At 36.7% G+C, this 114,089-nt stretch overlaps 8 protein-coding genes and 1 long non-coding RNA gene across 17 annotated transcripts; 5 read left to right on the top strand and 4 right to left on the bottom strand.

The window, feature by feature from the left end:
- Nucleotides 1-1,717: 1,717 nt before the first annotated feature.
- LOC126722227 (uncharacterized) lies at nucleotides 1,718-13,795 on the bottom strand. Of its 4 annotated transcripts, none has more exons than XM_050425383.1 (27): nucleotides 13,521-13,795; nucleotides 13,137-13,291; nucleotides 12,846-13,007; nucleotides 11,390-11,549; nucleotides 11,047-11,163; nucleotides 10,829-10,962; nucleotides 10,589-10,739; nucleotides 9,585-9,652; nucleotides 9,053-9,151; nucleotides 8,801-8,916; nucleotides 6,814-6,988; nucleotides 6,615-6,725; nucleotides 6,413-6,491; nucleotides 6,126-6,269; nucleotides 5,904-6,017; nucleotides 5,534-5,655; nucleotides 5,367-5,449; nucleotides 5,161-5,285; nucleotides 4,946-5,066; nucleotides 4,726-4,863; nucleotides 4,286-4,382; nucleotides 4,049-4,174; nucleotides 2,912-3,004; nucleotides 2,707-2,812; nucleotides 2,484-2,644; nucleotides 2,312-2,398; nucleotides 1,718-2,197 (listed from the first exon to the last, which is right to left on the bottom strand). In XM_050425383.1, exons 2-27 carry the CDS (start codon nucleotides 13,278-13,280, stop codon nucleotides 2,081-2,083), a joined length of 3,150 nt encoding a protein of 1,049 aa, XP_050281340.1. In that variant the 5' UTR covers nucleotides 13,281-13,291; nucleotides 13,521-13,795; the 3' UTR covers nucleotides 1,718-2,080. The 4 variants fall into 4 exon arrangements, with proteins under 4 accessions (XP_050281340.1, XP_050281339.1, XP_050281341.1 ...); XM_050425382.1 differs by having other exon boundaries at nucleotides 13,137-13,336; nucleotides 13,521-13,794; XM_050425384.1 differs by having other exon boundaries at nucleotides 2,484-2,626; nucleotides 13,137-13,336; nucleotides 13,521-13,793.
- Nucleotides 13,796-16,256: 2,461 nt separating this feature from the next.
- Nucleotides 16,257-48,701, top strand: LOC126722225 (nudix hydrolase 26, chloroplastic-like). Of its 5 annotated transcripts, none has more exons than XM_050425378.1 (6): nucleotides 16,257-16,566; nucleotides 16,664-16,714; nucleotides 43,963-44,055; nucleotides 47,771-47,865; nucleotides 48,190-48,304; nucleotides 48,414-48,701. In XM_050425378.1, exons 1-6 carry the CDS (start codon nucleotides 16,336-16,338, stop codon nucleotides 48,477-48,479), a joined length of 651 nt encoding a protein of 216 aa, XP_050281335.1. In that variant the 5' UTR covers nucleotides 16,257-16,335; the 3' UTR covers nucleotides 48,480-48,701. The 5 variants fall into 5 exon arrangements, with proteins under 5 accessions (XP_050281335.1, XP_050281334.1, XP_050281333.1 ...); XM_050425377.1 differs by lacking the exon at nucleotides 43,963-44,055 and adding an exon at nucleotides 18,808-18,900; XM_050425376.1 differs by lacking the exons at nucleotides 43,963-44,055; nucleotides 47,771-47,865; nucleotides 48,190-48,304 and adding exons at nucleotides 18,808-18,900; nucleotides 20,597-20,691; nucleotides 21,035-21,149 and having other exon boundaries at nucleotides 16,265-16,566.
- Nucleotides 48,702-55,947: 7,246 nt separating this feature from the next.
- LOC126721976 (uncharacterized) lies at nucleotides 55,948-57,972 on the top strand. Its single transcript, XM_050425116.1, has 2 exons — nucleotides 55,948-56,472; nucleotides 57,172-57,972. The coding sequence occupies exons 1-2, from the start codon at nucleotides 55,948-55,950 to the stop codon at nucleotides 57,970-57,972; spliced, it is 1,326 nt and encodes a 441-aa protein (XP_050281073.1).
- A 1,458-nt stretch (nucleotides 57,973-59,430) lies between these two features.
- On the top strand, nucleotides 59,431-61,348 carry LOC126721975 (uncharacterized). Its single transcript, XM_050425115.1, has 4 exons — nucleotides 59,431-59,816; nucleotides 59,910-60,540; nucleotides 60,736-61,128; nucleotides 61,337-61,348. Exons 1-4 carry the CDS (start codon nucleotides 59,431-59,433, stop codon nucleotides 61,346-61,348), a joined length of 1,422 nt encoding a protein of 473 aa, XP_050281072.1.
- An 11,679-nt stretch (nucleotides 61,349-73,027) lies between these two features.
- LOC126722226 (nudix hydrolase 26, chloroplastic-like) lies at nucleotides 73,028-80,621 on the top strand. Its single transcript, XM_050425381.1, has 6 exons — nucleotides 73,028-73,386; nucleotides 73,490-73,540; nucleotides 75,582-75,674; nucleotides 78,802-78,869; nucleotides 80,031-80,145; nucleotides 80,257-80,621. Exons 1-6 carry the CDS (start codon nucleotides 73,321-73,323, stop codon nucleotides 80,320-80,322), a joined length of 459 nt encoding a protein of 152 aa, XP_050281338.1. The 5' UTR covers nucleotides 73,028-73,320; the 3' UTR covers nucleotides 80,323-80,621.
- A 970-nt stretch (nucleotides 80,622-81,591) lies between these two features.
- Nucleotides 81,592-84,019, bottom strand: LOC126722223 (uncharacterized). The gene has a single exon (XM_050425374.1). It carries the CDS (start codon nucleotides 83,595-83,597, stop codon nucleotides 82,086-82,088), a length of 1,512 nt encoding a protein of 503 aa, XP_050281331.1. The 5' UTR covers nucleotides 83,598-84,019; the 3' UTR covers nucleotides 81,592-82,085.
- A 2,044-nt stretch (nucleotides 84,020-86,063) lies between these two features.
- On the bottom strand, nucleotides 86,064-96,391 carry LOC126722220 (uricase-2 isozyme 1). The gene is made up of 8 exons (XM_050425372.1): nucleotides 96,084-96,391; nucleotides 95,316-95,408; nucleotides 94,168-94,243; nucleotides 92,517-92,626; nucleotides 87,984-88,075; nucleotides 87,669-87,842; nucleotides 87,232-87,325; nucleotides 86,064-86,435 (listed from the first exon to the last, which is right to left on the bottom strand). Exons 1-8 carry the CDS (start codon nucleotides 96,285-96,287, stop codon nucleotides 86,352-86,354), a joined length of 927 nt encoding a protein of 308 aa, XP_050281329.1. The 5' UTR covers nucleotides 96,288-96,391; the 3' UTR covers nucleotides 86,064-86,351.
- On the bottom strand, nucleotides 88,583-91,737 carry LOC126722221 (uncharacterized). The gene is made up of 2 exons (XR_007653983.1): nucleotides 90,260-91,737; nucleotides 88,583-89,406 (listed from the first exon to the last, which is right to left on the bottom strand). It is a non-coding gene; the product is annotated as an uncharacterized LOC126722221 (long non-coding RNA).
- A 5,402-nt stretch (nucleotides 96,392-101,793) lies between the features above and the next one.
- LOC126722218 (uncharacterized) lies at nucleotides 101,794-105,035 on the top strand. Of its 2 annotated transcripts, none has more exons than XM_050425370.1 (4): nucleotides 101,794-102,121; nucleotides 103,055-103,311; nucleotides 103,560-103,909; nucleotides 104,635-105,035. In XM_050425370.1, exons 1-4 carry the CDS (start codon nucleotides 101,943-101,945, stop codon nucleotides 104,905-104,907), a joined length of 1,059 nt encoding a protein of 352 aa, XP_050281327.1. In that variant the 5' UTR covers nucleotides 101,794-101,942; the 3' UTR covers nucleotides 104,908-105,035. The 2 variants fall into 2 exon arrangements, with proteins under 2 accessions (XP_050281327.1, XP_050281326.1); XM_050425369.1 differs by having other exon boundaries at nucleotides 101,801-102,121; nucleotides 103,464-103,909; nucleotides 104,635-105,031.
- Nucleotides 105,036-114,089: the final 9,054 nt, after the last annotated feature.

The raw sequence follows: 114,089 nt of genomic DNA, 5'->3' as shown, positions 1-114,089 counted from the left end.
CAAAATCCTTGCTTCAAAAACTAGTTAGACTAGTAAAAGGTAGAGCAAAACATATTTAAAAATATGATGCCAAAGCCAAAGGCTTATTCCTCAAAGAAATATAAAAAATTTCAAGGCATCTTTACCTAAAAAGTTTGAGAAATCTTGTTCAAAGTATAAAAAAATATGCTAAATAAAAATCTTCAATCAATGTAAATCCTTTTCATGAGGAGTCATATATGTTCAATTATATGCATACTATGGGTCTCTTAACTTCATGTCATTGGTGTATGACTTGATTAAATTGATTATTGAAGTCTCATACTAAACTATAGACTAATTCATACTTGATATTCACACACAACACACAAGTTTGATGTTCAATGAATATCTATTCCACTTGTATGATTGTAAGTGTTTGAATTTGATGTGTGTGCGCTTAAGCTTATTGTGATTAAATCAAAAGGATTTTTGGTCTTTATATTTGTTTTTGGAAGTGATTTTCATTACTCATGTTTTGAAGTTTTTATAGTAGTTTTTGTGTTTGAAAATTTGTTATTTGGGTGTTTTCACGAATAATGTTACAAGTGTCTCATGACTCACCCAAGTTGTGTGCTATTGAAAAATTTTTCCTAAAAACTTCAAGTTTTGGACAGTAGCCTTTGTGAGTCAGCCACAATTGTGTTGCGAGTAAACCCTAACCCACGAGATTTTCAATGTAAAATCTCCAGGTTTGCTGTTTTCGCGAGTAATGTCGCAACTCTATCGTGAGTCGCCTGACTCACGAAATGCATAAAAACTCAATTTTTAAAGGACATTGTAGTTTCAATTTTTGAAAATTTTGTCTTTTTCTCTCTTACTACTCCAACTTCCCAAATCCTTGTTCTTCATCAAAACTCAACCAAAATAATTTGCACTTCACATCTTGGACTACTCTAATCTTTAACACTTTATCTCTTTTAAATCCTTAGATTTTGTTCTAGATTTCTTAAAATCCAAGTTACTCAAGTTGCCACAAACCCACCGAGTTTGACTAAGTTTGATTAGGTCATATGCAAAATTATCCATTTAAATACCTGGACTGATCTAAGTGCCGAGTCACTAGGTTTTTAGTCCAATTGACTGAGTCGATATGGGTTTAATAACCATGCTCACAAGTCATAACCCATTGTCTTCTCTTCACTTCTAAATGCTTTTTTTCCCCACTACTTCATAGAATAAATTTGAGCTATTCTCAATTCAATTCTTTAGGGTTTTTTATTTTTAGCATTTTTTACTTTTCAAAATTATATCATTTTAAAAGACTTAACAATTTAGACAAAGAGCCTATATTGAAAACCAGTCAAAGTTAAAAAGGAATGAATTGATAACATATAAATAAATAAATAAAAGGTGTAAATTATAATTTAACCTTTATTTAAAAAAAAAATGCTATGTTCATAACATTTTTATAACACTTTCAAAACAAATTTTTAGTGACAAGTTTTTTATTGTTATTGATGAGCAAAAAAAGTAATTTCAGTAATGAGTTTAAATCAGAACTAGTAACAACTTAATTATGACTTAAGATTTGTTGTGAAAGTATGGTAAAAATGTTGTGAATATAGCATTTATCTTCTTTTTAAAGCTTCAGTATTTTGATTGAATCCGTATATTGGTGCACGTATTTGATCACAGCCCCATAGTAATGCATTCATCTCCATATATTATTGCTAAGAAGATATCAAATAGAGCTTAATACTACAAATCAAAGTATTTCTTTTATAAAGCAAAAATACACAAATATTGCCGAACGGTTTCCTTTTTTCAACTCCTGCGTGTTGCAGTCACCAGTACATGTAGCATGGAAGGTAACCTTGTACAGTTGTACCCCCTTCCCTCACTTTCCCCTCTATTTCTTATTTCTCTAACCAACCAAAAACTAGAAACAAGAAACAAAAATCACAGCACAATGCTCCTCAAAACTATTTTGTCAATTGGAAAATGGGGAATACCATTCAACTATAAATAAATAAATATTTATATATTAAAAATAAATAATAATAAAAAACTTACAACACGCTATTTGTGATTTCTTTACTATTACTCATTGAGTACATAGTTAATTCATAAGCCTTGGAGACTTCAGGGAATAAACACTCCTCACAAACCCTTTACCGAATTGACCTACGGATTTTAATACATCAACTGGATCTTCTCCTTCCTCTCGACCCCGTTTCTAGAATAATATATAAATTCAGGGCAGAAGATTCAAGTTAATAAGATCAGTACATTATACACATTGCATCTCATCAAGTTTCTCATCAGAACTTAGGAAGATATTGAACTATACCTTGGAAGAAAATCTGTCCCACGTTATGCCAATAGCATCTCCTCCCAGAGAATCATACCACACCTTGAACATGTTGGAAAACTCTCTCTGCATGTGTCAAAAGAAAATGTAATGTAAATAATAAGGAGAGTAATGATTTCAAGATTAACATCAAACCAGTGAAAATGCTTGCCTCTAAATCTCCAACAAAGAACCTCAGTGGATCAAAGTTCACCAATAGCTTATTTTTCAGTTCCTCTAAGCTACCCTTAAAGTCTCCAGGCGACATGAAGGGTTGAAAAACCTTGCTAGCATTCCCCCGAGCCACATGCTTCCCTGCCCAGGATGTGCATGCTATGGAACTTAATTTACTAAAAAGTTCAGCAATGCTAGTGAAAAAGGCTGCAGAAGTTTACCATGGTTTAGTTCAGAAGGAAAGAGAAGACGTTGGGGGTATGGTAATTTGTCCCTGTGGAGAAGAATGACAGCATCATAGTTGTTCAAAGGAGTTCGGAGAAGGCACTGCAAGAAAAAATTGATGCTGTAACAACTCATGTACATAGAAATCAAAAAATTAAAAAACCATAACCCTCTAAAACCTGACAAATGTTTCAGACTCACCTCCCATTTATAGGAATCAATCTGGTCCTGCAAGATGAGTTTGTTCAACAAGTTTGCACTGCTTCTAGCATAAGCCACCAACCTTTTAAGTTCCTTTTGAGTAAAACAGTTTCCATGTGTCAATATAGAATAGGACACAATCCACATACTAAATCTAACACCATTTGCACATATAAAAACAAGAACAGGATGCAGGCTAGAAAGCACCGACACGGCTACAAGGGTGCCGCACCCACGTCTGACGCGGCCCAACACAGGTGCGGTGGGCAATGCCGCTGCCTGCACGTTGGAATTTTTTTTTTCGATTCCAGATACATGCCGATTCGCACCGACTTGCACTGAATCAGGTCGTATTAGCTGGCCAAAACTGACCGATTCAGGCAGAAACCGGCTTTGAATCAGGCCGAAATTCAAGTAAAAATAAATAAAAAAGAGTGCAAAACACACCGTTTGAACTTGAACATCTTTAAACAAAAAAACCCCTAAAATCTCTCATTCTCTTCTCACTGCCTCCCTACCTCTCTCTGCTCTCTGCCTCCCTCCCTGTATTCTAATTTCCAAACATCATGGAATGTTTTAGTTTCAAACTTGTGGGTTATATTTAATTTATGAACATCATGTTTTAATTATTATCTACTATTGCTCTTAAATTTGGTATATGTTTATATAATGTGAAAAAATATGCTTAGCAATATATAGAAAATATAAATAAAAATATTTTTAATAAATTTTTAATTGCCGCACCCGCACCCGCACCCTACTTTTTCAAAAATTGCAGAGTCCCGCACCCACACCCAAATCCAGAAACACACCCGTGCTTCATAGGATGCAGGAAAATAGATGTTGAGAGTGTCTCCACTGAGCAAAATCTAGATGATACCAAAGAATTTCCTTTTGGCTAAGTCAATGTTTGCAGGAAAGCTAGCAAGATACTCTCACAATACAACTCACAAGAAATGTTTTAATGGAAAAGGAATATACATTAAAAAGGTAACAATATTGTCAAATAAGTGCAAGCAAATTGAATTTAAAGGAACTACCAACCGATGCCATAAATTAGCAAGCACGAACATATGAGAGGATTCTTCAGCTTTTAAACAATTAGGCAACCAAGTTGAATTTAAAGGAAATACCAACCGATACGTTTGGAGAGAATCTGGTCCAAGCCTCAGATGCCTTGTCATAAGCTGTAGCCAGGAACATTGCTGCACTTACATTTTGTTTGTTTTCTTCATAACCTTTTCTAGTCAACATAAAGTTATTCTGAAAAAATGATAATGGACATCCAGTGAAAAATAAGATCACAAATTTAAGTAAGAATGAATCAAAACTATTGTATACTATTCAATACAATTCACTCAATACAGAACTTACGCTTATCTCTTTCTTGTCTTTTGGGCTCAAATCTTCGTTTATGTCAACAACTAAAGCAGAAAAGGTCCAGTCATATTCTGATAGTAATCGGAGGAACCTATTAATGAAATTGGAATGCATATGACAGAACACCATCAGGCCCAAGGAGACTAACTAGTTTGCAGATATAATAGTATGAGCATCCCATATATTAAATAAGCCCACTTATGGAGCCATCATAGTTTATATTAACCAAAATTGAATTCAGAAGAATTAGTTTAGCTGTTTCTAATTCAATAGAGTTACATGTTATAAAGTCCCAGAAGAAAGGTTTCTTGAAAATCTATTTCTTCATAATGTTTTAAGTTAATATCTATGATTTAAGATGCAAAATCAAGCATGTAATTTACACGGTTACTAATTAGTTAAAATTCCTTATACGCAGGAACAGATAACCCAACCTTAAAAATCCAGTGATGCGAGAGCAAGGAGCATTAAATGGTAAAGGTTTTAAAAAGAGATGAGCGACCAATAGCTCGACTGCCTCTTCTACCAAGCAAGATGAAAATAGATGCGAGGCAATCCATCGTTTTGCAATCCTTCACAAATAACAAAAGGAAGTTATTCAGAGTTGGGGGTTGAACCAGAAAGATAATTTAGCATGCAATAATAAAAGCTCACCTAACTACAGGTCCATACAGCGGATAACGACCCTGTAATCCATTAATCATGCTAGAATGCTGACTGCGAACAAAAAGTTCTTTGTCTATAGAGCTGACCCACTTAAATTGGTCACTTCCATCTGCAAATTAATTGGTTTAATCAAGTCAACATCATAAAAGTCTGACAAGCAGACCCATATATATGTAGTCATATGTTAGACTAAGAGTTCTTACCTTCCCTTTTCAACAAACTCAGGCCCCTCTCATGCCAAATTTTAAGACGAAATACATATCCAGACATGAAAACATCAACATCATCCTCAGTAGCAGTACATGTCATCCCCCAAGAATTCTGGAGACTGCCATAGTAGTATCATTAGATAAACCTTTCAAAAAGAATATAGCCATTGTTGTGGATATAGAACCCCAGCATGACCTACCTCTCTCCAATTTTAAGAAGGAAAGCAGTTTTAGTTTTCTCAATCGCTATATCATCCATTGGCCAGTTCCCAGAGCCTTCCAACTGGATCAGAGAAAATTATAACTTTCAGAAATTAAATAACAAGAATAAATAAAGAAATCAAGACAGATAAACAAGATATCATGCCTGAATCATAACTTCCAGAGGCTGAATGCAGGATGGCATGAGCTTTTGTAGCCTTGGAACATCACCCTTGTCAATAGCCAGTGGATGAGGTTCGGGAGGGAAGACAGAAGTGAACCTGAAAGCTGTAATTTATGATAAGTGCGCAGGACAATAATTCTTGGTTGAGGAGGGTTAATTGGCTATAAAAGATAAGCCAAATCAAGAATTTTCCTTAATTACAAAATAAACTCTGTATAAGAACAATCCAAACCCAAATTCTCGATAGAGTTTTATGAGCTAAGCTACCATTATAACTTCTATAAGCAACAAAAAAATCTTTTAAACAAAGATAACAAAACATGAACAGAGATTTCCAGCTATGAAAAGATACCTGGATCCAAGGGCTGCACACTAGATACCTTCAATGGGATGTCTTGGATAAGACGCAGGCGCTTTGATAAAACTTCAAGTGCCTCAAGCAAGCTTCCAGAAAATGATATAGGATCTAATAAAATTATCACTTTCTTATTACAAAGCATTGAGCAATTCCAAGAGAAAAGAACAATAAAAAGAATTGGCAAAATTTAAAAGTACTCAGTAGCCAATTCATTACCACGAACACCATGGAGTAGAGAGAAATCAAGTTGATCCACAATATGCACAATATTCTCCTTCGATAAAGAAAGATGCCGCAAAAGTACATATTCAGCAATTCTTTTCAAAATGAGATGTCTATTCCAGTGCTCACATTCCCATACTACGAAAAATGGAGGAAAAAAACCATCAGGTTTATCACCTTGACACTTGATCTTAGCCAAATGGGTAAAAAGCATGCAAAACCTCCAGAATCAACTAAACTTGATTACCAGCAGCCAAAAGAAGCATGAAGGAATACCTCACCTGTGCTTTCTGCAATTGTACCGTCTTTAAATCTCCTAAGCTCAGCCTTCTCCCCCCAAAACTTTCGGAATTTGAGAGCCTAGTGCAAATCATGAGTAATATCAACAAACATCAGAACTGCCATGAAATCCCGCACCCCCCCCCCCCCCCCCACACACAAAAAAAAAAAAAAAAAAAAATCTAAAAGAGAAAACCCACATACCTCCTCCTTATTTTCAGCATTTGGGCCAATATCAACAACCCTGAAAGCATTCTCCATAGAGCTCACTGAAACTCCAACAAGCAATGGCTCTCTATCTAATATTGAAAAGCCCTGGAGTGATAAGCTGATTAGAAGATGTCAATCCAAAACAAAAGCAAACTATGGAATGGGAAGTTGAAGTTAAAATTTGATTCCATACATTCTCTATACTGCATTCTGACAATGTGTTTCTCCAGGTAACACGAATCAACTTTGCTCTATTATTCAACCCCTGATTCAGAAGACTTTGCACCTTCTGCTCATATAGTCTCCAACATTCATCATCCAAGCAAAATCCCGATGCATGAACCTCACTTTTCCCCTTTAAGTCCAATCTGAATAAGCAAAAGTGTAAAAGAAAAGGGCAATGGAGATATAATGTAGCTTAAAAAATTCCAAGCAATAAATCACAACAAAATCCAATGAATGCAATGGCTATTAACAAGAATAGATTGTGCAAAACATAAAAGTTGTAGACCTGTAGACCAGAGACTTTCTAGAACTACCAGTCCAAAATCACATGCATGGAAAATGTGCCCAGATTGAGAAGTCATAATCATACTATGCTAATTTTTTATTGGGGGAGGGGGGAAGTAATCTACTACAATATAAATGCCACAACATTATCCATATTCACTACCAACCTGCCTAAATTTTCAAAAACTGAAGGCATTGATAAAAAATTTTATTGAAGAAAGAAACAAGTGGAAGATCAAAGAAACATTTTCTTGACTTAACTAAATTTTGAGGAGAAACAAACCATAATTTGAAAATTTGAAAATCTACACTAGAGTTGACTCCATAGCCCTGTGAGGGGAAAAAACAAAAAACCCAACTAAACCAACAAATGTGAACAATTTAAGCTGAGATCGGCAGCACCCTATCTGACCATCACCTTAACAAAACACAGATATTCACTAAAGTTCAAATGTTGGGCAATCATTTCTCATGTTGAGGGCCATCTGATCTTCTAGCTTCTGTTGGGGTTATTTTGTTACTCCAATATAAAGACAATGACTGTAGAGCAGGTTTAATAAGCTCAAGTTAGATTCCCAAAGAAAGTCATATAATCTTTGTTAACTCCTTAATTGACATGCCTTTTTTAACTACTATTAATGGTATTTTAGGTCTTCTTCTACCTTTTTTTTTCCATTGACTTGATCCAATCTCTTACTAGTGCATTAATCGCTCACCTTTCCATATGACCAAACAATCTCAAGTGACTCTCCTCATCTTTTCATTAATTGGAGTCATACCTATTTTTAAGCAAATTTCCTCATTTTGAAGCTTATCTTTTCTTATATTTTCAGTTATCCATCGTAACATTCTCATTCCAGCTACACTCATTTTATAACAGCCCATCAATTAGTACCAAACAATCTTCTACCTTTTTTTCCATTGACTTGAATTCAGGCTCTCACTGGTGCATTAATTGCTTGCCTATACATATAACCAAACAATCTCAAGTGACTCTCCTCTTCTTTTCATTAATAGGAGTCATACCTGTTTTTCAGCAAATTTCCTCATTTTGAAGACTATCTTTTCTTGTATTTTCAGTTATCCATCATAACATTCTCATTCCAGCTCACTCATTTTATAACAGCGCATCAATTAGTACCAAAGAGTATAGCTAATCTTATAACATTCTTATAAAACTTCCCCTTTTAACTTAATAGGAATTTTGGGATCATGCAATACTCCTGATGTGATTTTCTTGGTCAATAAAAACCACATGTAGATCTTTAGAGGCTTCTCTATATCTTTCATTAGATGTCTAAGTAAAAAAAATAGCTTCCATGGTAGCTAGCCCTGGCACGAAACCAAATGATTCTCTAATATTGTTGTTTTGTGTCTTAACCTATGTTCAATCACCACATAATAAATGCCATGCAATTATATTTTTCTAAAGTAGGAAAGCTTAAAGCATGCTTGCAAAACCAAAATTATGCACCTTTCTTGGTTGATAACTTGATATTAAGAAATATAAAACCTCTTTCAATTTTCAAGAATAACATTTAAGAAACTATTCAATCGCAAGCAGGAACATTAAGAAAGTATAATTCATCACTTCACCATTCCATCTTTAAACAAGTCTTCTGTTAAGCAATAAATGACAAACGTTACAAATATTAGTTAAACAATTTTACCTTATGCAATAGTCATACTTAGCAGCAAAGTCAACCTTGGTCATAAAAATTTCCTCAAATCCACCATCTCTGCATTTCTCTATGCAATTAAGTGTCAAAGCAGCCTCGTCTTGGAGCTGAAATGTTAAAAAATGTGTGCATATAAACATATTTTTCATCAAAAAAGTTTAATGTGGGTTAAATAAAACTTAAACAAGTTATTCAAAGTTTTGATTTAATACATATGGACCACAATGTCCTGGCAAATAGTACCTGAATGAAACCAATCCTTGATATACGAAATGACATATTGAAGGGTGCTGATGGATCACAAATAACAATTGGAAAAGCTTCTTTATATGAAACCCTTTCCTGCAACACCAAAGTGCATAATTACAAATATATAAACAATAAAGAAGTTGAGCAATATTGCATTTTCCATGACACTAATAATGAAGAAAAAAACACAATGAAAAATACACAAAAAGAAAGAAGAAAATCTTTAATTGTTTCAAGTGATCAGACACATCAAAAGACTCCATCATGGACCCATTTCTCTCATGTTTCAATGCAGAAATATGCCAGAATATAATTTGGCTCATAGTGGCACTCATGATAATTCATAATTCACCCTTGCTTGTAGTTGCTTCTTTGTTTTTGTGTTTTTTAAAATCTTCAACAATCAATTTTTGAAAACATACAAAAACAGAAACAAGAGATGATTTATACTAGCAATACAAGAGCACAAAACAAGAACAATAAGAAAAGTAGAAATTATATCACATAGGATCAGCAAGCAGCAGACCTCCTGTGGAATACCCTTCTGGCCTTCCCGTCTGAAGTAGAGTCCATTGTTCCATATTTTTGCTGTGGCTGCAAATCAATTAGTAAACATTATTGTTATGAACATGCACTAAATGAAAACAAATTACATCCCAAAGAGCCAATAATTAGTCAAGAATACGAACCACAAGAACTTCCACAGATGCACAAAGTCGACTCAATCTTAATGATTCCAAATTATACTACTTAATATTTAAACACGTACTTCCAAACCATTTATTCTGCATTGTTCTCCCATACTGACCATGTACAACACCTAAGATGAAAGAAATTGGTTTTCCTTATTTCATTAAAAAGATAGCAGCCTAAGTACAACACTAATAAACACTTTAAAGGCTAGTTAATCTTCTGCAATAACTCTAGTTACTGGTCATTTGATTTATTTTATTCTTTTCCCCCTTTTTCTGTCCTGTAAAAGGAATTAATGGGTCTAAGTATTCAAACTGTGAAGCCTACATCAAATTATATCTAGCTGGAAACTGAAACTGAGAAGAAAAGTATTGAGACAATTCGTAAAGAATACCACAAAAGATAACACAAAATCAAAACAAGTTGCAAAATAATCCAATACAGCAACAAGCACCCAATTCATTCTTTTTCCCTGATAGACAAAACAAACAAGCCGCTTTCTCTTTCAAGTACAATTCAACATTTTGCACACCTAAAATCACTTGCTTGAACAACCAGACTGATATTACCATCATATTAACCACTAATAAGCCCCACTTGTCTTAACACAAATTACAGTTTAGTCAATTGAACTACATACCAATAAGTTACTTCATCTCATATATAAATTCTACAATTAAAATATACTAATTATTTCATAGCTTCAAGTTCAATTTGTGAATGAATTTCACCATACATATGATGACAACCATGAAGAATAAATATTACAGAGTCAAAAAAAAAAAAAAAAAAAAAAACCTTTTGAACAATAAGAGCATAAAGAAAAACAAATTATACCAATGAAGTTCAATGTAACACGAAATATCTGCATTGCCCTCATAGAATTGGCAATCTTGTTTTGACTTGCAAGGTATGACAATATGACAGATATTAGAAACCCATTCAGGCAATCATGAACATAAATCGAGCTTCTCTGCCGAGCCCAAACCTACATCAGCAGGAAAAACTCATATTTCCATGTCCCAATACAAAGCTACTACGTTAATTGTTAAAATGACTGATACTCTAGAATTATACCTTCAGTAAAATTGAAGCCTCTCCTAACTCCTTCCATCCAAGAAAAGTCTTCTTAATAAGTTCTGAAGTATCTTCTAAAAACATGTCTTCCAAAATACTACTATTGTACTTCGGTGTAGGCTGTGGAATACCCCCTTTAATAAAATCACAAAACTAGTTAACAGTTTAGGTGAAAACACCACAACAATAACATGATAAAACTGAAGAAAACTCATTACCATGAGTCAAAGCACGTATATTGCTCCGTTTCAGGTTCAACTTTTTTATGGTAAACAGGGACTTTGTTGTAGGGATTATCCTTACAAAAAACCCAGGAAGTCCAACCAGCTCCATAGCTGCAACACAAATAATATTTGCTTACTTGGAAAAAAAAAAAAAAAAAAAGAGGGGAAAAATATTGTACTCATGGTGTGTATACAAAGCCCAAAATAAACCCACAATATTTGTTCAGTCCAAATTTGCAAGATTAGGTGTGGCAGTAAAATAATAATCCAATAACTCCGTTTAAGTAAATGCAAGAGGAAAATAACAGTTAAAAGTTATAACATCAGAAAAACAAACCTGGATAGACAAGCAATACAGGTTTTCGGGCCTCGTTTTGTAGGGTAGACCATTCAACCTTAACTGAGGAAAATTTCAAGTACTTCTTGATTATGGAAAGGTATAGGCACCTTTTCGCATGGTACCGATAATTCAAATAATCTTTCTCATGAAAGCACTCCTGCCAGAAAAGAAACATTATAAGTAGTAATATGCTTATATTGATACATATAATTAACAACGTATATCATGTATACCCAAGAGTATTGGAAAAGCAGATTCTGTAACTACCATCTGCTAATATAGTACCCAATAAGTTCTATAGCTTACCATTCCTGAGCTTTAACTCTTTAATGGTCAATAGAAAATATTAAAAGCAAGATGATCCCTTCCCACCCCAACAAATGCTTCATCACTCAAATATAATCAATTACTTGATGCTCTATGAAAAGTTCCATGTCTTCTCAGGGTAATTACCACTAGATATAAGTCAAGGTGAGTAACCAGACATCTTTCTTTACATACAAATTTGAACTTTGATGAGTAGCCATTACAACTATATATTACACATATTCCACCCCATCATGAAATAAAAGCACTAATTCTCTCATGTTGGTCACAATCGGTGACCTAAAACCAACTTATTACAGTTGTATACACATCTAAATTAATAAAATCAGTGTCCTAATAACACAAAGCTCATCCATTTGCAGCATGGGATAGCTTGTTAGCTTACATCAACAGTACGCACATGCAACTACCTATGCTATAATTATAACACAAATCCAGTTCATTTGATCATGTGTAAAATAAGTTGAAAAACAAAATCAATATACACTGTTATTGGCCTAGTTTTTATTTCATTTTATTATTTAAGATTTTATTTTTGTTGTTAGGAGTTGGGTAATTAGATAACGATGTTAGTCTAGAATAAATCTTATCTATTTGTAGTATAGAAAGATTAGGTTTCTTTTGAACTTAAATGTTAGCTTTATCTTGTAAAGCTATTTAGCTTGATTAATAAAGGAAGCTGAGTAAGCTGAAAAATATTATTATTGAGTGAGTTCACTTTGGAGTACTAGACTCCCTTGAAGTAGTCCATTTATCAATTAGGAGATCTTGGATCCCTCAAAGCAACCAACAAACCAATTGGGTTTGTATCATATGCTGGTACATTTTATCAATAAATTTTTTTATGGTACGTTTACACAGGCACTCAATGAGTTTTGAACCTATGATCTCACCATCCATCCATTCTTAATTTCGTATTAGAAAAGGAAGTAGCATTTGGGCTATAGCTCATCAGCACGTGACATGGAGCATATATGCTATGCACAATGCAAGATTGCTACAACATAATAATGCACTAAACACAAGTAGAAAACAAGTAACACAAATGATAAATTATTTATACATCAATCACAAAATTAATCAGTTTTCATCAAAAACACATAAAGGAGATTGGCTATACAAGTACCTTTGGTAACCGAATAAAAAGATCAACATTTATATCAGGCTTCACTATGCATTGTATTGCGTAACTCCCACCGATTTCAATAGAAGTTGGCTTCTTGAATTTGAACTCAACTTTGTCCGCACCAATGTCTCTCACAAAACCAGGCGCTTCACCCGCTGTTACCTGTCCATCAAGTTCAATTAGTAACTTACAAAGCCTTTTTTTATCGAAAATTTATTCTGTTTCTTTCTGGCAGCCAAACAGAGAATTAGGGCCCTAGGGTTTTGGAAGAGAGTAGCGAGAGAACATTACCTTCAAGTCATCTGGGATTTTATCGATGGCGTCTTTGATGGCTGAAACGGTGTCGTTAACGTGCTTGGATAAGGTAGGCGAGTAGTCGAGGGTGACCTCCTTCAAGAGCTCCCTCACTTTCAAGTCCATGGAGTCTGACTCCATTGTTGTTCACTCTGGTTGGCGACAAGGACGGACCAAGGATTTAAAGTTAAGGGGGCCTGGAGATAAGCGAAAAAATAAAAAAATAAAAAATCTCTGAGACAGAGAGGTCCCAAGCCCCAAACACAATCACACATATTCAAATTCAATTCACAATCATACTCAAGAAAAAAAAGCGACAACACAATCACAGATTCACAACACAAACATTATATCAACGTTATGTTAGGTTTTGAAGTTTACCTCCGGAGACAGCGGCGGGTTGGGCAAATCAAGCTGCCGGAGGCGCTAAGGGCAGTGGCGGCGACGTGGGTCTGTGGCGGCTGAGGCTAGGCGGCGTCGTGCGTGGCTGACCGCTTACTCCATGTCAGTGCTCTCTCTCAGTCTCTCCACTCCAGTCACTCTCTCTCGGTCTCTGTCTCTGTCTCTCGACTTTCTCTCTCTTTTTGGGTTAAGGGTTTAGTGTGTAGGGTTTTAGTCGGGGTAGGGGTGTAACCAAACTTGAGAGTCTCAACGAAACTGACCGAAATAATTGAAAATCGTTGGTTTAGTGTAGGGTTTTACTCCGTTTTCGGTTTTTGGGCCTTGGGTTTGGGCCTTTGGTTTTTTTTTAAAAATTTTGTTAGGGCTTTTTTAAAATGCAGTATTCAAGCCCATTCGTTTTCGGCCATTTTTGGGCCTTTTTAGAAACCTGTTTTAGCCCTCTTTGGGCCTTTATTAGGAACCTGTTTGGGGCCTGTTAGGAGCCTTTTTATATTTTGGACATTTTTGGGCCTTTTTTAGGAACCCGTTTTGGCCCTTTTTGGGCCTTTTAACACATCCATAAAGCATTTTACAATTTACACAGGGCCGAAGTGACCATGAACAAATAGCTGGAAACAAAAAAATTATTCATAACCTGCTTTTGCTCAACAAAAAAAAATCTCATATAACCTACTTTAGAGCTTTTATTATTCTCATTAAAATACTTACATAACCTACTTTTGATCCCAAAAAAAAAAAAAAAAAAAATCAGAACCTATCACAGATTCATAAACCACAACCTATCACAAATTCATATAACCTACTTTAGAGCTTCTATTATTCTCATTAAAATGCACATATCACATATTCATAAACCCAAAAATAACTTGTCAATAGAATATAACCTGTCAACGGGGTTTGAGTTTTAATGGAAAAATCTTCTAAAAAAAAATATAAAGAGCCCAAAAGTCATTTCCAACGCTAGTACTACAGCTTCAGGTATGGGCTTTCAGGCCCATGATACACATTCCATAATGTTGGGGTTTACATAAATTTGGACTTTTTTTTTTTTTTTTTCATTTTTGTTGGAATAGGAAGGGGGCCCAACTATGCACCCAGTAACTTGGAACAGTGGGCCCAACTGTCAGCCCTTCTTCGAACGGTATGAGGCCCAAAATTGGAAAAGCCCATGAAGAGAGCGTAAAGCACTAAAACTTAGGTTTAGTCAGGCCCCCAACCCAAATTCAATCCAAACACTAAAACTCGTGTATTATCATTATGCATAGGTTTCCCAATTAAATTAAATTTAGTCATTTGATTCCATTCACCAATGAGATTTTATTTAATAACTTAAAAAAAAAAATACACTATTTCTCATGCATTGGTCTATACAATACAACATTGTTGAATTCAATTGAAAAGCTAACGTACAACATCTAAAGTATGGGGTGTGCAGTCGACCCACTGATCCTTCAAAACTAATCAAATTTGTCATGTTGGGTCAGTTTTTAGGAATTGATGGGTAGGGTTGGGTTGCCAAAAAAAATTATTATAGATTGGGTCGGGTACAAGTCAGTAGATTCACAAATTTGTCTAACCCTCCAACATATTCAACTCTCTAGTTGATAACAAAATAATCTAAACTAGTTGACTCTAAAGCACATAAAAAAAAATTTAAAAAAAAAAATATTTTTTTGTAAATAAAAATTTTATATTGACTCGCCATATTTAGACTATGATCTATTGGAATGAATTCAAAATATTTTCTCTATCTCTCTCTCTTCTTTTTTTTTTTTTTTTTTTCCTTTTTTTTTTCTTATGTGTGTGCTAGTTTAAAAATATTAGTTACAAAATATACTACACCCGTGGTAGCCCGAGGATATGGATTGTTTCTTTTGTTTTTTATTTTTAATGATAATTCAGTAATTATAATAAAGAGGAAAGATTTAAACTCCAGATATTATAGACACATTTGGAGTTGCTAATTTTTGAGCTACAAGGCTCTTGGGCAATGGGTTGGTTTCTTGATTGTTGTGATTGATAGTGTTAATAGTAGATCCAATCATAACTTGTCAACCAAAAATATGGTAGAAAATTAGCAAAAAAAAAAAATTGTTTAACTTTTTTATTTTTATTTTTTAACTATAGCATCTACTATACTTTTTTTAAGGATAAAATTTAACTATAAAATTAGTTGTAGCCTAAGGTTATAATTTTTCTTAATATCTTTATTAACATATACTCTAAAGCATTTGCTAATCAGATTCTAAAAATAAATTTTTTTTTTCCCACTATATACTAGTATATTTATATCTATATGATATAAGTCAGTTTTTAGGTATTAAAAAAATAACAAAGTTTAACTACAACGTTGGTTGTGATTTAAGGTTATAATTTTACTTAATATTATTAACATTACTACATATTTCAAAAATCTAATCGTTGAACTGTATGTTCTTTATGCTATTAATACACACGTCAAATTTTATGTTAATCGGATATTATTTACTCTATGATTTATAAGATTATATTTTATGCATAATTTTAAACTGTAAAAACTTGCAATTTAAACAATTTATTGATAACATAGCTATTGATTTTATAAAACAAACTATGGAAAAAATTATTACTCTTTTATATTCAAATAATTTTTTTTATAAAATGTTTCTAAAATTCTAAAAGTATAATAAAAATTTCTTTTAAAGTTAACTTTTCCTTGTCTCTTTTGGGGGGTAAAAATAGGAACTGCACAGTGTTGACTGGACAGCAATGGGATGAGTTAGAAAGCGAGGGGGCGCGCGGCTCCTGAAATGAAATGGCAATTTTATTATGCTGCCGATTCTCTATCTTTACTTCCCCTAAATTCAAGTCGCTGCCACTGCCGCTCTCCCTTCATAACCATTACCAAAACCCTTCAACACCTAAATCTAATGCACTCTCCTATTCCTATTCCTACACATCATCATCATCATCATCATCCATGGATTCTCCTCCCCAAGGTTACAGGAGAAACGTTGGTATTTGTCTCATCAATCCTTCCAAAAAGGTCTACCATATCTCTCTCTCTCTGTTCTGTACATGGGTTTTTATATGTATGTGTTGAATTGACTTGCAAGTTTTTCTTTTTTTCTGGGTTGTGGTAGATTTTTTCAGCTTCAAGGTTGGATATACCCAGTGCTTGGCAAATGCCCCAGGTAATTTTTTTGTTTTTTGTTTTTTGGTTTTATATTGAGGTCTTGTAATTTGATTGTTTTTTAAACTAAATTACTTTGTTTGCTTGCTGTGATTATTTATGATAATAAAAATAAAATGAGAAATTGTATACAGGTACCCACTTCTATTTCATGGACTTATGATCTTTCCAAGTTTTTTTTTTTTTTCATGGATGAAATGGGTTTTCGGGAAAGAAAGTAATTTCGTAAGACTTTGGTGATGAATGACGTTTCTTCAATCAGCATGTTTTATTTTATTCTGATTGGAGTTGTTTTTATTTCAAATCTTTTTGTGTGAGGAGTTGGTGACTTGAGTTGAGTGATACAATGATAATGACGTACAACGAAGGAAGAAGGAATGCTAAATACGATGTGCATGTCGATATCATGTTAACAAAAGGAATCCCAATTTTAGGTTCCAACCCCAATTTTTTGAACTATAAAGTAAAATTTATGGTAGTCTATGTTTGAAGTGTAGACTATGATGGTTGTTGTATGTAGAAAGTTTTTTTTTTTTTTTAATCTCAGCATGTAACTTGTTATGGAAAAAAAGTCTGATCTGGGCATGCAACTGTGGCATTTTTTAATTTGAATGCAAATACTGCATATGGGGCTGGCATTTGGACTCCTATGTTCTAATTTATGGAGTGAATGTAAAGCTTGTGAATGATGATTGAGGGCAGTCATATGGCAGCTTTGTACGTGTGCTTAATAATTTCTTTGTCCTGCACCATGTGGGTACCTCCTATCATATTATCTGAATTATTGAAATAGGAAATCTGGGAATTGAAATGAAGGGTGTTCTGATGATACAAGATTCAAAGTCATAAAAGGGGAATGCAGAAGTTAGAAAGAGTTTACCATATTCAATAGATAATGTTGAGATTTGCTACTACTTTCAGATCCAGATAACCAATTTGTATTTTTTTTAAAACAAGTGCTAAATATGAAGTATATTCCAGTACCAAAATGCAATTTAATAAGAGTATAAGACATCTTAATGTCAGGAGCTAGCTAGCATATAGTTATCACCATAGTCTTTCCAAAACGTTAATAGCATCCACATAGTCTTAACTGTATACTGATTGGGATCATAGAGAAAGTTGATGAGTTCATCATTTTTTAAGGTGTAATTACTGATTCATTCAATTTTGTGGAATTGCATTTATTTAAGGGCCATACCTGCCTTTGTAATTTTTTGATAAGTGTCAAAAAATTCAAATTTTCATCCACATGCATGGGCCTTCACCTCAGTGTTGCTTCTGCTCTGCTCTTAGGTCTCCATTCAGAACTGTTCAATCAATAAAAGTAATATATAATTTTATGCTTGAGAAAGAACTTTTAGACGTGATTATTGGGAGGATTTTTTTTTTTTTGGCTGAAGATTATTAGGAGGATTTGTGTTAGTATTTAGCAACCTAATTTCTACTTTTGAAGTTTCTAATGCTTTTCATATGCAATTTAGTTTGTTATTTTACATTTTGTAACTGCAAATTTCCAAAACTGTTTGTCATATTATGTATTTGTTTAATTTTTTTTCTTTCATAATTCATTATAAACTTGTTTAGTGATTTTTAAATGTTAGCTGTTCTTTTGGTTTCTTGAACTCAGTACTAGGTTGGTATTAAAATTTTAGAAATGCACAATTATTGGAAATTTGGGGCCATTACGTGTACTGTGATAATCTCTCGAGACTATATCTCCAATATTCATTGCTTGATTTAAGCAACCACTTCAAGGCGTTTGCCACTGGGTCTATTAACAACTGGTGATACATAAGTTTTTTCTGGATTGAAGTGCACCTGTCTGTAGTTATTTATAGTAATTTTGGATATATGAAACCAAAACTAAAATTTCTCATTCCATCTTCCATTGAATATGTGATGGGAGAAAAGCATCATAGTTTTAACTATTAAGATTTTAATGATTTGTGATTGTGGTTGTGGTTGTTGAACTAGAACTTATAGTAATTAAAATGTATAGTAGTTTTTACTAAACTTGTATTTCCTTCTATTCATGATATAATTCTTTTATATGAGATTATTATAGGTATGTTGTACATTTTAATTTAATAGGGTGGTGTTGATGAGGGTGAAGATCCTAGAAGTGCAGCCATCAGGGAATTAAGAGAAGAGACAGGAGTTAGTTCAGCAGAAGTTATTGCAGAGGTATGAAATTTGGACCTTTCTTCCTTAAATTTCCATTTTTTGGGATGCTTATAGACTTTGCTTGGGGAAAATGTCAGACTGCAGTAGAAATTGCTTAATAAAGCTGTTGATGCTTTCCTTTGGAGATCTGAATTGAATGTCTTTTATGCTTAGGTTTTAAGAAACTGATCACCTTTGATGGAGGATAATTAAAATAGAAAGACATAACTATTCCTCAACCAATCTTCATTGTCTGGAAAAGTATCTGATTTGTTAACCTCCTTTAATTTTTCTTTTTTAATAACTCGTCTGTATGGTATTATGACTGCTTTGGCATGACTGAACTCCTTAGATTCAGAACCTTCAATACCTCACACACCCCCCCACCCCCCCAACACACATACACCACAAAAGGGGAAAACTGAAAAATCTTCTCCTCTTGTATACTCAATCAAGCATGTGAAAGGACATGGTTGTCTTTGGCTGAAACACACACAACTTAATTGCTTGTTTATTAAAACTAAAAAAGGAATGTGAGATATATTTCTGTTTAGCATCTTCACTACTTGATACTATATCTTGACAAGGTGTACTCAATCGTCTATCCTGTAGGTGTTTGTGCACCCTAGATAGAGTTGAATGGTGAATGAGAACTCATGTAGCCATTTCCAATTAGTAGGGCTTAAGGATTAGTTGTGTATTTCGGCATCACCCATCATGTTACTCTGTAAGTAAACCTTAATCCAACCTTTGTTTCCAGCCTTTTACACTTCAAACCCTTACCCTAGGTCTTCCTAAACACTACAACAAATGCTGTCCAGAAACTCCTAAATCATATTTGGTATCACCACCTCTGTCCCACATCAATCTTACTAAGCTGTGTATAATAATGACTGGTTTGGTGACTTAGGTCAAGAATTTTGAAAAATTACTAAAATGTCAAGTTTTTGTTTGTATTTGGAGCTGGAATACACCTAAAAGCACATAGAAAGAAAAAAAGGAAAGTAATTATAGGACCATAGGAGAGACAAGTTGAACATCAACTACGGTTCTTGGCCATCACACATCAATCAAGTAGCTGTTTTCCCCCCCCTTTTTTTTTTTTCATTCATTTCTTTAAGAGTATGTAAATCCATAACTAATACAGATGATGGCCAACCAAACTTGGTGCCCATGTTTTGTCAAAGTCAACATACTTGCTGCTGAACTCAAAACTGATAAATCTTACCCTACCTTGACGCATGAGTTACACAAAACTAAAGTCAGAAGCTAAAAGATTGCAGATATATCCTTATGCTTAACTTCGTAGAAGGGTCAAGATTTATTACAATAGTTCGTATTTATCAGAGAAGTGCCAAGAGCTTCCAGACTTGAAATTGGAATTGATTTGATGATCTACCATTCTGCAATATCCACTCTGCTCTGTGTGTTTTTATGAGGGGCAGAAGTGCCATGCATCTAGGATTATTGAGGTTCTTATTTTTGTGAGGTTTCCCTTTTAAGTAAAAAACAAATCTGTCAGTATTTTTAATACTGATGTTATAACTGGCTAATTCCTTGGGCTACATTATAATTGGCTAATTACTTCCTGTCTACAAGTCTGTCAGTATTTTTAATACTAATGCTCCATGGTTGTCTATCAACTCATGCATGATATTTAATCTTACAATTCCATTGTTAGCAATAAGTTAAAGCTTGAGTTGTGTTTCACATGCAGGTACCTTATTGGTTGACATATGACTTCCCACCTGAAGTCAGGGAAAAGCTTAAACATCAGTGGGGATCAGACTGGAAGGGTCAAGCGCAGAAGTGGTAAGCATATGATACAGCCATACATTGTTAGATGCGGTATATATGGTGAAGGGGCTGCAACTGAGTCTAGATTAGGTCAGATTCAGTTTAGATAATTAATCAAACTGAGGATTAGTTTATTAAACCTAGGAAAATTCAAATGTCAACTTGTAACCATAGGAGACATTCAACCTAACATAACCTAATTGAAGGTACAAAATTTCAGATTTTTTTGGTTGGGGGCGCATAGAATATAGTAATTTGGATATGCAAGTAATTATAGAATTAAATTTATTTCCATAGATGTACATGCCTGTGAGTGTAAATTTGTATTTAACTTCGTCAAACTTGGAAACCCTTTCAGGTTTCTTCTTAAATTCACTGGGAAGGATGAAGAAATCAATCTGTTGGGTGATGGGACCGAGAAAGCTGAATTTGGCGAGTGGTCATGGATGTCTCCGGAACAAATAGTTGAGCTTGTGGGTAGACTGTACCTTATTACTTTTTTTTTTTACTGGTTTAAAAACTGCTAGATTTGGTATTTTGGTCTTGTTGGTTTACTTACATGGTCTTTTTTACATTCTATGCAGGCAGTGGATTTTAAGAAGCCTGTTTACAAGGAAGTTATGACAGTTTTTGCTCCACATCTTCAGTAAACTTAAGTTATAGTATTCACTATTTGGTTGCTTCGAAATGGGCAGTCCTTCAATTAACCGAATGGGATGATTCAAAATTGGAAAATAATTCAATGAGCCATGGTTGACTGAGTTATACATACCGGATATCAGTTGCAGGTCCAAGTCTTTGTAATGACAACATGTTTGCTTTATCAATCAAAAAATTTAACCTGATAAATTCACTAGGCCTGTTTGTGGCAATATCATCCTGTTTGTGGGGGATATCTCTTCATTCTCGACAGAGTTAATTGTTTATTTAATTATTTTACCCCAAGCCAATAAATGCTCAAGAACCTGCCAAATCACTGGCCAATACTTGGGCAAATCAACGTTCCCTCTCTCCTCAATTGATGCATTTTGTTATGTCTTTGGCTCAATGGTTTATCTTTAATGAACTCATGCTAAATTTGCAGGAGGATGTGATTATTTGGTATGGAATCTGGATTCGATTGTTGTAAGAGGAGTGGCAGTACTGTAACCCTGACACTACAAGCCTTTAAAGAAGTTGAGGGCTGACAGCCCACGCCAATGCCTTCACTTTTAATGGTTTCTTTGGTTGGTGTTATAAGGTTGGTTTTAATACTATTTATCACAATCCATAACGAGTTGGCCATATTTAGACAAGGGTAGTGTTTGTTATATACAACTTTGTGTATAAAAAATCTGGAGTTCAATCCCCACCTCTACTAAAAACTGATTAGTGTTTTGGTCTGATGATATAAAGCTATCATCAGGAGTGGACGCAATAAGTTGAAACTCTCTTAAAAAAAAAATGTATTTACCTTTTAGACGATACTTTCATAGCTATCCAAACAATACCTTAATAACCATCCAAAATTGCTTATATAATTCAAATCGGCTCATTACAACAAATGTGGGTCCCAGTACACGCAATGTCTTTTTAATCTAAATCTGCACAATCCTTGTCCTCTTTCTGGAGTGCAGAGAATCAGACATAAAGAAGACAATAAATATGTGCCCACAAATGGCTTTAATTTTGGCACATGGATTTGAAGCACCAAGGATCAAAATCTGTACCATGAGAAATTCCTATGTACGGAAACTGCATTCAATGACGAAACGGCTTAGAAAATGCTATGCCACTAAAAAAACATGCACAATCTACTTCGGAATGGCTTGGTATCTGCCTCAACTTAACTGTAATGGGTCCAAGTGAGCATTGCAAGTATTAAGTCTTGGTGATTAGTTACAAGATTGCAAGAAGTGCACAAGGTTAGTTGCAAGATTGCAATATGTGGAACTAAGTTAATTACAATTGTAAGAAGTATTCAAGAAGTTGAGTCAAGTTGGTTGCAAGTTATTAGTTGATTATTTTAGCCAATTAGACTTGCATGTAGCTTATATAAATACTTGTAATCCCTAGCAATTCATTACTAGAGGAATAAGTCATAACATTTCTCACTCTCTCTCAAATTCTCTCTTTTTCAATTTTCCCCTTCCTCTTCCTCCCAAGTCAAATTCCATCCATTCACTTTTATTTCCCCAAGAAACCAGATTGAATCATTACATTAACCAACTCCTTCAGTAATCTACACAAGTCATCTTGATTACAAGCTCAGTTGCTAGACTGAACAAGTTCAACAAAAAAAGCAATAAAGAACAAACAATCTCTAACTTAAAGAACCATGACTCTTTTAACTCGTCTTCAGAAGTATGTCTTGCATGTGATTGGTAACAATATTTGCTACAATCTCAGGAGAGAACCTTCTTATGATGTCCTCTCTTGCTTGCTTACCTTTGGCCTCAGCTTCCTCAACATTATTCATCACATGCCTCATTATGAATGGCCCTTCCATAACCTCACGCATTTTATCCATTGGCAATGGATAGTTGTTCTCCGTCTCTGTTTATCATCTACATTGTTTTTAATAAATTTTCATTAATGTGAAGGATTGTGAGAAAATTGGATTTTGTAAGTTGTGACCTTTTTTGACCCAAAATAAAAGTGGAACCCACACATCCTTTGAGGGTAGAGTTGGGTCGTGTTTTTCTCCCCGAGAAAAAGAACAACATCTACACTTAATTAAAACTATAAGGAGTGAATGAGAAATTAACTCATAACTGATAAAATTGTCTACCTGAACATTTGGTAAAAGTGGTGAAATTACTTAAATCTCAAGTAGAAAATGGAAGAGACATTCTATTGGTTTATATATAAGTATATTGGTTATTAGGTTGGGCCCTAAGAGACACCTCATTTTTATGTAAGGGGAGTCTATTCGCTTCACACCTATTTTGAAGTAGTGCATATATATGTTTATAAATGGGAATTCGGTTGTTCATTCTAGAAAACTTTTTTATTCTCATTTTCTTGCAATAGTCCTCCAGAGAGGAAACACACTTTTGTACATAGATTGCTATGATTCTTCTGTGTATAGTAGATTATTGGATTCTAGCATCTTGAACCCCAAGTCTCCTCCTTAAACCCCAAGCTCCATATCCCTATCTAGTGGATGCTTTCTTGATTGTTTTGATTGGTTCACAATAGTAGTGTTAATGGTCCGATCATAAAAAATTATGAAGAAGTAGTGAAAAATAATCTTTGACCTTTTTTTTTACTATTATCATTATTATTTTAATAATTAGATAGTTACAATAGGACAATGAGAATTTGAATTATGGAAGTTATAGCTAGTTGAATTACAAAACTTTTGGATTTAACTATAGCCTTTCTAAATATATTTCTTTTAACGAAAGTTCCTAACTTATGATGTTTACTTTTGATGATTGCTCTTCCAAAACACCAATCTTATTTTTCATACCAGAAAAAATTAGTTAATGACCCATAATCAAACCAATACTAGTATATCGTGGGAAAAGGATATTTTCTTTTTTCATTATCATCATCCATGGATTCTCTCCCCAAGGTTATAGGAGAAAACGCTGGTATTTATCTCATCAATCCTTCTAAAAGGTATACCATATCCTATATCTGTATCTCTGTGTTCTCTGCATTGTGCATTTATATCATTATATGTATTTTTTTTTTTTTTGAGCTGCAGAATTTTGCAGCTTCAAGGCTAAATAAACCCAATGCTTGGCAAATGTCGCATGTGAATTCTTTTATATTTTTGTTTCCTTTGATAATTTTTTTTGAGTACTATAATTCGATTGCTTTGGAATTTGGAAATTAAATTGCTGTGTTTGCGTGCTGTGTTAATTTAAGTCATTATGTATATAATTTTGTGTATACTGCTATTATGTATATAATTTTGCAAATCACTAATGGATACCATACATACAATATTAATTTATAATCATGGTCTGTGTAATTCTACTTGTGGGGGACAGTTATTCAGGAAGTATTGTTAAAAGCGGTATTAACTAGGCCTATGGCCCTATCCGAGGATGTTGGACCATCCGAGGAGGCCCAAATAAGGCTGAGTAGAATAAAGCTAAGAGAGGAGTAGAGGTAATGTGAGATGGGTCCAATAAGTGTCCGAGGACAACAGTATCCTCAGCAACATGAATCCGAGATGAATCTGAGTACCTTATTATCACGAACTTACTTCGGGACTACGTCACAGCTGAGAGTGGGACATTGGATCAAGGATAAGGAAAAAAAGGCAGACAAATATCTTCAAAGGCTGCGACTTCCGCATTAATTGTCTCTCAACCAACTCTCTGGCCGCATGAATGTGGAAGTGATGCCTGAACAGTGATCGAGCAGCCTTACAGCTACTGGTTGATGGTTTTAGGAAGTGTTGGATGGGACAGGAAGGAATCCCCCTAATCTAGCATACACGTGTGTGATAAGGATGACACGAAGATTGCAGTATATAACCTGGAAGAATGCACTGAAAGAGGGATTGGAACCCTGATACAATAGACTTCTTGAAGAAAACCATAGAACAAAAATAAACTAGTTGGTCCCGAGGACAAAATTAGATAATCTTGTCTGCGTCATATCATCTTGAATCGTTAAGTTTAATCGTTTTTTTTCTGGGATAAACTAGTTCTTCAACCCACGCTCTACAAATTTATTGTTTGGGTCGTTAACGTTTGAGCCCAACTCGGTTTTGGGATCAATACAATTTCAGTCCCTACAATTGGCGCCGTCTGTGGGAAGAGCTTGATCTAGGCCAAAGGAAATTCGATTACAACGTTCATGATGGAAGAAACAGGTCCACACCAGATAACAGTAGGACCGTACCAGATAGATATTGGGCCACGCCAAGTGGAGTCAAGGGGCTCCCAGCATGGCGATCCACACCATAGTCTCGAAAGGAGAGAGGGCCGTGAGGAAAATGTACGCACGACTCATACCAGCAAAGGCCAGTCTCGGGGGAAGAGTCATGTCTCCCATGCAAAGAATGACAGAGACATGCAACGTGAGATCGACGAATTGAAAAAGGAGTTGCATCACTCGCGACGAAGACGTTCCCCACCCAGCTTCAAGCCATCCTTCGAAGAGACATATGGTGCTAGTTATAGACAAAGATCCAGAACTCCGCCCAGTGAGACTTTTTCCTATGAAGAGGAGTATCACTATCGACGTAGGTACAAAAGTCCATCTCGCCGAAGCTCGGGGAATGACGTTATGAACAAAGCATTAAGCCAAGTTGCCAAATCACCCTTCATGAGGAATATAGAGGATGCAAACCTTCCTCGTCGATTTCATCAGCCTACATTCACCCTATACAATGGCCGGACGGACCCGGTAGAACACGTTAGCCATTTCAGCCAAAAGATGGCTATCTACTCTAGAGATGAAGCTTTGATGTGTAAAGTTTTTCCATCAAGTTTGGGCCCGGTGGTGATGAGATGGTTCAACGGCTTAAAGGCTGATTCTATTGATTCTTTCAAGAAACTGACCCGGGCTTTTGGCGTTCGCTTTATTACCTGTAGCAGGGTTCCTCGGCCTTTGGGGTCCTTGTTGTCTATGTCCATACGAGAGGGTGAGACTCTTAAGACATATTCGGATAGATACTGGGAAATGTTTAATGAGATAGAGGGAGAGTATGACGACGTGGCTATAAGTACATTCAAGGCCGACCTTCCAGCCGAGCATGATTTGAGGAAATCTTTAACTGGTAAACCAGTCACTAGCGTGCAACAATTAATGGATCGGATTGATAAGTATAGAAGAGTAGAACAAGACCAACTGCAGGGAAAAGGAAAGGCTAAGGTAATCCCTCAGGAGAGGAGGGATTTCAGGTCGGACCGGTACAATAACAACCAACCTCGGAAAGACTATACAGGGTAGTCAGGCTTTGCCAACGCCCAGGTGGTTAATGTCGTAGTCCGGGAACCGGTACAATAGGTGCTGGAGAAGATTAAGAATGAACCATTTTTTAAGTGGCCCAACAAGATGGCAGGAGAGCCTACCAGACGCAACCTGAATCTTTATTGCCACTATCATCAAGATCATGGGCATACGGCTGATGATTGCAGGAATTTATGGGACCATTTGGAGCAACTAGTCTGAGAAGGGAGGTTAAAGCAACTTTTGCATCACTTTAGCGGTTAGATAGGCCAAGTAGGCTCGGAGATGCGGGGAGATGCTTCTCCAAGATTCCCCCTTGGCACAATAAACGTTATTTTTGCTGCTCCGGGGAGAACTGGCTTTTATCCTTCCAGGGTACTGTCGATATCTCGATCTCCAGCCGAGGAGTGTAGCTCAACGTCAAAAAGAGCTAGGATGAACATCCCGCTGGTTTTGGGTTTTTCAGATGAAGACAAAGTAGGAACCATACAGCCACATGATGATGCTCTGGTGGTCACGCTGAGAATCGGTGGGTACGATGTGAGAAGGGTAATGGTTGACTAGGGTAGTGCTGCGGATATAATGTACCCTGACTTATACAAGGGGCTAGGTTTGAGGCCTGAGCATTTGACAACTTACAGTTCACCCCTGGTAAGTTTTGAAGGAAGAATGGTAATCCTAAAAGGTCAGATAAGGCTACCTGTGCAGGTCGGTACGGACATGGTGAAGGTGGACTTCATCGTCATGGATGTTTTCTCTCCATACACGGCTATTATGGACCGACTCTGGCTCCATACCCTGGGGGCGGTCTCTTCCACCCTACACCAGAAGGTAAAGTACCCATCCGGAGGCCAAGTTTTGGAGATAGTAGGAAGTCAGGTTGCAGCTCGGCAATGCCTGGTGGTGGCTATTTAACACCGGCCAGAAGCGGAGACCTCGGCAACTGCCGATAATGGTTTATAGCAATTAACAGCCCCAACATTACCCTTAAACGCACTTGTTGATGAGGCAAAATGTGAAGATCTGGAGAGGGTAATTATTGCTGATGATCCTGAGAAATTCTTCCAGGTTGGGGCTAAACTGCCTTCGCGAGAAAAGGAGCAGCTGGTAAAATTCCTCAGAGAGAATATCGACCTGTTCGCCTGGAGTCCATACGAAGCCCCGGGTATAGATCCGAACTTCATTTGTCATCAACTCAATGTGAATCCTTCCATTGTTCCGAAGAGACAGCCACCTCAGCGACCGTCAAAGGAGCACGCTGAAGCTGTTAGGAGTGAAGTGGCCAAGCTCAAGCAAGCCGGGGCTATCAAGGAAGTTTTTTATCCTCAATGGTTAGCCAACACAGTAGTGGTGAAGAAGAAAACTGGGAAGTGGCAAGTGTGCGTGGACTTCACGGACCTTAATAAGGCTTGCCCCAAGGATCCTTTCCCTATGCTGAAGATAGACCAGCTGGTGGATGCAACAGTTGGTCATTCTCGGATGAGTTTTTTGGATGCCTTTCAAGGATATCACCAAATACCGCTAGCATTGGACGACCAAGAGAAGACAACTTTTATCACCCCCATCGGAAATTATCATTATAAAGTAATGCCCTTTGGATTGAAAAATGTGGGGTCTACTTACCAACGGATGATGACTAAAATGTTCGAATCACAACTGGGCAGAAACATTGAAGTCTATATCGATGATATGGTGGTGAAGAGTAAAGTGGTGTCCGAGCATGTCGAAGATCTTGCTAGTATTTTTGGAATCCTGAGAGAGCATAAGTTACGTCTGAATGCCTCAAAGTGTTCCTTTGGTGTGAGTTCTGGAAAGTTCTTAGGGTACATGGTGACTCATAGGGGAATTGAGGTGAATCCAGACCAGATTAAGGCCATTAACGATTTACAAGTACCTCGGAATCCGAAAGAGGTGCAGAAACTGATAGGAATGACTGCTGCTTTGAACCGATTTATCTCCCGGTCAGCTGATAGATGTAGACTCTTCTTCCGGTTACTGCATAAATGGAAGGGATTTGAGTGGACCGAGGAATGCACCGTAGCATTTCAACAGTTGAAAGAGTAACTGTCACGGCCGCCTATCATGTCCAACCCTGAGGTAGACGAGGTCCTGTTTGCTTACCTGGCAGTTGCCCCTCATGCAGTTAGTTTTTTCTTAATACGAGAAGATAGTGGTGTTCAAAGGCCATTTATTACGTGAGTAAGTCACTCCATGAAGCTGAGGTGCAATACTTATCCCTATAAAAGGCCATATTGGCAGTAGTCCATGCGACTCGCAAACTCTCACATTACTTTCAAGCGCATATCGTAGTAGTCCTAACTCAGCTGCCACTCAAGTCTATACTTAGAAGCGCAGATTATACGGGGAGGATTGCTAAGTGGGGCATGATCCTAGGAGCTTTTGACATCAAATACATGCCCCGCACCTCTGTGAAAGGCCAGGTCCTTGTCGATTTGGTAGCCGAGTTCGCCGAGCTCCCAGAAGAAACTGAGATAAAGCAACATGACATGGATGAAAAGTCGGTTGGCCTGATTTCCACGCAGGATGTCTCCTCTTGGAAAATGTATGTAGATGGTGTAGCAAATCAACGGGGAGCGGGAGTGGGGCTAGTGCTGGTATCCCCCGAAAAGATCATCATTGAAAAGTCCTTAAGGCTGGGATTTTCAGCTACTAACAACGAAGCCGAGTATGAAGCTTTGTTGATGGGAATGAGTATGGTCCAGAAAATGGGTGGAAAAGTAGTGGAAGTATTCTCGGATTCAAGATTAATAGTCGGCCAGGTGAAAGGGGAACTGGAAGCCCGAGATGCCAGAATGCAGGAGTATCTGGGTCAAGTCAGGCGTGTGCAAGCGGAATTTGAGTCTTTTGACTTATCACATATACCTCGAGGTGAAAATACCCACGTCGATTCCCTGGCAACCCTTGCCACCTCCTCAGCACGGAATTTGTCCCGGGTCATAATCATTGAGGATTTGTGCATCCCCACCCCAGCAGGGAAGGACGCGCTTCAGGTTCATCAAGTCAACCTAACGCCGAGCTGGATGGACCCCATACTAAAATTCCTCGAAAGTGACACCTTGCCTAAAAGGAAAATAGAAGCCGAGAAAATACGGAGGAAAGCTCCTCGGTTTTGGTTATTCGAGGACGAAAAATTGTACAAACGTTCTTTTTCTGGGCCTTATCTGCTTTGTGTATACCCCGAGATGTCAGAGCCACTTTTAGAGGAGTTGCATGAAGGAATTTGTGGAAGTCACACGGGGGGAAGATCCCTATCACACAGGGCCATCACTCAAGGATATTGGTGGTCGAATATGCAAAAGAAAGCGCATGAGTACGTTAGAAAATGTGACCAGTGTCAGAGGTTCGTTCCAAACATCCACCAGCTTGGAGGAATTCTTAACCCTCTGTCCAGCCCTTGGCCTTTCGCTCAATGGTGGTTAGATATTGTAGGCCCTTTTCCTAAAGTATTAGGAAACAAAAAGTATCTGTTGGTCATGGATTATTTCACTAAGTGGGTCGAAGCTGAACCTTTGGCTAACATTAGAGATGTAGATGTTAAGAAGTTTGTCTGGAGGAATATCGTGATGCGGTTCGGAACTCCACACACCCTTATCTCGGATAATGGCCTTCAATTTGATAGCAAGACCTTCAAACAATACTGTTCAGACTTAGGGATAAAGAATAGATATTCCACTCCGGCCTATTCTCAAGGGAATGGGCAGGTTGAAGCTGTTAACAAAGTAATAGTCAATGGACTTAAGAAGAGGCTGGATGATGCAAAAGGAAAATCGGTGGAGGAATTGCCATATGTTCTTTGGACCTATCGAACAATGCCACGATGATCAACAAGAGAGACTCCTTTTTCCATGACCTATAGAGCCGAGGCCATTATCCCTCTGGAAACTGGATTCCCAATGTTAAGGACTAGTACATTTACCTCGGACGGTAACGATGGGCTGTTGGGGAAAAGTTTAGACTTGATCGAAGAGCGAAGGGAGAATGCAATGGTCCAATTGGCTTACTACCAGCATAAACTCAAGCAAGGCTATGATACTACTGTAAAGCTGAGGCCGTTAACTGTAGGAGATCTGGTGTTGAGGAAAGTTCTGGGAACCGCCAAGAATCCAGCTTGGGGAAAATTGGGGCCTAATTGGGAAGGGCCTTATCAGATTACATCAGTAGCCGGAATAGAAGCCTATTATCTGGAAGATCTAGATGAAAAAACTGTACTCCATCCTTGGAATGTAAACAATCTCAAGAGGTATTATTATTAATAAAAGTGATTTAGTTTGGGTTTCTTTTAATTTATGCTGATCATGCATCTTGTGTTTCTACATCTTGTGAAGTATTAAACAGAAACTAAGTTATGTCTAGTCCTCGGACCACAAACTTAGTGGAAATTAATACCCTATGACATCTTGTGAAGTATTAAACAGAAACTAGGTTATGTCCGGTACTCAGACCACAAACTTAGTGGAAATTAATACCCTATGACATCTTGTGAAGTATTAAACATAAATTAAGTTATGTCAGGTCTTCGAACCACAAACTTAGTGGAAATTAATACCCTATGACATCTTGTGAAGTATTAAATAGAAACTAGGTTATGTCAGGTCCTCGAACCACAAACTTAGTGGAAATTAATACCCTATGACATCTTGTGAAGTATTAAACAGAAACTAAGTTATGTCAGGTTCTCGGACCACAAACTTAGTGGAAATTAATACCATATGACATCTTGTGAAGTATTAAATAGAAACTAGGTTATGTCAGGTCCTCGAATCACAAACATAGTGGAAATTAATACCCTATGACATCTTGTGAAGTATTAAAGAGAAACTAAGTTATGTCGGGTCCTCGGACCACAAACTTAGTGGAAATTAATACCCTATGACATCTTGTGAAGTATTAAACAGAAACTAAGTTATGTCAGGTCCTCAGACCACAAACTTAGTGGAAATTAATACCCTATGACATCTTGTGAAGTATTAAACAGAAAGTAAGTTATGTCGGGTCCTCGGACCACAAACTTAGTGGAAATTAATACCCTATGACATCTTGTGAAGTATTAAACAGAAACTAAGTTATATCAGGTCCTCAGACTACAAACTTAGTGGAAATTAATACCCTATGACATCTTGTGAAGTATTAAACAGAAATTAGGTTATGTTAGGTCCTCAGACCACAAACTTAGTGGAAATTAATACCCTATGACATCTTGTGAAGTATTAAACAGAAAGTAAGTTATGTCGGGTCCTCGGACCACAAACTTAGTGGAAATTAATACCCTATGACATCTTGTGAAGTATTAAACAGAAACTAAGTTATGTCGGGTCCTCGGACCACAAACTTAGTGGAAATTTATACCCTATGACATTTTGTGAAGTATTAAACAAAAACTAATTTATGTCGGGTCCTCAGACCATAAACTTAGTGGAAATTAATACCCTATGACATCTTGTGAAGTATTAAACAGAAACTAAGTTATGTCAGGTCCTCGAACCACAAATTTAGTGGAAATTAATACCCTATGACATCTATTGAAGCATTAAATGGGTTCAATGGAAACTAATATAGCCTCTTGTTGTTGAAATGTTGGTGCCGCATTAACTTGGGCACTTCAAAATAATAAACCCTCAGGTTCCGTCCTCGGATCGCAGGGTCTTAATTATCTATTGAAGATAATAAGTCCTAATAGGACTTTTGAACACTTCTTTAAGTTTCAGCTTACTAGAATGGATATATATGCCTATACGAAATGTATCTGTGAGATGTCATGGTCTTAATGGTTATCATCTATTTTGGCTGCCAACTGTTAATATGTGTAAGTTGTATTTTTTCTCTTGTATAAGCAAAGAACAATCAAGGTGAAACCACCCAAACCAAAATGACAAAATGGGCAATGCAAAAATGAGATAAACATCAACTCAAATAAATTCCAAAAAGTAAAAATGCATACTTCATTAAGGTGCGTCTATAAAATAAAAAAAAAAAAAAAAAAAACATGAAATGGAAACGAAATCCCTTACAAAAAGTTCTAATTAAATCACAAAATAAAGCCTATTTTTTCAGCTTAATCTGAAGCTTGGAAGTCTGGTTGGCCGGTTTGTCTGCCTTAGAGATAGTTACTCCCTCTTTGTCCTTAGCAGCCCCCTCAGCTGGCATGACTGTAGAAGCCAGATCTTGCTGAAAGCCTTGAGAGACTACCCCTACCTCAGGGGCGGCTGCAGCTTTATCCAATGATGCTTCTTGGGGGGCACTGGTCTCTTTGGCTGGTTCTTGTTGGCCAGGAGGAGAAGGGTTCTGAGGCGGAGTTCCTTGATTGGGATCAGTAGTTGTTTAAGTCACCTCGGCTTGAGTGGATGGAGGATCCGAGGCGCGGATCGCAGTAGGATAGAACACATTCTCTGCCTTCCTCAACTCAGATGAAGCCTCAACCCCAGCTCGGTTAAGGGCTTCATTCCAAGTTTAGGCGCAGTAAATGCGGCACACCATTGGCACCTCTGCCCTGAGATTTTCCTTTGTCTCGGCCACCCCAAGGTCGTAACCTTTCTGTTCGGCATCATTCGTTGCCTGCTTGGCCTCAGCCTTTGCCTTCTCAGTCTCCTCCCTAGATTTTTCAGCTTGGTCTTTTAACTTTTGAGCCTCCTCTAATTGCTTTTTAAGGGCGGCCATTTGATCCTTGGCAGCCTTCAATTCTTCGTTTGCCTCGCGCAGGCGCTTCCTCTGATCCTCGGCTTGCCTTTGTGCGCCTTCCAAGGCCGAGTCAGCGCTTTTGCGAGCTTACTCCTCAGCAATTAATTTTTTCCTCGCGTCTGCTAGATTGTGCTCGGATATGGTTAACGTTTGTACGGCAGACGCCCGCTTCTTCCTTTCATCCTTTAACTATTACTGACAGTTATTGAACATTTCATCCAGTTTAAAAGTGTTTTGGATAACCCAAAAGGAAGAAGTCAACACAATAGTCAGTAGAAAGCACACATTCGTGAATAATGATCGCAAAAAGAAAAAGAAGAGAGTTAGCACTATACCATTCCCAAGTATCTCTTATTGTTAAGGATGAGTTCATTCTTCCTTACATTCCTTAGTTTGGCCATATCCTTTGGAAGTAATAAGGCCTCCTTTACAGCCGAGGCTATGTGGCACCCAATGCCACCGGTGAAGTCCCTAATTGATGCATCATCTCTTAGGGGCTCCCCGCCGTACATGGGTGCCGGCAGCCAAGCTTGTGGCTTAGGAGGTTGAGTGTCCAACCTCTCCTGGCCTCGCTGTGAAGTATGGCTAGTCTTCTGCTGCTTTGCAGCACGTTGGTCCTTTTCCTCACGGGTCGGACGAGATTTTTCGGTATCTACCACGTCCTTCCCTTTCTACTCCCTTCGCCTTTTCAAATCGGCAGCTTCAGCTCGAACCGGCTGGGGAGGTTGGTGAGAAGGTTGGTAAGGAGCGGGAGGAGGAGACTTGGTAGGAGGAGGAGGAATCTAAGACTGCGTGGATCTCCCCGGTGCACTCTTCCCACGCTGATTCTCTATTAGCTCCATTAGACTTTTCTGGGGCTTCCTTTGTACACCTATTTTGTCAAGATCTTCCTCGGAGTTTATAGTTTGATTAAAAATCTCGAAGTCGTCCGAGGAGTTTGACACTTCTACAACTTCCTATGGATTTTCTTTTTCTTCATCCTTTTTTTCTTTTTCCTCTTTCTCTTCTACTTCCTCTTCCCAAAGGGCAAGTTGGGATGAAGAGGCTCCTGCTGAGACCATGGCAACAAAAAGAGGTTGAGTGCGGGGGGTATCTCTAGAAAGTGGTACACCTTCTGGAACGACAAACCCCTTGTAGGCAACGCTAATATGTTGGAGCCGAGGATCACGAGCTTTAATTACGTATTGGGGAGCTTGAAAGGCGAATGAGAGAGGTGTGTATCTGAGGATTAAGTGGGTTGCTCGGAGTTGATTGTCAGCTTCGTTCACGTATATTTTAGCTCGCAACACCCTATCCAAACTCGCTTTGTTGACTAGGCGGAGGTTGGGCTTAGTATAACGCCTATCTGTAAAGTCATTGAATTAAAGGAAAGTTTCATGAGAAACAAAGGTATTGAAACATGGAACAAACAAAGAAAAGATGTAAACTAAAACTCATGAGTCCATGGCTATACTACCACCTGGTACTCCCTCCTCCGTTGGGCAAGACAAGCTATCGTGCCATTCCCCGGAAAAAATAAGGAAGTCCTCCTTTAAATTTTTGTTTGAAGTGGGAAGGCACTAGATTAGCCTTACTGCAAGATACCTCGATTTGAGGTAGTATCCTTGCCCCGTCAAATTATGTAGATTATACACCCAGTTTACATCATGATGGGTCAGGTTCAAGTTCATTCCCTCATTTAAGGCTTTTATACTTCCTAGGACCCTAAACATGTTTGGGGCACACTGTGTGGGAGACAACCTAAAAAATCTAAGATAGCTTCTAGTAATAGGGCCCATGGGAATGGTCATCCCACCTTCTATGAAGGCGATCATGGGAATGACTACCTCCTCTGTTCTCCTATTGCCAACCCATTCCCCTTAGGCAGCATATCTCATACCCACAGTTGGTGGAATCCTATATTTGGCCCGAAAACTTCTCATACCCACCTCGGATTTAACCAGATCTTCGAATTTACCCATTCTCCTAAAGGGTTTTGAAGAAAAATCAATAAGTTTAAGATAGAAGTTAAAAAGAGGTTTCAAGAAGACTTACAGGTTTGAAAGAGAGTCCTCGGACAAGAGTCTAGTATTTGTAGACGCATAGGGAAACGAAGGAAAGTAACAGGTTCAATGTATAAGCTCTAGGATTGTGTGATTGATGAATGTAGGAGAGAGAGTTGATTTGAAAAACTATTTATATTGGCTCAGAAGTTACAAGCGGGAAAGTTCTCGCTCGTAAAACAAGAAAAGCCTCCCATTGTTTGATTTACATCTTGCTGTTGAACATGGGAGACAGGGACGTCGCCAAAATTTAATGCTGGGCACGCCTTGGACGCCAAAGCGTCAGGAACGTATCCAAAGTATATCAAAAGACATGAAGGAGGTCGGAAATATGGAGTGAAGCCGAAAACGAGACATAATAAGGACATCAAAATCATCCTTTTCTTCCGAGGAATCAAAAAGCAAGATTTTGAGGGGCTATTGTGGGGGCCAGCTACTCAGGAAGTATTGTTAAAAGCGGTATTAACTGGGCCTATGGCCCTATCCGAGGATGTTGGACCATTCGAGGAGGCCCAAATAAGGCTATGAGTAGAATAAAGCTAAGAGAGGAGTAGAGGCAATGTGAGATGGGTCTAATAAGTGTCCGAGGACAACAGTATCCTCGGCAACATGTATCCAAGATGAATCTGAGTACCTTATCATCACGAACTTACTTCGGGACTACGTCACAGCTGAGAGTGGGACATTGGATCAGGGATAAGGATAAAAAGGCAGACAAATATCTTCAAAGGCTGTGACTTTCGAATTAATTGTCTCTCAACCAACTCTCTGGCCGCATTAATGTGGAAGTGATGCCTAAACAGTGATCAAGCAGCCTTACAGCTACTGGTTGATGGTTCCAGAAAGTGTTGGATGGGACAGGAAGGAATCCCCCTAATCTAGCATACACGTGTGTGGTAAGGATGACAAGAAGACTGTAGTATATAACCTGGAAGAATGCACTGAAAGGGGGATTGGAACCCTTATACAATAGACTTCTTGAAGAAAACCATAGAACAAAAATAAACTAGTTGGTCCCGAGGACAAAATTAGATAATCTTGTCTGCGTCATATCATCTTGAATCGTTAAGTTTAATCGTTTTTCTTCTGAGATAAATCTAGTTCTTCAACCCACGCTCTATAAATTTATTGTCTGGGTCGTTAACGTTTGAGCCCAACCCGGTTTTGGGATCAATACAATTTCAGTCCCTACACTACTAAATACAATACAATACAAAATATAAGAATAAATTAGTCCAATAATATCTCCTAAATTAAATGGGTACAGGTGCATAAAATCGTTCAACTCAATCACAGTTTATTATGTTCAAGATCTTTGCATACAAAATATCTAAATAGAAACAGTATAAAAAATATACTCATTAGTTCAAAGAAAAAATGACAGCAAAAATCTAAACAATTTAATTTGTATGGAAAGCTAACAAAAGCAAAATTCAATTTTGATTTTAATTAATTTTCACTAAACTTTGATTATATATATATACACTAGTTGAATGTCCGTGCATTGCACGGTTTTGGTCAAGAACTTATTAAATACAATATATAATAATGCATTTGATAAATAATAAATTAATGAAATATTTTTTCTTAATAGAAAAAAAAGTTATTGTATAACAATATAACTTTAGGATTCTCTTCAACCGCATCAATTTTCCAATAAAACTAAACAATATTTGATTCCATAATGAAAAACAACACTATTTCAAGAGTACTAAGAACTAGCTTTCAATTCCTATTAAAAAAAAAAAAAGTATGAGAATCACTAACTTTTGTTGTTTATTGTTGGACTGAGATTGTGATATGGTGATAGATCGAACCTATTAATAACACAAATTTCCTTGCCATTCCATTTTAATGTTACAAATTGTGTCTAGATTGTACCTGCCTTTTGTGATGGCATAACTTAGATTCATTGGATACAATAAATGATTTTTGCCCATGCATAGTAGATGGAACATAACCTAATTGATATAAGATTTTAAGATGGAGAAACCGTACAATTTTTTTGGAAGAGATACTGATTGAGTTTACAAAATTTAATCTTTTAAATTGTAAACATGTGGCAGAAGTTTAATTTAGCTATTTTAGACACTGTAAATTATTCTTGATGATGAGATGTAGATTATTACAAATTAGTTTTCTTTGTTACAAAAGATAGTGTAGACGCATGTTTTCGGTAATTTAGTTTTAATTGCTATTCAAACACATTAGATTTCTCTTAAATATAATTGTAGGGTCACATTTTTCAGGCTAAGCCTAAAAGCTAAGCCCAAAATGAATGGGACCTTGGACTTGTGAGCCCAATACAATAAATTTGAAGAGAATGGGCCAAAGAGCTAGGTTTTAGCGTATGAACAGCGGTCATCATGGTGCTCTTTACGATCAGGTCGAGACGGACTGGATTCATTAGAGGGGATTGGTCCTCGGCACGGTATGGGGAGCCTTTTTTTGATGCCTCTGGTGTGTTGGGGGGTCTCCGCCCCGCCCTCTCTGTCTCTCTTTACTCCCTTTTTATAGTAGTTTTCTTCTTCCTGAATGGGGTCCTTAGGGTAGGTACTTGTTCCATCAGCCCCTCCCTTTAGTTGCTGTGAGTGGTTGTAAAGACAGAGAAGCATGGCCGTGTCAGGCATAAAGCACTGAATACAATAATGACAGCCTTTCCTTTTAAACAGTTTCATTGTCCTTTTTTGTTTTAGTACTTTTCCCGCTTCGTGGGATGATAGGAAGTGTCACTACCGGTGGCAGGTTACCTCCTCCATCCTCAGCTACATTGTGTCGAGGAGGGGCTTTTCCTCCCCGCAACCGAGGAGGGTATTTTTCCCTTGGGTTAGGCCTTCGGCCCAATATAGACATCGACATGGGCCTACTGGTCTTTTAACCCCCCCCCCCCCCCCCCACAATAATTATTTATACTTTTCTTCAGTTATTTTATAACTTCTTTGGAAAAAGTTATATGTTGATAACAACTTCTTCTTCTTTGTGGAGTTTTTGTTTTATTTTAATTACAATGATTTTTTTAGATAAATACAACATATTATTTGTTCTTATCAACTTTTCTTCTATTGTTTTATCATTTCTTAGGATAAAGTTGTGTTGTTCTTTGTGATTTTTTTTTTAAATTTTTTTTAAAACTTTCTACGTTTGATATTTAGGTTTTAATTAAAAAAAAAAAAATCATATCCTATTTCCTTACAACCATCAATCATTTTTTTTTTTTTTTTTTGCCTTTCATTCTATTCATAAGACCTCTCTTTTTTTATTAATTCTATTTTTTTTAGTATGGCAATATAACACGTTGATTAACAATACTATTTTCAATAAGATTTAAATTTTATATCAAATGGGACTCTAACAATATATATCCTTTATAAAAAAAGAAATCTATCTTATATCCTTATTGCCTCAACCATCAATCACCTTTTTTTTTTTTTTTGCCTTTGATTCTATTCATATCTTTTTATTATTATTATTATTAACTCTATTTTTTTTAGTATGGCAATATAACACATTGTTTAACAATTATATTTTTAATAGGATTTAAATTTTACATCAAATGGGACTCTAACAATATGCATGCTTTCATTCTAAAAAAAAAAAAATATATATATATATATGCTTTTTTTTTTATTCCATTTTTTCATGGGATAACAACAAATACGTTAATTAGAAATCCTAATTATAATGGATAACAACAAACACTTCAATTGGAAATTCTAATTATAAATTTATAATAGGATATAGTGATATACATAATATTTAATTTTTTATTTTAAAAAAAATCTTTAATTTTTCTTCAATTTGGTTTATACTTTTTATTATATAGTATATGACATGATATGATATTATCCAGTTAGTAATGGACTGTACATAGTCATAATATATTACATACATAAATAACTTATAAATTTGAATTATTTTTAGTTACACACAAATATCTTATAAATGTACAGTCAATCAAACTAGTTTTTCCTTTGGCTGTGTGGGCAAAGCCCAGTCGGTGTGGAAATCAGATATTAGTTTCGCTCCTTAATTACTGCCAGAAACGATATAGGGCTTTTGTGGATTTTTTTGAGGTGGTGCTGCTTAAAGGTTCAGCCTTTCACGTGGCTCTATTCTCCACCATTACCTGGAGTTTATAGTAGCGGAGCAATAGAATGAGAGAAAACCAGTCAACTTGGCCACTTCATGAGGTTGGTAATGGAGCAAAGGCCTTAGTGGTGGAGTTCTTTGATGCCCACAAACAAGATCAAAGACCGGCTACTAGACTCGCCTCAGTCCGCTGATCTCCACCTCCAGAAAATCTTTATAAGTCAAATTTTGATGCAGCTTTCTTTGAGATTTTGGGATGGGAAGGTTTAGGGGTGGTGTTCCAGCCAGGATTCCACAAATATTATTGCAGCTTTGAGCCAGAAGATTGCAATGCCTTAAAACGGTGATGGCAGAAGCTTTGGCAGCAAACCGAGCGGTGGTGTTAGCTAAGGAGTTCAGTATTTTCAAGGTGGTGGTCGAGGGTGATTGTCTTCGGGTTATCCAGGCCTTGAATGCTCCAGGAAGATGTCACACGATGTATGGTCATGTTATTGAAGAGATTCGATGTCTTGGGTCTACCTTACAGCATTGTTATTTTCAGGACGTGAGAAAAGAAGGAAATAAGTTAGCAGGTGCCCTTCTTAGAAGAGCAGTTTCATTTACAAATGGTAGAAGAACTATTTAGTGATTTGGGTAATATATTTCGATTTAATTTAGATCAGTAAAATTACTTACCTTTTTCTCAACAAAATAAAAAACTATCTTTCTCTAATTTTATATATAGAGCTAAATATATGATTAGGTTTTTTTTTTTTTGTTTATTTATATTGAATTCTTCGTTTTTTACACTGAATTAGCTCACTAAGTACAAAAATTTAAAAACTTATATTTGATAGGACACATAACGCAAAATTAAACTCTACTTTTTTTTAAAAAAAAAAAGAATAAATCTACTTGAAATTCAATTTTTACCATAAATTAACTCACTTGGTACAAAATTTTTATAATTTAGAGTATATTTGGTATCCTGTAATAGCTCTTTTATTAGAATAGTTATTCATGTGTAATTACAATTCAATTCCTCTTTAAAATAAATGTCATAGTTATTTCTTAGTGCATATAATAAGTTTTAAGAGTAGTAATAGTTTTTCCATTACAATGTATTTTATTTCCAGTAATAAATATTACTATTCCAAATGTATTTATTACTATTTCTAATGTAATCTAAATTCAGTGTACCAAAGATACCATTGAATTAGATAAGATACATAGTACAAAATTAAACTCTAGTTAAAATCCAATTTGAGATCTACTTGAATTTTATTTTAAGGTAGACTAAACTCTTTCGTGTTTGTGTTATTTTATTTTAAAAAGAAATTTTAGAATTTGTATAATTTTATAATTACCGAACAAATATCATTTTATTGACTAAAACTCCTTTTTGACTAAAACTCTTTTTTGACATGGATAAAAAAAAAAAAAAAAGTAATGCATTTAAAAAAAAAAAAATATTGAAAAAATTCAAGTCGACACGGCCTGACCCAATTCTAACCCGCTTAAAGTTACTCTCTGTTTTGATCCCATTGACTCGACCTGACCGTTTTGCCATGTCAACGGTCAAAGGACAGCAACGGGATGAGTGATGGAGAGTTTATTATGCAACGATTCTCCCTCTTTATTAGCTCTCCTAAATTCAAGTCCCTGTCACTGCAACTCTCGTTTCATAACCAAAACCCTTCAAAAACTGAAAATCTAATACACTTTCCTATTCCTATTCCTATACATCATCTTCCATGGATTATACTCCCCAAGGTTACAGGAGAAACGTTGGTATTTGTCTCATCAATCCTTACAAAAAGGTATGTTATATCTATCTCTTTCTTCTGTACATGGGTTTTTATATGTATATGTGTATGTGTTGAATTGACTTGCATGTTTTTCTTATTCTTCTTTTGGTTGTGGCAGATTTTTGCAGCTTCAAGGTTGGATATAAACAGTGCTTGGCAAATGCCGCAGGTAGTTCTTTTTTTGGTTTTACATTGAGGTGTTGTAATTTGATTGCTTTTGAAACTAAGTTTCTGTGTTTGCTTGCTGCGAAAATACGCGATATTTTATAAATAAAATGAGAAATAGACAGACCCCATTTGTATTTGATGGACCTATGTTCTTTCCAAGGGTGTTTATGTTTTTTCATCGATGAAATGGGTTTCTGGGAAAGAAAGTAACTTCGTAAGACTTTGTTGATGAATTGTGTCTCATCAATCAGCATGTTTTATTTTATTGTTATTGGAATTGTTTTAGTTTGATTTGTTTTTGATTGAAACAGATGGAACCACTGTTTCAAATCTTTCTTGTGTGAGGAGTTGGTGACTTGAGTTGAGTGATACAATAATGACCCACAACAAACACAAAAGGGATGCTAAATACAATGTGTGTGTCGATATTGTGTCAACAAAAAGGAATTCCAAGTTTAGGTTCTGACCACAATTTGGAACTAAAATGCAAACTTTATTGTAGTATGTGCTTGAAGCGGAGGCTATGATGGCTGTTGTATGTAGAAATTTAATGTTTAATCTCAGCGTGTAACTTGTTAAGGAAAAGTCTGATCTGTGCTTGTAACTGCAACATTTTGAATTTGAATGCAAATACTGCATATGGGGCCAGCATATGGTTTTTTATATGCCAATATATGGAGAAAATGTAGAACTTGTGAATGACATTGAGGGTTATTTGCAGCTTTGTAAACATGCTTAATTGTTTCTTTGTCCTGCACTATGCGGGTGCCTCCTATCCTAGAAAGCATAGACACTTCATTTGGGGTGCCGTACCCGTATCGGATACGCGACACGCTTGGGACACTTTTGTAACTGTTTTCCTTTTTTGAAAAATTGTAGGACACAGCTAGGACACTTATCTTTTATTTCTTTTTAGTGTTAATCTTGAACACTTATCTAGTTATCTTTTATATACTCTTTTAGATTTGGTTCGTATCCTAATTTCTAATCATCATACATTAATCATGAATTCCCTTTATTATCCTTTATTGCTCTTAAATTAATATATGTTTAACATTATATGAAAAAATAAATGCCAAACAATATTTAAAAATAAAAATAAAAATATATTTAATAATTAATTAATATACGTATCCCTGCTATACCATCCCAATTTTTCAAAAATTGCCTTGTCACCATGTTGTACCCGTATCCGTATCCGTATCCATGTCCGTGCTTCATAGCTCCTATTATATTATCTGAATTAATAAAATAGGCAATCTGGGAAGTTACCTATCAAAAAAAAAAAAAAAAACTAGGAAGTTGAAATGAAGGTGTTCTGATGATTGCAGATCAGTCATAAAGGGGACCAAAGAAGTTAGAAAGAATTTACCATATTTAGCTATGTACAGGAATCCTGTGTCTTACATAAAGGGATATGTAAGGGCTGCGGTATTTTATAGAAAATGTTGAGATTTGCTACTAATTTCAGATCCAAAAAACCACTGTGTATGTTTTATAAAGTATTGCCAAACTTGATGTACTTTTTAGTACCAAAAAGCAATTTAATAAGACATCAACTTGTCATCAACAAGTCTAGCATATAGTAATTATTACCGTAGTCTGTCCAAAAAGTTAATGGCATCCACAATGCTTTATCCCTATTGTGATTGGTATCATAGAATAAGTTGATGAGTTCATCTTTTTTCTCAAGGTATAATTACTGGTTCATTCAATTTTGTGGAATTACGTTTATGTGAGGGCCATGCCTGCTTTTTGTAGTTTCTTGATAAGTGACAAAAAAGTCTGAATTTCATCCACATGCATGGATGGGTCCTCACCTCAGTGTTGCTTCTTCCTTCCTCTTAGGCTCCATTCAAAACTGTTCAAAGGATAAAAATAATATAGAATTTTATGTGTGAGAAAGAAATTTTAGAGGTGATTTGGTGATTATTAGGATTCTACTCTTGATGTTTCTGATGCATTTCATATGCAATTTAGTTTGTATTTTACATTTTGTAACTGTAAATTTCCAAAACCTTTTATATGCATTTGTTCAATCATTTTGTTTTCTCAGTACCAAAAAATAAAAAATAAAAAAAAATCATTTTGTTAGAATTCATTATAAACTTGTTTAGTGGTTTTGCAATGGTAGCTGTTCTTTTAGTTTCTTGAAGTCGGTGCTAGGTTGGTATTAGAATTTTAGAACTGCACAACTATTGAAGTTTCAGGCTGTTACATATAGTTTTATAATCTCTTGAGACTAAATCTCCAATTATCATTGCATGATGAAAGCAATCACTTCAAGGCATCAGCCACTGGGTCTATTAACAATTGGGGATATATATTTGAATCAAATTAGGCCTGTCTGCAGTTATTTATAGTTAAATTTTGGAGACTTGAAACCAAAATTAAGACTTCTGTTTCTGTCTTCCATAGAATATGTGATGGGAGAAAGAGCATCATAGTTTTTACTATGAAGATGTCAATGTTTTGTGGTTGTGATTATTGAACTAAAACTAATCAAAGTTGAGGTAGTCTTTACTAAACCTGTGTTTCCCTTTTGCACAATATGATTTTTTTTATGTGAGATTATAATTGGTGTTTTGTAAATTTTAATTTAATAGGGTGGTGTCGATGAGGGTGAAGATCCTAGAAGTGCAGCCATCAGGGAATTAAGAGAAGATACAGGAGTTAGTTCAGTGGAAATTGTTGCAGAAGTAAGAATAACATTCTTAAATTACAAAATTTTGGGGTGCTTGTATAACACTCTCTCTCTCTCTCTCTCTCTCTCTCTTTCTATATATATATATAACTGCATTTTGCCTGTGAAAAGTGCGAGATTGCAGCAGAAATTGCATAATAAAGTTGTTGATACTTTGCTTTGGAGATCTGAATTGATTCTCTTATGCCTAGGTTTGGAAAAGGTGACCAGCTTTGATGGAAGAGAAGTTAATAAAAAGGCATAACAATTCATTAACCAATATTAATTGAGTGCTTTTCCTATTGAGGCATGTTAGCCTTATTGTTCTTTCTATCACTTTCTCTTCTTTTCTTCTCTTTGTTGTGGTACTGTTTATACAGCCTTGAACACTATAAGTTTCTCTCTTGTCCTTCCTTCTCACCCCAAGTCAAGCCCTTACTCTTGCCTATCAAAACCATAAAGCCCCACGTACGTTCTCTATCAAATTGCCATAAAAAAAGCTCACCAAACCTTAGCCAATTTTGAGCCCTAATATCTTTCTCATACAATTCTAAACCCTAGATCCACACATCCTCCTAACCTTTGCCTACCATAAGCATGCAAACAAAGTTCCCCAATTTGTCCTAGGTCACTTGTACAGATGACCACCAACCAAACTTGGTGTCCATGTTTTGTCAAAGTCAACATACTTGCACCTGAACACAAAACTGATAAATCTGATCCAATCTTGAATCATGGCTCACACAAAACTAAAGTCAGAAGCCGACTAAGCAGCTGGTGGTAAAAAAGTAAAGGACTACAATACCCTCGGCTAGAAATTACAGATATATCCGTATGGCTAAATAACTAGAGGTTCTACCTTATTTTTAGTACCAAGATTTATTTTACAATAGTTGGTATTTACCTGAAAAGTCCCATGAGCTTCCAGCCTTGAAGTTGGGATTGATATGATGATCTACCATTCTGTAGTTTCCACTTATATTCTGTCTTTTCTTAATTCTGCAAGAGAGAGAGAGATTCAGCTAACTAAGCCCTTGTTTAAAGTAGCTAACTCTTTGATATATAAGCCCTTGGACTCCTCTTAGAACAATATTTTGCCATTAAATGATTAAAACTTTAGATCCCCTTGGGAGCTTGTTCAGGTAGAAATTACCAAACAAGCTTAGCGGCTAGAAATTGTGGAATTTATTGGGAGTAGATTTTGTCTCCTGCCTTATTGATGCACTGATAAATAGCATTGGTAACCCCCTCTAAATTTGTTTGACAAATTTAATTATTGAGAAATGGCAATGCCTTCAAGAGCTGATATTTTTTAGGTATCATGCTCAAGTCAAGCAAGATTCTCAATCTTTTTCTTTTTCTTTTTTGATAAATAAGAAAGATTTGTATATAAAAAAAACCACTTTATGCAAAGGAGCATAAACTAGTCAAATAGTACAAAGGAAGAAAGAAAAAGAGAAAAGTCTAAAACTTAATTACAAAGAAAAGAGAATTTTTCTTTTGTCTCTTAGAATAGGTTTTTGATTCCTTTATTTATTTATTTTTTTTCTATGCCGTTCTTTGTTCACTATTGCGAACTTTGTGTATCTTTTCTTCTTTTCTATTAATAATATTACTTTCTTACCTATCAAAAAAGAAAAAAAGAGAGTCAATAAGTAGAGGGAGGGATTCACTAGATGTGAGAGAACCTAAGCCCGTGACCAGTCAAACAAAGAGCCATTGAAAGAAGCAAGCAACTTGTTATGTGAACTATCCACATCCTCAAACTTTCACTGATTACGCTCCCTCCATATACACCATATCAACTATAACGAAACTAAATTCTAAATGTCTGAAGAACCCCGACTAATTCCACCAACCAAAAAGAAGATCAGTATCATCCTTGGTAAGACCCACATAACTCCAAAAGATCGAAAAACAGAACACCACAGCCGATGAGCCTTCTCACAATGAAGTACTAAATGAGCCACAGTCTCTTCACAACAACGGCACATAGCACACCAATCAACAAAATCGAAATCCCTACTTCTCAAATTATCACTTGTGAGTATCTTATCCAAACTATAGCCCAAACAAAAAAAGAAACTCGCTGAGGGGCCTTAACTTTCCAAATATCTTTCGAAGAAAGACAATGGAGAGGGGACCTCGCAACTCATTATAAAGTGAACGGATATCAAAATCTCCATTCTTCTTCAACTCCCATTTCATGCAATCTTCATTTTTAGTTGAAGGGGTATTGGATTCCAAATATAAAAGGGATCCACCACTAAATCCAACTCCCAATCATTCAAATTCTGAGTAAAACGTACATCCCAACTCCTCCTCTCCCTATTAATGGCAATCTCATACAAAACTAGGAAAGACTATTGAAGTGGTAGATCCCTACACCAACAATTTTGCTAGAATTTTACTCTATTCCCTACCCCAATCTCAAATCGAGTATTTTGGCTGAAAGGTAACTTTGCCTATGTCCTACCTTGGCATGCCTTTAGGGCTTCTCATAAGTCCCTTCTATTTGACAAACATGATTCTCAATCAAGTTACCTTTCACTCACTTTTTAACTCATTTTTGTCGATTTTTTATTTTATTATTATTATTATTATTTATTTTTTATTTGAGATAGAATTCTATTCTAGCCTAATTTATATATATGTGTGTGAAGCTCTCTTCTGGATACTTGAACCCTAACTTTTGCCCCCACACCTCACAAACACTTGTGGAGAGACTATCAAGCCAAGGGTGCACGGTGGTGCCTATTTTTCTTTCTATGTATCCATCCATAGGCACAAACAAACTCGAAAACTTGCATGCACACCCACACATCAAGATAACAAATCCTAGGTCATATTATTTGGCCCCTTTTATTCTATGTATTTTTATCTTTTAGGACTGCAACTTAAATATCTCTATCATTCTTATATTTAATTTCTGCCCCCACCCAGGGTGCCTCAGCAGTAAGGGAGAGTACCTAGACTAACTGTAAACCCAAGAGTCTCGAGTTTGATTCCTAGCCAAGGCATTTTATGATTTACCTGATGCTTGCTCAATGGGGGTGTGTAGGCATCCGGAGTTTTATCCCTCAAGGGTGGTCCCTCTAGCCCCATACCTTGAGGGGGTTCCTTTTCATAAAAATAAAATAAAAATCTTCTTTAATACTCTTTCTGTAATCACCTTGCATCATTGCATATTACTTTTGGACTTAATCAACCACCCTACTCAACTGGTTGACCTACTCTCTTAGTACTACATCTATGTATATTCAATTTTCCCTTGGCTACCCAGCCTTCAATTTTCCCAAATATGATTACATTTTGTTCTGAGACAAGGATAGTGAATTTTTATACCAAAGTTTAATGCATGGTTTTCTAGTGTGTGTCAATGTCTAATATCCAATCTGCTCTGTGTGTGTGTGTGTGTGTGTGTGTGTGTGTGAGGAGCAGAAATGCCGTGGCATTTAGTTTTAATGGGGTTCTAATTTTTGTTTTGTGCCCTTTAATTCTAACATTCTTTTGAAAAAATAGAAAATAAAACTTCAGCTACATTATAACTGGCTAATTTCTTCCTGTCTACAAGTCTATAAGTATTTTTAATACTAATACTCCGCAGCTGTCTATCAACTCATACATGATATTTCAATCTTACAATAGATCTGGAGTTCTACCCTATAGCCAATTTTGCTTCGTTTTGTTGTTAGCAATAAGTTAAAGCCTGAGTTGGGTTTCACATGCAGGTACCTTATTGGTTGACATTTGACTTCCCACCTGAAGTCAGGGAAAAGCTTAAACATCTGTGGGAATCAGACTGGAAGGGTCAAGTACAGAAGTGGTGAGCATGGAGCCATGCATTGTTAGATGTAGTAGATACAGTGAAGAGATGCAACTGAGTCTAGATTAGGTCAGATACAGTGAGTTAAGGGAATTAACCAAAATGAGGATTAGTTTATCAAACCCATGACATGTCAAACGCCAACTTAAACCTTGGATGCATCCATTGTAATTTAGGGCACAAATTTTCAGATTTTTTTTTGGGTCGTGAGCATGTAGAATATAATTTAGATACATAAGTAATTTCAGAATTAAATTTATCCCCATAGATGTACATGCCTGCGTGTAAATTCAGTTAACTTTATCAAGCTTGCAAAATTTTCAGGTTTCTTGTTAAATTCACTGGGGCAGATGAAGAAATCAATCTGTTGGGTGATGGGACAGAGAAAGCTGAATTTGGAAAGTGGTCATGGATGTCTCCAGAACAAATAGTTGAGCTTGTGGGTAGACCTTACCATCTTAGTAGTATTTTTACTGGTTCAGAAACTGCTGGAATTTGTATTTTGGTCTTGTTGGTTTACTTACATGGTCTTTTTCCATTCTATGCAGGCAGTGGATTTTAAGAAGCCTATTTACAAGGAAGTTATGACAGCTTTTTCTCCATATCTTCAGTAAACTTAAGTTATAGTATTCACTTTTTGGTTTCTTCCAAATGAGCAGTTCTACAATTAACCGAATTCGATAATTTAAAACAGGAAAATAATTCAATGAGCCATGGTTGACTGAATTATATATACGCCGGATATCAGCTTGCAGGTCCAACTCCTTTAATGACATCATTTTGCTATGTCAATTGAATATATTCTAATAAATTCACTGAGCCCTGTGTTGTGGCCACATCATGCTGTTTGTGGGAATATCTCTTCATTTTTGAAAGGTTATTACATAGTTTTTCTTAGGGCAAGACTTAAGTACAATACCTTAGTTGTTGTTCCTTAGGTTTTCAAATTATATTTTTACATGTGGATAGTTTACACATAACTACGTAAGCATAAACGGTGTTAACATCATTTTTAACACTGTTTATGCTTGTGTGTAAACTATCCACGTGTAGAAATATAATTGGAGAATTTAAAGAACCACACTTAAAGTATTGTGCCTAAGTTTTTTTTTTTTTTTTTTTCATTTTTCTTAAATTTAACTGATTACGTATTCTGAAATCCAGCAGATTAGGGCCTTAAGCTATTCAAATAAGTGTTAATTTTTAAGTTCAGCTTTCAATTTAAAATATCAGGAAGCCCATCCAAATGATTTTATCTATGGGATTTGTCTATATTTATATGGTCAAATACAAAAGAAGTATTTTAATTATAAAATCTTATCTGAGTTGATTGTTTATTTAATTATTTTACGCCAAGCCAATAAATACTCCAGAACCTGGGAAATCACTGGCCAATCCTAGGGCAATTCAACCTTCCATCTTTTCTCAATTGATGCATTTTTTTTATGTCTTTGGCTCAATGATTTCTCTTTTATAAACTCAATGTTAAAGTTGCAGGAGGATGTGATTCCCTGCTATTGAATAGAGATCTTGTTATATGTTTCTAAAAAAAAAAAAAAAAAAAAAGAAGAGATCCTCTTGCTATACGAGGAGAGGTACTGTTACTAGAACCGTACTGTCACTAGAACCCTAACGCCTTCACTATCCATGGTGTCCAGTTTTTTTTTTTCCTGGAATCATCCTTCATACTTCATAGCTATCCAAAATCACTGATATAGTCCAAATCAACTCATTATAGCAGATGTAGGACATAGAACATGCAATGTCTTCATTATCTAAATCCACAATCCTTGACCTCCTTCAGGTGTACATAGGCAATTTTAGCCAATAAGACCTGCAAGTAGCTTATATAAATACTTGTAATCCATATTATTTCATCATTAAAGGCATAAGTCATTGCATTTCTCACTTTTCTCTCTCAAATTCTATCTTTCTCAATTTTCCCTTTCTTTCTTCTTGGAGGGTGACTACATCCAAGTGAAATTCCATCCATTCATTTCTATTTCCCTGAGAAACCAGATGGAATCATTACATTAACCAACTCCTTCAACAATCTACACGAGCCATCTTGATTACAAGTTCAATTGCTACAAAGAACAATTTCAACAAAGAAAGCAATAAAGAGCATGCAATCTCCAACTTGAAGGATCGTGACTCTTTTAACTCATCATCTGAAGTATGTCTTTTATGTGATTGATACCAATATCTGCTACAATCTCAGGAGAGTACCTTCTTATCATGTCCTCCCTTGTTTGCTTACCTTTGGCCTTAGCTTCCTCAACAATTCATCACATGCCTCATTTATCCACTGAAGGTTCAGCCCAAAGATGCCCTGTGAATGGCCCTTCCAGAACCCCGCTTGTTCTGTCCGTTGGCAATATATATCTGTTCTTATTCGTGTCTGTATTATCATCTATATTGTTTTCAATCAATTTCTGTTAACATGAAGGGTTGAGAAAATTGGGTTTTGCAAATGTTTGGGTGGCCATCTTTGACCCAAAAATACAAGTGGAACTCACACATCCTTTGAGAGTAGTTAGAGTTGGGTTGTGTTCTTTTTCCATGAGGAGAATAATGTCTGTAGTTTACCTATTTAAAACTGTAAAGAGTGAATGAAAAATTTACTCATAAAACTGCCCACTTGAACATTGGTAGACTTGGTGAAATTAATTGAATCTCAAGTAGGAAGTGAAAGAGACATTTTATGGGTTTATATATAAGTGCATTGTCTATTGGGTTGGCACCCAAAGTGGCACCCACCCCACTTTTGTGGAAGGGGGCAGGCCAACCAAAGTGGGCTTCCCAAATCAATCCCCCCACTCCTCTCTCCCTATCGGTCAATGGTTTCTTGATTAATCTTCGATTGGTTCACAACAGCTTTCTTAACAGTAGGTCCAACCATAACTTGTCATTAAAAAAATTGTGAAAAGTAGTGATAATGTTCTAAACATATTATTTCTCAAAAATTATCTTTGATCTCTTTTATTATTTATAGAGAAGTGCTGCATTAACATTTTTACTACAAATCTTAGATGGTAAGTTGTTATTGGTTTTAATTTGAATTTATCATTAAAATTATTTTTTTGTTCACTATTAACATCTAATAACAACGTACCACTTTGGATTGTTATAAAAATGTTGTGGCATTTTTCAATATTATTATTAACTAGTCGCAAATTTGTTGAAGATAATTTGCTTTCCTAATTTGTTGAAGATAATGTATAATTTGCTTTCCTAAATTTGTTGAAGATAATTTACTCTCCCAAAATATTAAACAATTTCTAAACTTTTTATGTTAAGTGGTCCATATTATTCTAAATTATGTTATGGTACGTCATGTTTCATAATTTTTTTTCTTTACAACTAAACTTTTTAAGTTTCAAATATATTATTCAAAATTTTCATTCTCTTAAAGGAAATTGTGGGGCCTGATAATTTGTGGCCCAAGCCCACTCCTCGTTTGGGTCCAAGGCCTAAGCCGAGGAGAGCTGTCTCCGAGGACGCCTAATGAAAGCCCAAGAAGGGCACGAGGACATGGTCGAGGACGATCTTATGCTCAGCACCTCCCAAAACACATGGATAAAAGAAGCAAACTCGGTACAGGGGCAGGGTAAGGGAAAAAGCCGCCAACACAGTAATACAGAATCCTGCATCTGACAAGCCTATACTCAAACTCATGCCCTTGTGCTTTTCCAGCAACCCCCAACCACTCTAGGTATGGGTTGACTGGACAGACCTGCACCCCAAAAAGTAAAACTAACACGTGGACACAAAAAGGGGAATGAAACACTAGTATAAAAGGAGAAGAAAACAAAGCTAAAGGGGGGGCCGGTGAAGCCTAAGTCTTACAACCCTTGCTAATGAAGGGTTTAGCTAGTCAAGCCAAGCCCGTCCATACATAAATTCCCGTAGGAACTACAACTAAACCGCTCACCTGTGCCCAAGGTCATGCCTTTCAGGCCCACTCTCTACAAATCATATTGTTGGGGCCTTTTACATGCGAGCCCAACGTCATCTATGGGTCGTTAAAAATCGAGTCCCTACAATTGGCGCCGTCTGTGGGAAGGGCTTGTGTCTTGGCATAGGCGATAGTTCGAAACAGTTCCCTTGTCATTTCTACCAGCCAGTTATGGTGTTCTAGTGTAAAGTTACGTTAGGGGCTACGATCCTTGACTAGGGGCTACGCTTTATAGCGTCAGCCGCGCAGATGGTTATAGGGGCTCGGCCGAGGAGCTAACTCCCCTAAAGCCAAGGTCCCATAGAAGAAAAACCACAAGTTTTGGATAGAACCAAGGCCTTGTATGGTCTTCGGACTCAAACCTCTGGGGAAACCAACTACTTAGAAGAAAAACCACAAGTTTTGGAGAGAACCAAGGCCTTGTATGGTCCTTGGACTCAAGCCTCTGGGGAAACCAACTACTTAGAAGAAAAACCACAAGTTTTGGACAAAACCAAGGCCTTGTATGGTCCTCGGACTCAAGCCTCTGGGGAAACCAACTACTTAGAAGAAAAACCACAAATTTTGGACAGAACCAAGATCTTGTATGGTCCTCGGACTCAAGCCTCTGGGAAACCAACTACTTAGAAGAAAAACCACAAGTTTTGGACAGAACCAAGGTCTTGTATGGTCCTCGGACTCAAGCCTCTGGGGAAACCAACTACTTAAGAGGAAAAGTGCAGGGTTTGGACACAGCCGGGACGTTATATGGCCCTAAGAGTCTACCCCAGATGAGAGTTACCCATTGATAGTTGGGTTAATTCCTAGACCGACTGAAATCCGCAGCCTACCTTCGGATCCTCGATACCAAGGGAATGGGTGCAATTGTTATAGGGTCAGGTGTTATCAAAACACGGCCAAAGCCCCTCACTGCTCGGCAACCCCCTCGGAGGGAATATTTAGTATTTATCGTTCTCGGACGGTCGCTGCGCATGCATTACGGGGCATTAAGCCGTTATCTCAATTGGTAAGGTTCTGTTTCAAGGTTTCTTGCTTTAAGCATCACTAAAGGAAGATACATACATAGCGCACCCGTTCACAAAGTAATTGCTGCCGAAAGGAAAAGTATTTACAAAGAAATAAATTCATCTTTTATTAAGACAAAGAAATAGTACAGCGTACAATGAAAAGCTGGAATAAGCTTATACTAAAACTAATTACATAAGCGAAAAGAAAGATACAAGAGAATAAAGAGAAAGCCGAGGAAGAAGTGCAGAGGAGAGGTTGGCTGCTGTTCTAAGACGTTGTTCAAGGAAACCATTCCTCAACACTTTTACATGCCTATAACTCAGGCAGCCAAAGAGCCCAACTTGGGGCCTGCACCGTTGAAGAAAAGGTGTAGAGAACCTGATTTCAGGCTAGCACCGTTGAAGAAAAGGTGCCGGGAGCCGGAAGTTGAGGAGCCTCCGTATAACCGCGCCCGCGATAGAGCAGACGGCGCTGATGGCGGAAAACCTTACTTCTGACGCGTCAAGAATCTGACGCGACCAGTACCTGCTTCGGATTTTGGCTAAAAGAGGTAGAGATACCATCCCCACCTTACCAAGATGGAAGATCATCTTGAGTCTGTGTCTACCCTGTCCAGACTACCTCACCTTGAGTTTCGGAGGGACCCGGTGCCTCTGTGGCGGGTGTAGTTCCTTCACCCCTACACGTGCCTTAGGCATATTGCACTAAGGGTGGGAAGCACTAGATATGGAGACTCTAATTATGGCTGAAGGATTATGGTTGTGAAGAAAACCGAAGGGTTTGTATGTAAGAGGAGTAACCTCCTATCCTGCTTATTTAAAGGGAAATGAGGAGATATTTGATTTACGCAGAGTTCCAAGGAACGCTACGGACAAGGAGGACTTGGCTCAGTCTCCAACGCCATCTGCAACCATAAAATTAAAAGATCCTCGTGAAGGCGCGTCTCGAGCACTGTAACATCAAAGAACGCCGCGTGACTAAAAGTTAAAGGGGCGCCTCTTATAATTTGGTGCATCTTCTATGCAAATGGAAAGGCACAGACATCGATGAAGTACAGAATCTGAGCGAGTCATGATGAGAACCCAACATAATCAAAACCCTCCTCCCCAACTAAAGTCGGGCAGCAGGATTTTGAGGGGTTATTGTGGGGCCTGATAATTTGTGGCCCAAGCCCACTCCTCGTTTGGGCCCAAGGCCTAAGCCGAGGAGAGCTGTCTCCGAGGACGCCTAATGAAAGCCCAAGAAGGGCACGAGGACATGGCCGAGGACGATCTTATGCTTAACACCTCCCAAAACACCTGGATAAAAGAAGCAAACTCGGTACAAGGGCAGGGCAAGGGAAAAAGCCGCCAACACAGTAATACAGAATCCTGCATCTGACAAGCCCATACTCAAACTCATGCCCTTGTGCTTTTCCAGCAACCCCCAACCACTCTAGGTATGGGTTGACTGGACAGACCTGCACCCCAAAAAGTAAAACTAACACGTGGACACAAAAAGGGGAATGAAACACTAGTATAAAAGGAGAAGAAAACAAAGCTAAAGGGGGGGCCGGTGAAGCCTAAGTCTTACAACCCTTGCTAATGAAGGGTTTAGCTAGTCAAGCCAAGCCCGTCCATACATAAATTCCCGTAGGAACTACGACTAAACCGCTCACCTGTGCCCAAGGTCATGCCTTTCAGGCCCACTCTCTACAAATCATATTGTTGGGGCTTTTTACATGCGAGCCCAACGTCGTCTATGGGTCGTTAAAAATCGAGTCCCTACAGAAATTATCATGATAATCAAAACTCATTACAAAATTACACTTGATATTACTCGAATAATTGATATGCACATTCAAATATATAGTCAAGATTGTTTTTTGATGGTGCCGTTTTCAAAGACACTAACATGTCAGGCGTGGGTGTGGTGATTAGAGATAATAACGGCTCTATTTTGGCATCTTGCTCGGAAAAAATTCCCCAAGCTTACAAGCTAGACAAGATTGAAGCTCTGGCAGCAATGAAAGCTCTATCATTTGCTCATGAAGTGGGTTTCAGAAGTGCTATTTTGGAAGGTGACTCTCTTGGACTAATTTAGGATTTGAAGTCAAAGGTTCACTCTTTATCCCCGTTGGGTCTGTTGGTAGAGGATGTGAAGGTGTATGCAAGAAATTTTGTAAGGTTGTTGTATTCTCACACTAAGAGAAATGGTAATAATGTAGCTCATAGTCTGCCTAAATATGATATACGCATGCCAGATTTTTTAGTGTGGATGGAATATGTCTTATCACACCTTGTTTCTGTTTTACAATCGGATGTAGTTGATTTACATTACTAAAATCACATAGGTTCTGTGGGGGTAAAATTCATCAGTTAACAGTGGGCCTTGGTACCCATGCGGAGCCCAGCCATAACAGGAAGTGAAGACATGGCCAGAGGACTTCCAGCCCAACCCTGTTGGGCCGGACCGGGCTTGTTTAAGAGGCGTCCGAGGAGGAGTGTCTCCTCGGACGCACCAAATGGGAGTCTAACGCACACCCTTCACATGGTGGGAAATCGTCCCAAATCGAGGGGAAATGCTAGACGCTCAGGGGGCAACCACAACTGCCGCATTAAATGCAAGGAAGCTACTTTTCCAGCCGCATTAATGTAGAAAAGACAGGAGAATAGTATTATCTTGGCCAGTGCAACTCACAGAAAAGGGGGGGGTGTCCTATGAGACAGGCACTCAAGTAGAGGCCCAGATGGTTAACAAGTGTAGGGCCATTACCAATTTAAGGACGATATATAAGAGAAGAAAGTCCCCATGACTAATGGAGGAGGAAGAAAAAGAGAGAAAAAGAGAGAGAAAGAGAGAGAAGTTCTGTAAACAAAGCATAAGATATTGTCCCATGAACTGTTATCCCAGGAAACTTAATAAAACATCCCCACATTCAAATGGTTGCATGGCTTACTAACAATTACGTTTACTCTATCTAGACCTAGTTCTACGACCCACTCTCTACAAATTCATTGTTGAGGGTCTTTTGGGCCAGAATCGCCTACTTACTGGGCCTGGGCCCCAAATTCCGCCCTTACAATTGGCGCCGTCTGTAGGGAGAATTTGTGTCTCGACAAGTGAAACAGTAAGAAATGGAAGGATTAGGCCCGCGCCAAATTGGACGTGCAGATTCTCAACGGCAGGACAATTTTTTAAATATCGAACGAGGGAAAGACCAAGATAATCAGCGAGAGGGCAGCGTGAACACCTCTCACACGAGTAAAAGCCATTCAAAAAGGAAGGATCATGCATCCCATAAGCAAAACGATCGAAAGGCTTTACAACAAGAGATTGATGATTTGAAGAAAAAGTTGCGCCGAGCACAGCAAAAACGTACTTCACCCGGCTCGGGCACTAGCAGTGACGAGGATAACAAATACCGACGAAGATCAAGAACCCCTCCGAGCGTGACCTTTTCCTACGAGGAAGAGAGGCCTCGTAAACGCAGCCACAAAAGCCCATCTTACCAAGGCCTGGCCAACGATGCCATGAGTAAGGCCCTGGATCGCATTTCCCAGTTGCCGTTTACACGTAGAATAGAGAGTGCAGTGCTTTCTCGGCGGTTCCATCAACCAACGTTTGCTATATACAATGGTCGGACCGACCCAGTGGAGCATGTAAGCCAATTCAATCAGAGGATGGCCGTCCATACCAGGGATGAGGCGTTAATGTGTAAGATATTCCCATCTAGCTTGGGACCCATGGCGATGAGATGGTTCGATGCCCTCCAGCCGAATTCCATAGATTCCTTTAAACAGCTGACGCAGGCTTTTGGTTCCCGTTTCATCACCAGCACTAGAGTCCCTCGGCCCCTCGATTCCCTCTTATCCTTGTCCATGCGGGAAGGAGAGACGCTGAAGGCCTACTCGGATAGATACTGGGAAATGTATAACGAGATAGAGGGGAATTATGATGACGTCGCCATCAGTACGTTCAAAAGGGGCTTGCCGACAGAACATGGCTTAAGAAAGTCCCTCACTGGAAAGCCAGTCACCAGCGTGCGCCAACTCATGGACAAAATTGACAAGTACAAAAGGGTCGAGGAGGACCAGCAGATGGGGAAAGGTAAAGCGAAGGTCGTCCCTCAGGAGAGGAGGGACTTCAGGTCGGAATGATTTAACAACAGTAACAGGCCGAGAAGGGACTATGTAGAGCAGTTCGGATCTACTAGGGCTCAGGCAGTCCATGCTGTGTTCCGAGAACCTCTTCACAAAATCCTAGAGAAGGTGAAGTATGAGCCTTTCTTTCAGTGGCCGAACAAGATGGCTGGCGACCCTTTGAAGCATAATCAGAACCTATATTGCGCGCACCATCAGGAGCCAGGTCACATTACTGATGATTGCAGGAACCTGAAGAACTATTTAGACCGGCTCGTCCGAGAAGGAAAGCTGAGACATCTGCTGCATCGCCCTGAAGGATGGCAAGAACCATCAAACAATGAAACCAGACAAAGTACGTTGAGGCCACCCATTGGCACAATTAATGTCATTCTCGCCACACCTGGAAGGACAGGCTCTGTCCCCTTCAGGGTAATGTTAGTGAGCAGTTTCCCGACTGAGCCAGACGACAGGGAATCCAAAAGAGCTAGAATGAGCGCCACGCCATTAATCAGGTTCACGGAGGAAGACAAACAAGGAACTATCCAACCCCACGACGATGCCTTAGTCGTTACGCTTAGAATAGGAGGTTATGACGTGAAAAGGGTGTTAGTTGATCAGGGCAGTGCCGTGGAGGTAATGTACCCTGATTTGTATAAGGGATTGAACTTGAAGCAGGAAGACCTGTCGCAATACGATTCCCCCCTGGTTAGCTTTGAAGGAAAGGTCGTCATCCCGAGAGGCATGATTAGGTTGCCTGTGCAAACAGACTCAGAAGTGGTAGAAGTGAACTTCATTGTCGTAGATGCATACTCCCCTTACACAGCTATCGTGGCCCAGCCATGGCTTCATGCATTAGGGGCTGTGTCGTCAACCTTGCACCAAAAGGTGAAATATCCGTCAGGAGGTCAGATCAAAGAGATAATAGGGAACCAGGTAGTGGCTAGGCAATGCATGGTGTCGGCAATCTCGCGACGACCGGATTGCATAACTTCTACCTCGGCCGAGAACGGCTTATAGCAATTAATGACTACGGTCCCAACTGCGGGCAGTGGAGGACTAGCCATGGAGGTGAACTGTGAGGAGTTGGAGAAAGTACTTGTCGGATCTAACCCTGAGAGGTTTTTTCAAATTGGTTTGGAATTGCCGCCCCAAGAGAAGTCAGCACTAACTGCTTTCCTCCGACAGAATATAGACGTGTTTGCTTGGGACCCCTATGAGGCCCCCGGGGTCGACCCAGATTTCATCTGCTACCACCTTAATGTGAACCCGGCTATAACACCTAAGAGGCAGGCTCCTCGACGACCGTCGAAAGAACATACCGACGCCGTGAGAGAAGAGGTCGCAAGATTGAAGAAAGCAGGGGCTATCAAAGAGGTCTTCTATCCCGAGTGGTTAGCCAACACGGTAGTGGTAAGGAAGAAGAGCGGGAAATGGCGGGTCTGCGTAGACTTCACAGACCTAAACAAGGCGTGCCCAAAGGATCCCTTCCCTATGCCCCGGATAGACCGGTTGGTAGATTCAACTGTCGGACATCCTAGAATGAGTTTTCTAGACGCTTTTCAGGGCTACCACCAGATACCCTTGGCTGCCGAAGACCAGGAGAAGACTGCTTTTGTCACCCCAGTTGGGAATTATCATTATAAAGTGATGCCATTTGGCCTAAAGAATGCCGGGTCAACCTATCAAAGGATGATGACCAGGATGTTTGAACAGCAGATGGGTAAAAGCGTTGAAGTGTACATAGACGACATGGTGGTTAAAAGTAAGTTGGCTCCCAACCATATTGAAGACCTCGGCAACGTTTTTCAAATACTAAGAAAGTATAAACTACGGCTGAACGCAACCAAATGTTCATTTGGAGTGGGATCTGGAAAATTCTTGGGCTATATGGTGACTCACAGAGGCATTGAGGCTAACCCTGACCAAATAAGAGCCATCCATAGCTTGATGCCTCTTCGGAACCCTAAAGAAGTCCAGAAGCTTACTGGTATGATAGCTGCTTTAAACCGTTTCATCTCGCGCTCAGCAGATAGATGCAAGCCATTTTTTCTCCTGTTACATAAGTGGAAAGGATTTGAGTGGGATGAGGAGTGCACTATAGCTTTCCAACAGCTAAAGGAATACCTCGCCCAACCGCCGATTATGTCCAGTCCCGAGGCCGACGAGGTTTTGTTTGCCTACATAGCAGTGGCCCCGCATGCAGTAAGCCTGGTGCTAATCCGAGAAGACAACGGCACACAGCGACTAGTCTATTACGTTAGCAAATCCCTGCAGGAGGCAGAAACCCGTTACCTTCCCCTCAAAAAGGCTATCTTGGCCATCGTACAGGCCACAAGAAAGCTGCCCCACTACTTTCAAGCACACACTGTCGTGGTGTTAACTTAGCTCCCTTTAAAGTCCATCCTGCGCAGCGCCGATTACACAAGTAGAATTGCAAAATGGGGAACGATTTTGGGCGCCTTTGACATTAGATACATGCCTCGCACCGCTGTAAAAGGCCAGGTCCTCGCCGACCTAGTGGTAGAATTTGAGGAGCCTGCAACAGAAGGAAAAGAAATGTCGGTTTTACTAGGGGCTGGTGAACAGGTGAGCAACACAGTTTCCCCGCGTGGACTCACTTGGTGGAAAGCATACATTGATGGCGCATCGAACCAAAGGGGCTCAGGGTTAGGAATTGTCCTGCTCTCACCTGAAGGGATAACAATAGAGAAGTCATTGAGACTCGGTTTTTCAGCCACGAATAACGAAGCCGAATATGAGGCGCTATTGGAGGAAATAGGAATGATCCGGAAAATGGGGGGGAAATCCATAGACATGTTCTCGGATTCAAGACTTATTGTGGGGCAGGTAAATGGAGACATGTAGGCGAAGGACAAAAGAATGCAAGAGTATCTAGTTCGGGTTAAGCACCTGCAGACCCATTTTCATCACTTCTGCTTGACGTATGTACCCAGAAGTGGGAACACTCATGCTGATTCTCTCGCGACGTTGGCTACCTCCTCGGCTCAACCCCTACCTCGAGTCATTTTGGTAGAAGAGATCCTCCGTCCACTAACAGAGAAGGCCAATGGGATTGGAATACATAACATCAGGGCAGGACCGAGCTGGAGGGACCCTATCGTTCTGTACTTAAAGCACGACACCTTGCTAGATGATAAGGTTGAGGCTGGCAAAATCAGGAGAAAAGCTACTCGATTCTGGTTGTCGGAGGACTCCAAGCTTTACAGACGCTTGTTCTCGGGGCCGTATTTGCTGTGTGTGCACCCAGAGGCTGCTGAACTCATCCTGGAAGAGTTACACGAAGGAATTTGCGGAAGTCACACGGGGGGTAGGTCTTTGTCTCACAGAGCCTTAACGCTGGGTTATTGGTGGCCGAGCATGCATAAAGAAGCCCTGGATTATGTGAAGAAGTGCGACCAATGCCAGAGATTCGCTCCGAGCATACACCAGCCTAGTGGAGAGCTAAACCCATTGTCCAGTCCCTGGCCATTTGCGCAATGGGGCCTAGATATACTTGGTCCATTCCCCAAGGCAACAGGGAACAGAAAATTTCTTCTTGTCGGCACCGACTACTTCACCAAATGGGTGGAGGCTGAGGCGCTGGCAAACATTAGGGACGTCGATGTCAAGAAGTTTCTCTGGAAAAATATAGTCACCAGGTTCGGCACCCCGCACACCCTGGTGTCGGACAACGGGCTCTTGTTTGATAGCAAAGCCTTCAGAAGGTAGTGCAGTGAGCTAGGAATTGTTAACCGGTACTCCACACCAGCTTACCCCCAGAGTAATGGACAAGCGGAAGCCGTCAATAAAACCATAATGAACGGACTGAAAAAGAGACTAGATGACGCGAAAGGGAGATTGGTAGAGGAGTTAGCCCATGTCTTGTGGACATACCGTACCACGCCTCGTAGGTCCACAGGGGAAACCCCTTTTTCAATGACCTATGGGGCCGAGGCTGTCATTCCACTGGAGGTGAACTTCCCAACCCAGAGGACCACCACCTTCTGCCCCGCTACCAATAGCAAACTTCTGGAAAAGAGCTTGGACCTCATCGACGAAAGAAGGGAAGGCGCGATGGTCCACCTAGCTAATTATCAGCAGAAGCTCAAGCAAGGTTACGACACCAAGGTGAAGTCCAGACCATTAGCGCCTGGGGATCTAGTACTGAGGAAGGTCTTAGGCACTGCGAGGAACCCCGCATGGGGAAAGCTCGGACCAAATTGGGAGGGACCGTACCGCATCACTTCTGTAGCCGGCATAGGAGCCTACTTTTTGGAAGACTTGGACGAACGTGTAGTGTCACGCCCTTGGAATGTAAACAACCTGAAAAGGTACTGTTATTAATGAAAGATATAATCTTTGATGCCGTATTGCTGTGCAGTTACTTATGTAAGTGTTAAACAGAACCCAAGTCCTGCATGGCTTCTCGGCCACAGACTTGGGGGAAATTAACCGCGAAGCGATTCTCTCTAAGAGTTAAACAGAACCTAAGTCCTGCATGGCTCCTCGGCCATAGACTTGGGGGAAATTAACCACGAAACGATTCTCTCTAAGTGTTAAACAGAACCCAAGTCCTGCATGGCTTCTCGGCCACAGACTTGGGGGAAATTAACCGCGAAACGATTCTCTCTAAGAGTTAAACAAAACCTAAGTCTTGCATGGCTCCTCGGCCACAGACTTGGGGGAAATTAACCGCGAAACGATTCTCTCTAAGTGTTAAACAGAACCCAAGTCCTGCATGGCTTCTCGGCCACAGACTTGGGGGAAATTAACCGCGAAGCGATTCTCTCTAAGTGTTAAACAGAACCCAAGTCCTGCATGGCTTCTCGGCCACAGACTTGGGGGAAATTAACCGCGAAGCGATTCTCTCTAAGTGTTAAACAGAACCCAAGTCCTGCATGGCTTCTCGGCCACAGACTTGGGAGAAATTAACCGCGAAGCGATTCTCACTAAGTGTTAAACAGAACCCAAGTCCTGCATGGCTTCTCGGCCACAGACTTGGGGGAAATTAACCGCGAAACGATTCTCACTAAGTGTTAAACAGAACCCAAGTCCTGCATGGCTTCTCGGCCACAGACTTGGGGGAAATTAACCGCGATACTATTCTCACTAAGTGTTCAACAGAACCCAAGTCCTGCATGGCTCCTCGGCTACAGACTTGGGAAAAATTAACTTCGCAGCCATTTTTGTCTAATTATGAACTATCATTATTTTCACGAATTCATTCATTTATACTTAACTTTCAACAGTAAATGACAGAACAGACATCCATTCATGATGAAAACAGAAGAGAATAAAACAACGATATCTGAAAGGAAATAACCTTTATCATTCAAACCCAAAAGCGGTTCTGTTCACAAACATTAACAACGCAAAACAGAACAAAACACGAAAAGTAAAACAAATAAAATCCTACACTACTTCCCTAAGAGCCCTGAGTCGGAGCAGGCTGATCATCTGCTGCTTGGGTCTCCGGGGCAATCTCCTTGGCCTGTGCAAGAATCTCGCTAATACGAAGGCTGTCCTCGGGTGACTTGCCCTGCGCGGCCTGCTCCGTGCCCCCAGCCTCGGGAATAGAGGAGTCTGTTGGAAGAGGCTCTTTGGAGGCAACCTCGTCAGGAATCTCGCGTATGTCCTCCGGGAAAAAGATGTTCTCAGCCTTCCTGAGATCAGAATCTGCTGGGACAGCTGCCTAATCCAGGGCTACACCCCAGGACGTGGTGATGTATTCCCTGCAGACGATGGCAACTTCCTTGGCCAGCCTAACCTCAGTATCATGGACTCCACGTTCATATGAGGCCGCCACAGCCTTCTCGGCAGCTTCCCTAGCCAAGCAGGCCTCCTCCTTGGTCCTTGCAAGCTCAGCCTTGAGCGTTGAAACCGCCTGCTGCTCCGCCGTAAGTTTCTCCTCAGATTGGCGGAGCTGTATGCGCAGATCGTCAGCTTGCTTTTCGGCATTCTTAAGGCCGGCTTCCGCACTCGCATGAGCCTTCTTCACCTCCTTTATTTCATTATTTTGGCGATCAAAATCCTGTTTGAGATTGCCAGCGACCTTCTCGGTGGCAGAGCGGGACTGAGCCTCCCTATGCAAGTCCTCACGAGCCTTCTTGGCCCATTCCTCAGCAACAAAAATTTGTTGAGTGACCTGCGCTCGGAAGGAAATAAAAACCCTATTAAAACATGACAATAAGAGGGTACACAATATAAAGACGAGATAGAAGATTCCACTTACCATGGCCATGTCCCTCTTCAATGACATGAAAAGGTCTAGCTGGCGAGTCTTTCTGAGACCCTCCATATCTCGAGGCAAGAGAAGAGGCTGCTGTAGGGCCTCGGCCAAGAATGATGCCTGGCCTCGTTGGGATTCCCATAGGGTCGCATCCCAAGGGATTGGGGCGCCGCCTAATTCGATCCGCGGTGACCATGTTCGTTGTTCCCTACGAATGGCCGCCTCGCCTCGGCTGTCAGTGGACCTAGTCCTCTTCTCTCGGGGCTCTTTCGTCTCTTTGCCCTTCTTCTGAGGCCTGGCCTTTTCACGGCCAATCTCTCCCTCCTCTGTTTCTTCTACAGGCCTTTTTCGCCTTAAGCTAGGCATAGGCTGCAGCCCCGCGTCCGACGTGAGAGGGAAAGGAGGAGCAGGAGCCTTAGGAGCAGTTTGTTCCTTCGAGACGTCCTTAGAGGACTGCCCCTTGCTCCTGTTAGATAGAAGGCCCCTGAGGCTAGTCCTTGGCTTCAAATCCATTCCTTCTTCTTCAGTCTCTTCGCTGATATCAACTTGTGCGATGACTAAACCAGTGTCAGGAGCCGCTGAAGCACGGTCTAAATCGTCGTCAAAGTCCGAGAGCTCTACTACCCTGGCGGACACCTCTCCCTCCTCGGTAAATTGGAACTGGTCTATTTGTTCCTCTAAGGATGAATGCGAAGAACCAGCCTCCTCCTCCGGGATAACCACTGCGGGAAAGGTGCGTTGGGCAGGCAGCTGAACAGGAGGTAAGTCTGTTGAAGCAAGGAACCCTGGTATGGATACGTCAATACGTGCCAATCTTGGACTGCCAGCCCTTATAGCTTGGCCGGCGTCTACCAAGGATCGAGTGAGGGGAACGTAGTCCAAAATCAAAGGAGCCGACCGCAATTGTCCGTCCTCACTTACGAAAATCTCAGATCTCAGGAGGTAATTTAGAGCCGGGACGTTGACCAAGCTCAGCCGAGGGGATGTCCGCTCCTTGTCTGCAAAGGCCGTTAAAGGGTTTACGTTAGTCCGAGGAGGCATGCAACCAAACCAACAACTTTAAAATTTAAAAAAAAAAAAAAGAGAAAAAGAAAGAAAGAAAAGGGGGGGGGGGGGAAGAGCTTAAAACTAGGGTCCTCCTCACGGAATCTAGTTCTATAACACCCCATCTGGCGTTCCCGCCCTAGTCGGACAGTGAATGCCGTCATGCCATGGTCCGGAGACGATCAGATGGTCGTCCTTCAAGCCTTTGCTGGACTTGGGAAGGCAAGATATCAACCTCACTTCGTCAGTCCTGGACTTTAAGTAGTATGAGTCGCCGAGCTTATGGCATTCATAGAGATGAACCACGTCGTGCCATGAAAGGCCGAGGTTCATCTGGTCGTTTAAGGCGTCGGCGCACCCCAGGATACGGAACAGGTTCGCGGTGCACTGATGGGGGGCCAATCTATGACCACGTAGGTAGTCCCTAGTTATTCTCCCCATTGGAATCGTCATTCCTCCTTCCATGAAGGCTATCATTGGAATTGCGACCTCCCCTGTTCTCCTCTTGAACAAAATTTCCTCTTGGTGGCAATACTCTAGGCCTACCTCCGGAGGAATACGATACTTCGCCTTGAAGCCCGCCATACCGGACGGAGAGTCTACCATTTTTTCAAGCCTACCCATTCCCCCTAATCCTAGACAACACGAAGGGAGTTTGCCTAAAGAAGAGTAACAAAGAAGGAGAAGGTAAATTGCGCGCACTTACGGGTAAGAAACTCGATGGAATCTTCAAGGGAATGACGGCGAAGGTAAGAGCGTGCTGAAGGAGAAGGCGCTGAGACGTTCTGAATACTGGACGCCTTTAAAACCTTATATACTCAGAGGGAGTTGGACAGACATGCTCCCGCCTAGAGCAAATGAAATAGTGTCCACCGTTGATCTGATCTCCAGCCGTTGGATTGAAAGAGCGTAAGGCTCCAAAAGCTGCAATTAATCCCCCACCAGGTCATTAAATGCCTGTTGCATTAATGAGGCACGTGAGGGCACACCCCCGCACGGGTGAAGCGGGGATCCACAGCGAACTATCCAGTAGGTATCAAAATCCTGCCTTTCCTCCTCGGATCAAGAAGAAAGAGTCGGAATTTTGAGGGGCTATTGTGGGGGTAAAATTCATCAGTCAACAGTGGGCCTTGGTACCCATGCGGAGCCCAGCCATAACAGGAAGTGAAGACATAGCCAGAGGACTTCCAGCCCAACCCTGTTGGGCCGGACCGGGCTTGTTTAAGAGGCGTCCGAGGAGGAGTGTCTCCTCGGACGCACCAAATAGGAGTCTAACGCACACCCTTCACACGGTGGGAAATCATCTCAAATCGAGGGGAAATGCTAGACGCTTAGGGAGCAACCACAACTGCCGCATTAAATGCAAGGAAGCTACTTTTCCAGCCGCATTAATGTAGAAAAGACAGGAGAATAGTATTATCTTGGCCAGTGCAACTCACAGAAAAGGGGGGGGTGTCCTATGAGACAGGCACTCAAGTAGAGGCCCAGATGGTTAACAAGTGTAGGGCCATTACCAATTTAAGGACGATATATAAGAGAAGAAAGTCCCCATGACTAATGGAGGAGGAAGAAAAAGAGAGAAAAAGAGAGAGAAAGAGAGAGAAGTTCTGTAAACAAAGCATAAGATATTGTCCCATGAACTGTTATCCCAGGAAACTTAATAAAACATCCCCACGTTCAAATGGTTGCATGGCTTACTAACAATTACGTTTACTCTGTCTATACCTAGTTCTACAACCCACTCTCTACAAATTCATTGTTGAGGGTCTTTTGGGCCAGAATCGCCTGCTTGCTGGGCCTGGGCCCCAAATTCCGCCCTTACAGGTTCATTCTCAAAGAAAAAAAAAGATTGTTTTTTGATATATATATATATATATATTTTTTTTAATTTATTTATTTAAAATCTCACTTCCACAATGGCTAAGTATTAACTCAAACAATAATTAAACAAAAGCTATAAGTGGGAGAGAGAGGACTTGTGATAGGGAACTCAAAAAACACAACACCAAAAAGTATTAAACCAAAATAAAGTTATAAGAAATACAATGATTCGTTCACTTAAAGTAAAGTAGCAAGAAAGAATGAAAAAAAGGAAAAAAAAAAAAAAAAACAATCTTAATAAAAAATTTAAAAGGTGAAGCATAAAAATATTATTTCTCATATAATATTTATTGACGTAATTTTGTACACAAGCTATGTTAGAAATTTGAAAAAATTTCTTAATATCCAAACTTTCTCTCTCAAATATCAAAAGCATAGAAAACGTATATAAAAAATGGATAAGTCAGAGAACAAATGAAGCAACTACTTTCAAGACCTAAAATACAATAAATCCATATTTTTGGAGAAATAAAAAAGGTTACCTTTAATACCTAAGATATAGAAACGTATCTCAAAATTTATAATTAAAAAAAAAAACACAAAAATGTGAAAAATTTTCCCAAACCAATCCCCTGCAAAACTATAATTTAAAACCTAATATATATCCAAAATTTTCACCCTCATATCAAATAGAAAAAATGTATACAAACACTTTTAGGACCCAATCCCAAAGCCCAACAAAACCATGATTCAAAAGTTTAATAATAAATAAAATCTCATAAAAATCCAAATGTTCTCTCCTTTATATCCAAAACACAAAAATCACATCTCAAAATTTTATAATCAAAGAGGAAAAAAAAATGAAAGAAATAAATAATCTACAAATTTGGTGAACTTCAGCTTGTCAATCACTTGCTATCTCAGATAGGCCATAGCTAACTGGGGAAAAAAAAGAAAAGGAAAAAAAGAAATAAGGAATAGGTTAGGTACTAAATAAACTAAAATATCACAAATCCTAAAATGCAAGGTGATTCCCTACTTCTATTCCCTAAAATCCTTTTTTTTTTTTGCAGTTCCTATAGTGAAACAATTCCTGAAGTGTCAATGCTCATCATGTTTGTCATACAATTTGATCAATAGTGTTAAAATTATAAGAGAAATCAACGTTGGTATTGGATATCCAAGTGTATAACACTTATTGGACATGTCATGGATTACCGATTGAACCTTTTTGCCTTCTCTTAAATTTATTTTCTTCTTCTATCACCCACCTTATTATCCTGTGATAAGTAGTATATATAGATGTTGGGGATATTACACAAAATAATAATGGAAGAACAAGGTTAACACAAAAGACAAACAAAAAATAGATTACTTGGAGACACTATATCATTTTCCTTAAACAATATTTTCCCCCCACACTTTTGTTGCTAAAGCAAATTTGTCCCTATGATACAACCAAGATGTTGGGTTCTACAAATAGCAATTTTGGAGAATGACCACAGGATTTCAAGTGAACGTAATCCTCTATTTATACCCATAGGGTTATGTTTCATCAAAAGGCACGTATGAAGAGTTAAAATGTTTCATAAAACCGTTAACAAGGTTTGAAACCTCTTCAACCTTTTTGAATAGTCACCAAAAAATTCGGCTAAAAATCCTATTTCACGATTTTCGATCGATTGAAAATTACATTCGATTAATTGAGTGCTCTTTTTGATCGGTTGAACAGGAATTGAAGAGCAATCGAGACATCCATAGACTCCAGGATTATTTTCTTACCATTTTCGATCGATCGAGCCAAAGCTTTGACCAATCGAAAATACTGATTTTCGAATTTTCACTTAGAAAATTCTAGAACTTGAATTTTCACTTTATGAAATCATATTCTCTGAACTCAAACATCATTATTACAACCTATCCTTGTATATACCTATATATACAACAATAAATTCAACGCAAAATGCAGCACTTCTTGTTGGAGTTTTAATGGTCATTGGATATTGAAATATGTCAAAACCTTTGAATTTCTTAGTGAAAACGATTTAGGGAAAACTAATACTTAAAGATGAGTACATTTCTTTGGTGGACTTAAAGTAGCATTGTATGAAAAAATTGTAGCAATGGAAAAAACAGCTCCAATGAAGCCTACTCAGACGTAACTCGAAAGTATCAATGTCAACTCCATTATTGCTTATGCAACTGTATTTTGTTTCCAATCATGAGCTCCAAAAGAGTGAGACTTGAATAAACAATGGTAGCTAGATCTCACTGCAATTCTTTTACTATATTCTTCACCATGGCTTTGAGAGTAATTTACTATATCCTTTAGGTTTACTAGAAAAACCTAAAGAATATAGGGGATAAAAAAAAAAAAAAAAAGAACTTACTTGAGAGGTGTTGAGGCTAATTTTGACAAGCCCAATAAGAGAAAAAGTCCAGCAACACGGGCACACCAAAGTTAGCAAGCAAGAAAAAGCCATTGAGCTCAAGTTGCAGGAATGAACGGCTCACGGGCTCATAAAGTGGGTCTTGAGGAAGCAAACGAGGTTGAATGGGCCTGGAAAGAGAGAAGAAGCAAACTCATAGGCAGTATGTTGAAAAGCAAGAATGGGCTACAATAGGCTCAAAGTAATGCAAGCAAAGAGAGTAAGGGGCTAATGAAAGACCCATCAGCCCCAAGAATAAGGTATAAAGTAATTGGGCCAAGGAAACCCAAGAGAGTTAGTAAAGGCCCATGGGAAAGCAAGATTGGATAAGGGCCAAGGAAGCCCAAGGAAAGCAAATGGGCTAAGGATGGCTAAGAGGGAAATCGGACACGGGAGCCTGCAGACAATATAAGAAAAGGCCCAGTGAACGCACTGAGTCACTAGGAGGGAAATACACAGCAGGCCCAAAGAAGTCCAGCAGAATTGAGTCAAACAACATTATAGTAGGAATAATAGAGTGGTATGACAGGAAATGCTAATAAGGCCACAGAGTGAATACAAAGTAGGTCGAGGGAAGGAAGGCCCATGATTCGACAAGGCCCAACCCCTAAAAGAAGCAAGTCATAAAGAATGGCAGATTAGAAAACAACCCACGCCATAAGAAGCCAAAAGTGCACGGCAGAGCATATAGACCAATCTCCAGATCACGGTAAATGCATGAGCAGCAGGCAAATAAGGTGAAGCATGCACAAGACCCAGGCACCACCAGCCTGTACCCAGCCAATATAAGAAGTAGTGGGTTATGGGTCAGAGGTAAAAGAGGGCATGATCTGGTGGTGGAGAGAGGGAAAAAACCTATTATGGGGTTCTTGCTCAAGCTCTTTTGGGGGAAATGTCCTGCTGGGATAATATGCCACCCAAAAGAAGAAATGATGAGTTAGAACCACTAGGTGCATGCCATGAGGGATAGAGAGAGAGAGCACACACATTGTAATGGGTAGAAAAGCCACAGCAAGCAAACAAACAAAATAGCCTTCTTTGTCTGGCAGAGGGGAGCGGCACAGCCAGCACAGGTAAGTGGTGATGGCTGAATAACTGACAACCAGTAAGTGGTCGGCAAGGACACCCACACCAGACAAAGGCAGTTAAGGGCTAAAACAGTAAATACCAATCACGGCGGGCTCTATATAAAGGACCCCTCGATGTGCATTGAAGGGGGGAGGAAAAATTGGAAAAATCAAAGTAATAGGAATTTCTAGGAAAAACCATAACCCAGAAGTAAGCATTGAGAAGGAAAGGAAGTAAAACAAAAGAAAAGAAAAGTAAGGAGTAACAAGAGAAAGAAAAAATAGAGAGTTTAGAACGGCATGCATGCACCAATAGGTTGATTTCATCTCTCCCTCAATAGCCTTGCTCTCTATAAAAGGCAAAAGATCTGTATTTGGGCATAGACCATTTAGGCCTGTTCCCTCAAAACAATTAATTTCTTTTCTGAGATTACTCGTGTTGAGGGAACGGTTTTCCTTTCTTGGTTTCAATCTCGTGTATTACTTGGCATGGCAGACTAACACTTTGATTTTACTAACTTTGTTTATCCTTTACTTGGCTTATTCTGTGTACGGAGAGCCTTTTGTTGCTCACTTTTATTTATTGTGGCTAAAAGTAGTGATTGTATTTTTTTGTGTTATCCGTATTATATCTACCCGCCATAACTTCTTTATAGCGGCTCTGCTTGCCATGGGCATATAACCAAAGCCTGGTAGACGTGACGTAGTTTGTGCACAAGTCGAACCAAGGGGGTTCCAGTTGGACTGGTCCCAACTCCCTTATCCAGAAAACTCGGGCCTAGTGCAGTAGGAAGCAGCCCAACATTACAAACAAGGCCCACCACCTTACAAGAGGGACTTTCCAAATTTGCAGAAGTAGGGTAGAACAATTGCAAATATATAATAGCAATTGAATGGTTTTCATAACTACTTGATTTGGGAGAGAGAGAGTTAGAGTTGAAGGAAGTTTGAATTAAAGGTCAATTGAATTTATGTTAAAAAAAAATATAATAGAGTGGCAATTGAACGGTTTTCATAACTACTTGATCGAGGAGAAGGAGAGTCATAGAGTTGAAGGAAGTTTGAATTAAATGTCAATTGAATTTATGGGAAAGAAAAAATTAGGGAAATATTAATTAAGAGAGAGAGAGAGAGAGAGAGAGTAATATATATATATATATATATATATATTATGTGATGTAGTAATAAATGTGAAAATGTTAATTGCAAAAGGAAGAGGAAAAAAAGCTAGTGGGGCTAATGACGTGGTCGATGATGTGGTTGAATAGGAACGTAACAACAATAAATATTACGTTTCAACTTTTAGATATGTATAGAATATAGATAGATTGGGAATTTTGTGTCTATCAATTCATCAAATTAATTGCTCCATAATGCAATTAAGGGTCACAATTAAAGATTTAAACTTCTAATTTTGTCACAGTTTCATTGCAGGATTTAACAAAAGATATAGTAAGGTATTAGGTTTAGTATTAAAATTATGGTTTTTCAATCTGGTAAGGATGTAACTACATTGGATGAAATAATAAGTAATTGGGATATTCAATTAGGGTTTGGTAACAGAAGTTGGGAGAAAACATCATAGATTTGGGATAACTCAAAGAATTAAAATTGTTAAGATTAGGACTTAGGCCAAAATTTGTGCTATTGATGTTCTTAATGATTTTTTCAAATTGAAGGTCCACTTATCAAATTAAGAAACCTAATAATATTTTTGAACGTCTAATTGGATGAGATGACCAGCTAATTTCAGAATTTGAAATGAAGAACCTTGGGAAGGCGACGAAGATACTTGCTATGGAAATTGCACCAAATAGAGTGAATAGTAATGTTCTTTTGACACACAAAAAATGGGGTTCATTGGGGATTTGATTAGTTCATGTTTATTATGAGTTTGGTGGTAAAAGAAACTTTGATTTGAAAAGGAATGCTTCAATTGAGGCATAGAGTAGTAAATGGTCCGCCATGGACTGATAGGCTTTTATACTATTTAAAAAAAATGAAGATAAAAACAAATAGGATTAAAAAAAAAAATTTTAACACGATCTATGCTATTTGTTACACTATATTGATTTGATATATTACACAGAGGTGTTTATATACACAATATTGAGTATTGCATCAGTGGCTTGGGCATTTGAGCTAGAATTGGACTGTATGCCAATGAAATTATTGCCAGAGACAATTCAGTCATTGACAACAATGCATTAGGAAGATCATACTGCAATTAATTACAATATGCCAAGCAAATTGTCCTTAAGTATCATATTATGTTGCTTCTATCCCAATGAAACCAACCCCTACCCAAATATATAATAATATGATAAAGTTTATTTTACAAGCTTAGTAGACACTAAAATGGGCTTCTAATGCCAACAATGACAAATCAGTTACATGACTTTAAGGGTGTTCGAGCTGAACCGGTTTCATTATTTTGTTTTGACCATATGAGATGTTGTATCCGCCTAAACTCTAGCATTACTTCTCTCATGGCTGGCCTCTCATCTCCCTTCTTCTTGATGCATCTCAATGCAAGCTCAACGAATGCTTGAATATCTTCATTGCTTCCTTGACTTAGCATCACATCATCAACAATTTGCAATATGCAATTCTCTTCCATTGACAAAACAAAGCAATCTACCAAATTCTCTCCCACACCTATATATGTACAGAAAGTGAAGTAACAGTTTTGGTCATATTTTGAATATAGGTTGATATTTGATATTTCATGACAAACCCCAATTATACTAAAGCAGAAATGCAAGAAAATAAAAAATTAACCAAAAAATTGAGAGAGAGAGATAACTTTTTTTTTTTTTGGTGAGGGAAAACTATGCAGAGAATAGAAGAAAGAATAACAAATTTATAGTAAAAGAGTGTGAATAAGAAGAGACAAAATAAGGAAAGATGAAGAGTGATATTAAAGTAAAAGGTAGTGGGGAGATGAAAAAGTGAGGGAGGGAGAAAGGTTGAAGAAATAAGATAATGAAGCGAATGTTGATATGACTTAACTCTAGTATAGTACAAATAAATGCTACATTTAAGCTATTTAGATAAATAGAGACTATAATCTCTCTATTTTGAAAATTTTGTTTCTCAAATTAATTAAAAAAAAAAAAAAACCAGTGGCCTCTCTTTTTTAATAATTTAATAATTACAATAAAAAAGTGAGGACTAAACTTTGAATGTTATGGACACATGAAGAAGTGCAAACCAATTGAATTCCAATATATATATATATATATTTTTATAGGAAAAAACAAAAAATTTTATTAAGAGAAGACTACTTCATTAGAAAATAGAAAAATGAAGTACCCACAAAAATATGTACAACCAAAAGAGAAACCAAAAACAATATGTCAAGCCAAAACCCGCCTCCAAGCTCTATCCAGAAAGTCGTGGAAGGTACAAAACGTGGCCTGCAGGAGTTTACTGCTGTCCATTTGTTAGCACGGTATGCTAGTGCTGTACAATGATAGCCTGTCAAGTTAGTTTGGATGTATCTTTGCTGGGCCTGTGCCCCATTTAAATGAAATGATTTACGTATTGACCATCAAAAAAAAAAAAAAAAAAACAAAACAAATATGTACAAGAAATTCCAAGACTCTATTTTTCATACACTGATACAACAAAAGAAATGAGTGAATGACCGATAATTAAGTCAATGCTAGTATTAATTGACTTGATTAATACTAGTAGATGCTCAAAAACAAAAGCCAATACTAGTAGATATCGCAGGAAAAGGATTTTTTTTTTTCTTTCATAATCATCATCCATGGATTCCCCTCCCCAAGGTTATAGGAAAAACGCTGGTATTTGTCTCATCAATTCTTCTAAAAAGGTACACTATATCCTATCTCTCTATCTCTGTCTTCTCTATATGTCTATTTATATGTATCTGTGGCGTGAAATATATAATATAAGGTTTTTTTTTTGAGCTGCAGATTTTTGTAGCTTCAAGGCTAAATAGACCCAATGTTTGGCAAATGCCTCAGGTAATTTTATTTTATTTTTTTATTTTTTGGGTTTTATATTGAGGTATTTAGTTTGATTGTTTTTGAAACTAAATAGCTTTGTTTTTGCTTGCTGCGTTAATTTAAGATATAAAAATAACATGAGAAATAGACAAGACCCCACTTGTATTTGATGGACCTGAGTTCTTTCCAAGTTATGTTTTGTGTGTGGAGTTGGTGATTTGAGTTGAGAATTGTTCTAGATTGAAACAAATGGAGCTGATATTTAAAATTTTTCTTGTGTTTGGAGTTGGTGACTTGAGGGTTGAGTGATACAATAATAATGACCCACAACAAAGGAGGGATGATAAAGACAATATGTGTGTTGATATTGTGTTAATAAAAGGAATCCCAAGTTTTGGTTCCAACCATAATTTTTGGAACTCAATACAAAATTTATTTTAGTATGTGCTTGAAGTAGAGACTGTGACGGTTGTTGTATGTAGAAAGTTAATGTTTAATCTCAGCATGTAACTTGTTTGATGAAAAGAAAAGTGTGATCTGAGCCTGTAAATTCAGCATTTTCAATTTGAATGCTAATACAGCATATGGGGCCTACATCTGGATTCATATACACTAATATTTATGGAGTTAATGTAGAGCTTTTGAATGACAATTGAGGGAAGTTATATGACAGCTTTGTACACATGCTTAGTGATTTCTTTGTCTGGTACTATGTGGGTTCCTCCTATCATATTATCTGACATTAAAATAGGAAATTTGGGAAATTGAAATGCAGGGTGGTCTGATGACAGAAGCTTCGAAATCATAAAAGGGGAATGTAAAACTTAGCAAAAGTTTACCATATTCAAAAATGTTTATGAATTCCTTGTCTTTAATTAACTTATATATAAGGGCTGAGATATTTAATAGAAAATTTTAAGATTTGCTACTATCAGATCCAGAAAACAATTTTGCATGCTTTATAAAATATTGCCAAACTTGATGTATATTCTTTACCAAATTGCAATTTAATAAGACATCATCATCATGTCACGGACAAGTCTAGCATATAATTATTACCGCAGTCTTTCCAAAGGGTTCATGGAATTTACAATGTTTTATCTGTATACCGATTGAGATAATAGATAAAGTGGATGAGTTCATCTTTTTTTAAAGGTACAATTACTGGTTTATTCAATTTTGTGGAGCTGCATTTATGTCAAGGCCATACCTGCTTTTACAATGTATTTTCTCTGTGACAAAAAAGTCTGAAAATCATCCACATGCATGAGCCCTCACCTCTATGTTGCTTATTCAGAACTGTTCAAATGACAACAATAATATATAACTTTATGCATGAGAAAGAAATTTTAGACACGATTCTTAGGATTCTACTTTCCAAGTTTCTAATGCTTTCATATGCAATTTAGATTGTTATTTTACATTCTCTAACTGCAATTTTATAAAACCTTTTTATGTCTTATTATGTATTTGTTTATCTTTTTCTTTTCAGAATTCATTATGAACTTTTTTAGTGATTGTGTTGGGGGTAGCTGTTCTTTTGGTTTCATGAAATTTTAATGCTAGGTTGGTATTAGAATTTTAGAACTGTACAACTATTGGAAATTTGGGGCCATACAATTTACAAGTACTGTGATAATCTCTTGAGTCTATCTCCAATTCTTGTTTCTTGATGTAAGCAACCATTTTATGGCATCAGCCACTGGGTCTATTTACAATCTGGGTATATATTAAGTGTTTTCTGGATTGGTGTGAGCCTGTCTTCAGTTATTCATAGCTAAAATTTGGAGAATTGAAACCAAAACTAAGACTTCTTTTCTATTCTTTAATTTTTTTTCTGCTTCTCTTTCTGTCTTCTGTTAAATATGTGATGTTAAAAAAACATCATAGTTTTTAAATGAATGTGTCAATGTTCTGTGGCTGTGGTTAATGAACTAGAACTTATAGTTATTAAAACACTCATCAGAATAGTCTTTACTAAACTTGTTTTTCCTCTTTTCACAATTTGGTTCTTTTAAATGAGATTGTAATTGGTATTTGGTACATTTTATTTTAATAGGGTGGTATCGATGAGGGTGAAGATCCTAGAAGTGCGGCCATCAGGGAATTAAAAGAAGAGACAGGAATCAGTTCAGCAGAAGTTATTGCAGAGGTAAGAATTTTGGACTTCTCTTCCTTAATTACAAATTTTTGGTATGCTTGTGTAATTCTTTCAGATATTTAATATGCATCTCGCTTGAGGAATGTGTGAGATTGCAATAGAAATTGCTTTATAAACCTGTTTATACTTTTCTTTGGATATCTGCATTGATGGTCCCTCTTTCTTATTTTTCTTTTTTGATAGGTAATAAGAGTAATATTAATCATGATGAAAAAAAATACATGATGTTCATGATAGTGAACAAAAGCAAAAACAACAAACAACATCGAAGAAAAATAACTCAAGGGGAAATTCTAAGAGAAGAAAGAAACTCTATGATAGAAGAACAATTCGAAGAACCCTAGCACCTAAACCAATCAAAAAGAGTTCTCTGGCATAAAGCTTGTAACTGAACCAGCGATTTCTCAGTAGCCTCAGTAGTTCTCTGGTATAAAGCTTGTAATTTACGGTCTCTTATACATAGGTTTTAAGAAATTGATCAGCTTTGATGGAGAAATTAAAATAGGAAGACTTAACAAATCCTGAACCAATCTTCATTGTCTGGTAAGGAATCCGATTTGTCAACCTCCTTTTTTTTTTTTTTAACACTCCATCTGGTATTATGACAGCTTTGGCATGACTGTTCCTTCAATTTAGAACCTTCAATATTTTAATCACCTGTCTTCCAAACCCCACAGAAAGAGAGGGCGTGGGGTACGAAATCCTCTCCTCTTTTCCACAATTCCACTCAACCAAGCATGTGAAAGGAAATAGTTGTTGGAAACACATTGAACTTGATTTCTTTTTATTAAAAAGGAAAGTAAATAGTTCTGTTTAGCATCTCTACTACTTGGCACTATGGTGTTTGTGCACCGAGATGGAGTTGAATGGCAAAGAGGACTCTAGCCATCTCCAATTAGAAGGGCTTAAGGCTTTAGTTAGTTATGCATGTGGTGTTGCTCACGAAAGAGCAATTTAAAAATATGAACCAAGGGGGCACACTCCTCTAGGCTGCCTTAGCTATTATTATTATTCGGGTTTGTTTCTTTACATTAGAAAGTTGCTGGTTTAGTATAATTTAGTTTTATTTAATTTTAAAAGTCTAGAGTATTTTTGTAATTCTCAGGTTTTGGGTGTGGGCAGAAGTTTTTGTCCCTTGCATCTTATTATGGGTTTTCATATGTTATTAGGTTTTATTTTTGGGTTTTAATTACCTAGAATTAGTAGTCAATGCCAATGGAGCCGGATAGGGTTAGGTTTAGTTGGCTACATATATTGACGTAAACAATATTTTATTCATTGGAGAGAACTAGTTTTATGAGAAAATTGCAGCAATTATGCTATGAAGGTTGTGTGATGCAATCCTTCTCCAAGGCGTGATGCCAAGGAAACCTAAGTGTGATGCTTAGGAGAACTAGTTTTGATGCCTAGAAACTTTTCTCTTTAATTTCCAGAAACTTGAAAGTTGAAACCTCGCAACCAGCCCTTGATTCCTCACTCATAGAACCCAAAACTATCTAGGGTAAAAACCTAGTACAACCCACCTTTTATTAGCCTTGAAGTTGGGATTGATTTTATGGTCTACCATTTGTAGTTTCCACTATTCTTATCGGCTGATTTTCTTAATTCTAAGAGAGAGAGAGAGAGAGAGAGAGAGAGAGAGAGAGAGAGAGAGAGAGAGAGAGAGAGAGAGAGAGAGAGAGAGAGAGAGAGAGAGAGAGAGAGAGAGAGAGAACAAGCTTAGCCCTCGTATAAAGTATTTTAACTCTTCGGCATGTGAGCCCTTGTACTCCTTTTAGAATTGTTAGAATTATGGTTAAGTGATTAAATTCATCATTTCCTAATAGTTTAAGCTTTTGGGATAATCGGTAATTTAATATGGTATCAGAGTAAGAGATCCTGAGTTTGATCCCTGTCTTCACTCTATCTCCCATTTAAAATGTTAAATTCTCACTTGTTGGGCCCCCACTTATTAAGGGGAAGTTTAGGCCCACAAGTGAGGGGAAGTGTTAGAATTATGATTAAGTGATTAAATTCATCATTTCCTAATAGCTTAAACGTTTGGGACAATTGATAATTTAACAAGAACAATATGTAGCCATCAAATAATTAAAACTTAATATCCCCTTGGTTCAGGTAGAAATTACCAAGCAAGTTTTAGCTTCTAGCACTTGTGGAGTTCAATGGGAGTAGATTTTGTTCCTGCCTTTCTGATGCCACTGATAATTAGCATTGATCACCTCTCTATATTTGCTTGCTTTAACAAATTTTATCATTCAAAAATGGCAATGCCTTGAAGAGCTGATATTTTCTAGGTATAATGTCTAAGAGCAGGCATGATTCCAAATTCAAGTTATCTTTTTCTTGCATTTTATCTCTTTGTTGGTAATTATCTTTCTATACATCCATAGCCACACACAAACTTTGCAAACTTGCATGCACAAGCACCCATCCAGAGAACAACCACACCCCCCCCAAAAAAAAAAAAAAAACAAACACACACTGCCTGAGTAGAATGACTTTTATGTGGGGATTCTAGGATCAAATCCTAGGTCATATTACACACACACACACATATATATATACATACATATATATATATATATATATATATTTCTTCTTTTTCTTTTTGATAAGCTTAAAATATCTCTATCATTCCTATATCCTAGTTTTATAATAGTCTCTCAAATGAGCTTGCATCGTGGTCCATATTACTTTGGACTTAATCAACCACCCTACTCAACTGGTTGACCTACTCTCTTAGGACTACATCTATGTTCTAAGGCCTCTCTAAATTCAATTTTTCTTGGCTTTGCAGACTTCAAAATTTCCCAAATATGAAACAAAAATAGTGGATTTCTATGCTAAAGTTTAGTGTTGTAGTTTTGAATGAATGCCAATGTCTAATATCCAATCTTCTCTGTGTATGTGAGCAGACATGCCATAGCCTCTAGGTTTATTGGGGATTCTGACTTTTTTTCTTTACCTGGGCTACATTTTAACTGGCTAATTCTTCCTGTCAGTCTATCAGAATTTTTAATACTAATACTCTGCTGCTGTCCAACTCATGCATGATATTTTAATCTTACAGTTCCTTTGTTAGCAATAAGTTCAGGCCTGAGTTGGGTTTCAAATGCAGGTACCTTATTGGTTGACATATGACTGGCCTAAAGTCAAGGAAAATCTTAAGGGTCAAGCACAGAAGTGGTGAGCATATGAATACAGCAATACATTGTTAGATGCAGTATATATAGTGAAGGGCTGCAACTGAGTCCAGATTAGGCAGAGTCAATTGAGTTAAGGCCATTGGATGCATTCAACCTAACATATTCTTTTTTAGGGAAAAAAGTTTCGTATTTTTTTTTGGCTGGGAGCATGTAGAATATAATTTAGATACACAAGTAATCTATCTATCTATATCTATATATATATATATATATTTAAAAGCTAAAGCGTAGCATTTATTGTTGCTACGCTCCTGTTGAGCCACATCAGCGGCAAGACAGACACATCCTTTTCTCTTTCTTATATTTTAACTCTTCTTCTCCCCATTTTCTTTTGTATAAAATTGATATCATTTCTCCCATTCAATCCATATTTTTCCCAAGAAAAACTGTGAGTACTCTCTCTCTCTACTTTCTTTTGGTGGATTTTTGTTCTTTTTTATAACTTTCATTAAGGTTGATGATTTTTTTTAATATGTGTTTTGGTATTGTGTTTTTTAAATTTCCCACCACAGTCTTTTTTCTTCTTTCTATTGCTTTGGTTGAAATTTTGGTAATACTTAGTTTTTTGGAAATAGGAATTTAAGTTTATATCAAAACACAATCTACATGACTATGAATTTGAATATGCCTACCAATTATTTGAGTAATAAATTATTATAAAGTCTGTCTTTTATTCCTTTGATTTCATTTTAATTTTGGTTAAGATAACATTGTAATTTTGTGATGAGTTTCTATTATTATGATAATCTTCTTATTCCTGAAAATTTTGAATAATAAATTTGAAACTTATAAAGTTTAGTTGTGTGTTAGGCAAATATAACACACTACAAAAAAAGTTAGAAGAATATGATTCATCTTAAAAAAATATTAATCAAACATACAAAAAATAATAATATGATATATTTGTAGAGATTAAAAAAAATAAAAAATACTTATAAAAATCTTAAAAAAGAAGAACAAGAAGATAATACTTGAAGTAATTGTTACTTTTTATATACTGCACCTCATTACATAATATTTATATATTCTCATGCATTGTGTGGGTTTCCGGCTAGTTTTAGATTTAAATTATCTCCATAGATGTACATGCCTGTGTGTGTAAATTTCTGTTTAACTTCATCAAACTTGAAAACCCTCTCAGGTTTCTTCTTAAATTTACTGGGAAGGAGGAAGAAATCAATCTTTTGGGTGATGGGACTGTGAAAGCTGAATTTGGTGAATGGTCATGGATGTCTCCAGAACAAGTAGTTGAGCTTGTGGGTAGACCTTACAATCTTAGTAGAATTCTTTACTGGTTCAGAAACGGTTGGAATTCGTACTTTGGTCTTGTGGTTTACTTAAATGGTCTTTTTTTCCATTCTGTGCAGGTAGTGGATTCTAAGAAGCCTGTTTACAAAGAAGTTATGACAGTTTTTGCTCCATATTTTCAGTAAACTTAGGTTGATGATTGATGTATTGACTATTTGGTTGCTTCCAGATAGGCAGTCCAATAATTAACCGAATGAGCTAGTTCAAAACAGGAAAGTCATTTAATGAGCCATGGTTGACTGGGATATATATACTGGATATCAGCTTGCAGGTCCAAGTCGTTGTAAATGAATGATGTTTTACTGGTTTCAAATACTGTCATTCAACAGCTTAGGCTATTCTGATGAGTGTTTTTTTTTTTCAATGCGAATACTCGCAAAGCTCATAAGTTTATTGAGATGATTCTATCTGTGGCTTTTATCTATGTTTTTATGGTCAGATTGAATCAAAGGTAATAAGAGAAACAGTACTGTCACTAGAACCTGCCTAGGTCAAATCAACATTCCGTTTTTCCTCAATTGATACATTTTGTTATGTCTTAGGTACAATGAGTTCTCTTCAATAGACTCATGATAAAGTTGAAGGAGAATGTGATAACCTGCTGTGGAATTTAGATTTCGATGTATCTCACAAACAATTGTTATAAGAGCAACACTACTGCATTAGAATCCTGACACTACAAACCTCCAAAGAAGTAGAGATGGCAAAAATTATCCATCCCTCTCAACCTGCCTATCCCGTTCCTTCCTGCGTGGGTTTTTTCCCACCTCAAAGAAGGAACGAGATGGAGATGGGTTTTGTTTGCTTCGCCCTAGCTCACCTTATCCTGCTTTGAGTATATAAATGTATTTTTATATTTTATATAGTATGTATTTATATTATTTGTATATATAATTTAATGTGTTTTATACATATCTTGTTTATAATTTAATTTTCTATAAATATTCTAGTACCATCACTATCAAATACAAACTCCATTTACCTATTTATCACCCAAATAATTCACAAAATACCTTGTACAAAGCTAATCAGAATTCAAAAGTGTCACACTCGCTGAAAAAACAATGGACTTGAAATTGTTTCATATAAATTATACACATACATACACATACTTATCAGACACAAACACAGCAGTGGCAACTGAAAATTACCTTCCTCCATCTAAAAGCCAAATGAATTCAACAGAGAACATTAACGGTACACACACGAGACAAAGACAGAGTGAGAGGTTCTTGAGCTAACGATAATATTATGAGATTTGGGTATCAAAATATGTCCCATGAGAAACTTCCTTGTATGGCTTGGTATATGCCTCAACTTAACTGTAATGGGTCCAAGGGAGCATTGCAAGTATAACTCTAAGTGAACAAGATTGGAGAAGTTCACAAGGTTAGTTGCAAGATTGCAAGAAGTGGAGCTAAGTTAATTGGGCAAAGCTTGGGTCCAGTGCTCAAGCAAGTACAAGTTAATTACAATAGAAAGAAGTGTTTAAGAAATTGAGCCAAATTGCTTGCAAGTTGTTCGTTGCTTATTTTAGCCAATAAGACTTGCAAGTAGCTCTTGTATAAATACTTGTAATCCATAGCATTTCATCATTAAAGGAATAAGTCATAACATTTCTCACTTTTCTCTCCCAAATTCTCTCTTTCTCAAGTCTCCATTTCTTCTTTTTCTTCTTCTTCTTCTTGAAGGGTGACTACCTCCAAGTCAAATTCCATCCATTCAGTTTTATTTCTCCGAGAAACCAGATTAAATCATTACATTAACCAACTCCTTCAACAGTCCACACAAGCCATCTTGATTACAGGATCAGTTGCTAGACAGGCCAAGTTCAAGAAAGCAATTATAAGGAGCATACAACCTCCAACATAAAGAGCCAAAACTATTTTTAACTCACCTTCTGAAGTATTTCTTGTATATGATTAGTAACAATTTCTGCAACAATCTCAGGAGAGAACCTTCTTATCATGTCCTCCCTTGCTCGCTTACCTTTGGCCTTAGCTTCCTCGACATTATTCATCACATGCCTCATTAGAACTTGAAGCTTATCAACTGAAGGTTCTGCCCAAAGATGCCCTATGAATGGCCCTTCCACAACCTCACTCATTCTATCCACTGGCAATGGATAGCTGTTCTCCTCTGTCAAATACTCTGTCGGCCCAGACCAATTCGTGGCAATCATTGGCAAGGACATTGCCATGGCTTCCACAAGAGGCCTCCCCCACCCTTCCCCTCTTGATGGAAGAACAAATGCATTAACTGCCTTGTATAGTCGCGGTAAATCAGTTTGAGCAATGTGAGTATCAATCACATAAACTGGAGCCCAACCAGCTACTGGTTTTTCCATACCAGATTCCTCCACAAACTCCACTATCTTGTTCCCAAAATCTCCATCAGAATGGTATGGATTTGTTAGTAAATACAAAGCAACCCCATCAACACTAGAGAATTCCTTCAAGTATGATCTTAACAATACATCCCAGCCTTTCCTATACTCCCACTTGAAGATACTCAAAAACATAAACTCCTTTTTCGAATTCAAGTTCCGGGTTGCTGTACCTAACACCAATTTCCCTATATAAGAAAGGTCTAAAGGCTTATACTTGAGGGGATCAAAGAACTTCACATCAATAGGCTGAATGATTTTGACCACCTTAGAAGGATCAACCCCACTTTGAATAAATGTAGATACATGAAAATCAGTAGGAACCCAAACATAATCCATTTGATTACAGCGCTTAACGTGTTCCAAATTCACCCTATCAGTCTCAAACATGGTCCGGCCAATCACGGACTTGAAATTTTGGTAAGCACCTGGTGGGCACGGTAAGGTTTCAAACAAAGGAGGGTTCCAAGCACCAGGCTCACTATGACAAACCACAATGGTCTCATTCATTCTACATTCTGTTTGGTGAAGCTCAAATGCCAACTTCTGGATATATTTTGGCAAGCCTTCCCAGAATTCAAGTGATTCAAGATCACCATGTTGCTCAATGGCCAATTTGAAAATTGGGTTTTTCATGTGTTCATGGAGGGCCAAGATATATGACCAACTTTCTGAGCTGTACCCACCACCTGAAAGAAAAGGAGCCATCCATAGCACACAAAAGGGGGAAACGGAAATGGGTTTTGGTGCTGGGGCTTGTTTGGGTTTTGGGGTTGGGTTAAGAAAGCCTAGAAGGGTTTGAAGAAAAGTGGGGTGTGCGTGTGAATGTGATGAGAGAGTGTATCTTAGGTGTTGGGTTTTGTAAAAGTTTGTTTTGGTGAAAGTGAATGAGATTGCTAGAAAGAGAACAAGAATGGATGATATATATAACAGAATTGGTTTCCGTTTTAATGTTGGGGGGAGAGTTTGATTTGGTTGTGGTTGATTAGTGGAACGGGTTTCATTGGATTCCATGGCAATGTATTGAGAGAAATGACACTTCAAAATGTGAGCAAAAAATTGAGTCAATGACTAAGTTTGGAATGAATGAGAATTTGAGAGAGAGAGAGAGAGAGAGTTAACTTTTTGCCGGAGGAAAGGGAAAACGACGAGAAACAGAGAGAGGCCTTAATATTTTACTGTACTCCCATGTTGACTACTTGTTACTTGATAGGTGTTAGTTGTATCTTCAATTCCCTCTTCTTCTGGGCTTTGGGCCAATATCCTCTTTGCAGGCTAGAGACTCATCTGCACTGTTCTTCGTGGACCATTCTTTCGGGCTGGTGTTAAGTTTTCAAGAAACTACCCTGAACTAACCCACAATCTTCCACCGACAGAGGACATCGAAGTATTATGCGAAATTGATGAAAGCCCAAGTCCTATTTTTTTGCCATTACTGTAACAAGAAGAATAACATAATGTCATCGAGCATATGGATGGGTAAGATAAGCATGCGAGAAGCATTGTGAATCCTTTGTTAACAGCAAAAGGACAACTGTACACCAACATACATAATTATTGTATGTATCTATGAGAAAATTTAGGACCACAATCTTTTGTATCATAATTTTGCCACAACTATAATGTGACAGACTGTGAGTGATAGATCTATGTGAAAGTGATAACACTGATAAGTAGTCAGTCTCAATTTGCCACATAAGATAGTTATGGGAAAGAGTGTGGTAAAGATTGTAGTCCTAGAATAATTCTTTATCCAAAACATTTAGTTAGAAAGTTGTGGAGCTGTGGAAGAAAATTAACAAATGATATTAATAATTTAAAAAAAATTAAAAAAGAAAAGAGGGAATCCAAGATCTTGAACTGCTGAATTTCATGCAATCTGACTCTAAACATCTGTATTCCTCACATTTATAATTTTTTCCCTTTAAACCCATGACCAATTTGGATAGAGGGGGAGGGAGGGGTCGGAAATGAGCTAATTTGTCAACTCTACTTTACTCTCCCTCCACCCAAACTAGCCACAAAAGTTTAATTTATTTTGCTATCAACAATTATTTGCCGGTTGCCTCTAAAATCATTTTCTGCTAGTTGTAATTTGAAGTATATAAAGCTGATGTAAAGCTGGAACCGTAGATAGGAAAAAATAATATCAGAAAATCCCCCCATACTACTTTTTTTTTTTTTTTTTAACTGATTTTTCTTGTTTTGTACATTTTAAGCTGACTTAAGTGAGTTTTCTCACTAGGCAAAAGACTGAAATAACAGTCGAACAGATTTGGTATCAGAATCACGTCCAGAGAAACAACTGTTAAAAGGCAGAAAGCTAAAGAAAAGGATGTAAGGGAGCAACTCCATGTCTACCATAAGCAACTCGAACATTGGTGTCCAACAAGTCTATGAAATGGTAAACACTCCATGGTTGCTGCAGCCACTAATGTAACTTTCTCATTGGATATTTCCCCATGAATATCATCTTGGAACTGAGAGGATCTGTAAAAAATCTGATGAGTTCTAGTCTTCTGGAGAAGAAAGATCAGTGATAGCATCCATGTGGAAACCAATGCCAAAACCAAGCCATTTATTTTCAATAGAAGACATCTTTTGGAATTCTTCCTCTTGATCACAAAAGGATGCATTCAGAATATTGGGCCTCTTGGACACATGACCTTGCAAATCTGTCTTTGACAAGCAAGGTCTCCGACAGCTATTTCCCAAATGAACACTTTAAGGCTTCTGTGCAGTTCAGACTTCCTCCACAATTTCTCCAAGAATCTACCTCATCAGCAATAAAACTTTGTCCTTGATAATCCAAAGTGGTGAAAAAAAAAAAAAAAAAAAGCCCTTCTTGTCCCTAACCCAAATCAATCCATCAGTCCTTGACAGCAGAGGTATCGGGATTTTCACTATAGATTCCAGTCACAGTGTAACTGTCAAATTACAGGATACATTAAGGTACATGCAAACCCTCTACATGCATTAATTATCTTCATACATCATATGTATGCATCATTCCTCTCATAGTGTGTAGATCCCATAGCATGCGCTAATTATCTTATGTGTGGGATTTAATCAAGCTCCGCACTACTAGAGGTTGGGAGGGGGATAAGTCCTATAGGATCCATTGGAGTCTATATTTCTGCCATCTCCTACAAACTTCCCTTCCCGATGACCTCAAGGACTCTCAACACTTACTCCTTTACCCAAGAAGCAGCCCCATTCTTCTTCCCCCTAGGCTGATGGCTGTTCATTGCATATTTGCCTCTTGAGTATGTGAACCCACAACTTTTCTTGATTGAACTTATTAAATTGTACATTCTGAAAACTTATCCTACAATGAAATTGCACAACTGGAACTACGCCAAACCAAACTGTACAGCATCACGTACATCTACAAACTTGTTATCATGTCAATAAGTGACTAACAATGAAAACTTCAAACCAAAAAGGAGAAATATAATCTAGCATTAGCTGAATCATGCATGACTGAAAGTACGACTATTTATTTATCAAACAAAAGTCAAGAACTGAATAATGTACACCTTTGTTTTTTGTGTAAGCATGGAAGATTTGTTACAAGAAAAGATAATATGCAACACTTGAAGTTCATTGATTGTTTTGACTCAAAACATCTGAGCCTGAAGTTAGGTATCTAGCAGTTCAAGAGGCATAACTTTTTATTTATCAAACAAACATCTCATGTCTCCAATGTTAGGAAAGAGAATTCCATTTATTCATTTGAAAATGAAAAGCTGAAAGGAGCAGCAACTTCTACATCTTTGACCAGAAGCGACTCAAGCTAGCTTGAATTGATCCATGTGGTTCGTCAGTTGGTAAATATACATCATCAGCAAACTGTTTAAAATCATAAGTCAGTTTCATTTTACAGCTAATACATTAACCTCAGCAGAAAAATCAACTTTGGAAGACGCTGAAAGGAGATTAATCAATTTTAAGGCTTTGAGGGCAGTGGCTTTGAATATACTAAGAAGATTCAACAAAGGCATGCAAACATGTATGTTATAATGCCATTAAAATTTTGAACGAGCCATGAGTGTCTCAATTGTTCATTCTCTAATTACTAAATGCCTCCACCCCTCCCTCTTGTCAAGGAATTTGGATTGATTGATCGAATTGTTGTTACAGTTATCTTCCCCCTCTTGCCAATGAGCACTGACTCAAATGGCACTTCTTTCTCTCACATATGTGGGCATAGGAAAAAATAGCGCATGTGTAGCTTACCCATACAAAAAAGGGGGCTAGTTCCATTCCTTTATTTGCGTGATTACAATAAGAAATAAATAGAAAGAAAAAAACACATGATTTAACTATCATATCCGTCCTTAATTATTTACCTTTCATTAGTTGAAGGGTAAAAAAAAAACATTGTACTTATTTAATGAGCTTGATTCCATCCAATTTGGATGCAATGCATATAAGGGAATTCCACCCCTTTTTCTTAAAAAAAAAAAAAAAAATCTCATCATTCCCTTCCTTTGCATTTCTCTCAAAATCATGCCACTGACCCACACAAACTGATATACACATACTTCCAAATATGTTGTTTGTGATGTGCTACATCAATGATTATATATACTTCAAAAATTTGCCACAATTTCTGGCAGGCATCACTTGTAAAGAAAGGTCTTACCTTCACAATAGTTTGATTATCTTTGTTTTTTAGATTAACAGGAAGGAAATGGATATTTGGCATCTTTAATTTGATGGATGATATGTCAGGAAACCTGGAAGCATGGAAAAAGCAAGAATCAATCTCAAAACATTGCTCCATACAAAAATCAACATGTGGGTGAGTGAAAGTATCTTGATAATGCATGCTCATGTGTGTTTCTGCCTGAGTGCATGTGTGTATGTGTTTGAGCATACCATACAAAAACCAACATGTGAGTGAGTGGAAGTATCTTGATAATGCATGCTCACGCATGTGTATCTGCGTGTGAATGCATGTGCATATGTGTTTGGACCTGTGAATCTATGTGGGAGTGGGGATAGGTGTTTGTGTTGGTGGATATGTGTGTGTGCGCATGTGTGTGTGAAGGAGAGAGACAGAGAGAGAGAGAGAGAGACCTGTTGAGTACACTTTTTGCCATTAGATAAAGAGTATTCTGAACAGATGGGCTATACACTCCCTCTTTTGGAGGACCATAGAAAGTGTCCACCAGATCCTTTTTCACATCGAGGTATCTGTCTGTAAAGAATTGTTGCTTCTGAGGGACGCTAGATAGAGACTCATATGCATACCTGCATCCATGTTTATCACAGAAACATTACACTTTGTAAACTCCAATTAAAAACTCAATATAGGAGTAGAGAGCCAAAAATATATGTTTGTTTTCACTTGATACCTCGCATCAAATTTGATTAAGTTGAAGAGTATCATACCTCCATGATGCTGTGACCTCTGTTGCCAGCATCCTCTCCCGTGTTTCAGGAAGAGCTGTGTTTTGGTCCCTAATGTACCCCTCAAAACCTGACTGCTCATGACATAAGATACAAAGTAAGCAGTCATCAAAGAAACCAAATAATGGGACAGCCATTGCATGGATGAAGAAGAAACATCTTCTTCGAAAGCCTAAGAATGAGGCAAATCAAAATCAAGCAAAACGCATTTTTTGTGCAAGAACAAGTGTCCATGGTAGTTAATTAGGTCAAAAACATTTTTTTTTTTTTTTTAATAGTTAATGCTTCTAGAGTCACTAGTACTTTCATAATTATGTAATTACTAGTTGTAGGCCGCAGGATTTGGATTTTATATGATTAATATATACATATATATATATATATATATATATGAGCCTTATTTATGGTTCATGAATTTTACTATGGGCTTTGGTCGATTCCAATTAGAAGTTTGTATACCTATCAAAATAAGAGTCCTAGTTACAATAGATTAAGGAAGAGGTGGTAGTGCTATAAATATGCTCAATGTACTTTAAAGACTTCAAAATTTATTAATGGACTAGTTCTTTGGCTGCTAGTACTGAACACCCAAATCAGATCTCTTATTGTATACCCTTTACCTTAACTTTTTCACATAAGTTTGTTGCTGCCAAAAAATTTCCAAAAACCAGTTTCCTTTAAAATCCATTACCCATTACCCACTAACTATTATCACATAAGAAAGCCCTCAACTAAATAACATAAAGGTTGTACTAAATCAATACTGGCATCAAGGCTGAAATCCTGAAACTTCATTGCTGAATCTTTCTTCTGTCAACAGCTCAACAAAAAAAGATGGGTTGAATCAGTTGAAAGAAAAGGTCTCTTCCACTGGTTCGAAATCTCTACTTCCCCCCTCCCTTTGAGGTCAAAACTTTCCCAAAAAAAAAAGGAGACTTCAATGGATGCAAAGTTGGAACAGTTGTTCACCATACAAGAAACTTTGGATAGACTGTCAGCCACTGGTCTTGACAAAAATTCTGCTGAAACAGCCACTGATAAAGATCCATGGTCCTCTAAATCAAGTCTGGATTCAACACCAATGTTTTGCTCACACCCAACACTTTTTCTTTCCTTAAGTTCCCATGGAACCAGCACTAATAAGGTGCTTCCATGGCAAATACAATCCAACACAGGGTTAATGAGTCAAGGAGTTGCCTTTATGTTGCACCACAAGTCCGCTTATAAGGAGAGCTTAGATGGGTTGATGTGGATAAAGGCATTAAAACTAGAAGCTAGTGAATTTTATAGGGGGACCAATCTGGAGATATGTTTTGACTGATTGCATAGTTTAGAAATCTTCTTCAGATCATCCAAGAGTGAAAAGTCTTCTTTACAAAGGCTAAAGTAAAGGGACAGCTACAATCTGGAAGAAAAATTGTCAACAAACAAATTATGCAACCATTAGATCTTGAGAAGACAGTTATCGCTTATTACTTGGGACCACATAATAACAACCAACAAGCTCACTTGCAACTCACACAATTGGTGCAAGAGAGTTCATTCTAATAAAGAGTATCCCAACAAATTCTATAACCCAGCTACGTGAACAGGGTTTCCATGGAATAAAAATGTGGTGATTTCTATGTATTGTCGGATTTGGATACAAGTAGACTTTACACCAAGGGCTGATGCAATTCTCATTGCATACCAAATGGGAAAAGAGTACAAAAAGAAGGTCTTATAAGAGCTCCAGTAGCAAGCAACATTTGGAGTGACAATAATTGTAGATGCTAACTGAACCAAGTAGTTAATGAGCATCAAGGTATTTTTATGCCTTGCAAGAATGCTCATCCTAGTGGTCCATTGTCATTATGAGTAAGTTGTAGTTCTAATCATGCATTAAAGTGCCAAACTTAGGATTTTAGCATTTTTTCTTTCCAAATTCCTAACATCCTAGTTGCGGTTGAAGAGGAAAGCTCCAAGAGAAAAGCAAATACACTAATGGAGTCCAAAAGCTTGAGCTTGAAGATGAGATTGTGCACCCTCAAATATAACTTCAAAGTGAATTATGAAAACCTAGATATAGATGATAAGTTTACGATAGGCATCATTTGTCCACTTTTTTCAAACTAAGCAAGATAATTAAGTAAATGAAGAGTGCTGCCATAGAGGAATTTTTCTTTCAAGCTCGAGTTAATAGTTTTTTTTTTTTTTTTGGGGGGGGGGGGGGGGGGGGGGGGGGTTGTTAGCCGGAATGCATTCTTTAGTTATTGTACCTGGAGTTATATCAACGCAATACAAAAGGAAACGATGAAGAAATTGGGATTAAAGGTAGAGTCTCATTTAGAGCCATATCAGTTACTGAGACAGTTCCGGTTGCAGTAAAATATTTAAGATTCATTTGGTGTACTTTGCGCTTCTGTCTACTTGTAAGGGTTCTGCCTCATTCACCTTTGATCACCTCCAAAGCAGAGCCTGTAGACTCACTATCTGCTAAAGTTCAAAAACTAATTACGTACAAAAGCAACTTAAATCCTTCTCACTCTACATGCTTTTTTTTTTTTTGATAGGTAACACAATATTTTATTAATAAAAATCATAGCAAACCTGAGTACATTGGGGATGTACTGTAGAGGCAAAAATCAAGAACCAAAATTACAACGATCAAGTAAAACAGGAAGTCAAGTTCCATCGAGTTGGAAGTCAATGTCATCTCATCAAGTTCCAGAGTATGCAAAAAGTGATGGAAACTTCACCGGAAAATCCCTCCAAGTCATATCAAAGAGCTCTTTTCTTTTTTTTCTTTTCTTCTTTTTTTGAAAACAAGAACAGCCCCAAGTACACAAGGAATGTACTATGGGTGCAATACAATCAAGATCCCAAATTACAATGGTCAATCAAAACAGGAAGAGAAGAACATAAATATGTAAAGCTAAGCTCCACTTGAGCAAAGAATGAAAGAAAAAAAGACTTAATCTCAAGAATAGAACGTTCACAGTTCTCAAAACTAATAGCATTCCGTTCCAGCCATATACACCACATTATGCAATGCGGCACAACGCACAAACCTCCAAATAACTATATTGCCCAGCCATTAAGCAAACAGCTCAACGACCCTTTGTGGCATAACCCAATGGATACCAAACAAGCTAAACACCATTATTTATTTTGATAAGTAATAAAGATTTATTAATATAAAAAAAGAGAGACACCCAAGTACACAGGGGTGTACATATCAAATACAAAAATTACACAAATCAAGTAAATCCAAAATTGAAGAAAAAGGTTGGTTTCTCCACACTAAGAACCAGTCCAATAAAATTTTGAAAAATAGAAGCTTGAGATCAGGCATAGAACGCTCATTGTCTTCAAAACACCTACTATTTCTTTCCTTTCAAATACACCACATCAAATAATGAGGAACAACCATCCATATATCTCCATTACGATGGCCGACCAAATCGACCTTGCCAACAAGCTAAACACCATTATCCACAGCTCATAAGCTATAAGGCAATGAAGAAGAAGGTGATCTACTGATTCCACACATTGTTTGCACATACAACACCGGTCTATCACAATAATTCTCTGCTTCCTATGATTACCTATAGATAAAATCTTAACCCATTTTCCAAGGAAATGGCTTGACAGTAGAAGGGGATATAGGGAATGATAAAATCCTCGAACCTCAAGCCCTTTACTCTTAGCTAGCTTCTTAAAACTTTTGTCAAAGACAGTCCCCCCCCCCCCCCCCACACACACACACACAAACATGGAATAAATCGTGTCCATAAACAAGGCCAATGATTCTAATTCCCAATCTTGCACTAGACAAGAGAATTGAACATCCTAGTAAAGCCTCCCATCAAAAAAACAAATAACCTCCACTACAGAAGATTCCTTAGACCGTCTAATACTATAAAGTTCTGGAAAAGCCTCATTAAGAGGACAGTCCCTACACCACACTTCCTGCCAGAACTTCACTCTATTACCATCACCCACATCATACCGAAGAAATCTAGAAAAAGTCGACCAAACTCTCCTGATGGAAGTCATATCAAAGAGCTCTCTTAGATTAAAGATCTATAACAGTAATTCACCCAAGTGGATAGTGCTGAATACTAAGCAAATTTGGATATGCTTGTTGAGAAAGTTTCAGATTAGTCAATTCTCGTTTTATAAATTTCCTTTATTTTCCCCTCTTCTCTACCGTTAACTCTTTTTTAGTTTTTTTTTTTTGGGTGGGGGTGGATGAGGATGAATTCACATTTAAATTTTACCACTGGCTATTAGCAGTTAATATTATATTTTTGCAAATCTGAAACTAAGATAATTCCATTAAAATATAAAATACATATAGCACAGGCAATAAATAGATCTACAGATTCGATTTGTTTTAGTATATTTGATGGATAAAAGCATAAATTTAAGGAAGGAGGCTGGCTTTCTTGCCTTATTAAGCAAGAGAAGAATGTGAAGTACATCTGGGAGCTGATTCTGCTTATCTGAATTGTGAAAGAGAAATGAGCTTACCTTAGTTGTTTTCAGCAAAGCCAACCCTTCAACACCAGAAGTCAGCTGTATCACACCGGACTTCTTTACTATTACTTCTGTTGTATGCTTCTCAGATCCAAGTTTAAAACCTTCAATAGGTAAGATGGTGGCAAAATTAAAACAATAAAGTATAAAACTAGAACCACAGGCCATTTCTTAGCCTTTAAAACCAATGTAACTACGGTAAATGAACAGAACACAACCAAAGGAAAAAAAAAAAAAAAAAACCTCTAGTCGATTTAGCCAATGAGTTTTAACTGAAATGACACATCTCTTCTTGTAAGAGCAAGATGAAGGGTGATGTCATGGGTTCAAGACCCACCATGTGTGTGTGAAGCTTACCAATCAAAAAAAATCTAGTCAATTTAGTTGAGCAGTCAGTTGCAAATCCTGGATTAAGGTTGTGGGATGGAAACAAATGGACCAATTATATATCTCTTTCTCTTTTCTTCCAAAAGTTTTCCACAACAAAATATTTCATTATAAATTTGATTTAAAATCTGATAGAGAATAAGTAAAAATGAATTTCAGAAAAATGATTAAGAGATTGCCTTTCATTTACAGTATTTGGTTACCTATATAAATATATAGGGCTAAAATTACTGGAATTTAAAAGAAATTTTAAAACTGAAAACTTTTTTTAGCAATGCTACAGATACAAAAGTTTTCACAATTACATAATCAGCAGCTTATTATTGATTCTCACATGGGCCCACCACTAATATTACTTTTTTGTCCACCATTATCAACTTGCCACCTCACATAGTTGTGAAATTTATTGTGTCTCTAGACTTATTAAACTCTTTTTGGGGGGGGGGAGGGACGGGAGACTGCAGGGGCAGGGGGGGGGGGGGGGGTGTGTTTGAATAAACAAAGTGGAGAGAGAATCATAGGGCAGGCACCAGATCTCTGCTCCTAGGAGGTAAGGGGAGTCTGTATTAATGAAGCTTCACAAGTAAAAGGTTGCACGTTAGCACACTTCTGTTTCCTTCACTTTGTGCAAGTGCAAGCATATGCACAAAGCGAAAAACAGAAAATTTTAAACAATTTTGTTGTATTTCCAATTTTAACTAAAAATTTAGGCTCACTTACTATGATTCTTCTGACCAACACTGTAACAATAATAACAGGTTGGTGGGTGCTACCAGCAACTGGGAATGGGGGTAGACAGTGGCATATAGCCTCAGAATGGTTAAAGTGGTAGAGTACAGACAGTGCTTGTTGTGCACACAGAGAATAAAACAAGATTCATGAATGTCGAGTGGAATGTGCACAGGGTAGCAAAGGCCCATGGATTGTTACTACACATATGTTGAGTGGTTTCGCTAGTGAAAATATCAATGAAGTAAAATATTATCACTAATTTGTGCGAGCCAATTGTATTTCTTGATAAAGATTTCTTATATGAACTGTTTGCTCTTTATAAATGTCCCCGAATAAGTTTTAGCAACAGTGCCAGTTGCACCTCAAAATATTACCTGAGCATATTTTAGAAATTAAACTATAAGATGACAATATGAGCATAATTCATGCCATTAAAGATTTACAGGTACCCATCATCATAACGAATTCATCTTTTCTTTGATCACAGAATTCAGTAGATATCAAATATAAGATTGAAAAAGCTAACCATGTTCATGCGGTTGACCATCTATATACACACGCTCCCATGGCTTTTCCACTATATTTATAATGGCATGAGTAACCTACACAATTGAAGAACAAGGATTGACTTTTCCCCAACAAATGGAAGATGGAATAATATCATATACAAAACTAAAAATGTCATGCAAAGTGTAAAACACAATCTTTATTAGAATTTTTGATAAATGCATTCTTTATTAGAATTAAATTAGATAATGACAAACTAAAATAAGGGTATTGCTAATAGATGAATGATGGACTCTATTGACTTTGATTCCAAAAAATATTCCCTTTTTACTAAAAACTAATATATAAATGTACATTAGAATGTTGAATTGAGCTAAAAGAAATTAACAAAACTATATGCAGATAGATGACTAGATGTTTGATGTGTTTAACTTTTTTTTTTTTGGTGGGAGGAGATGAGTAAATTCAACTGCTAAGCATCTTATTCACAAAAGCATATGCAATTTTTTTTTTTTTTTTCACATCATTTGAGAACCTAACTAGAATCTACCTGTAAAAAAACTTTGACGCTTAGAACACAACAGACTCCTAGTGCATTGATATCTCCACGCCTTGCTTTTGACGCCCAGTGGAACTTCAAATTTTATATAATAATGGATAAATATATAAACCTAATAGTTCTCTCTCACCCAGTCACCCCTAATTTTGCCATGTAATCCTAAGGAAATCTTAGAGTTATAAAATGTCAATGTAAAATGCAGTTAAATATATATGACTTCCCCCACCAATACCTTTTCATCATACATATCATTTACTCAAATTTAACAAATAAGAACGGTTAAAAAATTTTACATAAAATTTTGCCTTGTTTTTCTTTCTCCTGGCAACATTCCCGGAGTATCACTAGAAATTTCCTAAAGGGCAGGTCTAGGCATTTAGCATTCAAGCCCTAAACCTCCAATCCACCTAAAGCATCAATAACGAAGATGTACCACTGCATCTATTAAGAAAGACTAAACTTGCTTACGAACTATGTGCAAAACATGCTGTCTATATGCCAAAATCCAGCTGCCTCTACCATCTACTTTATCATTCATAAAAAGCTAAAGAAACCAAAGATAAAAATACACTCCAATCTCAATGTTGAAAAACTAATATAGTATTTACCTGGTGGTAAAATGAAGTGAAGTGCTTAGCAAGTAGAATTGCAAATTCCTCCACCGAAACTTGTTCTGAGCATTCCTTTGCTTTCACATATACCTGTGTATTGCAACTCTGTTAGAATCTATGAAGCACTGACACTGACAAGACACAGCGACACGGGCCACACGGCATTTCTTGAAAAATTAGGACACGAAATGAGCGGGATACAGCAATTAATTGTAAAAAAGTCAAACCACAAGGGTATAAATCCTAATTTACCCAAAAATAAATTCATGCTTGTATATATATCTCCTAAAACGATTCCATACAACACAAGTACACAACAGTCCTCAAGATGTTGAAGTTTTACACTGATCTAATCAGGATAAACTAATCCCAGCCTCCTAACTAGTCAATCAATTCAAGTGTAGATCACATATCTCACAAGACAATAAGGCCCCATCAAGATATGATATTCTACCTGATCAGTTGCTAAAAGCAGAGAAAACAAATCTAACATTGACAACCAATCGGATCCTATCCATTTAGTAACTAGAAAATTGAAAAAACAAATATATTAAGCAATAGAACCTAACAAAACTATTTCACCCACTTCAAAAGTAACCAAACAGAGCTACAACATCAGTCAACGCTTTCACTAATCTTGCCCCCCATAATGTTTTTTTTTTTTTTTTCTTTTATTACAACAACAAAAACAAGTTTTTTAAAAGTGTTTTAAAAAAAATAGCCAAATGGGTATTATAAAAAGTGTAACAGAGAAGAGAAGTGCACAGTGTTTTTCATGGTATCAGTGGCAACGATGTCTGAATTGTCATCATGGAGATAGGCATTGACACAATCTGAGAGAAGGCTGATGTTAACGTTCCACTCCACAAAGAAATGGCGACCCTCTTTGTTCTTCCAAACCCTGCCCACTCTCACCCTCTGTTTGCCATGCCTCTGCTCGAAGTTGAAACCTTCTGGTTGGTTCGCCATGGTGTTTGCTTGTTTTGGTTGATCTCTCTTTGGTTTAGTTCAGAGTCCCAGGAGAAGTGTTTGGACTTTTTAAAGGAACGAAAGAAATTGTGGTCGTGCTGACAAGAGTACGCGTGGAATATTAGTATTTAGTTGCGTCTGACAAGGAAAATCTCTTTCTAGAATGTGGTGCAGTGTACTCTAGAGACCCACCAAGTTTTACCTAGGCTGATGTGACATGTTTTTAGAGATAAAAAGTGATTTTATGGATACGATACTGAAATTGGCAAATTCAATTAGTATTGTATTTGGTACAATTATTTTCAATGACTGAAATTAAGGATTAAGAAAAACAACTTTCAATTTCATCGATTTAATAAAAAAATTTGAAATTAAAAAGTAAAATTGGTAAAGATATTTTGTGAGTAGGGAAGGCGATACAAATCCTTTATTATTTACTATTTTTAGAATTAATTAAACAAAAAAAAAACGATGATAGAGCAAGTCAATTTAAAATTTTAACACAAAATAAAATGTAATTTTTAAAAATTTATTGATTTAAATATTTATTAGTAATGTTTTATAAAAAATTAGTGAGGAAATTGTCCAACAGGAACGTTGGAAGACCTGCAAGAATAAAACAGACTATTAGAGGACATTAGTGTGGTGTTGACTTAAGTTTCTCCTATACTTAAGTTAGGAATTCATGAAACCCAATAAAGCTCAAAATGTTGTTGTATTAGAGCATTTGTTTCCTATCTCGAAATGGGGGAATGTCTAGGAGTTTATATATAGGAGCCTCAAGCTAATTACCTTCCAAAATTTTTATCATTTTTTAGTGGGGGTGTGGTGGAAGATGTGGAGTCAATGACCACAAGATTCTTGGAGTTTGTGCCCATGAAATGTGGGTTGGGGGGCCAATATCACTTGGAGTGTTGAACAATTGGATAAAGGGAGAGAATATGATACCCATAAATTAGTATTAGTATTTTTTTTTTGGAGAATGAGATAATCTTCATCTAATTTACCCATGCGTCCATATTTAGAGTTGCATTTTCACATCAAATAATACCACATTGGTCATTTTGTATTACACAAAAAAAAAAAAAAAACCTAAGGGCTTTTTATTTATTTATTTATTTTTGCTGAGAAAACCCAAGGGCTTTAAGTTTTACATAATTAGTGATTTACATATAAAATATTTTTTACCACATGGTCATGGAGAGTTAGCTTTTGTGTTTCTTTCTTGGGTGTACACAGTTTCTACCTCCCATACACGCCAAGTATTCTAAGAAGAAATCCTTTACGATGGCCCAAATTAATAGATAAAGGTTTGAGATTGCTTATGAATAAAGAATTAAGGACCATAACTCAAAAGAGAGAAAGAAAAGGACGTGTTTTCGCCATTATTTTTTTATTATAAAATATTTTTAAAGATTGTTTATAAATCTTAGGGTATTTTTTAACATTTCTCATAATTAAATAAGCCTCAAACCAGTGTGCCCGCGCATTGTTTTGGGACTTATACTGTAACTCAGATAGCGCAGACTTTCTTCCTCGACTAATTTACAATTAAACTTCATTGTGCACACTGTTTTGAGGCTTATACTGTAACTGAGATAGGGCAGATTTCATTGTGCACACTGTTTTGAGGCTTATACTGTAACTGAGATAGGGCAGACTGGCTTCCTCGACTAATTTACAATTAAATTTCATTGTGCACACTGTTTTGAGGCTTATCCTGTAACTGAGATAGGGCAGACTTGCTTTCTCGACTAGTTTACAATTAAATTTCATTGTCCTACTAATAATAATTAATAATTAATTAAGGAATAAAGCAGCAGGCACTGTGTGGCCACTCTGTTTGGTCCATATTCGGGTTTAATCATTTTAAAAGGCTGGGTTATAGCTGGATAGCAGATTTAATAAAAACAAATCTTTATCTGAGGTTTGAAAGAATCACAATTCATCCTAAATGCGAAGGAAAAAAAAAAAAATACACTCCTCCTTTTAGGTTCCTTGTTATTTATATTAGTAATGAAATATTTATTCACCAAAAAAAAAAGTAATGAAATATTTTAAATTGTTCTAAAATTTCTTTACTAAAGTTTAACTATGGTTAATAAAAAAATAATAAACTACATATTTAGTATCTATCTTTTATACTATATTTCAATTTACTTTCTAACCTTTCAATTATGTTAATTTGGTCTTTAACCTTTTAGGGTTGAGAACAATTTATTTAGTTGAAACTGAAAATTTTTTTGTTAAAAATGTGCTAAAGTATACTTGTACTTTAAATTTTTTTTGAAAATGTGAGAAAATGTGGGAAAAAGTGGGGTTTTAACAATTTATACATAAAAGCTAAAAGCTGAGCTTATAAGCTCATACCAAAGACACTCTTAGTGTCGTGTCAATTTAGTTTTTGTCATTATATCTTAGATGAAAATTGCTGACATAGCAAACAAGCAAACTAAAATTTTAATTTATTCTTACATCAAGGGAAGCTAATTTTTTATTTTGACCGTTAGACACATCATCAATTTTCATCCAAAAGATAATGACAGTAACTAAATTGACACGGTATTGAAAAGTTAGGGACAAAATTGACACAATTGAAATGTTAGGGATCAAATTAAAAATTATGTATAGGATAAGGACCAAAAATGTAATTACCCATAAAAAATTCCGCCTCCTACTCAAGCTATCAAGGTGCGTATACTATTTTTTCAAGGCACTTCCAAATGTGTGTTTTTGTAATATTTTTGACCCCTTTTTTTGGGTTAAATTTTAGTATACATTTAGAAAAATCTCATTACTTTTCTTTTAGAAGAAAGCTAATGATTCCATCAAAGAAAAGCCATGTTGCCTTGAATTACAACTAAAAGGTGAAATGGAATATCCTCCATCTACACTAAAGAACTTGTGACATGGTTAGTATGTCTAGCAAGGTTATGAGTAGTAGAATTTCCTTGGCAACAAACATGAAAAAAAACTAATATACTTTAAGGAATCCGCAAACACTATAGCATTCGAAATTAAATGACCATATGAGGCTAGAGAGGCTTGCTCAGCTTGCAAAGAGAAGATGATGATTTCTGAATCTTCTTCAAGTACAGCATTCAAAATACCTATATCCGAAGCAAACTTGATAAGATAAGATGATGATTTCCAGTGGCGGTTCCAAAAATTTTTTTCAAGGTGGTCATGAAGAAACTTAAATTAAACAGAATCTAATAAAAAGATAAATTCATATATTGACAACAACCAAAAATAAAAGTGAAAAAAAAAAAAAAAAAAAAAAAAAAAAACCCAAATACATGAAGTCTTACAATTTTCTTTTATGAATTTTTTATTTTTATTTTTATTTTTTTTATATATTTTGAAATCGTTGCATTATAATCTCATTATCAATACTACAAGTTACATCTTTTTCAAAATTTTAGTTAAATAAATTTTTTCTTGAATTTTTCTTTTTGTTTGTAAAGGCTCAATATATTGTTTTTATTTTGATACAAAGGCTCAATATATTGTTAAGACTTAAGAGGAACAAAGTTTGAGGACAAAATTTGACTACAAACTTAGTTGTAACTTAAAACTACAACTTTCACTAAACAAATTAACATGGCTACATATTTTAAAAATTTAACCGTTGAATTATATATTCTTTTTATTCCTAAAATGCATATCAAATTTCATGTCAATCGGATGTTATTTACTATTTGATCCATAATCTTATTTTTTGCATATAATTTTAGACTATAAAAACTCAAAATTTAAACATTTGATTGATGACATAAGCTATTGATCTTTGATCTTTTTGAAGTTTTGCAAGCATGGATGATATAAGGAAAAAAAAAATGTAATCTAATTGTGGATTTGTCAAAATTCGTATCCATTAACCATTAAATTTTTTTTTTGTTTTTTTTAACAAACTAGCTGAAGGGGGTTTCTAACGAACTTGGGATTTGGGGACTGTGCTAGGGCCAGGTAAAGAGGTCGAGGTTTTTGTATTTGCTCTCTCAAATTCCAAAAGCCGATCCATCGCTTGTTGAGGTACTTGATCAATTGGAAAGGTCTGTGAGCTACCCCTCAGTTGGTTTCTCCGGAACCAAATTGTCCATAGTATCATAGCTAAAGGTTCAATTTATTACCCATGAAGCACCATTTGAACTTAAAACCACATTTATTTGTGGGTCTTAGTTAGTTCAACTAGTAAAGTCTCTTGTCGTCAAATAAGAAATCTGAGCTTCAATCCACCTATTCCAAAAACCAATTGATATCTTGGTTTGATGATAAAAGAACAGTTATAAAAAACGGATGCCATAAGTTGGAATTATCTCTAAAAAAATCACATTTATTTCAGCTACTATGGTTCTCAACCAAAAATTTAATGATCAACGGTTTTATAATTAAGTGGTACATATTTTTTGGAGGAGATTTCCCACGTAAATTTTCTTGCAAGAATTAATGATTTTTCTACTAGTAAAAAAAATTTAAAAGCCAAATGTGTTATTCCCATAATTTGTATAAATAGAAAATCTTTTTAAGATAAGAAAGGAAAGGAGGAATAGATCATGGTTTATTGATATTTTTCCTTTTATCCAAAGGTTATCATCATATTTATCCACTTGTTATGGAAGGAAAAAAAATGCTAGAAAAAAAATTGGTAAAAATCGATTTGGAAAAAGAAAACAAAAAGGGTTGTGTTAATAGACACTTTATGATGCCTGTTAACAACTTTTTTGACTTTTTGTTGACAAATTTTTTGTTTTTATTTTTTATTTTTTTTGTGTGTAGCTTTATGTCATTTTTTTTTCCAATTTTATAAGTACTTTTATGTATTTTTCTTTTATTTATCTTATTTTTTTTTATAACATATGACTATATGAGTGTATGACCCACATTAGGGAACTTTAACAAGCACTGCACAGTGCTTGTTAACATTTCCCATATATATATATATATATATATATGAGTTGTGTTAATGGGCACTTTAATAACAATTTTTTGACTTTTTTTGACAACTTTTTTGTCTTTTTTTGCAACTTTATGTCATTTTTTTTCAATTTTATATGTATTTTTATGTCTTTTTCCTTTATTTATTTCATTTTTTTATTATGTAAGATCCACGTTAAGAAACCTTAACAAGCATTACGCGGTGCTTGTTAACGTTCACCAAACTAAAAACAAAGAAAAAGTAATTTGCTAGGTGATTGCTACTTTCAACTTTGGCAGTTAATTTATTCTCAAAACAAAACTTTGGTAGTTAATTTGTTTGGTAGCTGAATAAGGAAATGCCAGACCAAATCGCAATGTCACACAGTTACTAAATACTCTAGAAGCCTCCGACAGTTGACACAGCTGACATGAACCGGCAAGTAACATATTTCTTTGAGCAATGTAACAGACAAAAAAAATGTCACAACATTTGTTACAGCAGTTAGGTTTTGCTGGTTTTCATATGTGTACATCATTGACATCACTTTTTTTTACGTGTCACTAACAATTTATGGTGCAAGTAGTTATAAAAATTTTTGTGTCCGCAAACTTTCTCTGTTTTTTCCTCCTAGGAGAACAACTTTGGACACTTGGTTTTTGCACCTTGTCTTGGTTTTCATTTGTCTTCAATGGTGCTGAAAATTGCAAAGACACCCCAGCAAAGTACTTAAAATAATGGCTATCTTCTCGTGGTTTTGTTCTTTGTTCAAACCAAAAGTGGGCTTGCAGAGTGGAATGGCAAAATCTGGAGAAGAGAAGAAGAAGATGAGGGTGGTTGTGATTGGTGGTGGAGTTGGTGGCTCCATTGTGGCTTATTCTCTCCAATCTGTGGCAGATGTTGTCCTCATCGATCAGTAAGCCTTCAATCAGAGTTGTGTGTTCTTTGTAGCCCTGTTAGTTGCTGCTACCTGCTTGCAAATGAAATAAATTATGTGTGTTTGGGATGAATAAAACAGTATTGTGAATAATCAAATTTAAGCAAGATTAAAGAAGATAAAAATCAACACATAGATTTTACCTAGTTTGGCAACATGGCTACATCTAAAGGAGCTGCAATTAGTTTACTATTTATGAGAAATTAGAGTTTATATTTAATGCTATCCGGTGCAAATCCCAAAATACCCTTGATTCACAACAATGAAAGTTTAATTTTCTTCAATTATATTGCAATAAATAAATTGAAATGCAATTGTGAAGTCATCTTTTTCTTTTTAATTACATTTGGTGTCTAATTTCAGAAGGAAGAAGGATAGAAATTCTTGTAAACTGGTATGAAGGAAAGTTCCTCCAATATAGTGCATGGAGATTCAAATGACTAGTATATTTTTGATCACATGACCTATTTAATAATCATGTTATTTGTTTAAATAATTTAATATGTCATGCGATTTATTTTTCATTTGAATCAGCCCGTTCTATCCTTAAAATTTTTGCTAATGATAGACTTGGGATTTGGGAAAATGTAGCTTGTGAATGGGTCATGAATGGAAATTTTGGGAATTTGTTTTGTTATGATCACAATCAAATGATGCGGAGATACAAGATTGTAAATTAATTTAAAAAAGTACTAGAGTTGATGAATAGGTAGAATTATCTTGAAGTTGAATAATCTCAAACTACTTGTTTTTCTTTCTTTCATGTTATTTCTTAATAACAATGATGTTTGAAAAACAAAAAACTAAATACTGGAAGCTGAGAAAGTGGTTCTCAAATCCTAGGAGTTATTATGGACTTGTTTTTGCATATGATATCCAAATTGGCTGTTAAAGATGTGTGAATGACATCAGGAAGGAGTACTATGACATCCCATGGGCAAGCTTGAGGTCAATGGTGGAGCCATCATTTGCTGAAAGATCAGTGATTAATCACATTGATTATCTTCCCAAAGTTCAGATTATTGCATCTTCAGCAACTAACATTACAGACAGCGAAGTCACGACTGAAGATGGCCAAAAGGTTGCATATGATTATGTTGTGATTGCAACAGGTCACTTGGAATCTGCTCCCAAAACTAAAGCAGAGAGGCTCAATGAGTACAAGGCAGGTGAACACACTATGACACATCATGAGTAAGAATATTCTGTTACTGTTTTGTTTGTATAGACTATTTACATGATAATATACTTCTGGTACATGATGGAAGAAGCAAATTTTTCCTTGAATCTAATCTGACACTATTCTCTTTTCATGGCACAGATTTTGAAAAGATAAAATCTGTTAATACAGTTTTGATTGTTGGTGGGGGTCCAACTGGTGTGGAACTTGCTGGTGAAATTTCTTTTGTTTTTCCAGATAAGAAGTTGATACTGGTGCACCGGGGGCCAAGATTGCTGGAATATATTGGCTCCAAGGCTTCCCAAATGGCAATGAATTGGTTGACTGCAAAGAAAGTTGATGTGATCTTGGATCAATCCATCAATCTGAACCATTTGAATGGTGGCATTGTTCAAACCTCTTCTGGAGAAACTATAAAAGCTGATTGCCATTTTGTGTGTACGGGGAAGCCGATAGGTTCATCTTGGCTTAATGAAAGCATTTTGCAGAATAGCCTGAATATACATGGAAAGCTGGTGGTTGATCAAAACTTGAGGATCAGAGGTCATAAAAATATCTTTGCAGTAGGAGATATCACCGATATTAAAGTAAGTTTAATCTTTTTGATAGGTTGTGCTACTGGCAGACATTTGACCTCCATATAAACTCATGTTGCCATGCATCAGTAAATCAGTATGTAATTTTGTCCTAGTTAGAGAAGCTTCAGTTGTTCTTATAGACTACAACATCAAACCAGTCTTCCTCTACATTATAGAAAATCAACATTTTATTACAGAGGTAACACTTTGGGGATATTCCATTTGGAGCCTTGATATGCCTATGGGATCTTTTACTTCAGCACGCTTCATCCATATAGGAGGCTCTTGTATGGTTATCTATATGGGAACCATATGTCAACCCTACATGCTCATCTATTGGCTCTAGTACCACTTGTTAGGGGAAAAACACATTGAGGAGATTCTAGTTGAGACCTTTCAAAAGCTTAAGCCCTTCCTTGTTCTTCCTCCAATGTGAAACTTTCACTCGCATGTGTATACCAAACAAGTTTGACTATAGTTTAGTTATCAGTCCCCTGGCTTCTTGATTAAGTAACAATGAAGGTCATTTTCAGCTAGATGAATAGCCTCACATAATCTAATGTTTATTTGGTTTGGTGAGCAAGTGCCACACAGCCGCGGATGTATTATTCTATGTTTGTTTTATTATCTATGGATTTATATTTTAGAAGGAAAAATATATATATATATATGTGTGTGTGTGTGTGTGTGTTCTGACTTCTAAGATGTCTGATTAGCTATGGTTTACTAAGCAGGAGATCAAACAAGGGTATGTGGCACAGAAACATGCTCATGTGACTGCCAAGAACTTGAAGTTACTGATGAATGGAGAAAGTGAGAGCAAGATGGCTACTTATAAACCTGGTTGGGAAATGGTAATTGTCTCACTTGGGAGGAAAGAAGGGGTGGCACAGTTTCCACTAATTACAATTGGTGGATGCATTCCTGGTAAAATCAAATCTGAGGACTTGTTTGTGGGGAGGACAAGGAAACAACTTGGACTAAATCCTTATTTGGACGAAAAATGAGCTAAATTCTAAGCACATTGTTGTTTCTTTATGTTTATTGGTTTACATATTTTAAATCTTTGTATATATTTTGTGCCTTTTAAAAATGTTGGCTTTTCATTGAACAAAACGAGCACACATGTAGCTACCAACGTGGTATTGACAATTGGCATTCTCTACTTTATTCTCGATTTCAATTACAAAATGCAATTCATGGAAATATTTTAGTGAATGAACAATCTCTTAATCCAAAACAAGTGCAATCTGAATTATTAACAACAAAAGCAAAAAGTTAAAATGAGTTTAAGAAGGTTTTTATAGTGTTACACAATTACAAGAATGTGTTGCCCTTAGAGGTTGATACGATACACCTTGAGAGAAAACTTGGTGCAAATTAGTTCTAAGGCCAAATAACCCTCAGGATTAGACTACAATCGACCTTAATTTTGAACGCACTTCCACGCATAGAGGTTCAAGAACAACCATTTAATAGCCTCTTTCCTTAATCGATTTAACAAGAATACCAATTAAGTAAGAGAAAAATACAAGGGAGAGCAAGAATACTTTTAGGAGAAGAAAAGAATAATACACCAGTATTTTGATGAGAAAAAAAAATAGCTCCGATAGGAAAGTTTAATGGCTTAAATAAGCCATTGACTTGATTAGATTATAATAGAATAATGAAAATCCTAAAAAAAAAAAAATGAAAATCCTAAAATAACACAAGTAGAATTAGTTGAAAATGATAATATTATTTAATGAGGTAACAAAAAGTATGATTAGGGATTGAATAAAATGAAATACATTTTAATTAAGCAGTAGAAAATAACAACACCAAGACCACTTAGGGGAAAACCAAATTTAGGAAAGAGAAGCATATCCCATCATGAAGACACCGGTGCTTGGTAGCTAAGAGGAGGAGACTACCTATTGCTTGGGACCCATGCTTAAGATCCAACATTTTTGTGTTGAAGAAACTTAGATTTGGATGGGTCCGAGTCAGATTTGGATAGAAAACTCCCTTTCAAAGACTTTAAAGGACAGTCCAATTACCACCAGCAGATTTAGGCTAGTCCAAGACCGCATAGGGGAAAACCAAGTCTAGGAAAGAGAAGCATACCCTATCATGAAGACACTGGGGCTTGGTAGCTAAGAGGAGGAGACTACCTATTGCTTGGGACTCGTGCTTAAGATCCAACATTTTTGGGTTGAAAAAGCTTAGATTTGGACTGGTCCAAATTAGATTTGGATAGGAAACTCCATTTCGAGAACTTCAAAGGACAATCTAATTACCACCAGCGGATTTAGGATAGCCCAAGACCACATAGGGGAAAACTAAATCTAGGAAAGAGAAGCATACCCCATCATGAAGACACTAGGGCTTGGTAACTAAGAGGAGGAGACTACCTATTGCTTGGAATCCAACATGTAATTGGTAATATATATGTGCAAGTATTATTTTTTGGGTTTCAAAATTTTCGGGTTTGTGTTCTTGTTCAAAATCCACTCAGATCTCAATTCATGTGATTTTTTGTTTTTAATTCTGTTTTTAATTATTTTTATTTAGAATTATTTTCTAAAAATTTTATACGCTAATGTGGCAATTTTAAATGTGAAATTACATTTTTTTTTAATAGTCACGTCAGCATTCTGTGTGCCAACAGTTCACTCCGTTTACCACATAGGCTTTTTTTTTTTTTTTTTTTTTTCCCTTATTAGTAAGATAACGGTAGGAACCAAAATGAAACAGTTTTTTACTTTAGGGACTAAAATGGGTAAAAAAAAAAAAGTATGGACCAAAGTGGGAATGGGGTGAAAATGTAAGGACGAAAATAGTATTTCCGCCAAGAACTTACCCACTCCCCAAAAATAAAGCCACTCCCCAAAAATTAAAAATTAAAAATTAAAAAGTTGCGTAAATTAAACGGGAAATTGTGTACATTAGATGTACAAATTGTTTAGATCTACAGAAAATTTGAATATTCAGAATTGCGTAAATTCAACGAGAAATTGTGTACAATATATGTACGAATTTTTTGGATTTACAGAAAATTTGAATTCGGCGAATACGTTAAATGTACAGAATTGCGTAAATTTAATGAGAAATTGTGTATATTAGATATATGGATTGTTTAGATTTGCAAAAAATTTTAATATCCAAAATTGCGTAAATTCAACACGAAGTTGTGTACATTAGATGTATAGATTGTCTAGATTTGTAAAAAATTTAAATTCTGTGAATACGTTGAATACACAAAATTGCGTAAATTCAATGGGAAATTGTGTACATTAGATATACGAACAGTCTGGATTTGCAAAAAATTTGAATATCCAGAATTGTATAAATTCAACGGGAAATTGTGTACATTAGATTTACGAATTATTTGAATTTGCAGAAAATTAGAATTATGAGAATACGTTGAATGTACAGAATTGTGTAAATTAAACGGCAAATTGTGTACATTATATGTACGCATTGTCTAGATTTGCAGAAATTTTGAATATCCAGAATTGCGTAAATTCAAAGGGAAATTGTGTACATTATATGTACTGATTTTATGGATTTGCAGAAAATCTGAATTTTGCGGATACGTTGAATGTACAAAATTGCGTAAATGCAACGAGAAATTATGTACGGATTGTTTGATTTGTAGAAAATTTAAATATCCAGAATTGCGTAAATTCAATGAGAAATTGGGTACATTAGATGTACGGATTGTCTAGATTTGTAAAAAATTTGAATATGCAGAATTGTGTAAATTCAACTGGAAATTGTGTAAATTAAATGTGTGGATCGTATGAATTTGTAGAAAATTTGAATTTCGCAAATACATTGAATATATAGAATTGCATAAATTCGAGACGGAAAATTAGTACATTAAATGTACGGAATGTCTGAATTTGCAGAAAATTTGAATTCTACAAATATGTTGAATGTACAAAATTGCGTAAAATTAGCAGGAAATTTTGTACATTAAATGTACGAATTGTCAGGATTTGCAGAAAATTTGAATTTTTAGAATTGCGTGAATTCAATAGGAAATTGTGTACATTAGATGTACATATTGTCTAGAATTGTAGAAAATTTAAATTCTGCGGATATGTTGAATGTATAGAATTGTGTAAATTTAATGAGAAATTGGGTACATTAGATGTACGGATTGTTTGAATTTATAGAAAATTTGAATATAAAAAATTGCGTAAATTCAACGGGAAATTGTGTACATTAGATATATGGATTGTGTACATTAGATTTGCAAAAAATTTGGTTTATGCGGATACGTTGAATATACAAAATTGTGTAAATTGAAAGGGAAATTGTGTACATTAGATGTACTGATTGTTTGGATTTGCAAAAAATTTAAATATCTAGAATTGTGTGAATTCAACGAGAAATTGTGTACATTAGATGTACGGATTATCTGGATTTTCAGAAAATTTGAATTCTGAAGATACGTTGAATGTACAAAATTGCGTAAATTAAACGAGAAAGTATGTACAAAATTGCGTAAAGAGCTTGCCATCATGAAGGGTGGTCTTCCCTTTCAGGTGGGTCCCTCTCTACTCTATATTCCTGATCAGGTGTGACCCAATGCACACTCCTAAAATGACTCCATCGGAACTTGTGCCAGCGTCTAGATTCGTGTTCGGTAGGTGGATTTTTCCAAGGCATTATATCACGCCTTCAGTGATATCTTGTGGTGATCAGTTTGGGCTATGCCTTGTTTAGGCCTTTCATTATAGTTTGGTATTGCTGATGGTCAGTTTAGGCCTTTTGGCAACGTTCGATATAACTTGGGTGGGTCTAACTTATATGAGCCTTGATCTTGGGTTAGGCTTTGATTCATGGACCATATAGTATTAGTTAGACTTATGTACTTTTTGTGTAATAGTTATGAAGATTGTTGTTTTATACTTCTCTCATAATTATGCTTGTGGTTTTGTCACGAATTGTGCAAGGGTGAGATTGTTAGGGTCATATTTTCTATGTAATTGGCTAATCCTTTGACAAAACGCACTTTATTTATAATTGGGTAGATCTAAGTTGAGTTTAATGTATCAAGGAGTATGTTGTTCAAACATATCAAGTGGTATCACTAAAGACATGAAGGTTGATCTAAGAAATAAGTGAAGAAAAGTTGTTTCATTAAGTCTTGGCACAAGCTCCACAGATGCTGCTATCAAAGATTAATGGAGAAACTCGACATAAGCTTGATCCATCGAAATCTACGATTTCAGAATTTCCAGATTTGAAATTCAGCCCATGATGACTTGGATTATTAGGGTTTCTCTTCTTACAGCCCTAGCCATATATAAGGCTTATTTTAAAAGTCTTCATACACAAAAACAGAGACCTAGAACTCATATACTCTGTAAGAAGCTACTGCGTTTTGTGCGCCTTAGGATTTTGTAACCAAGTGCTTCCTAATCTTCATCGTTTATTAAGTGAAAAACTTTGCAGCCAACAACAATCAATCAAGTTGCTAGAGTTAATCACAGATTGGAGATTCATAAAACAAAGGAAAGAATGCTACTACAATATCAAGTTCAATTAGGTATTGAAGCAAAGGTTCAACTGTAGGTTGGTTGTGAGAGACCAGAATTTTTGGGGTGCTCTCGATCAAAAGAGAAAGGAATCGGCACCTCTCTTTTGGGGTTATTTGGAGTTGCCACTTATTTTTTAAGATAAATTGCAAATTACATCCCTAAAGTTTGAGGGTGATTGGATTTTATACCCTGAAATTTTAGAATTTGGAATTTACCTTCTGAAGTTTAAGGTGTTTGGATTTTACACCCTGACATTTTAGAACTTGGATTTTACCCCCTAAAGTTTAGGGTTGTTTGGATTTTACACCCTCAAATTTTGAAAATTTAGTGTGTAAAAATTAAAAACTCCAAAACTTTAGAGAGTAAAATCCAAACACTTCTAAAATATAGGGAGTAAAATTCAAATTGTGAAACATTAGAGTGTAAAATTCAAATATCACCAAATTTTTTAGGGGGTAAAAAGCCATATTCTGAAATTTCAGGATGTAAAATCTAATCACTCTCAAACTTTAGGGGTGTAATTTGCAATTTACCCTATTTTTTATTACCAAAAAAAAAGAAGAAAAACTACAATGTACAATTTACATATCTAAAATACCTCAAATTTCATTAATTAAATGTACGAATACAATTTGGTAGAACATCATTACAAGGCTTTGGTCCTAAATACAATCTACCAAAAATAAATAAATAACTATTCTACGAACCAAGACCTATGATTCGAGGGTTAGGTTACAGAATGGGAAGGTGTTAAGCACTCATTCTGCCTGGACAAAGTCTGGCCTTCTAGACTTTGAATGATCATTTTAGTACCTTTATTCAAAATGTTAAATTATATGCAAAATGCCATGTCAGATTCTAAATCTATGGTTAAAATACTATTTAAGAATCCTAGATCTGTAATTTAATTTTGTATGAAAGAGATTTGATGAGATTGCTTGATGAAAAGTTTAGATCTGAGTTTCCATGGTGAAAAAGAATGATTTTTTAAAAATAAATTTTCAGATCTAGTTTTATTTTTTATAAATGTGAGAGAAAAAAAATTATGAAAAGATAATTTTTTTATGAAATATATAGACCTGGTTTTGTCTCAAAAATATACCCATTAGATTTTAATGAAAAATATAGATCTAGTTTTATCTTAAAAAACACAGATATGATTTTAATGAAAAATACAGATCTGGTTTTCTTAAAAAAAAAAAAAATATCTAATTTTAGTGGAAAATATAGATCTAGTTTTGTCTTTAAAAAATACAAATCTAATTTTAATGAAAAAATACAGATCTGGTTTTGTCTTAAATACATATATGATTTTAATGAAAAATACTAGTTTTGTCTTAAAAAAATACATATATGATTTTAATGAAATATATAGATTTGGTTTTGTCTTAAAAAAATACAGATTTGATTTTAATGAAAAATACATATCTGGTTTTAGAAGTAGAAAAGAGTGAATCTTTCATTACAAATTTATTTTTGCAGAACTAAAATCTTAAAAGGAAATTTTAACCTTAGATCTATGCATGTTAATTAATCAACATACTAAAATTAAAACTAATCATGTGAATTTTTCAAAGGGAAAGAGAGAGAGAGCATGTAATAATATATGAAGAACATGTATAAACAAGGAAAGAAGCAACAACATATTCATGGAAGATCAAGCAGAAACAAGAACATGTTTATGGAGAGTAAAACAAGAACAAAATTATATTTATAAAAAGTAAAGTAAGAACATACTTGCATCACTGCATGAATGTACTCTACAAGAGGGGATTACTTTAGAAATCAAAGAGAATAAATCTCTTGGAGATCTAAAACAAGGCACTTAACAGAAAAGAAATTCCTAAAGTAAAGCTTCCAAAATTTCTTTAACATAAGGGGAGAGAGCGGTGCTGAATTCTGGGTGGTCTCCTCTATTGATAGAGGTGTATCTACTTAAAAAAATAAGCTAGGGTTACTTAGAAAATCAGCAGATATGAATTAGGTCAAGTTTTATCCTTAAAAAAATCGAATCTGATAGCTCTAGACTTGAACTAATTACATCTGGGCCTGATTTACAACCTGTGCCAATCGACACTGTGGAAGTGTCAATGGGCACTTGCCAAGTGCTGATTGGCACTATTAGAGTGCTGATTGGCACTCCTTAGTGCTCGGCCAGTTTCCTCTTCTTGTACGTTTTGGGCTCTTTTTTAGGCATTTTTCTAGGCCAAGAATCCTACTTGACGTATTTTGGACTTGTTTTCTTAATAAAATCCATTTTAACTTGATAATTAAATCTTTAAAAATAATTATCTTAGAGATAGTTATCTTAAAAACTTGATCATAAATCCAATTTCAAAATTAGCAGATTATTCCTTTTATTCTTCTGCAACCAAACTTATTTTTAATCAAATCAACAACCAATCAAAAAAATTTATTTAATTAATTTTAATTATTCACCAATCAAAATTAAGTTCAATTAATCACATGTGATCAGTTCCACCCAATAAATGCATACAGACCATGAAAACTTGATCTTGTGATATCTTTCAATCTAATAGTCCGATTTAAGAACTGGGCATATCGTCGCGATTGTTAAAATTTCAAGATCATTTTTATGATATGTGATGAATGATTTAATGCATAAAATGTAATTATGATTGGGTACTTAGAACAATCATTTCAATCATCTTCCAAGATTAAATTATGAGTGCAAAATTGAGTGTCTACATTAGTATTTTGGAATAGGCCAGAGTAGTGGTAAAATTTCTTGTACTTGTAACCGCTTAATTATTGATTGATGAATTCCTGGGAGTGGTGGACTTAAATTCACCTAGTGGGGTTTTTGTCTTGTGAGAGGTTTTTCCCATTTGTCAACAAATCACTGTGTTAATTTAATTTTCGTTGCATTTAGTTTATTTGGTGATTTTTTGATACCTCCACGATTTGCATGTAATTTGACCTAATTAATCAACTTGAGTAATTGAATTAATTAACTGGGGTCAATCTATCTTAACCTAACATACCCCATTAGGAAGACACTAGGGCTTGGTAGCTAAGAGGAGGAGACTACCTACTACTTGGGAGCCATGCTTACAATCTAACATTTTTGTGTTGGAGAAGCTTAGATTTGGATTGGTCGAGTCAGATTTGGATAGAAAACTCCCTTTAAGAACTTTAAAGGATAGTCCAATTACCACTAGCGAATTTAGGCTAGTTTAAGATTCACGCTTGAATTAGAGAGAACCACCATTATGGGCAGCTCAAGACCCATGAGGGGACTAAAATGTCCTATAAAAAGGTAGAGGGAGGCTCATGTTGGGATTGAAGCCAATAAGACTCAAGTATACATTAACATTAGACACTTAGGCTTAAGGGAAGGGAAGGGAAGGGAATGGAATAGAATGATCATAAGAGAATGGAAAGGAATGGAATGGAATGTATTTAAGTAAGGGAAAGGAATGGAAAATAATGGAATGGAATGGAATTAAGTAACCTTGATTGGATGTTTTAAAATAAAGGAATGAAAATGAATGGAATGTAAGTAATCTTCTTTGGGAGCAATATGGAGGGAATGGAATGGAATCATTTTATGATAATATTACTATTAGACCCCTATTTTAAAATAAAGAATTGAATATACAGGGGTATTTTGGGAGTTTTAGTAAAAAAAATCATTAAATCTAATTTCATTCCCTTCCATTCCTCCCAATTTCAAGGAAATGAAAATTTGAGGTTTTAAGGGAATAGAGAGGAATGAGTGTTCTCTCCTACTCATTCCATTCCCTCCTACTTAAACTCCCAAACAAGGGAAGTGAAGAATATTCTAAAATGATTCTTTTCATTCCTTTCCATTCCCTCCTCCCAAGCGGAGCCTAAGAGCATTCATATCAGTGGGTGTAAAGATGTGCAAAATAGAAAAAGATGCAAAATTTACACAATATCTTTTAAATTTGCTCCGCATTAGTCCTTTTATTATTGTGTAAATATACACATTTGTTACAGTAACCGTGCAAATATGCACGGTTACTATAGCTGTGTATATTCTTATTTTATTAATTTTCTCTCTCACCTTTGCTCTCATCAGTCTCTCTCTCCCTTTCCCCAATTTCTCACCTCTACTCTCATCGGACCTAGAGCTTTCGCCAGAGTTGGGCCAATCACCAACAACCACCAGCACCACCGCAATCCAGCACTACCAACCTCCACCACCACAACCCACTTCAACGATTGAAAATCCAAACACTACCATTGGAAATCAATCTCAAACTCAACTCAAAATCAATCCAAACCAAAATCAATTCAAACCTGTTAGAAAACCCATCCCAAACCCAACTTAAAATCAACCCAAACCCACCAGAAAACCCATCCTAAACTCAACTCAAAATCAATCCAAACCAAAAACAAATCAAAACCAAATTGTCAGAGTTGTTGTCATTATTGTCGGATCCACGCCGTAATCTTTGCAACCATTTTCGTTGAATCTCCTCTCCTCAATGTGTGAGTGTGTGCGTTTGGGATATGAGAGAGGCAGAGAGTTGAGGAAGGAGATGGAGAGAATGAAAGAAAGAGAGATGGGGTAATGTTAATAAAATAATAATAAACAAAAGAATAAAAAATATTATTTAAATAAAATAGTGTGTATAATAGATGGTTCGATGTTGGTGTTTTGTAAA

Source organism: Quercus robur, chromosome 4, assembly GCF_932294415.1.
Source record: "Quercus robur chromosome 4, dhQueRobu3.1, whole genome shotgun sequence".
NCBI lineage: Eukaryota > Viridiplantae > Streptophyta > Magnoliopsida > Fagales > Fagaceae > Quercus > Quercus robur.
The sequence above is the reverse complement of the archived record's forward strand: the minus strand, read 5'-3'. Positions and strand labels throughout refer to the sequence as shown.

Bases quoted from the DNA above. Each gene is read 5' to 3' on its own strand.
- LOC126722227 (XM_050425383.1), bottom strand. From the start codon at position 13,280: ATGGAGTCAGACTCCATGGACTTGAAAGTGAGGGAGCTCTTGAAGGAG. The intron at 4,383-4,725 runs GTTGGGTTATCT...TTTCATTAATAG, and splicing joins CGCATCACTGGATTTTTAAG to GTTCCTCCGATTACTATCAG. The intron at 2,645-2,706 runs GTAAACTTCTGC...TAAGTTCCATAG, and splicing joins TCCTTCTGAACTAAACCATG to CATGCACATCCTGGGCAGGG.
- LOC126722225 (XM_050425378.1), top strand. From the start codon at position 16,336: ATGGCAATTTTATTATGCTGCCGATTCTCTATCTTTACTTCCCCTAAA. The intron at 16,715-43,962 runs GTAATTTTTTTG...TTAATTTAATAG, and splicing joins GTGCTTGGCAAATGCCCCAG to GGTGGTGTCGATGAGGGTGA. The intron at 47,866-48,189 runs GTGAGCATGGAG...CAAAATTTTCAG, and splicing joins AAGGGTCAAGTACAGAAGTG to GTTTCTTGTTAAATTCACTG.
- LOC126721976 (XM_050425116.1), top strand. From the start codon at position 55,948: ATGGAAGGATTAGGCCCGCGCCAAATTGGACGTGCAGATTCTCAACGG. The intron at 56,473-57,171 runs GTAAGCCAATTC...GCGCACCATCAG, and splicing joins GGACCGACCCAGTGGAGCAT to GAGCCAGGTCACATTACTGA.
- LOC126721975 (XM_050425115.1), top strand. From the start codon at position 59,431: ATGCCTCGCACCGCTGTAAAAGGCCAGGTCCTCGCCGACCTAGTGGTA. The intron at 59,817-59,909 runs GTAGGCGAAGGA...GTATGTACCCAG, and splicing joins GGGCAGGTAAATGGAGACAT to AAGTGGGAACACTCATGCTG. The intron at 60,541-60,735 runs GTGGAGGCTGAG...GCTTACCCCCAG, and splicing joins CCGACTACTTCACCAAATGG to AGTAATGGACAAGCGGAAGC.
- LOC126722226 (XM_050425381.1), top strand. From the start codon at position 73,321: ATGGATTCCCCTCCCCAAGGTTATAGGAAAAACGCTGGTATTTGTCTC. The intron at 73,387-73,489 runs GTACACTATATC...TTTGAGCTGCAG, and splicing joins TCATCAATTCTTCTAAAAAG to ATTTTTGTAGCTTCAAGGCT. The intron at 75,675-78,801 runs GTAAGAATTTTG...TTTCAAATGCAG, and splicing joins CAGCAGAAGTTATTGCAGAG to GTACCTTATTGGTTGACATA.
- LOC126722223 (XM_050425374.1), bottom strand. From the start codon at position 83,597: ATGGAATCCAATGAAACCCGTTCCACTAATCAACCACAACCAAATCAA.
- LOC126722220 (XM_050425372.1), bottom strand. From the start codon at position 96,287: ATGGCGAACCAACCAGAAGGTTTCAACTTCGAGCAGAGGCATGGCAAA. The intron at 95,409-96,083 runs GTGCACTTCTCT...TGCAATACACAG, and splicing joins CTGATACCATGAAAAACACT to GTATATGTGAAAGCAAAGGA. The intron at 86,436-87,231 runs GTAAGACCTTTC...GATTTTAAACAG, and splicing joins ATAATCAAACTATTGTGAAG to TTTGCTGATGATGTATATTT.
- LOC126722218 (XM_050425369.1), top strand. From the start codon at position 101,943: ATGGCTATCTTCTCGTGGTTTTGTTCTTTGTTCAAACCAAAAGTGGGC. The intron at 102,122-103,054 runs GTAAGCCTTCAA...GAATGACATCAG, and splicing joins GATGTTGTCCTCATCGATCA to GAAGGAGTACTATGACATCC. The intron at 103,312-103,463 runs GTGAACACACTA...TTCATGGCACAG, and splicing joins GCTCAATGAGTACAAGGCAG to ATTTTGAAAAGATAAAATCT.